Genomic DNA, 127273 nt, shown 5'->3' with positions numbered 1-127273 from the left:
TGCAAGCTGGTTTTACACCATAAATTTAGCCTTTAAATTTACTTCTTGGAGCACATATGCATATTAGGGACATTCTGGTTATAGGTGCTTATATCGTTTGTGAGACAAAGAGCACAAATGACACTTTTCCATAACAGCTACATTACAAAACATAAGTTGATCTGGAGCAGAACAGCTTTTAATTAACAAATTAAACATGTTTATTTACCGTCATGGTCATGGTCCCGACTTAACACAGCAGATGTGCAGATGTTGCTGTACTCACATTATCACCTACAAGAGTGTTTCGCTCTAGGCAGCTCACAATCTACTTATGAAAAGTCTGTTTCTGCTGCAGTCCTGATTGTTACCATGACGACGCACGCAGCGAGAGGGGGAGTGAAGAGTGCTATAACCTCGTTATGGGACCCTCCCCCTCAGGCCCTTTCCTCAAGAGCAGCAAGCACTGCTGGGACTGCGTTCATAAGGCCTTCTTCTCCTTCTCATAGTTAATGAGGTAGAAGATGCATCGTCATTTCATTTTAAATGTCCTTTATACCACACATACAAACCATCCATCACATAGCATAAAGGAAACTTTTAGTCAAAATACAATCTAGTTTTATTGAACTGCTATGGCCCCATGAAACACAGAGGTGAACATACACACAAATAAAATTCAAGGTGGCAAAACAGGCTGGAAGAGGAAAAAGGTCCTAAACATGAATTAAAATATCTAATAAAGTACACCCTGATCTTAATTTAGAATCAACATTTCTCTACAAGGATGCAAGCAATTTCAATGTGGTGTGAAAACAAAGAAACAAAAAAAAGAAATCATAACTTTAAAAGCATACAAAAACAACATAACATTAAACATACAGTACAGAGAAGCCACGGCAAAATGGCTTTTTCCAGTTATCTCAGCTCGGAATAAGTAGCATGACTGATTGTCAAGCTCACTTTTGTTAAATAATACCTCACAAACATAGACATAAAAATTCTTAAACATGATAATAACATGTGTCATCTTTAAGACTGAAATAGTGTTTAAATTGCTTTAACATAATTAAGTTACAATAAAGCTCATTTTATTTGAGGTCAGCTTATTTTACTAGAAACACACGCTAAGTGCAGCCAGGAAGAGGACCAAACAGTTACAGGATCCACCTGTTTTTAAATCAGTCTAAAATAATACATGTAATCCAGTCATTAAACCAACAGATGTACTGTACATCATACACGATGGGAGCTATATCCGATCTCTCCTGCTATTGCTTTTCAAACTGGGTCATGCTCTATTTTAGAACCTTAAGTCCCTGCATTCATAAAGTATATTCCTCAGAGAGAAAAGGGAAGGGGCCAAGAAGGTGGACGAGACGAAAAGGACATACGAGACGTTCCTTAACAGCGGTTAAGATGCCACGGTAGGAACAGAGGAATTGCATAGTTCAGCGGCATCGTCGTTTCAATATTTTCCTTGAGCCTGTTATTTTCCTGTTTGAGTTTACCTGCACAGCCCTGAAACCTTTTCCCCACACATCGCCCCTGTGGCTCGTTAGTATAAGGAGCGAGACGAGAGGTCTATTTTTACAAACAAGGAGGCGAGAGAGTGACACGGAGAGAGGGTGAGATACAGTATAGTTGATGAATGGATGAACGTATACAGAGTGGCTTTAACAGATGCTCTATGCAAGACTTTAATATTTAAACCTGTGTTTTTATAATGTTCATGGAGCCAAAAGGCAAACTGTCGCCAAAGATTAAGATCTTTAAAATCCTTCCAAAACGTGATTCAGTATATTCTAGGAGGAAAAAAAAAATCTCAGACTCCAACGGGCCTCATCCAAGAACCACTCGTATGAACAGATTCATTCTTAAGTGAATTAGTTAAGAACTGAAGTTCTGAATTTGGAGTTTAAATATCTAAAATTTTTGTGACTCTCACATCCCCCTTGACTGCCTCAAATCTAAGTCATGGAACACTTTTCTTTTTTACAGTTGACAGCTGTATTGTGTTCTCTTATTGTTCCAGGTCCTCTAATATCACTGCTGAAACTACTGAATTTGTCATGAAGCTCCACGGTGTGAAATTCCCCCTCCTTTTTACTCTTTGGTAACATTTTTGTAAATGAAACTTGCACATAAAAAGAGCAGAAAAGGTTTGCCTAATATGGCAATTTTGAGAGCGTTTATAACGATGATGAAATCTCACAAACCACTTGGAACACTTCTATGAGCAAAAAAGAAAAAAGTAAGCAAGATTAAGGATAAGCAAGATTAAGTATACAAAAATGTTCTTGCATGAGGCCCAGAATCTCTAAAATATGGAAGGTCAAATCTATTAGAACATCTTTAAGTGAGTCTACTGTCCTTTATAAAGCACCATAATTTGTTTCCATTTGTGCAATCCTCTACGTTATAAGAGCGGGTGGGACTTTGTCTAATTTTTGGAATGAAACTCTTCACTTAAAAACAGAAACGATGGGTCAAGCGCTGGCCCACGGTAGGAGGAAGGACATGATAACAATGACGAGGGAGAGCGAGAGAGGGAGCAAGAGGAGGAGGATCAGAGGGAGAGAGAGCGACGACGGCCACAGAGACATCAGACATTTGGAGCCTCGAGACAGTTCGACTGGATTCCTCTGCCTCTCCACGTTCGGCCGGCAGATGACCAGTGGCCTGACCTGCGATATGCTCTCCTGAAAGACATAAAGAGGAAAGACATAATGAGACCCAAACACAACGACCTCTCCTGCTCTAAGACAGCTCTCTCTTTCATCCTTAGGTTTATGTTTCCCTCCTGCATCCATATGAAACGTGAGAATTTCGTTCGGCAAAATTGAACACGTGTATCTCAATAAGCAAGGAACAGATTTTCTTTTGCAGCCCTGCTTTATGCTGCACTACATCTGTGTGTTTACATAACAATCCAGTCTAGTGCAGCTATAACTGTGAAACGGTACCTTGGTGGGCAGATGTACAGAACGAATAATTAGTCTTTGCTTTGCTGCATTATCTACCTCCAATATAGTCCTGCTGTGTGCTCTGTCAGGACTTAGCCTGAGGTTCCAGCGATGGGATCTGTGACTCCTCCCACCATCGTCTTCGCTCTCGGTGGTGTCTTGCCGCGCCACACGTGGACGCTTACGTCTCCGTGAGCTGATTCGCTGGAGAGAACCGGGCTCCTGGAGTCTGAGGCAACGAGTTAAAAAGCAGGAAAGGTCAGGAAAACCTACAAGCGGAGAGATATTGTATGTAAAGAAGCACGTGTGTGTGAGTGTGAGCACCTGCAGTCTGTATCCTCTATATCAGCATCTGCATCACTCTCCCCCTGAGGGTCAGACAATACACAGTCCTCCTGCAGACGTATAAAACATGTGAAGCAAACAAATTACATATACGATCAAATATAAAAACATATATGTATAAAAACAGTAAAAAAAAATGTCAGTACACAGGAATATCTGAATGCCTTTTATCATCACAATTTTGAAGTTCTCGAGTGAAACGCTAACCAGCCCCGGTGAATCATCTACCTACTGCCACCATCAACACTTGGTGATGGCATTTGTCTGTGTGAGTTAGCTCATGCGTCACTTTTTATTATCACCATTGTTATTCGGCATGAATCAGCTGACACCTCTACACATGACTAATGAGCTCAGTGACTATTAATGTGCTGGTTGCTTCCTATTGCCTGAATTCATTAAGCTCTGTACTGTATTTACAGACTACCATTAATTAATAATAAGTACTGTTTAGATCCATGGGTCGTGTCCGAAAACACAGTTCTCTACATAATAATAAATAATAATAATCTCATCCGTCGTCATGGTTTCCATTTCCACTGCTACGCCAATGAGGTCCAGCTCTACATCTTCACTAAATCCATCGCCACTGCAACTCACTCCACCCTGACCAACCGCCTCACAGAAATTAAATCATGGATGTGAGCCAACTTCCTCAAACTCAACTGTGATAAATCAGACATGATAATCATCGGCCCCAAATCCCTCATCAAAACCACTCACTACTTCTGCCCCACCATCGTTAAGTCCACTCCATCTCCCTCACCACACATCCGCAACCCTGAGTCATTTTTGACAGCAACCTCCCCTTTGAACACTACATCAAACAAATCACCAGAAATGCCTTCTTCCACCTAAAAAAACATAGCTTGTCTCTGACCATCACTCTCCTTCTCTGCTGCCGAAACTTTGATCCATGCTTTCATCACATTGACTACTGCAAAGTATTCTTTATGGCACATCATCCAAAGTCGTAAATAAACTCCGGTATGTCTAGAACTGTGCTGCTCGCCTTCCCATCCACTCCTGCGACCACATCAACCCTTTCCTCCAGAACCTCCACTGGCTCCCTGTCCAACAACAGATCCAATTCAAAGTCCTTCTCCTCAATCACAAAGCCTTCCATAACCAGGCCCCCCTCCTACCTCACCAAACCTGCTCCACCACCACACACTCCCTCCCGCACCCTCCACTCCTTTGATGCCAACTTCCTGTCTCCACCACTCAGGACCAAGCACCGGACCTGGCGACAGAGCCTTCTCCATAGCTACCCCCTCCCTCTGGAACTCTCTCGCCAAACACATCCGAGATTGAACTGATCTGTACATGTTCAAATCAAAACTCACCTTTTCAGAAGTGCTTTTAATGTGTGATTAATGCTGTGTGTCATATGTTTTTGGTTTGTTGTTTTCTATGATCATTTTAACTCAACTTTTTTTTATTATTGATAAACATTCAACTGAGATTTATGAATCATCATCAGTTTGCGTCAGTGATAGATGGGGCTTGGCATTGAACCTTAATACTTTCTGGGTACCAACCAAAAATATGTAACACTGAGTATTAAAAGTATCGGAAGCTGGCATTGCTTGATTGTCTGGTCAGATTCATACTCTTGTTTACTTATTCTTAAGTAAGAAATTCACTCATTTGAATCATATTTTTTGCTAATTTATACAGTATTTTATTTAGACAAAGCTCAGTGACTGCCTGTGTTTAGACGAGATTTAATATTTTAGAAGTTTGGCTTAAATGAAGAGAAGACTTTAAAAGAAAAACATGTTTTTATTCTTCAGTGTAAGAACTGTTTGGGTAGGAGCACTTCCCGGACTCAAAAATGAGTTTGTTCGAGGTGCTCTTCGGATAGAGACACATGTAGACACAAAAATACAAGAAAACTCCAAGGCACTTCCTTTTAAAGCAATTGAAATGCTTTTATTGTCATGGCATGGTCATATTAGACTTTTAAAACAATATTCTGACATATTGCATCAAGCCTTTGTAAGGGAGTCAAACAGATCTCATGAAACTGACCCTTATCTAGTTGTATTCCACCAATTCTACTTGGACATGGCGCTGTGGCCTAGAGAGGGTGTAGACATATACAAACTCCAGCAGATGGCGTCGTTTTGACCCACAGTATTCATCAAAGCTCAATTAAAGAGCATACAACATAGTGAACTTCTTTCACTATTTTGCTCTTTGATTCAGCTTTGATGAATACTGTGGGTCAAAACGACGCCATCTGTTGGAGTTTGTATATGTCTACACAAGTCCAAGTTGAAGATTCCTTTTGGTGGAATACTATTAGATGAGGGCCAGATGTTTCATGAGATCTGTTTGACTCCCTGATGAAGGCTTGCTGCTGTTGTTTTAAAAGTCCAATATGACCATGCCATGACAATAAAGGCATTTTAATTGCTTTAAAAGAGAGTGCCTTGGAGTGTGTTTGTGTCCTCAAAGTAAGTATAATTTACTAAAACTCAGTATCATTTATTGGCAATAATACTGTATACTTCAAACCCTACAAAGGCAAGGCATTGCATTGTGGAATTTTTAACAAAAAGGAGTATATACCATGAACGCTGCATTTTTCGTTCCACACTGGGAACATTTAGGGGTTCTATACTGAGCATATATTTTACACTCACAATTTCGTGACTTATAGAAATAGCTCAACATTTTGGGAACTACGCTTATTCGCTTTTTGGCAGAGAGTTTGATGAGAAGATCAATACCACTCTCATGCCTGTACACTAAATAGGTCTTGACATCACAGTGAGGTTGCCAGGCAACCAGCAGAGACTCCAGTCACTACACCCGGGCATGAAATAGTAACACATAACCCCCTGTAAAATCACAACTTGTCGTTTTTACATTTTGGAACTATTCCTTTAAATCAAATAGTGGGAAGTAAATGCACTGGTGCATAATGGGGATTTCAGAAAATCTACTCCCAATCCAATGTCTCATAGGATCATTATCATTCTCTGAGGTTTGTTTGTGACCAGGTCATAAAAGAATTTCATTAGTCTCCCATGTTTAAATCGCTCTTTCAGAGGCTTTTCTGAGGCTTTTCGGAGGCTTTTCGCCCTTGACGAGAACACAGTTATGAGGGGAAACATTCAAGGCTCGTTAGGTTTTCGGCTGCACATTATTCTAAATTCATTTATTTATTTACACTAAATCTATCAGCAGCTATAGTGTCGAAAAGTTTCAAAAATTGTTTCCTTAAGCAATCAGTGTGCCAAACCCATACGCAGTCCAAAAATTGTAAGGTGATTTCTATTTCCCAAGGACTCAAAACACTGTACAATACTCCCTTTAAAATTTCTTCCTTTTATAACATTTTTAAAAAGTACATTTTGATTCCAAATTGGCTCTTTAACCCCATAATAAAGTTTTGAAGCTAACCTTTCGAAGCAGAAATCTACTCTACATATAATGAACACTGGCATTAGTCATGCATGTCTCACACAGGGCTGTGTGATATGACCAAAATCTCATTTCCTAATAACGATACATATGACGATATAGCACATTTTCTGTGAATTCAGTGAATAAATAGTTTCCTAAAATAAATAGTTTCACCTCCAGATACAACACTCTGTAACTGTCAGAAGTAAGCAGCTTGTCAAGACATAAAGAAACACATATATGCACTCGGACATTACCTCTGTGCCGTATCCCTCAGAGTACCTGGTTATCATTACTCTGTTTTTTCCACAGTGTTCACACAGTAGTGTGTCCTGAGAGCAGAAAGTGAGGAGAAGAAGTCGAAGAAAGCAGAGACTGATTTACTTCACAACATTAAAAGAATACAAAGTGACAACTTCACAGTTCTGTGGATTGTACAGTAAAATATACAGTAAAGAACAAAGGTGGGTGACGGAGAGATGGAGGGATCAGCAAGAAGTTAAAGGCATGTATTTAAAGCGCTATTACAGATGAAGAAACACTCTGATCTGAGCGGGTTGAGCGATGGCCACAGACACTTAAGTGGTAAGCCTGAGTACTCACCGGCGTAGGCGTGTGTGCTTCTGAATAAAGTGTACAGGGACCGGCCTCGCACAGACACACGACATCTACCTCTCCACAACTCGCCTCCATCTGAGAGATAGAAAAACAGAGGAAGAGAGGATGAAAAGATGTGATCTATTGACTTTTTCGAAGCCGCTCGGTCCTTTTATCTTCAGCCGGCACCACATTAACAAGGTAAGTAAAGGACAAAGAGTGACGCACACGTTTATATCACGGAGTTAATAGCTAAAGTTATACCCGCTTAACCCATCCTTATCTGTTCGTCTCACCCGTTTCCCTCCCCAGCCTACGTTAAATACTCTGATCCTACTTTTAACCCACTCAATCCTCCCTCCTTTATTAAGTTTTATGCACACCTCTCTCATCTCAAATCATTTTGACATTGCACCTCTTAGCCGACCTGCCCGCTGTCTTATCCATCCACGTCTCTTCTAACAAGGTCTACAACTAACGCTTATTTTCCCAATTAGTTGTCTAATCATTTAGTCAATGAAATTTAAAAAAAAATAGTGGAAAAAATGGCATTCACTCAATATTTCGGAGGCAATGACAACGTGTTATATTTGTCTGACAAACCAACTCAATTAACAGTCATATATGAAAAGGGAAAACAACAAATCTTTACATATAAGAAGCTGGAACCATCAAATGTTTGGCATCTCTGCTTGGAAAACGGCTTAATCGATTAGCAAAATAATTGATGATTGACTATTCTAACACACAAAGGAGGTTTTTGTGGGCATTTATTACAGTTAAAGGTCAAATAAGTGAGATTTAAACTTCCCTAAAGAACAAAAAACAGCATTTTGAGACATCTGCATGTCCATCAGAAATCACCAAAACAGTGTAATAACAGATGCAATGAAAGAGTATAATGTGGAATGAACATGGAGATGATCGATTGTCGAATATCATCAGCGAAAGTTTTAATATCATGCGTCACTGTCGGTGGCTCAGTGATGAGATTTCTGGCTTTTAACCTTTTTCCCCACCCACTCAGGGTTTTTAGCTGCTCAACAGGGGAGGATGGTTGACTGGTACCGGCCAGACATTTGAGTTACGGAGGCTGAAAAATCCATGATTCAGTCAAAGGAGTGAATAAAATCCGAGTTAATAATTAAAAGACCTCTATTACCTGCTCACCAGATGTAACAAAATGTAATTAAAGTCAATTTTTATGTCACATTCCTGAGGTATGCGAGTCACAGTTATAAATATAAAACGACCTCACCTCACAGTCATTGTCAGATGTCTCTCCGGAGGAAAAGAGGCCGTGGGAGTCAGATTCCCTCCGCAGCATGACCTCTGACCTGGCTCACACGCTCACATAGACCTGCTGGCCACATAAACAACACACAAATGTTGTCATGACCTGACACTGACAGTTGAAGGGGCTTGTTTATTGTTTTACAATGTGAGTCAGACTGGAGCTCTCTGAAAATGATGATGATATTATGTCGTCCAAATTAATGACCCTGAGAAAGCTGTAATTAAAAATGAAAAAAATGAGTCATGTAAGGATTTGTTTAACGCTTTAGAGATGTTTTGTGGAACCTCAGTCTCATCGTTGTAGATGTAATTTTGCACTACATATGTCTGTATCAGATAAATATTCAGTACAGTGTTTATTAGTTGTGGCTTAATTAATGTATAATAAATCATTTAGTAGTGCTTTATTGATTGTTATATATTAATATTGAGTAAAATCTCTTATAGAAGGTGCCTTATTAGAAAATGGTTGCAAATATTATTGTTAATATAATGATACTAATTGTGATTTCAGATCATATTGCCTAGCCCTTTCTAAATACATAACCTGACGTGCCAGATGGTTTGTTACACAGAACCATCTGAGAAGTCGTCCTTGGAAACTGTTTGGAAAAGGGCAGGCACTTTCAAAAAAACATACTTGGCTAGCGATTGGATGAACCATCTGTCTATCACAGGCTAATTTCTCGCTGTTATCGCACCTAAACCGAGCCTGTAGCTGACAGTAGTTCCTCATAGGACCCTGATTGGGCCGAACTTCTGTTGGTTCGGCCACAAGTGCGAAACTTGAAGTCTGACAAGATGGATTCTCTCATGATCCAGCTGCCTTGCGTGGTAACTAAATACATACTCCTAATTACAGCAACTGCAACTAACAATTATTTTCATTATTGATTAATTGGTTGACTCTTTTCTCAATTAATCAATTAGTTGTAGGGTCTATGAAATGTAAGATGATGGTGAGAAATGTTGATTATACTGTTTCCCGGAGCCCAAGGTGACGTCCTCAAATGTCTTCGTTTGTCCTGACCAACAGTCCGCAACCCAAAGATATTCAGTTTACTGTCATAGCCGACTAACAAAACAAGGAAATATTCAGATTTGAGAAGCTGTAATCTGAGAATTTCTTTACAGAAATGACTCAAAACGATTCAGCGATTATCAAAATAGTTGACGATTAATTTTCCGTCGATCGAATCGGGTTGCAACTCTAACCGTGATCGATAGTCAGTCAATACCATCACTGGTTTGCAAAGATAAATTAATAAAGGCTATAAATACTTAGTGTCACCACAAGTAAAGTGTCAGAACATACAGTAGATTTTATTGTCAAAATATATGGAAAGTCACTGAAACGACCTACGGACTCACAGTAAAGTCTCTTTTTTTAAACTGACGTCATAGACGCATTAATTCTACAGTTCCCATATAAACGCTTGTCCCCCCCTAAAATGTGGAGGATTATGAACTAATAATTTCAAGTTTTCTTCTTCTTCTTTTTCCTTACAGTGAAGAAATAACTTGGTGTTACAAATGATGCTGTATTAACGCAAGAAGTGGGGTCGTATTAATATCAGAGATTTGTCATCGCGGCACATCTGCTCGGCAGTGTCTGTCCGCACTCCCGTTACGTAATAACCTACGACAATCAATGTGAGAGCCGGACAACTTTTCACATAAAGATGAGAAGGGAAAAGATGCTGTCAACATTAGAATTTCATGTTTACTGATGATTCAAACACACAGAATGATTTTCAATTAGACATCTACGTAAAGACAAAAATAAGTCAAAGAGATCATAAAAAAAGAACAGAGTAACGCATCTTACCTTAAACGCATCCTGTCGAACATGTATTAAAGCCCATAAAAGGTAACTGGAGTTTGGTATTTAGAGAATGAGCAGGAGCACGCGGCGATGCTTCTCATTGTGGCGCGGGGAAGCCATGAGCTCGCGCTGCTGCTTGTGGATGTTTGACATTGTAGCAAATCCTGTGTGTGATGTCAGCTCGAGCGATGACAGGCAGCTACAGTCCGGGAGGTGCGCGCCGCCGCTCGCCGGGACACCGACCGAGCGTTCCCAAAACATCGCGGGAGCGCGGAAAGCGCCAGGAGGGACTTCCGTTTAGAGCTATCAAAATAAAAGGAGTATTGGAGAAAGTGGAAGTTGAGGTTCACTATTTTATTGAACATCAAGATCAAACAGACACTCAGCAGTTATAAAGAAATTTGTGTATTCATCTAAATGTTGTTCAAAATATCATTGTGCAAAACATATTTATTTGTCAAGTGAATAAAAGTATAAGACATATGTATTATGAATAAAAATAAACAAAGTAAACAATTCTATGTTCAATTCTATTCAATGTATTTTTCTATCCATTTATATTTATGAAAGATAATGGAGCTAACTAAAATGCAGGTTGCTTATCAACTAGATGTCACACATTCTAAGCAACAAATATGAACAGCAAGAGAGTCATATTGTCATGGCTGTAAATCTGGAACAGTATCTGGCTCCAGATTTGCTGTGTGGTATTTGGATTAAACACAAATTTAGGAAAATGCAAACTATTTGAAATATGCAAACCTGAAATACTCAAGGTTTTAAAGGACCGGTGTGTGAGATTTAGTGGCATCTAGCGGAACAGATTTGGCAGAAATTAAATATAATATAAGTATGTTTTAATTAGTGTATAATCCCATGATTACCTTGGAATGAGCTTTTTATATCTAAATAGGGAGCAGGTCCCCTTCCAAGGAGGCCACCATGTTGTTGATGTTTCTACAGTGGCCCAGAACAAACAAACCAAACAAGGGCTCTAGAGAAGGCCTTTCGTGTTTTTATGCAAGTTTCGCAGCCACCGTAGGTTCTCTTATATGCTTGGAAGGAGAGGGGGACAGGAGGGGTATTCAGTTGGTTGCAATCTGCAACCTAAATGCTAGATGCCACTAAATCTTACACACCGGTCCTTTAAAAGTAGACTTTGACACTTGGACTCTCTTCAGAACAAGCCTCAAGATCTGGCAATAAAGAAGAACCTTCCTTAAGGACTTTATCATGTTAATTGTTATTATGCTTTAGTGGCACATACTCACAAATACTCAATTACTATTGGTAATCAAGCCTTGCATGACATTACTTACCATCTCTGGCTTGGTTCTCACCTCTGGATCATGTGGAAAGTGGTTTTTTGAAACCCCCAATCATTGGGTCCAAAGGAGGCAGCCTACGTTCATACCATTGCCGGTCACAACTGCCACTGCATTGTTGCAATAAATGGTCGGTGCATAGCAGTGTGGTACACCGGTATGTAATTGTCTTTCGGGAAAATGAGATGTTTAGTTGCTTAGAGACAAATGGTGCACATTCAAAGGTGTGTGTTGAGTGGTTTCAATTGAATTCAAGATCTTGCCATGAAATATTTATAGAGACTCATGAAAAGCTTAAAGCACAACTCATCTTATCTTCTGCAATAAATTGGACTTGGTGGTGGAAAGGCACAACTATTGCATTGAGTTAAAATCGAATGATCATCCATACTAGCACATAAAATGGACAACAAAAAGTCCTCTCATTATTACGCCCATACACAAATCTCACAAAACTGCCTGTGGCCAAACTGAAAACTCTCCACTTTATGTAATTGGATTGATGTATCAGTTTCCCAGTTCCAAAATTATCTTTGTAGGGAAAATCCAAACCCTGGCTTCCGACCTTAACGACCTGTAACCGTTAATAATTTCAAAGCAAACTGGGAGTAATTACTGTACACACCATTTTTGCACTGATATTTATCTTGTGCCCAGAATGAGTTGGACTACTTTCAGTACATGTGGTGATGGGACAGAGGGAGAAAGAGATAAAAAAAAAAGATACAAACATTAAAATATACAGCCAAAAAAAAACACACACACACACACATACACACACATAGACATAAAAACTCGGAAGTCCCAGGGCAGTTTCATCAAAGGAAATCACCCGGAAACGTCTGTTCCCACAGGGAAATCTGTCTGTTTTAGTAAATGCGCCATATCATCACTACTGCAAAGCCAGGTTAATGAAGAATATGCCTGGTATTTAGCTCCAAACATCTTGGTAAAATTTGGATTAATCTTCATTTGCATGTATTTCAATAAACACTGGTTGGCACTGGTTGATGGATTATACAATATCCAAATAATAATGCTGAAAAAGGAAATTTACCATCTAAATCCTCCTTTGCCGCATGCTTGGAAACCTGTCGATAAATAAATGTTGAGAGGAGCTTTCCAAATAGAGCTCATTTTGGCCTAAATGTCCCATGAGCCCCACTGCCGCCTCCAGACAGCAGGGCCACTGAACAAGATAAAGTGTAATTAGGGGAGACCTAATGGCCGAGGGAGGGATCCTCATTAAGGCTGCATGTCGACCATGCAAATGACCCCTATGAACAAAACCGTATACTGTATGCTTTGGAGCATTGCTGCAGAGTTTATAGACCTTTCAGGATTGAAAGATATTTCCTTACAACGTTGTTTGATTCCCATTAGTTTCACCCAGTTAGGCTGTAATGTTTTTGCAACTGTTGCTCTGCACTCTGTAATGTTTTATTAAAGAATATTTCATCCGTTTAAAGATGATGTCGGCACTGCTTCTTATGCACGACTGTCCATAATCATTCTCTCTGCAGATTAATTAGTTTTTTAGGGTAATGTTTCACATACTTACAATGAAACCAATACTGTAGTTATGCTGATATGTTGTCCACTGAGTTGCATGTAATATGAAAGTGATGCAGGACAAAGTTTGGTCATTTGTGCTCATTTATGTACTCACAGGGGAGAAGGGGGGGTGGAAGAGGAGGGAAATAACAGATCTTGAGAGGCAGATAGAGTTTTGTGTATATACAAGAAGCAATACAAACAGGAGATGCAGGCTTGATAAGGAAATTAAGGGAAAGGGTGCAACTCAAATAAACCAAGACTGATGCACCAACGGACCAGTGCACCTCTCTCTCTCTCTCTTTTGCTCTCACTCTCTGTCATTTACAGAAAGAGAGAGAGAGAGAGAGAGAGAAAGAGAGGGGGGAGAGAGAGATGGAAGTCAAGGGATAGCTGCAGAAGCACGTCATTTGGATAATCTGGAACGGCTGCAGAGAAGCGTTCTTTGGATTTTCTCACCAGAATTGGACACAGGACTAAACATAGCCTATCAAAACTCATAAAATTCTTTCTTCTTGACTGAGGTAACAGGTTTCTGGCACGCACGCAAGACAACAGTCAGCTCCTGGATCAAAGCATCAAACTCGGCTCGCCACTTTGATTTGAAGGACAAACACTGCACCCAAGGCAATTGCAGGTTACAGTGCTGCGAGAACACCCAGAGGTGGTGCAAAGATTGTGATTTGGTAGTGCGAGTTATGCACTTCTGTGGCCAGAAAGTGAGGCAGAGCATCCACAGACATTCAGATGCCTGTGAGCGTCGGTGAGTTGGTTGCCAACTGCACAGTGAGAAGAAGAGACAAGGAAGGAATGAAGTTTAGCTGCTGTGTCAAACATAACAGACACTAAACCAAATATGCAGTTCATCCAAACCGATCCAGAGAGGATTTTCAGATACGAAGAAGGAGTTTGCTTTTAGGAGTCATCTTTTTTTCAAGATAAGGAAAAAATTGTGACCTTATTTGTCAAGTGAATGCTACTGAATTTCAGTCAAGGACAGCTGTGAAAGTCCAATGAAGGAGTCGGACCAAACCAGGGATAGCCCCCTGACCTGGGATTTAGATCAATCCTGGAGTTCATTCCTAAAACCTGCTGCACGTCTCTGCCTCAACACCTTGGATTTCTCAGACCTCTGGGATGAGGAAGACCTGGGAGCAGACAGCACAGAAGATGAGGGGATCAATTCAACCACTGAAACATCAAAGGGTGTCCAAGTGCCTCCAGCACCCCCTCCTCTTCCCCCTCCTCTTCCTCCTGTTGCCCCACCTTTGTTCATGGACTCCTCGAAAGGTACAATCAATAAATGTCGCACCTTGAAGCTCCACTGGAGGGAACTGCACAGTTTGGCTCCCCTTCCCAGGATGACCCGCTTTGGGACTCAGACTATTTGGGCCAGGCTCGAGCCAGTCAATTTGGATACAAACCGACTGGAGTACCTGTTTGAATCTAAGGGCAATAGCAGCTGCTTTAATGTGGTTTGTGGACAGCGGGTAAGAAATATAAGACAGAATGATGTCTCTTTTCTAAATTTAGCAGAATCAGTTTTTTTCTCTGAGAAAATGCAGATTGATGAAGCACCTGTGAGCCAAGCAGGTGCTTCATATGGTAGTATTGTGTAACTACAGTGCTGGGATTTGAGGTTTATTGAGTTTTACCTCATTAGGTCAGTAATGTAATACATCTGTTGCCATTTTTTCCTCCATTTTTTTGCTCTCACATGTAACCCTTTTGGGAAATCAGGTTTCCCCAATGTGTTTATATAATCATTAAAAAAAATGGCTGTTTAAGATGTCCTGATAGTTGCCCAATGATGCCTTCACATCAGGAGGGTTTTGAGCATGGAAGATCAAATCCTCCAACAGCAAAGTTTGACAAAGAGCTGTCCTGTAACACATTAAATAGTGAGCTTTAGAAGTGCTGGTATGCAGACGTTGTTACTTTTCGACAAAGATCGGCTAGCTGTTTGTTGCTGTTTCCAGTGTTTATGCTTCGCTAAGCTAACCACTTCCTGACTGTAGCTTCATATTGAAAGGACAAATATGAAGGTGGTATTCGTCTTCTCAACACAGAAGCAGCCGTCAGTCTCAGTGTTGGGGATGAAGCGGAGTAACATCATAACCATTGCCCTGAGCAGCCTGCCACCTCCCCGCCTCCTCCCCCGTGCTATATACAGCATGGACAGCAGTGTGCTGGACAGAGAGGACGTTCAGGTACAGTAAAGGTCACATCCTCCAGAATTTTTAAGCCTCATCATTTGATTAACCTCCAAAGTTTGCTTTTGTCAGATAGGCAATTTGATATCTTTACCATTTCTTTATTAATGCAAAAAGGAAACCTGAGCATGATGCAGTGTAGGAGAGAAACAGCAAAACATCCCATTTATGAGTCATGAATAATCCTGCATTGTCTTTCCACATTCCCTCTAAAACAGCGGCTTCAAGCACTAACCCCAACAGAGGAGGAACTTTGTCTGATTAAGGAGGCCAAGGCCCAGAACCCCCAGTCCCCTCTGGCCTCGGCCGAGCTCTGCCTCCTTACTTTGGGGGAAATCCCTCATCTGAGCACCAGGCTTCAGCTGTGGGCCTTCGCTCTGGACTATGACTCCTTAGAAAGGGTGAGTGAGAGTGGAGGTGAAAATGCGATGGAATGAGATGGAAAGTAGTTTTTGCACTTAGTATATATATATATATATATATATATATAAATCCATTCATAAAGCTAAAGTGATGCAAAAGTGATTCAGTCTACACTCTTTATGGGTAAACTGTATATTTGCAATTGGAATAAAACCAGCAAAAAAATGGTGGTGGTCTAGCTAGCATTAGCATTAGTATGACCACCATGGTACCACCTACAGACACCACATCATCGAAATCCAATTCACAGTGTTGCCTTCATCATTTCATTGACGGTGCAAAAACATCATGGCAATGACTTTTTTTTTTTATCACCAAAGATGTTGCCACCTAAAAATAACACACTGATTTGATGGCTCACTTAGTCTGTATGAATCATCACCCTGTTCTCTAACTGTGTCCCTCCTCTTAACAGGAAATTGCTGAACCTCTTTTCCATTTGAAGTTAGCCATGGAGCAGCTAGCAGCCAGCCAGACCTTTAGATGTATTTTGGCTACAGTGTTAGCAATTGGTAACTTTCTTAATGGATGTAAGGTGAGTGTGCTGGGCGTCTTTAAGCTATTGATCTTTTAATGAACTTTTGAATGATAGTGAGGCTTTTGTCTTTTCCCCACATACTCATAACAACTGTAAATATGCCCAGGCCCGTGGTTTTGAGTTGAGTTACCTGGGGAAGCTGTCCCATGTGAGGGATACACACTCTCGGCAGCCACTACTGCATCACGTCTGTGTGCTACTGCTGCAGCTCTACCCACAATCCTCTGACCTCTACTCTGACATCACTGCTGTTACTAAAGCTGGCAAGGTGTGTAGTTGTGTCTAACGTGTGTGTGTGTGTGTGTGTGTATTTGTCTCCTGAGTGTATTTGATATTCTGCATCACAGTCTGAGGCAGGATTATTGGGATATGGATAACAAAAAGAAGGTGAAATAAAGGTCACCACGGATTCCAACTCATTTTGAGCCCAGACAATGTCAAAACTTGGACCAAATACAATCCTATTTGAAAACAGCATTTTAATTTATTCAGAATTAATCTTTGTTCAAGAATAATATAGATATAAGTATCAAACCACTGTGAATCCACTTGTATCCACTCTACTCTTAGAGATCCAATTAATTATATAACATTAATTCTATATGTTTGTCTAAATGCACTTTTTTTTTCATCTTTATAGTGTGACTACTCCTTAGTCCAGTCAAACCTTGCCCAGTTAGAGGCCATGTGCAAAGCATCATGGGATCAGCTGAAGATTTTGGACAAGGCTGATGATAAGAGGAAAGGGGGAAAAGGGGAGAAGAGGAGAGGAGGAGTTGGGGGAGGAGAAGATGAAGCTTTGGCCCCGGATGGTTCGCTTCGTCGTAGGCTGCCAAAAATCCTGAAAGAGTACGAGGAGAGGCTGAAGGTCCTGAGAGCTGTTCATCGTCGGGTTATCAACAGGTATGCTAAACATCTATGTTTGTGTAAACATTTATGGAGCAGTAGTGTTTCCAAATTAGTTTTAATCATGTTGGCCTGCACCAGGCTGCCCTTGCTTTATTTTAGGTTTCATTGTTTTTAATGTCTCTTGAGCTGCCAGGTATTTCAAACAAACTTCTGTTTATGCTGCCAGGTATGTAAGAATGTTGAAAACAATGTTAAAAATTAGTCAAACAATGATATAAAGTGAAATACAACACACATTGTTATGTAATAATTCTGCAAAAGAAGATCCAGTCAGTCACATTTTGGCATGGTCAATATGTCTCCATCTCAAAAAAGGAAAAGGTTCCCTTGCACCTCATTATGGAAAGGAATAACAGTGCTTTGTATTTAATATTATATGCATATACTGCCCTCTGATGGACAACACTAAAAACCTCTTCACTTTGCTTTCTGCGTTGTTTTGATTTGTGATATGGAAAATTAATGTCACAATGGAAAATTATTCATCCAGTTATTAATTATTAAAGCTAAAAAAATGTCCTTTCAACATATTTTTCATTGAATTATGACACAGTAAATGCATACATCAAAGGAAAATACATATAACAAAGTGCATCGTATATCACTTTTATTTCTTTGTTTTATTTGTTTGTTTTTTTTCATGCGGGCATTTTAAATCTTCCATACAAACAGCAACAGAACTGCAAAAGCAAGCTTTTTGAAAGTTGGTAACATAAAAAATACATTCACATTTGCAGAATGTGTAGTATGAGCATAGAAAGGGAAATGCAAGAGATAGCAGTAGAAGTATTGTGAATTTTTATTAAATCTGTTACAATAAGTAATTTTAAAAAGGCTTCAAAAGCATCCATTATAAAATTGTCTGGTAAGGTTCAGCCCTTTGTCTTTCTTACTGTTGCTCTAATTAACAGTAAAAAATTGTTGACTTATGTTTTCCTCATCATTTTTTTCTCTTTAGATTCCACTCTTTCCTCCTATTCCTAGGCTACTCCCGAGCTATGGTGAGAGAAACCAAAGCTGAGGACTTCTGTAAAACCATAAGTAACTTTTCACTGGAGTACAGGGCCATACGGCAGGCTATCCTCTTGCAGAGAGAGCGGGAAAAACAGAAGACTGGAACTGAAAGCCCAGGCCCCAACACTCCTGCAGCAAGAAGGAAACATCAGCAAACTCCAATACAGGTAAATGAAGCCCAATTCTGGACGAAATTATGAAAACAAGCATTTACTTATCACTCAGATTTTGTTAATTTAGCTGCTATCTGTTGATTCACCAGGAAAGTGATGAAAACGACAGATTGGAGGAGGTGTTAAGAACACCTGAGTCCTCCTCAAGAACGGACGTCACCATGCCTCGAAACCGCCGGAGGACATCAGAGATCCAAGGTGATACACATATGCTTTTGCACAAACCCAATCTGCTTCTCTTGATTTTCCAATCTTTAAAACATGTTTAAACTAAACCTAAATTTGTTTACCTCTCAGGTCCATTCATGAGGAAAATGAAGTGGTGAGCCCTGCCGATATGTTTTGTCAAAAGTTTGTTCAGTCACTGGTGTATTCAAACAAAATTGTCTGTGATTGTTATGTTGTTATTTATGACATTTGTTGTTACGGTCAGCTTTTTACAGCATGATGTTGTTAGCAGGATGGAAACAGACAGGTGTAAATTTCACATGCCATTCAGTTTTTTTAATCATGTCTGAGTTTAAAAGTGAAGATGAATTAAAAATTGTTTTGATAAAATAAATGAAAATGATATGCATTTGTCTGTGTGCTCCAATGAATCACATGATCACAATAATAACCTAAAATAAAATATAATGTCTCAAGATATAAAAATAAATATATAAATAAACAAGGACATAAGCATTCCGCCAAAATCTGATGTGAAAACCTGAAAACTGTCGTCCTCTTCCTCGTTTGTATTATTGTTACATTGTATCACATTACGTCACATTACATTCTATTCTGAACTACATTCGGTTACAATGTTTCACTGTGTTCTATTGTAGCCTGTATTCTAGAATGCTAATAGAGATGTAACAGAGAGGGGCGGTCTGTGACGTCACGCCACTACGTTACAACGCATGCGCAGCGCGTTGACGTCTCGCTTTCAAACAGCTGCCAACTACAGCCTCTGTGTCATCTTATATCCACAGAATTATAGCTTCAACGTGTGAGTCTCGCGCTCAATGTGTTGCCAATGTTTGCGTTAACGTATTAGTAAGTCTTAACTCAAATAAATTCAGTTCAGTATTCCGGTGTCGTCACTCACGAGCCGGACTGGCAAAAGTATCTGCCAATCTGTGAAGGGTATATCCACACAGGGAGGTGTAAAACAGCCAATCAGAAACTGGGATGGGGCAGTGGGCGTGACCCTTGCGTTGTGTGTACGAGTCGACGCCATTTCGTGTCCACTGGTTTCAAGGTGATACAATCATCCTGCAGAGCCGTAAGCGGATATTTACCTACTCAAGTAAAAACAGCGTTGAATTTTACTCATTTTTAGTGTTAAGCTCGTGGTGAGTATTTTTAACCAAGAGATTTTTTCCCCTATTTTTTTTTTATTTTTTCCCTGACTCTGAGCCGTCTTTGGGACTTTTTTGTTTTTATTTTTAATGCATTTTTCCTGGCTGGTATTCCTGAGACTGTGTTGGCTTTAGTGGCGTACATTTTGTGATGGCAATATGAGCTGCGCAGAAACTAGTTTTAAGTAGCTTCCACAACAAGATTTTTGCTTTTGTTTTTCGAATAAGACATTTTAAAACCTCTATTTTTTTTCAGGGCTGCTGTGTTATCTCGTTGCTTATCTGATTGTGGTCATATTTTCGAGGAAAAGAAATATGGAAGATTGGTCCAGTCTTTTCTGGACAGTGTTCAAAACGGGTCGCCCTTTTTCTGGAAATATGTTTTTAAAAGGTTTTTTATCCTCGTCCTTTGTTTCACACCCACCTGTAACTTGATTTGCAGTCGTTGATATTGACTCATAAGACGTGTTTTTCCCCCCTATTTTCTTTTGGCAGTTTCGAGACAGTATATTTTCCGCAGCAGATCTCTCAGGAATGATGTAATTTTTCAGGCAATTTGTTTTTTTTTTTCCCCGAAATGAGAAGTAGGGGGTGTTTTTTAAGGAACAGTTTCTCAACAGTTGTCTTGATGTATCATGCAGTCAAGGGATTTCTGTGGCAGTGGTGCTACATAAATTGTGCATTTGGTAATTCTGATAAAAATATATATATATATATTTAAGTCCGTTTGCAGATTGAGAACCTCATTCATTCGGTCTCAGTTTACTCTGAGCTGTGGAGCTGCTTTGACCCAGGAAGGAAGCGTACAGCGGGGGCCTGTAGTGAGCTGTATGACCAGAGTTAGACCTCTTATTGCTCTGCTCTTGTTTTTTTATTTTTTTTTTCTTGTAGCTTCATGACTAATCAGTTGCTTTTATATATATATATATATATATATATATATATATATATATATATATCTGTGAGGAAAAAAATCAGCCATAAATGTTTATAGTAGATAGGCAGGGTAGACTTGCAGTTGAAGATGGCCCCAGAAACCACAAGTTCCAGGTTTTGCCCCCCCCCCCCCCCCCCCCCCCGACTGTACCCCACCCCCTTTGGCCCCAAGTGTGTCCTCTGGAATTGTCCTTGAGCAGGAAACCCTCCAGGCTCCAGGGGTGCTGTTCTGCAGCCGACCCTTTGGCCTCTGCATGGAGAGCAGGCAGGATGGAAAAAACAGGGGCCATAAATTCCCTCAGACTAGTGATGCTCAGAAATACTATTACATATATATACATATATTATTATACTACTATTAGACATGAATTTAGTTTCTAAAGAAAGACACTTTGTTCTATTACTTCTTGGTTGTATAACCAGTCAAAGTCAAGTCAAGTCAAACGTGGTTGTACCTGAGCACCTGTGCATTTGCCATAATTATTTAATGGATTATTAATTGCTGTTTATCAGAGTTACTCCTAATTATACTATTTTGAGGTTGTTACCCTTATAGCAATTCTCCTTAGTGTCAGTCCTGGGAGTCAGTGCCATGTACATGTGCTTACTGCCACCTTTACTGGGTTTATTTTTGACATAAAATTGACATTTTATACATCACTGTTTGGAGAAAGTGTAGCATTAAAGTGAAATCAAAGCAGTGCCAGAATAGTTATGATTAAGAGTAAGTATGATAAACACAAATCAATCGTTCATTAAATAATTAGGATAAATGTGTTGGTGCTCTTTTACACCCAAATTTATCGCTGCTGCTGTTTTACCAGACACATCTATGGAAGTTTAAATCTTCTAGAAGCCTGTCAGCCAAGACTTTCAAAAAACTTTTTATGTAAACTCTTGAATTCTTAATATAGTTAGATTGTATTAAAATATTAATATAATGGCTCAACCCTAAAATATTAGGCTAACATATATAAGAAGCTTTTATTACTGTAGTGCAATGTTAGGAAACGCTTGAAGCCTTACATTTCTTTTTTGTTTCATTATGAATCAATAGTTCTTTGTAAACAATCAATTCTGTCGATAAAGTAAAAAAAAAAAAGTTCCCATTCAGTCCATAATGACATAACTGAGGAAGACTGGTAGAAACTAGTTTTAAATTAAATAAAGACTGAAGTCACTGAGGAAGTCGAGCCAACAGAATTTGATTTGTTGTTTTTTTTTTTTTGCTTTGCCCTCCCAGTCCCCCCACCACCACACCCCTACACCCCTCTTTGTTTGTTGTAATAACAGTTCTAGTTCATTTTTCAAAGGGCTTCTTCTCTAATATTACTTTTTTGTTTCCCCTGTTTAGTTTTTGAAGCCACTTTTTTGAACAGCAGCAAATCGTAAGTTGGTCTTAACCTTTTTTTTTTTTTTTTTTTTTTTTGTTTATTTTTAACCACAACTTTTGCATCTTTTTTTTTTTTTTTTTTTTTTTTTTTTTTTTTTTTAATATTCCAGTTTTGTCTTCACCCCCATGTGATTTAGCTTATTTCCCCTCTCCCCCCCTCCCTTTTTGGATTTCCTAGAACAAGTAGCATGTAGTGTTTTTTGTTTTTTGTTTTTTGTTGTTTTTTTATTGTGCTGTGATAGAAAAATTAAATACTTGATTCTTAAACTGGTTGATTCTAATGGCCTCTTAAATGATCTTCCCACAATATCCCAATTTATGATAATCAAAGGCATCATGTCCAGTGTTGATTATGAGAGGCCAGTAGCTAATTGCAGTCAGTCCTGGGATTAAGGACTGACACTGACAAAGGCAAAAAAAAGTTCCGATTTTTGCTGCCTTTGCTTTGTAATGTTTTTTGTTTTGTTGTTTTTTTTCTTTTTGTGAGTGTGCATGTCATTTGATGGAGTCAAATCTGATTTGTTACCCACACAAACACAAAGTTACCTTGTTTTTAGAGGCGTTGCTCTTAACAGTAACACTGATGTCACCATTATTACCCCCTATGATTAGTTTGTGCCTATGCATGCCAACACTAAACACTCATTCATTACTAACTGATTCAGCAATCCCTAATATGAAATGATGAAAAGCAATAGGATTTTTTTTGGTATACTGTTATCAAATCTATCAGATTTATCAAGTATTTTTATTACTAACATCACACAGTCATGAGTAAACTATCAGGTTAACTCCCCTTGACCATTTCTGCTATAAACACCCCCCCCCCACAAAAACTACACACGCCTGCATATAGGTGGCACATCCGTACCTGCTGCAAAGCTGCTTTTCATGTCATTTTGGCTCGTCTGTCTTCAAGCATGATTCCTAAGAAATGCAGTTGCAGTGTCACAGTTGAAGCACAAACATTAAACCAACACTCTCTCACACCACTGAATTAAAAAAAAAAAAAAACCCACAAGCCAGAACGGGACTGAAGGTGTACCAGTAACAGCTGGCTGTCATAACAATAAGGCCCAGATAGGAAATGTTAACACCAGGTATGAGCTACTGTAAGTGGACACTCTAGATAAGGCTGGCTGCAGTAAAAACAACCCTTAAAGTGACCGTGTTACATTTTTGATATACAAGGAGTGTGCAAAATACCAGGAGGACTTTGCAATATAATATGACCGAATTTAATAGTCCTGTGATATATGTTACCTTTGTGAAGCTCAGGTTTTTGTTGAGATTATTAAATGCTGATTCAAACTGATGCGTTCCATGCAACTTCTAACTGGACACTGAACTTTATTCTTTAGTTCCTTTTTTTAATTGTGATTTACAGATACTGTACTTAACACAAACACCAAATCCTATTACGCCAAATCATATTATGTGGCATGGAGTAAAGTCTCCGAAATTTGATAGAATGTACCAAACATTGGAGAATTAAACTGGCAAAACAGGACCAGTGTTTATAAGTTAAAGTAAAAAAGGGATAATGATCATCATGTTGAATCAACACCTCTAACAGAAAACGTATGGGCTTCACTGTCTACAACACAATTATATTGTAAGATGTTCCTGTTATTTTGTCCACCCTGTTTGCAAATATTTACCCATCTCTTCAAATAAAGACTTTCTCTTTTTTCTGTTACTGTCCTTCAACAGCAGAGCCTGATTAGTTGTGTTCAGTTCCTGTCATGACAATCACACAGAGGGCTTGTGTATAAACCCTGGATATTCCTACTTGAACCCTCAACATGCCACAAAGAATTAGAAACATTTGCTAAGCGCTCGTGTGATAGTCCCCCTCCTGAACACACCCGTTATTGTAGACAGCCTGTCAGCTTGCCAGGCAATAGAAACATCCCGGCCAAATCATGTAGTGGAGAGCAGAGCTTTAAGCTTTGGCCAGACAGCCTGCTGCAAACCATGTAATCCCCTGCTGGTAGCTACTGGCCAGAGAGGGAGAGGCTTGCACTGCTGCTGGGTTACAGTTTAGCCCAGCTGGCAGCAGCGTTGTGTTTTGGCAGGTGAAATACGGCTTTGCATTGGCGGAAGGGTTTGATTATAAGATGAATGGCTCCCAGAATTGAGAGGTAATTAGCGAAAAAACAAGACGGGCACACGAAAGGTCAATGAAAAGGCCCATTGTTGGCTCATAATGGGGTTTATGTGTTATGATGCGGAGAGAAAATCCCCACAAAATTTGCAAAGTAAGAAAGTAAAGGCTGTATTCATCTACAGGGGAGCGGACAAAATAAAAGAAACACCTTATAATATGACCCTGGAGTAATTGTTTCATTACTGAGGCTGTAAAACGTTTAGCTTTTCTATGTCATAATTTGTAGTTTTATTAAAGCAAATATCCAATAAGTGTCTTCCGGTCAGTGTTGGTGAGGGTGTATTCTTGTGATGGCTGTTATTCACATGCTAGTGTATAGTAGTATCAACCCCCCCCCCCCCACCCACCCACCCGCAATGTTACATAACTGTGCAGTGTCTGCAACTAATGACAATCTGGACTCTTTGTACTTACAGTATAGTAAAGCTGACATACTTTACTCTGCTAATTGTGTGACACGCTAATGTGACCAGCTTGTGTGTTTGGGACTTATAACAACTGACGCCTGAAAGGTCGGCGCATTAGTCGCAGATGCCCTAAATTTATGTAGAACAGCAAGGAGAGAAGTCTGGAAAGTCCTCATTACAATTTGAGAAACACAAAACTGTACTAAAAGGAACAAGATCCTGAACAAGATCTGTATTGATTGATCAAAAACATTCGTGTCACAGTCATAAAGACAAAAAAATGCAGATTCCAATATGTGTGTCCCCATTTTTTTTGTCTCCATGCAATACACCCTCATCAGCACTGATTGAAAGACACTTAATGGGGTCAACATCAAAAGCAAACCGTTGCACACCAGGAGACTCATGAACTATTGAAAGATACTGATACATGTCTATCATGTTAGGTAAACCAACCAATATTTACCCCAAAAACAACAGTTCTGGCAAAACGCACAGTTTCATTAAAAACTAAACATTATAAGCTTCAGCAAAGCAGTCTTTAGAGCTGCAATGATTAGTCAAATGACAGAAAATTAATCGGCAACTATTTTTAATAATTGGGTTGACTCATTTTTTCAAGAAAAAATGCTAAATACTCTGGTTCCATCCGCTTAAATGTGAATATTTCCTGGTTTCTTTAGTCCTCTATGATAGGAAACTGTATATGTTTGGGTTGTTGACTGTTGGTCAGGACAAAACAAGACCTTTTAGGTTGCATCTGGGACTTTGGGAAACTAATTTTTTACTATTTTCTGACATTTTGTAAATTAAACAACTAATTAATTAATTGAGAAAATAACCAACAGAATAATCAATATGAAAATAATGAAAATAATCACTAGTTGCAGCCCTAGTGGTGTTAACTGCGGGGATATTGCAAGGTGTTTCGCATTGTCTTCCCCTTCTGTGGTGACACTGAAGTTTTTGCAATTGCTTATAAGTGAATGATTAGGACAGTATGAGGTCTATTAAAAGCAGTTTTCTCACTTAAATGCAATATTTTGTTTTGTCATAACACACATTTATCCCACAGGTTTTTGTTTTTTTTTCCTTAAATGAACGTCTCCATTTTTTAAAACATTTTACCTACTCTACCACCTCCTGACCAGAACCTCCCCCCCTATTTTTAAGCATTTCTTGGATTTCTTTCCACTAAATCTAAGAAAAAAAAAAAAAACTTTATGGAGGTGTAGTAGAAGTCTCCCCAAAGTCACTGACTCCATCTCTCGTAGTTCCTCGACGACCCTCTTCTCTCCAACAGACTCAGACAGACAGGCAGGCCTCCACCGACCAGAGTACAGACACAATGGAGTGAGTGCTGGCTGCTTCATGACCACGATCACACTATCTGTCTATTCTGCTCTCTGATACCTGCAGTACTTTTTTAGATGCCCCTGTCTCCCTTTGCATAGTGGATGAAAGTGCAAACACACATTTAGTAAGTGAGTGAGTGAGTGTGTGCGTGTGTGTAGAATATGCAGAACTACCCCTCTTGACTTGAATCCACATTCATTGTAGAAGTTAAAAAGGTAGAAAGTCACACCTTGAGTTGTGCATATCAATCACTACAACAGCATTTTTTTTTATAAGGATGAGTGCATGTGGTTGTCCTGTTTTAATGTAAGTAAATGAGTGTGTGAGGTGTGTTTTCACACTTTGATTTGACCTGTTATTAGTGCTGAAATGATTAGTTAACGAACTGATACATTGATTACTTATTTAAGTAAAAATGCCAAACATTTGCTGGTTCCAACTTCTAAAATATGAGGATTTTTTGCTTTTTTTCTGTTTTATATGATTGTAAATTGAATATATTTGGGTTTTGGACTGTTGGTCTGACAAAACAAGCAATCTGAGGACTTTGGCTCTTCAAAATTACGATCGGCATTCACTGACATACAGTATATACACTAGATGATAAACCAAAAATGAATGTGGAGATTAACCATTAGCACTTGCACCTACTTTAAGCCCATTTTTTTTGCTAAATGTTGCTAAAAGTTCAATGTAATGATGTTGAAAACCCATACTACTGTACACTATGAACTCTCACATTCATATGAGCATCAGTTGAACCACAACTTTGGCAATTGAACAAGGTTATCAGGTTGACCATGTTGCAGAAATAGTCTGCAAATCAGAGAAAGTTTCAAAGCACACGAGAAGTCCTCATCTCTTCGTCTTCTTTTCTTCTCCCCTCCCATACTCTCCCCTCCACACGAACCTCTCTCCCTCCCCGTCCAGTTGGTCGTCGTCGTCGTCCACCACCTCCAGCCTGATGGCCAGCAACGTGACCAACAAGACCGACCCGCGCTCCCTCAACTCCCGCGTCTTCATCGGCAACCTCAACACCCTGCTGGTCACCAAGGCCGACGTGGAGGCCATCTTCTCCAAGTACGGCAAGATCGTCGGTTGCTCCGTCCACAAGGGCTACGCCTTCGTCCAGTTCTCCAATGAGAGGAACGCCCGGGCGGCCGTGTCCGGCGAGGACGGACGCATGATCGTGGGACAGGTGTTAGGTGAGGTGGAGGGAGGGTGGGTGATGGAACTGAAGAGTTGGGGAGTCAAGTACTGGTTGTCGGTATTGGACTCCTACACATAACCTCCCTTTTCTCTTAAACTATTCCTTTGAGTAAAGATGTACATTTTCTGGCCTGTGTGGTGCTGCAAGCAGATTAAAATAAATATGTTAATTACTGACAAATGCCACCATGGTCGGGGTAAAACCTGTGTTAGCCTTCCACGATAACATACAATCAGGTGGAGGGGAAGGAGTGATAAAATGTGTGAACTGAAATTTAACACATTCTGTTCATAGCGCAATTTCATGACCCGTCCTCCCACTCCTGACAACTCTAAAATCCATCCTTCCTCTACTCTGTGTTTTTTTTTCCACCCTCAGACATCAACCTAGCGGGTGAGCCGAAGCCTCACAGATCAAAGACAGTGAAGCGTTCTGCAGGAGACATGTACAGGTGTGCGCAACGCTGCTCAAGCTCACGACGAATATTTTTTTATTTCAATAATTCAGCATCCAGACAGGTTTTGAAACACAGTCAAACAGTGATACGTCATGTAGACAAGTGTGTTTTGCTATAGTTAATCTTTCTCCACCATCTCCCGCTCTCTCAGCAGTTCCTCTTTTGATTTGGACTACGACTTTCAAAGAGATTACTATGATAGGTAAGCTGTCTATTCTCTTCGTTTTTCAAAATGTTTTTTTTTAAATCAACAAATCTCTTGTCTTTTGTTGTGATTTTTATGGTTCATTTATACATTTTCTTCATTTTTACATCTGCGAAAGGCTTTTTTTTAGTGGTAAGAAAAGGGAAAAGAAAAACAAGCTACTATTAATGTTTTATTATCTCAGTGTTAGTGAGAGCTCTGTGAATTAGCATTTATGTTAAAATAAACAATAAAAATGCAAAAAGTGAAAAAAATGCTGCCTGAATATCATTGTAAAAGTTAATATTATGTGACGCTACAAGAGTACTACTCACATTTCTCTTGGCACTTTTTATCACTTTGGTACTCTCAGGATGTACTCTTACCAGTCCCGGGTGCCTCCTCCCCCTCCACCCCTGTCCCGCGCTGTCATCCCCTCAAAGCGTCCGAGGGTCAGCCTGAGCGGAGGAGGGAGCCGACGAACCAAAACCAGCTTCTCCTCCTCCTCCAAGAGCAGCCAGAGGACTTCCCGTACGAGTAGGTCCCAAAGGGTCACGTACGAATACCGTGTGTCCCGATCGCACCTACTGAATACTCTCTCAGAGTCTTCTATTCCTCTCCTCACAGTGAAGGTAGATGATCTGCAGACCATCAAGAGAGAGCTCACTCAGATCAAACACAAGGTCGACTACCTGCTGGAGAGCCTAGAGCGCATGGAGAAGGACCACGGGAAGAAGTCAGGTGAGCCCAAATGAAACGATTGTCGTTAAATTATTGGTGTTGAATTAAAGACTCTGATGTTTCATTCAGTGCAGAAATTAGTTAAAATCTGCCAAAATCATTGCTAATCAGCTTCACAGTTACTTTAGGGAGTTTCCTTGCCTTATGAATGCAGAGTGATTGAGTGAAATGGCCTGTTACATGACATTTGACAGCTGTAAAGCCTATAATATGACCCTAGTAAAAAGTACAATCTTATGTGTGATTGCTACCAAAGGAAACCAAATCTATCACTACAGAAGGATCCTATTTTTGAAAATCTCACCATATTCTCGTCCTCTAAATGACAAAATGTTCTCTGTGACTCATGCAGCACTAGCATGAGTCATGAGAGAGGCATATGCAAAATTCAAATATATGAATTTCATCCAGTCATATAAAACCTCCATGTTTTATAAGCTAACTAGCAGTAGCAGCAGTTTAGGTAGCTCAGAGGTGTGTATATTTCAGCTTACAGCAACATCATCAGAAGTTTTCTCTACTGCCAAATTCCCAAACATCTGTTCAGGATGAAAACAAACTTTCTCCTCCTTTACCTCCTCTATAAGTTGGGGTAATGGAAGATGGTGACGAGTGTCCATCTTGCAGTCCCTGGCCCTTTCTACTTCTGAACTCACCCACCTCTCTTTCTCTTTTTCACCATCTACTCAGAGATGAAGAGCTCCAAACCGGAGCCAGGTGAGGTGTCCCCCCTCCACTCATCCACCTCCAGCAAGAAGGACGACAGCCTGAAACGGGACAGAGAGAGGGAGAGCCAGGAGCTGAACGACTCCGAGGAGGAGGGAGATCTCCTGGAGGACGAAGACGAGGTGAGGAGCGGGAACTACAGAGTGACTTTTGAGCAAGTGAGAAGCATCTCTGTTATGGTGTGGGTTTGACAGTAGTGTTTCGTCTTCGTTGTAAAAAGGTTTTTAACTAATATGTGATAAATAAAGCGATATCCGTCCACTTTTCCTTCCTCGCAGATGAAAAGCAGAGGGAGAGACGAGGATGAGGAGGAGGACGGCGAGCAGGAGGAAGGGGAGGACGACGGCGATAGTGCCAACGGAGACGAGTCCTAAACACTACGCAGGCAGACAGACACACACATACACATGCACAAAACGATGTGTGTGATTGTATCTCCACTCCAGACGTGTACAACAGTGGTCATGTGCTCATATCTGCTGAACTGACTGGACGTTTCTATAAAATGTATTGTAGATAGATCTCACACACACATTCTCAAAAGCATAAATATGTCAATTTTCTTTCTCCAGTTGTCTTTTATGTTGCTCATTTGACTTTATCTACTTTTTTTTTTTTCAGATGTTTTTTATTTGAGCATTTTATAGATATTTTCTGGTATCGGATAAATGCAAACTGATGTGTTACATTCAGACAAAATACACGTTGAGTTGACAAATGTTACATATTGTATATTTGAACTAAGGGCTGTGAGCCACTCATGTCTAAAAAAACTGAAAGAAAGTAAGCTAAGCCCTTATTGGTTCTTTAGATGAATGTGTTGACTTGATGCCAAAAAAATGAACAAATTACTTTTTACTACTAAATTAACAGATTATCACCTGTTACTGACATCGAAACAAAACTGGAATAAAAAGGATGCTCAGGTGCAACAGTTTGAATTTAGAGTCAGTCTTGCGGGAGAATACCAGACATGGTATCACAACCCAGATGTGAAGGAATTTAAAGATGAATATTTAAAAAAAAAAAAAATGATCCAGCTGCTGCACAGCTGCCTCTTTACCAGCAGGTGGCAGCGTATCCTCACAACTGGCCCACACAAAAGCCCACAGGGACTCATTTCTGTTGTTCACAGAAAACCTTCACCTTATGCTTGTCAGACAACAACACGCGTGTACAAAACCTCATGTCGAACTGCACAAACGCTCAAACAAAGAACTCACCGTTTTGAAAATAGTTTTGTTCGTCGCCGAGGTGTGGCGACCTTAACTGACCTTGACTTGTGTAATGCGGTGTTCGTCTGTTTCTGTTGATGTTATGTTTGTCATTCAGCTGCACTGGTGAAAGTGAATAAACATGTTTTCCAAGTTGGACCCTGTTTGAGCTTTTGGTACCATCCACATGTTCAGGATCATTGTGAGGCTCTGTGTGTGTGTGTGACGTGGTGAAGGTGGAGGTTTATAAAAGGTGAAAGAGAAATTATGGGTTGTGCAAGAGAGCGAGAATGTGATTAAAATATATGTTGCGTGGGTGGATGTTTTAAGTGCGGAGCGGACAGGTTGAGGCTGGAGCGAACTTGAAGCGTTTTATTACCTCGTGGAAAAATCTTACAAGGGTCGGTATTTTCTCACATACCTTTAGATCCAGCCATGCATGTATAGTTTTGCCTTTATCTGCCTATGATTTGAGATATTTGTCTAGTAAAACCAAAATTATCTGCATGGCAAGATACCACTAGAAGTAAGTGAGAAAATATGGATTTTTTTAATAATTTGGGTGAACTAAAACTCTTTTCTCAATTGTAAACTTTGTAAACCTTTCGATTCAGTCTACAGAGCAGACATTAGAAGGCAGAATGGAAATAAATCTTGTAGCGAACAAGCTTGTTTGTCCACAATTTCATTACTAATGACCAAACAAACATCAGCTTCCTTATTAATATACATTATCCTGCCGGGAGTCTGCCGAGGCCTCGGAGCTGAGTAATGAATGCGAGAACAGACAGCCAGCAGGAATGAAGAGGAATGCGAAGAGGAAAAGAGGGATAACTAATCAATAAGCAGCAGTGTTCCACGGTGAACTGTGATTAACGAGGGAGCGACAGACAGACAGACAGAGGGGGTATGTTGAAAAAGGGTGGATGGAGAGAGGATGGATGGATGAACAGACCACAGAAGAGTGGAGACAGATGGAAGAGTAGCTGACAGATGGAGAGATGACAGGACGAGCGGAAAAGATTTTGCGCTGGGGGGTGGCGGTGAAGAATGTGGAAATGGTGTTAACAGTTAATGTGAGTGATTGCAGAGCAGTACCTTTTGTTAAAACGTCGCCTAAGCACTGGTGGCTCTTCTTTGTTTCCTTGGAGAGAGAATATTTTATCATTTGTCGCCTTACAAAACAGAAAAATACGGTATGTCTGCATTTTGAAGCTGTCAGAGCTTTATTTACATTTGTCTTTATCATATTGGATGCGCAGCGTTATCCATGCTTTCAAGAAACTATATGAAGAGGCTGACATTTTCATGATCAAACGGCCGGATTATATCATCGAGTCGAATTCCACAACAAGCCTGAAACACAGCCGCTTCTTTTTTCTTTGTAATGAATGACAGCATTTTCAAGGAAGCTGTAAAACTCTCTGCAGCAGCTGGGACAATGAGTCGCTTGTTTTCATGCTGTGCACTTATCACTAAAGTACGTTTTTATGCAAAACCCTTTGCTCACATATTTGCGCAATACATTACATGCACAGGCGTGATGATGTCCCCTCTTCAGATCAATTTTGTTTTAAAATGAAAGTGTGAATCCTCATGACTTCATGGGACGCTAGTTAAGATAGAAAAAGCTTGTAGTCAGAAGATCATTGAATTGAACTATAGAGAAACATATAGAAAATGAATGTTTAACTAACAGAGCATTCATTCACATCTTATATGTTATACCATATAATGCAAATGTGTGTATGACTGTGGCTAAATAAACATTAATGAAATGAAAGTGAGAACAGTGCAGTAGGAGGTTAATGTATTGCAGTGGTGTGATCACAGCTACATGGGGAACATTTACCGAGTCCAGACTAATCGATGGTGCAGCCACTCAGGGGAGCTTCACGATGAGCATACTTTCCCTCTCTTTCTAGGCTTTCTCACACATGTAGACACACATATATATGCTCGCTGGCCACTTTATTAGGTAAGTTTTTGCTGACATGGTCAGAAAAGTGATAATTCTACTTTATGTTTACTATTGAGGTCGTAGTGGTGGTGGTGTTTTACTTGACTTCATTATAATGAAAGGTGTTCCTAATATTTGGTCTACTATTTATATACATAAAGGGGTAAAATATTAGAAACAGGAAGAGCACATTAATAACACATTAATAAGAGCTGCTTTCCTTTTAGGTTTGCCAGCTGAGCTCTCATGTGTGCATGCCGGCACAAGCAAATGTAGCCATTAAATCATGTTATTAGTCACACTTGTGTAACTAATAACATTACTGATGACTCTGCTAATAGTTATAGGATAGCAAAGGTGTTGTTAGTTACACCTACCCCTGCTATGACAAGTCAAAATGTCCACCACGAGAAAGGTTTGTAATTGCTCAAAATACTGTATGAATCATACAATATAAAACAAAAACAACAAGGATGATATGGAAGATAAACAAGGTGTAGTTTTGGCATTAAAGTAACTCAGTGGAAAGTAAATGTTGTGATTTTCACATTTACTGATAACGCTAACATCTCGGGTTCAGTGTCTAATCTGTAAAGACATTTTCTGTTGGGAGTCTTAATTTGGCAAAACACATCCAAAAAAAGCTGTGACCATGTAACATTGGCACATTATCACCTTGAAAAGTTGTTATGGGGAACTTTTTAGCAAACACCTTCCTATTTACACATCCAGCAGATACAGAGCAACATTGTTATTCATTTGGACTCATGTTTCTGGCCAGCCAATGAATATAAGTCTGATTTTCACTCTCCTATTAGCTCTGTTTTGGTCGCCAACAGTATTTAGCTTTTTAGCAGCTAAATGCTCCACTATGTTCGCTAGCTAGTTGCTAACCCTGTCTGTCTGTCAAGCCTTAACTTAATTGTAAGTATTGATTTGATGAATTTACAGGTGGAATAATGTTTAGATGGTAAAAAAGCTTTTAGCTTTGAGTGATCTAGGTTAAATAGACTATATTTCAATGTCAAACATGTCAAATATAATCATCAAAGTGCTGTTGAAATAACAGCTAAACCTCTACAAAACCCTCACTTTTCATCTCATTTTATCCCAAACCTAGATAACTATACATCAAGTCCAAAGATGTTCAAATCAGTATTTACTGGGAACTTTTGCATGTGATAACCAGTTGAAAATCTCCAACTTCTTTTGCAATATAATGCTACTTTGCCGTCCTAATACTTCACATAATACTGCTGTGGTGGAGGAAAATAACATAACTTGACGTTATCCATATCCACGATCTACATTCAGTTTGTGCTCTGTTCACAAATCCCTTTAGTGTAACATCAGTTCATGAAATCTGCTTATAGACTCACGTTATAATGAAGGGAACAGTCCACCAGAAACACATGGATGATTTTGACATCAGTGTTCTCGTCACTAGTCCAGTGGGAAAATATCTCTAAAAGTTAAAGTTGGTCTTTAACCATCAAAACATTGAAATAATAATAATTATAATTTAACAGGAACCAAATGATGCAGAATTGCAGGTAGGTGAAGACTGATGTGAAGGAGGAGGGAAGATTAAAGCGACACAATAATCTAAGCCACAGAGAGGTCACGGGCTGAGACAGAGACAGAGGAAGAGAAAGTGAGGGATGAGGAGGGTGTGAAAGAGAAGAGGAGGTGAGAGATGAAAGCGACGAGTCTTACAGGGCTACAGAGAGGTCGAGAGGAGGGAGGGGGGGGAGAGGTGAGGATGGAGAGATGGAGGGATGGAGCTGTAAGCCTCCAGGGTGATTTATCAGTGTCACTGGGAGGTCTTTGTGTGAATGTGTGTGTATGTGTGTCTGTGTGTGTGAGAGAGAGAGAGAGAAAGAGAGAGAGAGAGAGACAGAGCATGAAACGAAAACACGATGAAAGAGAGCCATAAAAGTGGATGGGCTTATGTGTGTGTGTGTGTGTGAGATTCTACGAGTGAGTTCATGTTTGTGTGAGAGATAGAGTTAGGGAAACACAGAATGAAATATGATAAACATCAAGAGAGAAATGTTTGCTGCCTGAGGATGTATTTCATTTTGATTTCAAACAAAACAGCCAACTGTTCTGTGTGTGTGGATGCCTGCATGTGTGTAAAAGAAGCAACAATAGCTGGAAGGAAATTTGTACCTGTCATATGTCAATTTACACCTCCATATCCCTGTTCACCAACTTTAGTAATTACTGATGAACTATCTGTCCTATTAAGATTTGGAGATGCGTGTATTTGCAGTATTTCAAACAAAGAAAAACACACCCACATAGTGACCTGCTTCTCTCTGTATCTTTGTCTCTCTCTCAAGTCTACACTGGATATCGATTCATATTGATCCCTAGGCAGTTTGCATGGAGCGTTTTTCATTTTTACCAGTAAAAACACCAACATGGATGCAGTGACTTGTTTGTTTTTCACCTATATGTGGCACTTACTTTACTTCTGGTCCATTCACATGGCTTTACCCACCACTACCAGTGAGGGAGAATTGACATGTTACAGCAACATAAGAGTCAGGCCAAGAGGCAAGAAAACAGAGGAAGAGCTTAAGAGAAATAACATTAAAGGATTAAGGATTTGGGCAAATATATATGTACAGTATGTGTAGAAATAGTGTGCAGCAGGTACAGTCACTTGTTAGAGCTCTATTAATGTAAAAAGCAAAACAGGAAGCCATGGTGCATCAACAGCACATAATAGAAGTATGAATAATAAATATAGTACACATACAAATATATGGAAGTATATAGGCTAGTGTCACACATGCTATGTGCTGCATATCTAATGTAGGTTACTACAGTATCACATTATACAATAATATAAAATGTATGTGTTGAAAACACTGATATAGTACAGTATTGTTATAAAGTGCATGTTTAAATGTGCGACTGTTACAAACAATGGTTGGTCCAGAGATGTTGATTTGCAAAAGTTGAACATTTTCAGCATCCTTCAGTAATTTGAAATAAAGACAAGTTGAGAAAGATACGCGCTCCCTCCAAAATTTGTGATTGGACGGCTCTAGAAACTGTTAAATTCCATTTTCACAAAGTGCGGTTTTAATTAGCCCTACTAATATAATTTAGAAACAGGAGTCATTTTCTGTATATGTTTATATGTATTTAGACCCCCCTCTCTGTTTAGGCTAGTTGGTTCCTTCCAACTGAAGCTCATATATTTGCTCGGCCACGGCTGTGGAAGTCGTGTAGAATCGTTGTTAACCGCAGTGTGAGGTATAAATAACCAATCTCAACTCACGCCGAAAACACTTTGACTTTATTTGAATGAATTTATAAATTATTCTTCAGAATTTCAAGAGTTAAATAGTGTAAGTGAAAACAGAACGTTTTCTAGTAGCTACAAGTTTGTAAGCTTTCTTTACTTAACGTTAAATAATCAGCAGTGCTGGCTAGCACCTGAGTTTAAAACCTTTTCACTAACATTTTCTTGTTCAATACTGATATTAAATGCAATATTGGACAATAAATATTAATAATTAAAGTGTTAATGGTTAAAGTATAATTCAATTATATTTGTAGAAAGTTACTGATAGGATGAAAACAAATAGAAGCTGAAGTGGATGATTACTGGTAACAACTTGGTGTGAACATTAACGTATGCATTGTGAAACTGTGCCCTCTCAAAAAAAAAACTGCATGATGCCTCTGGCTGTATTTATCATTTGTTTCTAGCAAGTCTGTTTCTTCCACAAAGATTGATTTTGTATCTTTATGGAAGGTTTCTATTAGATAAACAAAATTTGCAAACTGTAGGCTGCTTCCTGGCAGCTTACTGGCCAGTTGGCTTGCTAACTTCTCTGCTAAAGTGTTGTTCTTCCCATTGCTAGTTTGTTTTATCGCAACCTAGATAACCAGCCAAGTTGGACAAATTGTGGCCAAGTGTCGGCCCAGTCAGCTGTGTCGATACACCAGAAGACTAAATGGGACATTTGGCTTTGTGTTGTTGTTGCAAACTTGAAATTGAGCATCTGAGGCTAGCACTTGAGCTAGCTTTATGACAGTGTTCGTCTATGGAAGTTTATTTGGGCCACAGTGATGCGGTCAGTCAATTTTATTAATGATAAATCTCATTTAGTCAATCATCAGTCTATAAAATGTGATAAAATAAAAAATAAATGTATAAAAATTAAAATCACAGGTGATGCCTTTAAATGATTTGTTTTATCTAACCAAATAATCAACAAATATTGTTTGTGGAGGCTGAATACACAAAAAATTACCAATCACTTTCAAAGCATTTAACACAAATGAAAAAAAAAAAGTTCCTCTGTTTTGATTCAGCTTGTTGTGGCTGCACTTAGCCTTACAAAGAAAAGCCCAACTGTACCAGTGTTTGTGTATGTGTGTGAGTGTGTGTCTTGAACATTATTGTGCAGTGGTTGCCCTGTGACTAGCCCCATAGCTGGTGTGAATATAAATGAGAGAGAAAGAGGGTTTCCACTGAACACAAAGGGGAAAGAGGAGAAGAAGAGGAGGAGGACGAGAGGAGGAATTGTTGCTTTAGGCAGTTTTGCGTCCTGCCTCCTTTTCTCCCTTTGGCCATGTTCAGCAAAGGGAGGGAAAGTTGGATTATCTTTCTCTCTCTCTCTCTTTCTCACTATGTCCCTCTCTCTCTTTTCCTTTATCTTTTTTAATCTGTTTGTGTGGTTTTCATGCTCTCGCCCTCCCTCCCTCCCTCCATCTCTTCATCTCTTTCCTTCCCGCTTTCTGTCTCCACCTTCATTCCTTTCACTTAGTTCATTTCAGTTGTCCTTCAGCATATTTTTTGCAAATTTGAAACATCTTCTCCCCTCACCTCACATCTTTTTCTGCTCTCTCCTCTTCCTCCTTTTCTCTCTATCCATGTCTCATAGCATTTTCTAGACCTCTTTCCATTTTGCTCTTTCCCTCTCAAGTCTTTCTTTACCCATTAAACACTATCGTTGACTTTTCCCTCCTTCCATCCCTCTCTCTCCACAGCGATTGTTGACTGATCCAACTGTACTCTGAGATTAGAGCCAACCCCACGGCTGTTATCAGCCCTCAGCATCCCTGTTTCTCGCAGATAATCTGCTTGTGTTCACGAACACAAAAATCTGCCAATACATCTGTTTTCTGTCGTAATACATTTATACACCGCACTGATGCTGCTGCTGGTGGTAGCTGAGAACACTATGCAGAAGATACCACTGTAGTGATATCAGTGGTTGCACGATGCACATCTTTTACTGATTACAGGTAGAAATACCACAATGTAAAAATACTATATACTGCATTCAAAAATGTACTCAAGGAAAAGTTTAGTCAACCATAACCAAAGTATCAGAGCTGCTCCTTTTCAAAGCTGTATACAATTATATATATGTTTTAATGTTGTGTTATTATTACTGATTACTACATGTAAGCATCATTTTAATGTAGGATAATAATGTAGGGTAATAATAGGTGTTTTGCATGCACAGTCTTAATCTGCATAGTAATTATTTGCTATAGTTGTCAAATGTAGTAGTGGAGTACAATGTACAACATTTCCTTACAAAATGTAGTGAAGTTAAAGCATAAAATACTGTGAAAATACCTCAGAATTGTACTTAGCACTTGAGTAAATGTGCTTAGTTAATTTCCAAGCCTGATTTAATGATGTAAATAAGATGTTTTGCACTGGACAATGTTTACTACATGCATGCAGCGTGTAACAGTGTATTTCTTTTGTAAATTTACTCTGCATTCACAGTCCAAATTCCACTCTGGAAATTATGTTTCTGTAGATTTATACAATACTAATTAGCAACAGCAATAGTCGTAATAGATTAGATAGATAGAGCAGGTCAAAAGACTTTCTTTATCTAGACTTTGACGTTAAAGCCGGGCTGAATTTGGTTTAAAAAAGTCTTTAGACGTCTCGGTTACATCATCATCTATAAAGCTCTTCTGTTAAAGCTGTCAAATTACCTCAGATCTCTTCTCTCATTTGAAGTATAACTTGCAACCAGGACTGGATTCAGGCACTATGCTCATTATAAATGGCAGAAACAGCAAACAGCTCTCAAGCTAGATAATTAAAGCTTGTTATCTGATGTTTGTATGAGCCTTTTAATTGTTTCTATTCATTCTATGTGTATCTTGAAAAAAGATCTTGCTTTCAATAAAACTTGATGAAATAACATTTCTAAATATAACCGTTGTTTTCTCGGCATTTTAATGATTACATTTCAACATGTAGTTAAGACCTGCTTCATACTGAGTTCCTTCACATTTAAAACGTCTACAACCCATCAACCACATTTCTTCAAGTTTCTTCAAGTTTTTATGGCATGAAGAAAGGTTCAAACATACTATTTTACACATTCAATATATGAGCTCTTCATATAAGTATAGCTATAAAAATATATCATGGATTTGCTGTCTAAACCGAACAAACAATACATATATACTGACCAACATATGTAGTTTCTTAATAAGACTTTATTTGGTCATTTTACTACCAGCAATGTGTTTCATATTTTTGCTTAGTTGTGCAAAGTCACCTCTGTAAATTCACACATAATATATGTGGAAAACAAAAAACAAACAAAAAAAAAAAAAACACAGAGGTCAGCACTAAATCTCTGTTATTTTAGTCCCACAGACCCTTTCTGTCCATATGGTGGAAGCCTGCCTTCTCGTTTTGTCATGTCATCAGGGCCAGTGCTGCTTTCCAACACATTAATATTCATCAATATAGCTTTAATCTGTAGAAATTGGGTTATTGGCAATGGTAGATGGCTCTGCCTCTTGGCTCTCTTTCCTCTCTCTCTGCCTCTTTCTCCCATTTGACTCTATTCCTGTGTGTTTGCATCTGTATAATAGGAAAAGAGGAGGAAAAAGGGAGCAGATAAATTTTTTTTTAAAAAAAAGAGGAAAAAAAAGGGGATTGGAGAAAAGGGAGAGAAGACAGAAAGAGACAGGAAGAAATTGTATAAGAGAGCGAGGAAGGGGATGGAGAAAAGAGAGACATAATGATAGAGGCAGCTGTGACGTCATGGCCACTTTAAGTAGGTCAGGCACGAAGTTGTGATGTCACTTACAGTGGAAACGGTCCACCGGGCCAATAGCATGCAGGGACACACCCCCTTTTCCCACCACCACACGAAAAACAAACTACAACTCCCCCTCCGCCCCCCTCCTTTTTCTGCAGCTGTCTCAAATCACACACACATGCACACACCCAGTCACAAATACTTGCATACATTCCCACTGCTATAAACAGTTACACTGACAATAACAGCGTTGTAATCACTGTAGAGACGCAGTAACTTTTACTCGTTTTCCCCTCTCTTCTTCTTCTTCCCCTCTTCCCTCCCTCCCCCTCCCTCCGCTTCCCCTCACAAACTCTCACCAAAGCCTCTTACTCTCTCAGACGGCGCTAAAGAGCATGTCTGCGCCGCACATTAAAGCGGAGCTATTTCTGATTTTCTTTTCATTGGTAGCATCAAGCTGTTGTGGCAAATTTTGCAATTCCACTCTGACAAAGAGGAACAAGACAAAAATCTCAGAGAAACGATCAGAGCACAGTACACAGCACAAAAATTAGTTTTTAGAATGCACACAGATGACAAACTGTTCACACCATTTATACTTTAGAGCTCTTCCCTCTTGTCAAGGCTGCCTCTGCCAGTAAACATCCTTATCTGGTGTTGTTCCCATCTAAGGTACTGTGGAAATCTTGCTACCCTCTGACGCACCTGGCCTTAGCCCTTCTAAACAGTTAACAGTTGGAAAATGATCTGCTCACACTCCTAAAGACCAAAATATCTTTGGTCGTACACGCTCCATGAACCCTTCTGTTACACTGATAGTACTGAAGTATGTAATCCGGTTAAGGTTCTCTCAATTGGGTTACACGGTAAGATTCAGAATGATCAAACATAGTGGAAATGAAACGTGATTACATGTGGAGTAACTGTATTCAAACATGTGCAATAAAGACGTTCAAACTTGATTATACGTGTAGTTTGTGTAATTTCCCTCACAAAACAAATCCACTCGTCCTTCATCATGACTTGATTGCGGCGCATTCAAGTCTGGGTTTGTGTATAGGAGTGTATGTGTGTGTGTGTGTGTGTGTGTGAGAGTCTGAGCAGTGGTAGGCAGATGTGCGCAGACCCCGAGGCTGAGGTGAGGGGTTTGTAACATGAGTAAATGTGGAAAATGAGAAAACTTAGCAGAGTAAAAGGTTAATGTGACACAAGATTTATATTTCTGTTCACATTTTTTTTACTCATTTATGAGGTTTGGTACAGTTCAAGGAGCAAAAAGATGAAAGAAAATAGAATGCAAAAATTAAAAAAAATGAATATTTCTGTTTGAACAGCCATCAGCGTGATTCACACACAGGAAAAGATAATAACATGACTCCAGTTGGGGTCAAATTAGCAGGAAAATAGTCTTCAGTATTCTCAGATGATGAAAGAGGAAATAATGAGACAGTGACATTTAATGTGAACTTAATTATAACTACAGAGTTGTTTTTTTTGTTTTTTTTTGTAGAGAAAGTTCACATATTTACCACATATGCTCAGACTGCAAATTAATCAGAATAATGACCAAACATGATACTTGAAGTTGCACTAATCAAAGAGTCATTGTCAATTGTACTGTAAATAAATGAGGCCTTGATTGATTGATTGATAATTTCTATCTGGCAACAGTGCTTCTCAAAATTACAACCACATTTCCAACAATCCTTGTTTCCAGTCTCAAAGAACATGTTCCTGCAGTACTTTAGTCTTGCTCAAGAACGTTTTGCTTAATGGCTTAATGCTCTCTGAAAATGGGGACTCTTATTCACTCTACAAGAAAATGACATAAGATATAACACATGGCCAACACCGAGGAGAGCAGAGAGGTAATGATGTGGGTATCTAATAGTGCCAGAGATTTGAACAAAGTGTGAAGACCAGACAAAGTGTGCAAAGATTCAAATGTATTACCCCCATAGGCATTTATTTCACACAATGAAATAAAGACATCTGAACATGTAAAGTTGAAAAAAGGTTGAATATGAAATTCCCATTTGTTAAGGCAGACATCTCATCTCCTACATTTTGCAATAGTGATAATGAAATAAAATTGACACACTGCATTTAGCTCAAGGCTTCAGTTACTGTACTGTAAAACATCAACTGAAACATTATACATACTGTATAAAAAGTCTGGACATATAATGTGTGTGCGTATTTTTATGATGTGAAAAATAGCCATGCAAATCAAAAACACGGAAAAACACAGCTCATAATATTAAGGTCACATGAGTAATTCACCGCAAACTGTTACATAAGGATGCAGTTAAAGCATTTGTAGCATCTCTAGCAACACTAGGAATCCACTTGTGCTTTTTTAAAGATGTACTATGCAGGATTTGTGAGTTGTTGTTTGTAAGCACAGCATTCGAAATTGGCCCCTCCTCAACGGCTCAACGACACCAGAGCGAGAGAGAGAAAGAGGGGGGAGAGAGAGAGAGAGAGCAGCGGTGGTTGAACAAACTTGAGAGCGAATGAAGAGAGGGAGCGGCACTAGCAAGAGCAAAGCAGTGAATCAGATAAATTAAACATTATTTTCGGATTGTTTCATGGCACTTATGTTCTAAAACACAAATAAACACACCCACACCTCTGCACAACCCTGCAGGAACGTGCCGCATTGCCAGATTTCATTTGAATGAAGCCGAAGCGCACGCTTCATCCTGTCCACTGTGGCCTCTCTGCTCTGCGTGTGTGTTTGTGGAGCTCAGCCCTGCCCTCGGTCAAACAGACACACAGACAGAGAGCAGAAGAGAAAGATGGAAACAACTATGTAACCTGATCACTACATTTTTATAGAGTCCCTGTGCGCTGTTATTGGCTGGGGGTTACACACCCACTGCTCAAAGGTTAACGCCCAGATATGTCCCGAACACAGCAAAATAATAAGAAAATAAAAAAATACAGGCAGAGAGAAGGGTCTCAGCAGATAAATACACTGCCACACACTTCTAGTGGGTCATAAGTGATGATTGAGAGGGATTTTGTATGAGTCTATACATTGTTTTTTTAGGAAAATCCTGCATAGTATGCCTTTAAGACACACAATTACAGCATTTATATTTTTTTGTTGAATTTCTTTTGTATCAGATAAAATCGAGAGGAGAGACTTCCACCGGATATTTGAGCAACAAATGGAGACCGGATGGCTTGTTTAACATTCTGGAGTAATAATACAGTGAAAGAAGTTTGAAGTTGGTATACCCAGTGTCCTGACTAATGCTATTGGGTTACAAGATCAATCAGAACAAGGTGTCCATCAGGGGAATATGTGCCAAGTCAAAGTGTCCCTGAGGAACACACCGATTGTCTTCCATCTCATTGGCTGCCTCTGTGTCTATTTCCAGTCTCATTACAAGGTGAGTGCATGGTTCTCTAATATAATACCTACCATTGTAATAGGCTTTGAAGCAGAACATAAAAGGCCGACTGGTTCATTAAAAACAGAGAAATTCTTGCTCTATTTTTTTTTTCACATTTCTTTTAAGGCATTAACTTTCTCTACTGTATGTTTTGAACAGCTTTCATGCACCAAAGCGTTTCTGAACGTTCATTTCAAGCTGAAGCGTACAAATAAGAGGTTTTCGCCAGAATCCGACAATATGTTGCTGCAATTACACTCACTCTCGCTAAGAGCATAATCTCACCAATGTAATCACAGTATGGTGTGAGTATGGGTGCGGCCTCGCTTAAATGTGGGTCTGTAAATGTGGACGCTCTTAATCGCTCTGAATAGGAGTGTCAGCTGAACAGCCTGACAAAGCAAATGTCATTGTGGTGTAATGTGTCTGTATTAGAGGATTGTGGATTGACACTGATGTGCAACTAAAGAGTATTTCGGGACTGGATGGCTGTGAGATGAAAAAGCAAAAGACGTCATACTGTAAACAGAATCCAGTGTACAATAAGGACTGTAGATTAAGAAAATAATTAGTTAATGAGTCTTTCTAAATATGTGCATGTTTTGTAATTAATTCCGAAGATATTAAGCTGCTTGAAAAACTTTTAATAAGGTGCCATTTGGCAACGTTATTACCTCAAAGAGGACATTTTAGCTAAATGTTGCAAATATTGTCCGATATCACGAAAAGTAGTATTAGTACCTTCCAAATAAGGAGTGCAGGATGTTGGCTTCCACGCTGTGGAAACATGCCCTGGTACTGCGGACTGAAGCGAATGCTAGCTAACTGGGAACACCTAGCGGTACGCACTTGGGCTGAAATTAGCTGCTTTAGCTAAAGTATGCTAACGGGGCAGGTATTGTAATCATGTAATATTAAACTTAGTGAAATATTGCAACAACAATCCAACTCAGTGCAAGTCCCAGAGCCGGGGAGATTAGCAGGTGAGACAACTGTCAATCACAGCTGTCAATCAACGGCCACACAGCAGATATCAAAGCTACATAGAGTATAAGTTTTAAAATCTTATTAAAGGAGCAATAATTTACAAAGTGTCCACAAACACACTTACTAGGGGGGCTGAATTTAGCAATTGAGACCATAATGACTTGTTGAAAAAAAATGATAGTATTAGTATTTCTAGAGATAAGTTGATGCTTTTTGAATGGGAGTCAACTGGAGCATCTAGCTGCTGTTGGTGGTTTTGCACTTTAAGGCACTTCCACATTGGCTTCTGTCTCAAGCCAGGGTTGCTGCCACTTGGTATGCTCACAGAAGATATTTACTGGAAAAAATTAATACCTTGATGTCTAAAGTACTTCAGTATTTTCTGTGGCGCACGTTATATGGAATGCCCATTTGTAAGCTGTTATATGTATTTAGTTAAATCATTCTTTGGAAAACAGAAAGAAAACCAGACTGGCTTTAGATCATTAGTATGGAGGTATTTTCCACTCTTATTTTCATCTCCTTCCACCAGCATTAACCCTGGTGGACTGCAGCCAGCAGGAGGTTGGCTGTGGAGGGTAAAAAAGAATGGAGTGTGACTGTGTGTGAGCGTGATGGCGTGTGTGTAAAAAGGGCAGGGGTCATGAGGTCAACCGCAGTGATTAAAAGGAGCCTGGTTTAGCCGATCAGGGCCACCAGTGACAAACCAGAGCTGCAGCATGTTATCCAGTCTGACTTGAAGTCATCGGGAGAAGAGGAAGAGATGGGCAGGCAGACAGATCAAAGAAACTTTATTCACAAAGAGCTTTTTTTTTTTTTTTTTTACAAAACCAGAGCAGAAGGAGGACAAAAGCAACTAAAATGCTGAAGTGGAGCTGAAGTGGAGGAGATAAAGGTGGTGTAGATGAAAGTTTAAAACTGCAGGCCCCATAGGTCTGCTTCAACATCCCCACAACAGCCAGGATGGAGGAGACAAAGATTTACAACAATATGGACATTTGATTGGACCGAAACCAGAGGATCAAAGGCCTCTATGTCTGGTGCCTGATTGTTCTTCCTCTTGCTCTGAAAGAAATATGGAATTGATGTGAAGTCTTTCATCTTTGAATTTGTAATCATTAACCTGAAAAGAGCACACGGCATCTGCAATGATAGACAAGAGGATCAGGAGCTGATGATCATGATGATGATGAAGGTGATTGTCACTCTCAGGCCTAGGGTTCTGCTGATTGTGGTGTGGAACAGGAACACAGAGTTCACCGATTTTGAATTAGCAGTGATAGTGTGAAATGAGATGTCCGTTAATCAAAAGGAATTACCGCATATATTTTTCATGATGAAAGCACAAAATTTAATTAAGAATAAACTCTTGGTGGGTTCTTTTCAAATAAGGAGCTTAAGATAATACATGTACATATTTGGAAATGACTGCTTCAGATCTTTGGATTATTCCTCCGGGATGAAAGCTTGGAAGCACAATCAGGATCCAACAAAGAGACACAGACAAGGACGTACTAAGGATATCGAGCAGCGCATTCCTCAGTATTGTTTTTGGGAATTATGAGGTTTTAACAACTTGAGGTGGACATTATCCTGCAAATTACACATTTTAAAGATGATTTTTTCCCCCCTTGTGTCTTTAAATTTGACTTTTGTAGCAATGTGGCTATGTGGAGTAGGCTTTGAAACTGAATTTAGATCATTATATAGGGAGATTAAAAAAAAAATACAGAATACAGAAATAATTGATTTTCAGCATTTCAAACCCGATTTTGATATTTATACAATTTTGATGCTTATACAATATTTTTTTTCTTAGGAATGGCTCAAATGACTGTATGTGTATGTAAGAGGATTTGTTTGTAGTGACGAATACACTGAGAATTATCACTCGACTCTATAATTTCCCTCAGTTTTACAGTACATTTTAACATCTTTCAGCTCATTATGCTTTTTGGCTCTCAACTTTACTGTTTTCGTTTAGTCTTGCTGCTATAATTAATGCCATTTCCAGCAGCATCAGGCAGCTATATTCATCAAAAAAAAAAAAAAAAACTCTGATAAACTAGCTGGTGAACACAGTGGAGCATTTAGAGGCAAAAGAGTAGGTGGAGACCAAAAACAGAGCAAAAAGGAGAGTGAATATTGTATTTACATTCATCAGGTGGCCAGAAACACAACTCCAAATACATGATAGTATTGCTCTGTATCTGCTGTATGTTTACATTTGCAACTCTTTGCTAACATGTTCACCATATTAACTTGATGCACCCAAGCGGCCAAAAAATCAGTTATTCCAGGATTGAACAACTGTATTGATAAATGAAATGTATTTTTTGGTGGCTAATTTAAAATGTCTAAAGGTTGCTCTGGACCTGAGTGTTTCTAAAATCTTGGCTACAACCCTGGAAATAGAGAAATGAGAATATCATGAGTCTGGCTGAGCAGTAAATGAGGTGCTGAAAGTGTTTAAACTTGGAATTCATTCAATACAGCAACTGCTGGATTTGTGCTGACACATAAAATATGACGGATACTTTTCCCCGCCCTGTGGTTGATTACATGACCAGCTACCTGAACCTCCATGGCTCCCTGGGGTTCTAGTATGATTAAGCTCAAATTTCATCATTTTAATAGCACTATAGTGAATTACGCCACACAGACTGGTGGCTTATTTGATTGACACAGTGGGTGAAATTGATTATAATGGAAGTGTGGGCGGAAGCAGCATCACGCACGACAGTTCAAATGAGATATAAACCGTTTTCGAAAAGCAAAACCTGCTCAGAATACAAAATTATAAGGTTGGGTGAGTACTAGGTGCCACTGTATAATTTTAACTGCTGAATTCTGTTTGAATAAGAGCTCTGTAGTGTTACATCCTGCTCCAAATGTAGCTGTTGGCTTGTCTTTGTAGCTCAGCTGCCAATATTTTATCAGAAAACAAACAAAGCATTTCCAGATTGATTGTTCTCAGTATGTCATGTGATTCATTGTGTGTCAAACATTTTTCAGTATGTCAGTATGTGGGCTTAACTTATTCCTCTTGCTAACCTTTTTATTGGCAACGGTACAAAACAAAGTCCTCTGCTTGACTAAATGACATGTTTACATTTGAAGGTGTTTGTCTGTTTGTTCCACTGACTCGAGACATGCCAAAAATCCACACATACACACACACATATACACATCTCCAATTTTATTTTGGTGAACAAATATTTCATCAACTCTCCAACCTGCCCTGACCTCACAGGCAGACGCATTGTTTGGTGGACTACAGGTGCTCCATCACTGTTTCCTGCTGTGTCAGAGTAATTGCTTACACAGTAGCCTTGGCCAGAGTCTGATTTAAAGTTTCAGGTTGTTTCAGGTCACATAGAGGTCAGGACACATGGAGGTAAACTCTCACATATCTTGTTAAAGTGAATTTCAGCTGCCTGGTGATGATAGGGCGGCCCTTTTTTGGCTTTGAGAGTTGTGGCTGGACCTGACTGTTGATGGAGCCATAGATACACATGAAGATACTAAGCAGGGGTGAAAAAAAACAGTCTGACTGCAATGGTGTGTTTATTCAGCTGAGAGGAACTAGCAACACATTCCCTGTATCCCATGTAAATTCAGTAATTCAGGAAATATATTTACTCAAGTTCTTGAGGAGAGTTCAATCCCACCAACCATTGACGGGGGTTATGTGTCAGATTATTTATTGGCTTGGAGCATTTGTCAAGCAACCAGCGGAGACTCCAAGGAGTTAGTGTCAGCCGTAAAAGTGCAAATTGTCATTTATACACCATGTTTTTTGTACAAATTAAACAACTGAGATGTAATGTGTTAATTAGTGAACTTCAGAGGTGTTCTGGCAGGCAGATTTTGAGCCTCACTAGCAGTTTCCTCCTGAGTGAACTAACTGGCTGCTGGCTGTATTGCTTCATATTTAACCTATAGACAGGAGAGTGGTATCAATCTCCTCATTTAACTCTTGCCAAGAAAGTGAATAAGCATATTTCCCCAAAAAGTTGAACTATTCCTTTGAGTAAAAGTCAATATTCTGATAAAGTAAAACTACTTCAAAATGTAACATCACATATTATGATAGCATAAGGTATAAAGTTCTAAACTTGTGCACTATTTTAGAGGTTAATACTCAATGAATTGATGCACTACGGTTTTAAGCTGCTGGAGGTAGCTTCATAATTAGCATACGGATGTGTGAGTGGTATCAGTCTTCCCATCTTACTAAGTATATTTCTCAAAAGATAAGGAGTATACCCTGCCTTCTCTGGAAGTTTCAGTCTGTTTCACTTGTAACCACACCCAGCAGTGATGTCACAGTGTACTGACACACCCTGAAGTACGCTTCACATCACTGCAGCAAGGTGAGGAGTTGAAACAGCGATGGTTAGTGGAGACAGCAGTGTGAAGTTGTTCTTTAAGCAAACAGTACTGTATTTGATTTTGTCCTTTTTCTTCCAGTCTTGTCTTCCAAACTAGTTCTGATGTCACAAAAGCAATCTTGTAAGTGCACATCTTAAACTTACCCTCATCAGCAGATTAATATGAAAACAGCCTCTAATGTCAAAATCTGCACATATACACAATTCTGCACAGTGAAGTGTAAACATCTGAAACAAAAAACATTTTTGAGTGGAGAGGTGGGCGACTTTAAGTTCATAAAAATATCTAGGAGATTCTTATACTTGGCATACTTACCTATATCCCTACTTGGCAAATAACATGTATTAACATCAAAAACCATGCTTGTTGCTGTGATTGCACCATGATCTAGAAAAGAAGCTATTGATGAATAAATGTTTTTTTAAACTGTTGTGTTAAGAACTGTTTGCACAATTGTGTTTTTGTATTTATTTACATGGTTCTATGTTTAAAATATTTTTAAAAAACTGGGGGGAAAAACCTTGATTTCTGCTCAGTGAAATGATTGGCTCTCAGTCAAAATCATCACCAAAATCAAAACTGTTGAGGATGTTGAGTCACGTCCCGTCTACAACAGCAATCAAATGTTAACAGCTTATGTCGGACCTCCGGTATGGCCGCCAGAGGGTGCGTTACGTCACCTGAAATCCCATTAATCCAGCCAGGCTGCACAGCTGGTGGGTCAAGATAAGCGATGACCACACAGATATTTGTTGTTGTTGCAGCAGTTGTTGCAATTCATGTGTGTGGGAAATTCACTGTGCATTCCACGTCTGCTTTTAATGAAAGAAATACTTTAAGAAATCACTTTATCTGCAGGCAGCTGAACGAAAAGAGTTATTTTTATTCAACCACTGACCTCATTCTTTGTCCTCAAATGCATGCAAAAAGTTTGAGCATGTGTGTTTTCATTCAGTGAAGGGTATTTGTACTGTACATGTTGATTTGTAATGTATGCAAGCGACTTGTTTAAATGCATGTCAGTGTGCTCGAGCGGAACAAATACCTGGATTACCACAGCAAGACAGGAGCATGAGCTGGAGGATCTTTATGTAAGGTTGTAAATTGAGTGCAGCAGAGAGATTTTAAACCGCCAAGTATGATGCAGAAAGCACATTGAGTGAGTTTCATTCCAAAATCAGACATCCAACCACTGTAAAAACTGGATACTTTCCCACAAAAAATAGCTTGTTGGCTAGAAAATTTGGAAAGTCGTTATTTTTTGTTGCATTTCGACAGGGACTCATTAATGTGCAGTGGGATAAAAATATCATGTAGCCACTAAAATGAATCCTTTTCTGTTTGGAGATGGAAAAAAAAATTCAAATGAGGTCACTATAATCACCTCAGATTCATTATAAATCCTTAGAGGAATATTTTTGTCATTTCCTGTCTTCCTCCATTGTAAGCTGGTTAGTGCATACAGGAAACCGTCTGGTCACCCTAAAGCAATACAAATGAGAATCACTTGGGGAAACTATGACCTGACTTACGTAATCACGGAGCTGATGAGTGATGTTCTTGTTCTCAGCAGCTCTGCTCTGGGTTTGGAATACAGTACAGTACAGTTTTAGCTGAGATTACATGTGTCTTGTTTCTTCCCCCCCCCCGCTTCTGTGTGAAAGAGCTCATTATGTATTCCATGCGGGATTATACGAGTTCACTTCTTCATGGTTTAAATAGAAGAATATGGTATCATCCAAGCCTGGGAGGACTGGAGAGTATTTCCTTGAGATGTAACTTCTACTGCATGTGTAGAAGAGAAGACACTCTAAAATGTGTTTATGTCTCATTATACAGTATTAAATTATCTGAAACTTACTGTATATAAACATTGCATCACATAAATCGTTTTTTTCATACCTGTTAGTGACATTTTAGTATGCATCTCGGACACGCAAGTAACAACTAATGCATTAAAGCTCAAAAATCTTTTAACTTTTGCCAAAGTGGGATGGTGAATTGGACAGCAATGTATATCCACAAACTGATTTACTGATAACAATACAGCTCATATGGTGACCACAAAGACAATAATTCATTTACTTGTTTAAACTGTAGAGATGTCTCCAGATGTATTAATCAGTCAATTTCACCCAAAAACTGATCAAAATATTAGTCAGTAACAGCACGGTTGACTATTTATTTTACATATATGAAAATAAATTGGAAAGGTGTCCCATTTTGGCCAAGATGAAGTAACACTTTGCTGAATTCACTCTATATTTCATATCTATAAATGCCTGTTTAAATCTGCAGTTTACACTGTTACTAACAACAGTCAGACGTATTCAGTCACAATACAAAAATATAAAAAAAACATAATGTATGTAAAAAGTACTCATTATGCAGAGTGGTCAATCAGTTATGCAATTATATTATTGGATCATTATCATTGATGCATTAATATGTAAATAGTGCTTAAATTGTTGTAATTGGATGAGGTGGAATTAGTTGCTTTTTTGGTCATTTAATCTTAAACACTGTATCGTATTTGATTAACTGATTATATGTTTTGTATATAAAATTTTACATTCCACCCATGACAAGTACACAAATTAAATTTTACTCTTCTGAAACTCTTCTGAAATAATAATAATCTGTTTTTTTTCAGGTGACATTAATTACATAACTATCAATGTTTTGAGAAGAAACAAGTTAACATTTTGCTATGATGGTTGTGTCTTACAGTAGTTTATTCTTGGGGACCCCAGTCGGTAGTCCATGTATGTTAAATATGTTGGTAGGATGAGAGTTAAATACTCTTTTCACTCCAGTTGTTACAGTGGGCCTATGTGTCAAAAAAATTAACTGCTTTTATACCATTGATGCTGGTATTTATAGTCATTGTTTTCCACCTGATTCCCCACATGTGCTGTATGTCTGACAGAGATTAAGCATTTTGCAGTTCCAAAACTTCGTGGCAGTGAAATGAAACTATCATTCCTTCAGGGGATAATAGGACCTGAACCACCCCCACCCCCCTCAGATGCCTTGAGGCCCTGGCTTGGACCACCAGATCTCTGCAGGATGGAAGTTTCATTGTTGGATTATGTCAGTCCAAAACGTTCTCCACCCTTTTCCTCTTCCTGACCTGCCATTTTTAGCTCCAGGTGTGTTTATGTACCTGTTGGCTCGGGCCCAGGCGGGAGTGGTGGCGCGTTCGGCTCAGTTCCACAAGCTCAACAAGGGTGGACTGTACCACTGTGAAACCTGACGGAGGGGGAGCCAGGACAACAGCACACTACTTTGTCTCGATTTTGCACCAGCATTTAGTCTGGTCCAAACCGGAGCTGTCACCTCCTAAATATAACATACGTTCTCATTCATCTTGATTAAAACGCAACGCTTTCCCGAATTCATTGTTGATTTATTGCTTGATAAGTTTCCTTTAGCTCCCCTATAAACTCCATCGCCCTGTCTTGCCTTTTGATTGACCGCTCCATTTTTTTTTTTTCTGTGCAGAATTTTTCCTCCTGCTGGAGTTAGGAGAAGAAAAAACAACACTGGGGAACTGTGAGGAAGAGGGCACAGCCGAAAAATAAAGGGGGTGGAGGAAAAGTGAAATAACAGAAGATTAGCGGGAAGATTGGAGGGACAGGTTGGAAAGAGAGCAAGAAGATAAGTGGAGAACAAGAGTTGCCATATATTTCTAGAAGTCCCTGCTTTTGTGTGAAGATTTTTTGTGTGTTCTATCTCCTGATTAAAAGGTGAGTTTATGTTGTTTTTTTTTCTAATTGCATGATTGAGCTTTGGGTTAATTTATCTTTTAAATAATGTATTAGCTGTCAGGGAGTCGCCTGTGTAGATTTGTCATTGTTCATCCAACATTCATGCAACAAGGCAATAAAAAGAGAAGAAAACGTGTTTGTCTGGGAGGGGGGGAGAAAATCCAGGAATGCAAGGTGAACCCTCCTGTTTAATACTGCACAATGCAAACCGATGTCAAAGTAATCAGTGCCCTCCCGTGTTTTCCTCCTTGATTGGATCCAGAAACGCGCTGCACGGTCCGCCTATCAACAACAACAACAAAAAAACCCATCCAACTCTGCAAGCAATTAATATTTAAATATCCAACTGGAAGCACAAATAGAAAAAATACAATTTGATTTATTTTGTGCATGTGCCTGATAAGAGTGTATGTGTGTGTGTGTGTGTGTGATAGAGTGCGTGTTTATTGACGCGCACATGTGGCATCGCCAGCGGGTCTTTGTTCCTCTCCCCCCTCCTCCCTCTATAAAATCCGACCCAGGCATGACAGCTCAGTGGCATGCAGGCAGAATATAGGCCAGTATTGACGTTACCGTGTCGTATGAACTTGAAACATATATGAACCTTACCGCCTACACATGTACACACACACACACACACACCCCTCCTCCCTCCTCGCATGTCTTTCAGCCAACAGGCGCATCATTGCTCTCCCTTTGTGGTGTTTAAAACTGTTACCCCCACAGAGCTGCTGTGGCAATTTTACGGTTAAAACTTTTTATTTTCGTGATAGAAAGGTTGTTTTTGTCTGTTTTCTATCAGGAGGGGGAGTTAGTTTGGGGTTTGGGGCTGCTCACGGGGGAGGGGGGTCCGGGAGGGTGTTGTGGCTCCTCTGCGCGCCAGAGGAGGGTATACAATGTGTGTCAATGTCAAATGGAGGTGTGTCCCTTGTGTGTGCGTTCACTGGTCCATTGCTGGCTCGGATAAAAATGTAAAAAAAAAAACACGCAGCAATGCCCCGCAAAAATGCGTTTCGTAAGAGTCTGCCTTATGGAATATCTTATAGCTTATATGGTGCGTTTATGTGTGTTTTGCTTCGGTGTGTCGTGCCAGACCAAGAAGATACACGCGCGCGCGCACACACACACACACACACACACACACACACACACACACACACACACACACACACACACACACACACCACAGCTCTACAGACAGGTTTTCTCTATGCTGCAAGCAAGCTCGGGCGCAGATTCTGTGAGTCATACCGCATTTGGAGACTCGTGGCCTCACCGCTCTCTGAGTGAAGTGGAGCCCCTGCTGATAACGCGCGCGCACACGCACGCGCACCAGGATTGTGCATTGAGATGTAGCTCGAACATGCACGCGCACACAGCCTCTCCACAGAGCCCGGTCAGAAATTATTGACTGTGGATATTTAGAAATGGAGCCACACACACTGAATGTATTGTTTGTTTTTCTTGGTTGGAATCGCTGGTGGGTGTGGTGTTACTGTCCATATTTTTGCACTTTGCATCAGTAGCAGTTATACCAGAATGATATAGCTAAACAGATTGACAAACTTGAATCCTGGTGGTAAAGCATTGTGGCTTGTTTTGTGGTTCTAAAGGGTTAGTTCACTTAAACCTCAGTTTAGTCATGCAGATAGTTTTGGTTTTTATCTGATGTGGTTTTGAGATATATGTCTCTGAGATGTGTGCCTCCACCACCAAAACAATGGAGGAGAATGGAATTTTATCTGTGCTGCTCTAACCAATGGAAATGAATGTTTTAAAAACTCAACAGCAGCGTGCATTTCCAGAAACTGTCACGGTTACTCTAGATATCTGTAGATTATGCCCCACTGTGTGACAGTTATATCTGACACTATTTCCTCAGAGGAAGCAGACGGTATATGTAAGCTGTATTTTTTCTTGTCAGTTTCACAATGTCACTTTTCACAGCTCTGGGCACCACAAGTAAAATTCCATTCACTTCCATTGTTTTGGGTATGGAGGTAGAAATGTCAGAGACAAACCTCAACAGATAAAACCAAAACTCTCACAGATACATTTTTTATTTTTTTAAGTACAAAAATAATGTTTTTTTGTCATTTGAGAAAACTGACTTTTAAACACGTAAGTGGGACTTGACATAAAGGGAAATTCTGGTATTTTTCAACCTGGGTCTTACCCTTACCCATAACCCTTACCCCTAACCCTAACCCTAACCCATAACCCTAATAATGTGGCCACTCTAACTATGGGTCATGCTAAATTTGCACTTGCCAACTCCATTGTAGAGATTTCGGCAACACAACTCCAACAAAGCAACATTTAGAAACACCTCAATTTTCCTTTAAGGCCTTTGCTACAAAATTCTTTATCCTTTTTTAAAAAAAAAAAATACTGCATGAGTGATGAGTAACCTGGTATGGTAGAAGTTAAAGGCAAGCAAAGTATGAATTCAAACCACCAGCGAAAATGGAATAATCAGTATTTAGCTCAGGCGGATTAACTCTAAGGATGGGCAGCAACAAAGTTCATTTACTCAAGTATTGTACTTTTTGAGGTATTACTTGAGTATTTCCTGCATTTTGTAAGTTTGTATTTTTACATCAGCACATTTCAGAGAAAAAATATTGTACATTTTACTCCACTAAATATATATAAAGCCTGTATTAGTTATTCTATTTCATGCAAAATGTACAATACACTCATAAAATATGAGCTAGTCTAAACTACTCAGCAGTTTAAGGGATATTAAATGAGTAATTTTAACACTCTGAACAGAGTACATTTTGAAACATGTGCTCATGAGTACAACTGTGAACATACAGCTCAGTTACTTAAAGTGGATATTTTGACATCATGGTTTTGCTACATTTAATCTCTACTGGTTAACGCTCAGCTACATCCCTGAAGTGGCCAAACATGTAAATCTTCACACTGCCTCCTCTGGCTGACTGTGTGTTTGCGAGCTGATCATGTTGGTGGGACGACATGTTCATCGACTTCAAAGGCTTTTTGTCCCTCTAATCTGTTCCAGCATTAAGAAATTAAAAATCATGGGGTATTTATAGAGGTCACGAGTACAAATTGTTCTGATGTGCATTTTCTATTTTAATTTGATTAGGTTACACAGATGCTGAGCTGCGGAGCTAATCTTGTGTAACATCTTGTGTCCCCAGTAAAGCCTAATATAGATGTCTTTTTTACATAAATGAAAGAATAGTAATGAGTTAAATCCTGACAACCCGCTGTTGTTTTGAAACTGTTATTCAATTAATAGGTTATGCATTGAACAAAAATGTATTTTATTTGTCATTTAGAACTAAAAATATCAAGCATTTGCTATTTTCAAGTGTGAGAATTTTATATCTGTTTTATATCCAATTCTTTTTATCAATCCTTGTGGAGTGATAGTCCAACTAAGGTATTTTGAAGACATCACCTTGGACTCTGATGGACATTTGTCTTCGTTTATTGATATTTTATGACCTAATTTATTAAATAATCAACAAATAAGTCAAAGATTAATTGTAACTATTTGTTAGTTTGAGGCAAAACTAAATCCCTGCCAGTAGGAGGAGTAAGTAGGACTTGTTTTACCAAGTTTTGCATCTAAAATGGCACTTTATTGCCAGATTTCTTCCTTTTGTCTTAACAATATAAGATTTTAAGGCTCAGCAGAAAATCCAAACAATTACTGGCATTACTTTTTGTACTATACATCACATTCGTGACCCCTAAAGGCATCTGTTTATCTTCTGGTTGCAGCGAGTACAGTGCTACTTTGAATGAGCTAGGCTGTTGACGTGTCACATACTGTAGCAGTGATTTGTGGAGTTTTTCTGGAGTCGTGTCATACACATCTGTCAGGGCCAAAAATACACTCTTCGTCTGGAACAGTTACCCTTTAGTCTGATGCTACATCCCCGAGTGCATGTGCTCTGGCCAGACTAATAATCCAAGGAGATCAACATGTTGACATCATTAAATTTAGGCGGATGGGAGCAGTTTGGTTCAGTCCGCTGTTGAAACTTGCTGTGAGACACTTCTGAGCTCACTGACATTGAACCTTTGAGAGGAAACATCTGTAAGTGATAACGTGAGAACAAAGGTTTTGTATTTGTATTCTACGTTTGACTTATTTTGACAAAATAAAGTTGTAGAACTGTAGAAGCAGTGGACAGTGACCATGTTCAAGGCAGCCATGTTTCATTGTCTCTGCACCACTGAATTTGTTGCTATGGTGGCTATTGACCAACCTGACCTCATTACAGACCAGTTGCACCATCATCAGACATTGCCTCTGTTCATTTAGATTGTCAGTGACAGTTTGACTTTTTGCATTCCCGGCAGAGCCAACAAAACATCTTTTGTCTATTCTTTAAAAAGAACAAAAGTGACACTCATTCTTGACTTAAAACCTTCTCGGGGCGAGCAACATTTTCATCTTCAGCTTTCAGATTTGCTGCTTTTCTCTGTTTTATATAATCGTAAACTGAACATTTTTGGGTTCTGGATTGTTAGTTGCAGAGAAAAACACATTTGAAGACATCCCCTAGGGCTCTGAGTACTTCTTATATGGGCATTTTTCACCATTTTCCTTTCACTATTTCCACATTTCCTATTTTCCTATTTGCTCCATTTGCCACAGTACAAATGCACTTCTACAGCTATTGGTGTGTGGAGGGAGAACTTACTCAAGCGTATTCAGACTGTCACCTTGCCTGTTGACTCTACCAATATTAACATTTACTCCCGCAGTGTTTGCTAATCCATCAGTGTTGACTGCAGGGAAAAACGATATGCTTGACCTGTTAAGAGTGGTCATGGTTGTGTAGTAATGAGGTGTTATTAAATTCATACTTTATTTCTGACCTTCAATGGTTTGGATTCACATCTGGAGACTTCATGCCAAAACTAACACCTCCTTGATATAAAAGTAAAGCATATTTTTTTCTAATTATAAGTCAAAACTTCTGGTTTTGACCATAAAACACTTCATCATTAGAAAAATATGTATAACTCTTATAATTAAGTTAATTGCCTGACTTAAAATGATACTCTGGTCAGATATTCTGAATGTTTTATGAACTTCGAGTGTGTGAAAGCGAGGGTTGATAGCTGCTATGAAATAGAAGAGACAGTAAACAGCGCTGAAAGGTAGACGGATGTGTGGATATGAAGCAAACGAGGCCAGTAAACAGCTATAATTGGACACGTATTGCTTCAGAGGTGAATTCAGTTCCCAGAATATCAGAGAAGCAAATGCTGCACGGAAATAGTCTTTATCCTCATGATGAGGTGTTGACGACGTTGAAATGATCTCCTCTCTAAGTGTGCTCCAGCTGTTGGGAGTATACAGTCCTGTCAGTGTTCTCAGTGTAGCTGCGACGCCAAGCCACTGATTAAACGTTAAGTATTATTGTAGTGGACTGCATTTTGGTGATGATTGCGTTTCTGTGTTGATGGTTCAATGGAGCTCATGTTTATGCTGTCTGTGGGTGTAATTGCCTCTTCAGAGTTATAGTTTTGTTTGCTGCTTGGTTTGAAGATCGTTGTTCATTTATAGCAGAGGTTGTATTAGTTAGATGGCTGATGGCCAGTTTATTTGTTTGCCAGTGGAACAAACATGGACGTAGATAATCTTGGAACAAATGAAGAGGAAAAGTACATTATTAAAGCTGCACTAATCAATATTTTTGTATTAACAGTGGATTTAAGTCTCTATATTTGATGTCAATGCCACAGAGAATTATTACCTGACTCTACAGTTCTCTTCAGCTCTACATTTTAGCTTCTTTTAGCTCATTGCTTTGGTTTTATGACTTGCAACTGCACTCTCATCCACCCTTTTTCTAGCAGCAGCAGCAGCAGCAGCAGCAGCAGCAGCAGGCTACCTGCCCAGCATCAAACAGCAGACAGACAAAGTTAGCATCTAACTTGTGAACATATTGGAACATTTAGCAGCTAAAGAGCCAGATGTTCCCCTCAGGATTTGAATAGAGACAAAAACAAAGCTAAAAGGAGCGTGAATATTAGACTTTGACTGCTTTTTTGGCCATATGATCAATAAATGGTGCTTTAAGTTTTACAGCATTAAAGTGCTATTCAAGGCATGTCAGAAGAAAAGGTTGTGCATGCTACATGTACTCAAGGTCCACTTACTTTTCCGCTTTAACTGCATTTCATGGTCTCGATCAATGTTCTTTTTGGTTTTTTTTGAGCTTTTATCCACGTCTCATGGTCTTCATCAACACTTTTTCTCAAGCTTTCAATCACATCTTACAATCTTAATCAGAGTTTTTTTTTCTGAGTTTTTAACCATATTGCCATCAGTGGATGGAGTTTGATTGTTCAGTATTCATCTGAGCCACCTTCATCTGCTGATGAAGACCAAGAGGTGTATTGGAAAACTCTGGAAACAGCTAGTAAGTGGACTTTGAGTTAAGATTTTTTTTGGCAAACTACTATTTCTAAGGTCAAGAATGAGCTTCTACACTTAAGCTTTATTTTACAAATGTTATTATTTGCTTGTCGAAATCTGACATATGAAGTAAAACTTAAAATTAAATTACTAAATTAAACCTGCGGTGCGGAACTTTTACCTATAAATGAACATCCATTACATTCAAGCTCTTGCCAAACAAGTTCACACAATGCTGATTAAGCTTATCACCGCCAGATAAATCTCTTTGTATTTCACAGTATACAGATTTTTTAATATGGTGTTGGGTTTGACATTCCCACACTGGCTGGATGAATACATACCACACATGCTCTATTGGCAGAGCATGCATACCAGAGACTTCCTCTGGGCTAGCCAGCTAACTTCCTGTTAGCTGTCTGCTAACTTGAATGGAGATAAAATCATTTAATTGTGTGGCTCTTCTAGACTTTCCAAATGTTATCAGACTGAATGGATCAAATTCTGATAGTGAAATGAGTCAGTTTGTGGGGGTTGTGATGCTTACAACCGCAACAGTAGCAATGGAGTAGGCTACAGCAGAGCCTATGATGTAAGCATGTGTTGACAGTGTTTTTGTAATTATTTTCACTGCCAGAAGGGGGAGACAAAAATCCCGCACTCCAGTTTTAAATCTAGTAATTAAATTAGCCAGTAAAGTTTTCAGATGTAGTAGATAAAGAGACATTTTTCATAACAAATAATTAGCAAATAAAAAATTGCTTTAAAAATCAGTATATATTGCAATCTGTCATGAAAACAGCTTATTTTGGATAAATAAAAATGTATTGTTGGGTAATATCTAACAATATTTCCTGCCCTTTATGTACACGCTCCAGTTGCATCCTGTATGGCCCATCTGAGTGCAGCTTCTGTAACTAACATTGCACTTCTGCTTGTTGGCAGCAAGAGAAACATTGATTCTTCTCTGTTGACAGTAGATTAAGCTCAGTGTGTTAAAACCTGGCAAACATGACATGTAAAACCTTCCGAAATGCAAAACAAACATTTGGAATTCGTGCTTACGGGCTACTAAAAACTGATTGTTTGGATGGAAACCAAGGTACACTGAGCACAGCTGAAATGTTTTTCCCACTCAGACTCAGACTCTATCTTTGGCTGTGGAAAGGTGATTTTAATCAGTTTTTCTGAACAGCGTATAAAGACTTTGAAGTAAAGTCTAGTGCAGAGGCTTTAAAATAGGACTGCTTACTACATGATACAGCACCATGGACAGCGATTGTTTTGTTTACAGCTCATTTTCTCTAGATCAGATTGATTCCTAGGAATTGTGAAATTCATTATTTTTTAAAATTAAACACACCGGGGGGTTTAAAAGCATGTCTGTGTTTAAACACTGCCTGTGTAACTGAAGATCACTTACTTTGATATGACTCCTGCTGTTGCTGGTTGACATTAGCGCACACTAGAATGGGTTTTTGTAAAATGAGCTCAGTATTTGTACTTTCTGTACAGTGAAGAAGAGCAGATTAGCTGAAAACTGAGACAGTGTAACGGCGCTCACTGCGTAGGTGTTTGAGATCAGTCTAGTCTGAATAATTTCTGACCATGTGAGTAACATTTTTGGTTGTATTTGTGTTTTTCATCAGATTTTTTACCATCAGAATCTTGGCCAAAGGTAGTGTCTAGTGAATATTAGTCTACTGTGTGTAAAAATATGGATTTTTTTTATATATATATACTCTGTGTAGGTGTTTGTGAGCATAACAGTTCCAGCATCTGGGTCAGTGCGTATGGATTTTATACTGTGTAGGTGTATGAGATTATAGCAGTCTTCATATGCTAGCATCTAGGCCAATGTGTGTGTGTGTGTGTGTGTGTGGAAGTGTGTGTGTGTGTGTTTGCGGGGGGACTGCTCAGTCTTTTGCCTGATGGCTAGAGGCCAGATACAGATAGGCCGAGCAGCACAATGCCCTGTCTGTTCCCACGAGTCCAAACAGCCCTTCACAACACCCTATTTATAGACAAATTCTCTGTCCAAACTCCATTCATATTTCTCAGGTTTGATGTGTGGAGTAAAGTGCGTAGATGCATCTCTTTTTTTTTTTCCAAAATGATGTACTGTGTGGTGGATAATTTATACTATGTCACTGTGCTTTTGAATGGATGCGACTTAAACGCGTCGGAATGTGCATCCAGTCTGGTGCTGTCAGCGGCGACGGTTCGTAATATACAGTGTGTGTATGTGTGGTGTGTGTGTGGTTTACCAAGTGAGGATTCCACAGCACACAGTTACATAATCAGAAATGTTTGTCAATAGATCCACAGGCAGAGGAAGAGCTGAGCGGGGCAGAAAATTAACAGCAGAAATATGTTAGCAGGGGCGCTCTGGTGGTTAAGGCGCATACCACAAAATTGCAACATCCACAGTTCGATCGCAGCCTTTGTTGCATGTCACACTTCTTTCTCTACCCATATTTCCTGTCTCTCTCTGCACTCTCAACTGTTGAATAAAGGCAAAATGCCAAAACATTAAGAAAACTATTTAAAACCTGTTAGCAGAGAAAACATTCGTCTTCTGCTGTTACGTTCAGTATCCATGTGCAGTGTGTTTACAGTGTATAGATTCCCTGAAATTATGTTCCACTAATCGCCTAGCAACAAGCACTGGTGCCACGTCTACTGGAGAAATCCACTGGTTCTAGGCCAGTAATGGATAGATATGTAACAACAGGGACAGCTACCTGAAACAGAGTGTGCAGGTGTAGAGTTCAGTTTAGTATTGATAATCTGGAAATCATTTTTTCTATCATCCACTGGCCACCTCACTATTTTCTGACAACTCTTAGACTAAACGATTAATCGATTAATCGAGAAAATAAGCGGCAGATTAAACAATAATGAAAATATTCATTTGTTGCAGCCCTAAACCATTTAAACTACATCTTTAAACTAAATCAAATTGAAAGCAAAACTTATGAAATTACCAAGACTCTGAATTTCTCAATGGCCTAAATTTTTAGTTTTCAAAAAATATCTGAGTTGCAGATCATTTATCTGTGAAGAGCAACAACAACATGATAACCAATCCATCAGTGACTTGTTAATCAGTCTAAACAGATGTTCAGCCCAAAGTCCAGAAGTCCAGAATCTTTAATCAATATTATTATTTATTTAGTATTTAGTATTTATTGGGACCGTGTACAGTGTTGATGTACTGTACCAGAGTTAGCTTATGCTAATTTCCATCTGCAGTCCCTTTGGCAGGTCACAATTAAAACATATAACAGAACAATAACAAACAGTACAAAACAACAAACAAACATACAGGACACATAATACAAAATACAAAGCTACACACAATAGCACATCGATTGGTCATATTTTAATTAACAATTAACTGAACAAACATATAAAAAGTGAGCAAGACATGTACTTAAAATACTTAACATTACATTTATCATTATTGAGATCAATATAAAAAAGTTATCATGCTATAGATCATCAGTCATATCATGCATCCCTTGTAATATTATATTTATATGTAGAGGATTTTCCTAAAACCAAATCACAACATAACACAACAAACATAAGACCAACAAAAATACAAGTACATGAAAAAACCTATATGTAAAGAAAATACATCAAGGTGGACTTTAATAATACAAAAAATGGAAAAACATTTAGTTAAGTAAAAGACAACTCAAGTAAAATCATGTCAAGCTCTTTTACAAAAGTATATGGTAAGAAGAGATTTCAAACAGGAAAGTGACTCAGTCGGCTTTATTTCCTGCTGAGTAACTAAAGTAATTATAGGATTTGTGAGAGTGTTTGGCTTTTTGTCTGTTTACATTTTGAAACAGTGAGCACCAGTTTCACCAGACACTGACTGCTTAAAAACTAAACAAGTAGTAGTAGATTAATGGTATTTTTTCTGTTGTCATTAATAGATATACAAAAACTAATATAGAAAGCAAAAGAAGAAAACATGAGAGAAATCATCATCTTTTCTACATCACACACAACTTCAAGAATTAACATTTTAATAACTTGAGGGTGCAGAGACATTTACCAACTTATGCTTGTAGATTTTCCAGTTTGAAAGTTCGAATAGTCGCCAGCGATTGTTTAGAGACTACAGTAATCAATGTAATTGGAGCCGGCTATAATAGCTTATAATCATTCACTCCATGTTGCTTCTTTTTTATCTGCCTTAAGCTCTGTAACAATCAGACTAGTGAGGAGGAGATATTTAGTGTCCATTTAGCCTTTGAGTCTGGACCTCCAATCTGTTATTCACTCATACATATTTAATTCATCTGGATATTTAGCCACTGATATCCTAATCCCCTCATTAGCTGAGTCCCTAACATCAAATATTTGACATCATTTAGTGAGGTTTCAGCAACAGCTACTGCAATAATGGAGTAATTGTTCTCATAATGTTTTTATGAAGCAGCGGGACTTTTTCTCCCATAGCCATCAGCTCTTATCAGTTGGATTATAGAGACGGTGTAAACAAAGGGCGTGCGTTACATTTCAGCATGGACACCTGAATGGTGCTGTGACTCATTTAATGCAGTAGGACTCATAAATGGCAGATAATACCCAGATAACAGTAATTCTTAGAATATTATAGACCAAATGTCACGAAGAAGAAGAAGAACAAGGCAATGTGAACTTCACGATTAACCATATGAGTAGTGCCAACAATACCAGCTATTGATTAGTGTTTAAAGTCATATATCAAGCAGATGTGCCAAATTTCACTGGTTTTAGCTTTTTAAATATGAAGATTTGCTGCTTTTCCCAACCTTACACACTAAATACACTTGTCCATGTAGTTTTGTGCACTGTTTGTCAGGGCTTGTTTTTCATGGGTTTTAGTTCCAGTTAAGAGAAATCTTGATGCTACATCATATGTGTTTCTAACTTTGTGGCAGCAGTTTTGGGAAAGGCCATTTCCTGTTTTGTCATAACAATGCCTCAGTGTGCAAAGTGAGGCCCATGGAGCATTGGTTTTTCCCAGTTTGGTGTGGAAAAATTGCGCAAAAGCCACAAGCCTCCTTCCTTGCACAAATGTATGGAAAAGTTTATCCGAAACTAATGTGAAGCTTCAGCTGTCAAAATCAGGCAAATCAAGTTGATATCTTTCAATGTTACTGTACTTTTTAGTGCCAAATTCTCTCTGTCTGTTGCAATCCTTCCCTTACAGCTCAACAGGGAAACACTGTCAGAGTAAAGAGGGAATTTCATACTGAAAAGAAAATAAGTTTGGAAGATATCCACTTAACTTGGCCAATTCAGATTGCTGAAGCTTCATATTATCTTCACATAAATACATTTTTGCATGGAAAGAGCGCTGTGGATTTTGCCCCCCATCACGTACATTGTAAGTTTTTTATGAAAGGATCTTCTAATAGTCAGTATGAACAGGAAGAATTATTACAGCAAGAAAAACCTTTTTTCAGTGTTCATATGGGTGCCTGACTGTTGTTTTAAGACACACTTGTAATATTGTGAACCGATTCTTTTAATGTTCATGGTTTTGGAATGAGATGTCCAACAATCACACAGAGGTGTAATATTTGTGTGTCCACATACTTTTGACCATGTAGCGTAATGTAAATGTCTTAGCTTTTGGGGATCTGGACTACTGGTTGGACAAAATAAGCTATTTGTGATGGGCATTTTTCACAATTGTTTGATATTTTATAGAATTAGATTGAGTAATTAGTTTCACCTCTACATAGAAGACAAATACGTATCCTTGAAGAAGCTGTTGAGCAAGGCACTAAACCCCAAGCTGCAATGACTAGGCAGCCTGCTGATAAGAGTATATGTGCTGAGGAAACCTTTCTTGAGTAAATAAAGTTTTAAAAAACTACAGATAAGGTTTGCACAATGTAGCTTAATACACTCAAATATGTCTACGTCATGGTCGCTGTGTATTATCGAACCGGTATGTCATGGGAGTTGCCGTTCTATGTTTGGCTGCAGCAGCAACCAGCGCGCCATCACTGGGACATTTATCTCTATCAGCTCTAAGCAAATGGCTCCAACATATCAATTTACCCTAGCTTGAAGGTCAATTAGTGTATGTGTGTGTGCGTACGATTGCATGGGTGTGTTTGTGATCATGTGCTCGTCTGTTCGGCCATGACCTCAATCGAAACAATCGATTCAACTGTCTGAGTCTCTCAGGTTCTTTTTTTTTTTTTTTTTTTTTTTAAGCGTGGCTGAATAAACGCTCACCGGTCTGACCTGAACAAAGCAAAATGAGCCACTGTCTTTTGTACATTCACATAATTAGTCAGGGTAATTAGTGCTTCACTTTGACACATTTTTACAGCTATTGAGCGAACAAACTAAAAGCCTATCTGTCGCCTACCATTAGATGTTGAGGGGTAAATGCTGCTGAAGGAGAGAGAAAACATTTATTATTGTCCAAGCCAGTTGTTCTGTACATTAGACTTGTTTTTACCTCATTTTACGAGCTTTGATTATTTTATGACTTTGTCTTTAAAACATCAAAAAAACATTTTTTAAAAACTCCCATCACAAGTCGGGAGAGTCAAGGTGAAGTCTTGAAATTGCTTGTTTTTGTTAGACCAGTAGTCCAAAAACCCAAATATACTCAAGTTACAAGGACTAAAAGGAGAAAATTCTCAAATCTTTACATTCAAAGAGCTGGAAACTGAAAATGTTAAGTTTTTTTTTCTTAATAAATGACTTAAACAATTAATAAATTATAAAAAAAAAAAAAAAAACTGCTGGGGATTCATTTTCTGTCAATCGATTAAACGACTAAAATAACAGTTTTCTTTCTGAGGATGCAATGGATCACCTGCTCCTCTGGCGAATAACCTCTTCCAGAGTCTCACCTTTCAAGACAGACAGAGAGAGTGGACGTCTGAGTGGAGGTGAGGTCATGATAGAGGAAATAACAGCCGTGTTGAAAATGAAAAGAAGAGCAGGCTAAGCCGCTGAGTGATGGACGACAGAGGATCTGAGGAGACAAGAGGCCGAAGTGATACGCTGAGAGACGGAGAGAGAAAGCAGGCTTTACTAAGCTGCTCTTTTATTTGTGTGTATGTGTGTGTGTATCTTTTTGGAGAGCCGAGGTGATCTACGTACGCCCGTCTAACGGCGTGGGAAGCGGCACGGGAGATTTGAGGAGAAGGGGGTGGGGTGAGCAAAGGCTTGGCTCAGAGAGGAGACGAGGGGAGCTTTGGCTCCTCTCTGGGTCTCCATGGTGGCTGCTGTTTTGCACTCTTTCTCTCCAGACATTTGTCGCTCATTTTGCTCTCTCATTTTCCGCTCTCTGACTCTGTTTAGTCCAGCAGACCTAGCAACAGACCCCCACCTAAAAAAAGAAAAACCCTGATTTTCAGACTGGCTGCAGGACTGTGGATGTGTTTAGAATAGAAGTTGTGAGCTGCAGTGTGTCTGAGAGGTTAAGTTAGTTCTGTTTCTTGTTGACATGAACCACAAACCTAATTTGCTTCCAAACACTGAAGCAAGATAATACACCTAAAATACTTCTTCCTTTTAAAGCTTGTAGTCACATACTGCAACATACTGAAGCATTTATTGACCTATTTTGCTATGCATAATATGATCTGATGATCCTTAATGGTCTCCATGTGGAAATTGGGTTAAAGCTGCCTTACAAGGAATTTTTTAAGAAACTTAAGTATGAAATCTAATAACAACATGCAACAATAGAGGCAATAACAGAATATAAACAAATTGTGGGATGACTAATCATGTTAACATGCAGACAAAAAGTCTAGTGCATGTAAGCAGAGTAGATTACAGTTAGTTGTACTTATTAATTACGGAAATTACTATTGTTCAGTTCAAATTTTAGACATATTTTACACTTTTTAATAAAGTGCTGCTCTTCTTAACCAAAGAAGAGGAAAAAAGAACATAATTGGGATAGACAGAGCAGCGGTGTGGCTCAAGCTCTTTTTTTTTTTTTATCACTGATTAATCTTTGTTTACCAGTCTGGCACTCCTGGATAAGGCTTTTGATTAATGAGGTTGTCGTGAGTTTTGTTTTGTTTTTCTCGAGGGACTAATGTTTGGGGGCATCATTTTCGCTTAACTCTTTCATTACGCGCACCTCGTGAAGCTTTTTCCGACTTTGCAGAAGGGCTGGACAAGTAAATTTCACTCTAGTTAACCATCTACAGCATCCAACAACTCAGCTGAATGTCTTTTCACATAAACGTAAGAAATGGGTGTCAGGAGCTTTTTTTAGTAACGGGAATTTTTGACCAAGTTGTCCTGTAAATGAAGGAGTTCTGGGAATTGAACTCAGGTACTAAATCAGGAACTTAAAATCCCAAATAGTACATTCCTGTTTTCCACAGCACCTCAAGATCCTTGCATGGCTTTGTTTGAGATGTTATTTCTGCACACAAAGAGACAGCAACACAGAGTCATTGCAGAGTTTTCCATAGTTTGCAACAAAAGTGGCTACAAATTAATGTTTTAGTTAATGCGCTCTCGTCTTTGCTGTGAAAAAAAAAAGGAGATATACTGTAAAGACAAGTACTGGTATTAAAGGCAAAACACTAGAAACAAAATACTATAATTGTGGATTTCAGCCTGTCAAAGGACACTCTTTGCAACCTCCAAATCTTATAAGGCCTGAACTCAGCTGTATTGTAGAAAGCATGCAGTGAAAAGTTGGATCTCTGCACTTTTGCTACATCTGTTCATTTCTATGTGTATACCGTCCATATGATGCAGTACTGAATTGTAAAAAAGAAATCCAGCCCCAGTGGATAATCTGTATGTAGAGCTGCACATCACTGTGTTTCATATGAAACTGACGTAGCGGTACCCAGGTGTGACAGCAGCAAAGTACTGCAGACTAACATGATTTGCTTCAGGATGGAGAACAGATAAGGTCCTGAGAGTGTTTATGTCCTCAACACCTGGTCCTTCTCACTGTGTGCTTGTATGTGTGTGTTTGTGTGTCCGCAGGGTGATAAATATGTGTGTCAGAGGCGAATGCATGCTTGCACATTTTGCTGTTGCCAAGTGAGAACCAGAAATCTCTAGAGACTTTGTTTTGGAATTGCAAAAACTACCCGACCCTCCCTGCTGAATTTGTTTTCCTCTTTCCTTTCTTTGTTAGACATTTCTGCATAAGAGAGCGAACATTAGACTTATATTCATCAGATGATCAGAGACATGACTCCAAGTGAATGCTAATATTACTCTACATCTGCTAGATGAGTAAATAGGCAACTGCCTGCCAACACCTTCACCATGGTATCTTTATAAGGTGATTATATGACAGTATGTCATGGTTGTGTTTGCAGCTTGTTGCACTGCCCCCAAGTGGCCAAAATATCAATTAATGCATGTTTGAATGTGGAAAAAAGGGTATAAAAAGTTGTTTTTGTGAACAGCTAACAGTGGGGCTGGCTAGTATAATCAAATTTGTACAACTAAAGCCCTTTTTGGTCTGCTTTTAATTACAGTTTGCATGGCATCAATAATTGTGACACCAGTATACTGTATAAACATGTTATCAAGATATAATACCAATGAAAGTATATTGGGTCAAGTTTTAACCTGTGACAGTTACTGTACACAGTAGCCCACTGAGCCTCCAAACAACTGTCTTTTTAAAATGATCCCATGGGCTTTAAAGGGATTTAAAAACCATGTAGGAATGAAATATGAAGTCCTCCACCCCCTCCGTATTTCATCTCATAGGTCGTATTGCTTCTCACCACCCTCTCAAGTTGTGCCTCAACGTACCTCGACATCAACAAACGCATGTGCCCCGAATGCCACCGGTTTAACCTTTCAGCATTTCAGCCTTCAGCCTACATTCTCAATATAGGTGACCTCAATGCTCAGTGCCCTACTTTTGCATACTATTTATGTGTCTGGGTGTGTTTATCTGTGTGTCTGGGTGCGCCTATTCGTTCACGGCTGCAAATACTGGAGGCAGCAGAAAGAGAGACCAAATAAAAGACCGGAGTCTGCCAGCAGAACTGTTTGCCCTTTCCTTTTCACTTGCTGTTATGTGGAGAAAATGAAGGAAGGAGAGACAGAAAGAGGATGGCAGAAATTAGACAAAGACCCGCAGTGAGACACAGAACGAGGAGCGATGACTGGGAGAAATCGAGAGAGAGACGCGAATGAAAAGTCAGCAGCGTGACAAAAGATGGATGGAGAGAGACGGGGAGGAGTGCAGAGCTGTGAGAAAGAGATTAGAATAAAGAGGGAGAGGTCAGTTGGAGACAAAGCGAGAGGAAGTTTTCTTGTTTGACATCAGCTCTGTGAACAACAATCTAGTGGTTGATTAAAGACAAATACAGGTGCGATTTGAGGTTAAAGCCCTTTTACTTCTGGCTAAGTCGAGTATTTTCTTGTAATTTTCTAGTCTATGAAAGATGTTTTTCTTACAAGAATAAATTCTAACAAAAGGATTTTTCTGATGGCAGGAATACAAGCTTTGATATTGTATCTCCAATTATCCTGGCAAGCAAGTCTGCTGGCACAAACCACACGAATTGAAGATACTCTATCCTCTTGGCTGGGCAGTCTCTTTCTTTATAGAAATACATTGCTGTTGGCTGAGCTGTTTATAAATGTGTATTGAACTGAAATTCTGTAGGTTTGGTTGCTGTACCGACCTTGTTCGAACCCGTGTGGATGGTCAGTGTCATCTAAATGCGTCTTTTAACAAACAACAACCTCGGTTATTGCTGCAGTGCATTTGTTCAATATCTTCAGCAAGTTCTCGGCCTTGATTCTCTGCAGATTGATAACGTGTAATTTGGTACTTGGATATCAAAAGCAGTAGGGAAGGAAAATGATCAAATCCGCTGACAGAAAGCAGAGTTTTCAGTGGCTGCAGGGTTTGGCAATATAGATACAACTTTCTATTGTGATACAATTTCATGTTGCAAGATTGATATATTGTTGTTTTCCAGAAATCCAACTGAGAAACAGTTCATAGATAAAATCACCAGATGGCAATTATAACTTTTGGCTCATCCAGTAAATTAAACACCTTGTAAAATCAAGGCACTATCATATTGATGCAAAAATTATGTAATGTAATTCAAATATTGCCAACACTGACCACAACATTCCAATAGACAGTGGTGTTAAGCATGCTATGGATAGCAGTTTGGCATGCACAAGAAGTGCCAAATGCTTGTATGCATAGGATCTTGTATCTTGTATCACCACAATCGAGTCAAGTGTCAAGGGGTTTGCATTGCAGAACGATTACAGCATCACATACAACTACGGAGAGCCTCGAGGGCAAGATGTGTCAGTCAGTCACTGCCTACACTGCTTAAAGCAAGCAAACATTGCCACACAGTACTCGAGAGAGTTTGTTTTGATCACTGGCAAGTGCTCTGGTAATATATCAAAGGCAAGTCGGTGGAAGAAGGCCAGAGCTTTTGTCAGTGTTGGACTCTGAGCAAAAGGCTGTGGCTATTACCTGGAAGCAGTACACATCAGTGCAGACCCAGGACAATCTGAACTCAAAAAAAGCTCAGTAAAAAAGATTCATTATTGTTCATTCATTTTTTGCTAGCACTAAGTTTGGTAATATATTAAAGAGATAGCTTTCTTTGTATAAACAGCATAGCAAGATTTCTGTCAGATTATACATTTCTTGTGTCTCATGGTATTTATCGTCATAATTTTTAAAAACATTGTAGGAAATCCACAGCAAAAGCTTCTTTATTGTTTAATTTCCAAATGCCCCCCCCCCCCCCCCCCCCCAAGATTGGGAAACTCATCACTCATCATCACTTTTTTCAAGGCTGTAAGGCACAATACATAAGGACTTGATACATTTTAATGAATTATTAATAACCATCAAAAAGCCATTAGTTACAATGAATGAACCCTTTATTAAGAATTATGTTTGACTTAATGATTCTGTTGGTGTAGGCTGCAGTGCTCACACTCACTTGCAAAATTCACCTTCACCATATAATCACAACCTCACGTTCTATGTTTATCAGTATGAAAACATCTGCTTCAGTCACATCCAAGCATCATCATCCAGCCGCAGCAGCAGCAGCAGCAGCAGCAGCCAATCCTTCTCTGGCTTTTCCATGAAACACCACCAGACCTGCGGGTCACAGTCTTAACGTAGCTCAAGTCAGCCTCTTGAGAGTTCAGTGTGGCTGCTGGCAGCCTGAATCCAGAGCAACTGTGCGGTGACATTGCTTTGCATCAAAGGACGAAGAGATGGAGCCAGTGTGACAGAGCAAGAGGGAGGAGGAGGAGGAGGAGGAGGAGGAGAGAAAGGGGGAGGAATGACAGGGAGGATTGACGAAAACAGGTTGTGATATGTTGGAATTAGACAGCCTGCTAACAGTGGACGGATGAAATGCCATTGCTTTGCATGTTTATGAATGTCCATAAAACAAGCTTGGATTAATTTAACTGGAACAATTATCCGACATAGCCTGATATCTGAGACATGGAATCTGTTCAGTGCAACAGATGACCTGAACAACTGTTGTCTGACAGCTGAAATGTGGAAGCAGAGTAGAGGCAAATGAGAAGCAAGGCGTGCTTTTTCATTTTATTCTCTTTTTCTCAGCTAGCAACATGTTCTCTTCCTCATTTTTTTCAGTACCCGACCCCCCGGCTTACTCTTTATGCAAATCTGTCTTTTTCTCTCTCCATCTCGCTGTTTCTCTTTCCATGGTGACAGACGGTGCCTCCTGTGCAGTTTAGCAGTTATTACACGCTCTAGAACACACTAACTCAGAGAGAGGCAAAGGCAGAGATGAAGAAAGATGGTGTTATAGCATCGGGAAACCACGGATACGAGAGTGTGTGGAAAGAGAGCAGATTAAATATAATGTTTGAGTTACGTGAGACCCGTATCAATGCTGCTTAATGCACAATGTTGTCATGTGACTGCTGTTTCTTCCACCTTGTCTGTCTGCAGGCTTTGGTTGAAGATATTATAGCACGCTCATATCATTGACCACTCAATATTCAGTTGAGGTTGTGAATACAAAAGTAAATAAATTATTGTAAAGTGCTCCCACCATACTTTGTTAAAAGCCTGTAGATTTGATTTAACCAATGAGAGCATTACCAAATTCTACATCTTCATAAAATGCAATAATTTAAGCGGTGTGAAACATTTGTAGAAGTTTCCTTTAGCATGTTTGTGTCTTTCAGCTCATTGTTTTGGTTTTACAGCCGGCAACTTTACTGTTTTTGGTTCAGTCTCATTACTTTCATCACTCCTTTGCAGTCACGGCAGGCAGCTGTGAAAAAGCTATAAACAGACCATGCGCTATTCGACTAGAACCGATGAGAAAGACAAATGAGCAACTAGCTGGTGATCCCAGTGGGGCATTAGCCACTAAAGAGCTATATATTTCCCTAAGGAGTTGTTCATAGCAAAACTGTGCTAAAAGGAGAGTTAATACTGGACTTACATTCATCATGTGGACAGAAACATGCCTCCAAGTGAATTTTAATGCTGTTCCTTGTTGGCTGGAGGTGTGAACTGTTTGCTAGCACATTCCTCATAAGGTGATAATATATCAATGTTATATTTACAGCTTATTGGGCTACTCCCATTGGCGAACAAAATCAATTAATGCAGGTTTAAGTCATTTATTCAGCAAAAATGCCAAATATTTTCTGGTTCCAACTTTTTTAGACTAAAAAATATATTGGTTAATTGAAAAAAAGACAAAATAATTGATACTGAAAGTAATCGTAACTTACAGCTTTATTCTATTAGGGGTTTGTATTATGCATTGTATTATGTATTATATAATATGGACAAATAGTCTGGACATATAGTCTGTTTTTCAGTAAACCTTTTTTTGTCTGCTTTTCTCACTTCCTGTTGCAGCAGAACCTTCCTTTCACAACATCCAAATGAAGTAATACCAGAAATGTATTAATATAGAGAAAGAAGCACATAAATTAATTTACTCCACTGTCATGTCAGGACACACCAGACCTATAAAAATAGTAGGGGGAGGAGCTGTGGCTCACCAATCTACTCTATCAATAAATAAATAATAATAATAATAAACTTTATTTATGTAGTACTTTTCTTTATAGTGTTATAAAGTGCTTTACAAAAAGGAAAAAAACAGGGAAGGGCAGTAAAATGAGAATAAAGCCAAAGGACATGAGCACAGAGAAAATAAAGACAATACTCTTTGTCCTAGTAATAAGCAGTGTTTTGTACCAATTGGAGGCAATGGAGGGAGCCCTGGCTGATACCCAAGAAAAGATTGTTGCAATAATAAAGCCGAGAATAGATAAAAGCATGTATAACTTTTTGTAAATCAGCAACTGATTTAACCTAATTCAACCTAATTTTAGAGATTATCTTGATGACTTCACAACACTTTTGACTTGATCGTCAAAACAGAGGTTAGCATCAAATATCACCACTAGATTCCTAGCAGCCTGCTTAATATTCGACAGACCACCAAGATTAGCACCAAAAGAGCTGATGAAATTTGGGGGAAATGAACAGAATGACCTCAGACTTATCATCATTAAATTTAAGAAAATTTTGGGACCTCCAAGATTTAATAAGAGGAAAGTTGCAAGATTTGCTAGGCTGCTAGGATCTGTGGGTTTTAATGGCAAATATAACTTGGTGTCGTCAGCATAAAAATAGAAAAAAACAGTGATTCTGAATAACTTGGCTGAGAGGTGGCATGTATATAGAGAACAGAAGGGGGCCGAGAACGAAGCCTTGAGGTACACCACAACTCAACTGAGCAATTGAGGAGTAATTACCCAGAGCAACAGAAAAAGTTCTGTTGGAGAGGTATGAGCTTAATAAGCTAGGAGCCAAACCTTTAAGGCCTACCCAAGTTTCCAAGTGATGTAAGGGGATATTGTGATCAACTCTGTCAAAAGCGGCAATTAAATCTAAAAGAACTCAAATCGAACAGTCACGCCTGTCAGCAGTCAGCAATAGGTCATTGGTAACCTTAACAGGAGCTGTCTCAGTACTATAAAGTGATCTAAAACCAGACTGGAAACAGTTAAAAACTATTATTATTCATAAAAGCTATCAGTTGAGATGAGATTACTTTCTCCAGAACCTTAGATAAAAAGACAGTTTGGAGATTGGTCTGTAGTTACTTAAGGACACGTGGTCCAAATTAGGTTTCTTTAGCAGTGGGTGAACAATAGCATGCTTAAAACTGTTTGGAAAGAACCTGAAGCCAGAGAGTTGTTAAAAAATATGCATAATAATAGGGCCAACAGTGGAAAAGTACCTTCTTGAGCAGTTTAGTGGGGATGATGTCTGAGATGCAGGAGGAGGAGTTCCTATGGGAGACTGTACTCTCTAACAATGAAAATCTTAGGGGTTGAAACTGGTAAAAAGAGGCAGAATTAAGATGGAAAATAGAAAGAATGCAAGGGTCAGGTTGGATTTGGGATACTGATACTCTCCACCGTGTTAACAAAATGAGCAAGATATTTTTCAGACAGCTCTGTGAGGTACAGAAAGGAAGTAGAGGGACCACCAATAACCGAAGCAATTACCCTACAGAGAACTTTAGGATTGTGGTTATTTATGGATGTTAATTCAGAGAAATAGACCGATTTTGCATCCTTAACTGCTTTCTGATGAAATAACATTTGGTTTTTAAGGGGGTTACATGCTATTTTGGACTTGTTTATCTTCCAATGTTGTTTTATAAGGGCTTGAGTATGATCTTTCAGCCAGGGGAGGTTATTTGATTTTTGTTTCCTAATTTTAAACAGTGCAATTTGGTTGAAGATGGATAGGCACTGATCGTTAAATGAATTTAACAGAGCATCTGGATTGAGAAGAAATATAGTGGAATTAGCTGTAGTGGAACAGCTTTATGGTCAGTTACCAGAATATCAACCAAATTAAGACACTCGAGAGAGAAACCAGGTGGGAGTGCTAAGTCTAAAGTGTGACCTTAGAATGTGTGGCCCCTTTAACAAATTGAATGAGGTTAAATATTTTATCAACACTTGGCAAACTGGATAAAACCTCAGGAGCTTTGTCAGCAGTGTGACGGACAGTGGAGCAAGGAAAAGCACATTCGCCCTGACATTTCTGATTATGGAGTCACCTAAGATTAAGGTTGTGGGCTGACTGGGGGATTGGGAGGACTCTGGAGCCCCATTAGGCCTTCTGGAGTGCCAGGTGAGGTTGCAGTAGTGAGGGGGAGCTTGATTAACTGTCATCCAGAGTGGTCAGGTTTAAGGCTACATGTCAACAAGCAGCTCCCTGGGCCTGAGGCCCATTGAGCAAGAGTCATTGAGCAAGATACTGAAGTTTTTCTAGCTCTAGATGTGATATTGTGCTCCTAAACTTGACTACCAGCATTTGGTGTCAAGATGGGCAGTCAAAACACATTGTTAGGTGACAGCGTACTGTAAATATGCTGTTTATTTGTGAGCAGTTACAGTATATTCACATACATTACAGAAAGAAATATTAGAATGATGGGATAAATGACTTAGAAACCAGATCAAAAGTAATCACAAACTGTGGAGATGATCTTTCAGAGTTACTTTAGGCTTGTGTGGTGTTTTCTGGTGTTAAATATTTCAAAGCATTTTCATTGGTTAGCAATGCATTTCATGCTCAGTATCTCCAAACTTTACTCCACCGAGATAATCCCAAATTTTCAAAATGGTAATCTTAATCTATCTTTTGTTTTTGTAACTCAACTGCACTACGAATCCTGTTTAAATATTTGTGACACTACAAAAGCTTTTTCCACTGAGAAAATGATTATGAAACAAGGATTCAACTGACAAATTCGCCTTGATTAATCATAAAAGTCAAGCAAAAATGCCAAACATTGCCTGCTGTCAGCTTTTTCAAATGTGAGAATTTACTGCCTTTATCTCTTTCAGGGTTTTGGATTGTTTGTTGGCATTTTCCTCTATTTTCTGACATTTTATAAAGGAAAAAACAATAATTCAGTCAATGTCAGTACATTTATGTTAAAGTTTTAATCGTTTTGGCTCAGCTCATGTGATTCTCTGGAAGAAAACTGAGCAAGACATCGCAACATCGACTCTCAATGAGCTCACAAATCCCCAAGCAGAGCCCGAGATACACAACATTCGATGAACATGAGTATTACAAGTATTTGCATTCAACTGAATACTAACAGGGTGAAACTAGTGAGGTGGAGGGAGGTAAATTTTTGAAAGTAGTCTGCTCAGCATTGCTTCATGAAGGCAGAATGATCATCATATATTTATATGGATCATCTAGTGCCAGAGAAAGGATGACTGGCGGTTATATGAAGCATGTAAGTATAAGACAACTTCATGCCTGTCTGAACCATTCAACAGATTAACTGATTATAAAAATAATAGTTGCGGCTAAAATGGATTTGGATGGAATTTGGTGGACAGATATCTGTTGGCCCAAAGAGCAGTTGATTAAATTTTGGCTGTAATCTCGCTGTAGGATTTCTGCCATTAGATGATTAACTTTTTTTGTTTTTAGCCACAACTACTCACTCAGAATTGTTACACACCAGCTCTGTGTTGAAGTCCATCATCCAGGATCAGCAGCATGGCATTCAGGTGTTATTTTTTTCTGAAGGAGATAAAAAAAATAGATGATGGAGATAAATGAGGGAAAGCTACACTGGAACATACAATATGTGAAAGACTAATACAGAGATGTGTGTAGGGGGAGGGCAGCAGAGAGATGGATGGAATGAATATAGTGTGTGTGTGTGTGTGTGTGTGTGTGTGTGTGTGTATGTGTTGGTGGGGGTTGCTTTGGTGACTAATCATTTCCGTTTGAGACCCAGAGAGACACAGGCCCCCTGGGGCAGCAGTCCATTTTCTGATGAGTGCACACATGCACGTTGACACACAGAAACAGACACACGCACACACACGCACACACACACACACACACCACATCGCCTTGTTCCCCCTGTGATGTAATGCCTGATACAGTCATTGGTTTATGAGAGCATGAACTGTGCACACACACACACACACACACACACACACACAACAAGTGATGTCAAAAGATCCCATATTTCAGGTTGAAATGTCAGATGAGGAATAACACTGTCAGGTGGACACAATAACATATGTGCTTGATATTCTCTTTCAGCCTTAAGAAAACCAAAAAGTAAAAATATTGCTATATGGCAACTGTGATTCTCAGTGGCGTTTAATAGCTGAGCACATCAGGGGGGGTGTACAATAAGCAGGCAAGAAATACATGATATAATTACAAAGAAATTATACAAAGGTAAATGCAAGTTTTACAAAACAGGGCAAAAGGACAATGAAAAGTAGCAGCAGGCAGCCTGAAAAACAGTAGGATAGAGAATAAATGAGATTAATAACAATGCAAAACTGATGTTTCTGTATGTAGATTGTTTCTTGTGCATTTGTCCAGAGATTTGTTGCTGAAACCTGTTGCAAACCACAATTCTACATTGACTTGTGGGTGGATTTGGAGGGAAAAAAATCTAAAGCTCTTTTCAAATACAGCATCAACAGGCTCAATAATGGATTCTCCAACTCATTCATAGTCTGTCCTGTGTACCTCATGCTGGCATTAAGGATAATTGTATCCTCCAGCTTCCATTGGTGTGCTGTTTTAATTCAAGTCGAGTTGTAATTTAAAAATCAAATCATCACAATATAATGAGTAAATAAAGCTTCTCCAAACTGTAGCAAATGGCTTGAGTGTTTTATTTGAGCATTTTGAATACCTCATGAGGGAAATACCACAGTATGTCTTATCTTCAGATCAGATCTGACAGTGACTCCATATTAGCATGCAATCGATTTATCATTTTGAGACATTTTTGAAGAAAAAATGACAATCTCTGCTTGTTCCAGCTCCGTAAATGTGAATATTTTCTGGTTTCTTTATTCTTCTGCAATAGTAAACTGAAGGTCTTCAGCTTGTGGACTGTTGGTCAGGACAAAGTAAGGCATTTGAGGATGGATCTTGTGCTTTTGGAAACGGTGGTTGATGCTTTTCAACATTTTCTGACTATTTTATAGACCAAACAACTAATCCATTAATCTCGAAAATAATTAACAGATTAATCAATAATGAAAATGATTGTTAGTTGCTTAAACGACACAACTACTTAAACTTAACAATGATTTTTATCTTACATTTTCTACTTGGACTAAATTTCCATCCATTTATTTGTGACATTTGTCACATCCTGAATGGACTTCTGGTTGGTTTTTGGACTCTTTGTGTTTTTGTTCTTTTGAATTCTTTGGTTGTTATTATCTATCAGATGCCCTCAGACTTTTTCTGTTTTGTGTTGAACTTTGAGGGACTTTCTGGCATTTGGGTTGCCTTTATTGGTCGGACTGTGCTTATTGTGTTTTTGGTTTTTTGATTTCCCTGTGTTTTCTCCTCCTGTGTTCATGTGCTCCTCCTCTCGCCTGCTCTGCGTTACCCTCTTTAGCCCCGCCCTGCTCTGTGTCTTCCCCACACCTGCCCTGTATCAGTCTCGTCAGCCCTGCCCTGCTCCCTGTGTTTCCCTTAGCCAATCACTCCTAGCCTGCTCTTGTGCCTAGTCACCTGTTCCTTGTCTGACTGCTCTAGTTCCTGTTTTATTTTGAAATGTTTTCTCCTTGTGTTTTGTTATCTTTACTTAATTTACCTGTGTTTTCCCGCCTTTATTTATTGCCTCATGTGTTTCACCTGTGTCTTGTTTCACTCACCTGTGTTCAGTTCGTAATCAGACCCTGTGTATTTATTGTCCAGTTTTCAGTTCAGTCTTTGTTGAGTTGTCTGTGTTTGTTCTGTGTTTCTGGTATGTTCCTGTGACTCCAGTGACTTTTGGTATTGTTTCATTAAAAACTCTGCATCGTATCCAGCCTGCCTGCCATCTCTTGCATTTGGGTCCACCTGCTCCACTCACCCATGTGAAAAAATGTCTGTCTGACTTCAAATACTGACCTGCAGGGTACACACAAATAAATAATAAAGTAATCTACAGGATATTTTGGAACAGGGGTGGAGGAGCTTTTTAACATGTAAAGCAGTAGTGTAGGCAGGAATCACAGTGTGGTTGGGCACAGAGAAAATCAGGTGGGCCCGTCCCAGACTAATCACACTTAAAAGGTTCTGAAACACACACTGTATGTTAACCAAAAGAGGCCATTACAACTATACTTGCCTGAATGCACGGGCACCAAGACGAACATTAACAGCATCGCATAGCCTGGCATGATGGCCACATATTCACATACACACAGCTGACATACGCAACAGTGCAGCATGTGGATAGAGATACACCAGCGCCAACATGCTCGTAACGCTAAAAATGACACCTTAACAAAGCATGACACGGCGGCTACATACCATAAACCACAAATATGCAACACGCACACACACACACACACAGATGGCAGATGTAACAACATCAGCATAAAATCCAATTGTACACCCAACAAAAACTATAACAAATGAATGATAATATTGAAATAGGCTACAACAGTCTGAAGTTGTAAATTAGCTTACTTTTGAAGATTACAGCAGGAGACGACAGGGCTTGGTGTTGAACACTGAAATTATTTCATTGTTAACGATTCAGTCAGTTCTCTTTCAAAGGAGAGCAGGGACAAAGAGTTCAGTCTGTATGTCATCATTGATGCCCTGATGCAAGTTTTTATCTGACTGACAGTTGAATAGAGTCTTTCAACAGTACAGCTTGCCGCTGCTGAATTAGCAGCCACATACGTGTCGTTACTATTTGGCACTTGTTGAGGAGAAACTGGCGCAAGAGGAGGTGTCTGGGTCGAGAATGAATTCTCTTCCTCCTGCTCCTCACGACATCTTCTTGTGACAAACTTAGGGAAACTGCCTTGTTTCACCATGTTTTATTATCTTAATCTACATTAAAAGCAGCTAGCTAGCGGACAGTAGGCTTCTGTTCCTCTGTGCAATGCGCGGCGTGGGCTGTACACCGAGTGAAGGAGGAGGGGCCGCTCGCAATCTGGCATCTGCGAAATGCACTGCCACCCAAAAATTCTGACCTATCAACATCATCATATGGTAAACAAGAAACAAGAAACAAGAATTATTTTACTTTTATTGGTCACATTGTCACATTTGAAACAGTACTGCTATTCACTGGATGATCCAGCAAAAAAGGAAGCCGGAAGCCTTCTGATTGGGCCCACTCACGGCTATGTGCCAGATGTAAAGACTGGCATATTTTCACTGGAAACTAGTTTGAAGGTTAAAGGTTTGAATTCTCAGACCTGTGGAGAAATCAATATGGGAAAGCGATAATTAACTCACCTGTCCCTCTCTGAACTACCACCTTTGTGATGTTTTTTTTTTTTTTAACTGCCAGCTGCTCTGTCGCATTCATAATAACACACACTGTGGTTGTATGATGTTGCTTTTATCTGAGGAAGGTTAGCCGAGCATGCTGCTCATTTTCAGAGGCCTTCACCCCTGCAAACTGCCTAGTACAAAGTCTATTGTGTGATGGACTTTTTTCCTATCACCTCATTCTTATTGGGTACTTGTTTGTCACATACCCCTCAGGTGGTTGTCATTTGTCACAGTCTCCATCTTGTCATGTCTCCATCTGTGTCTCAAATTTTTTTAGCCACTTTCATCTTTCTTCATAGTTTATCATCACACCTGTCTTTTTTCTTCTCTGACGCACTAGTGTTATATTTCTGTTCATTATTTACATTAATTTGAGTACAAACATACATAAATACTTTCTTTTGAAGCTCTTCCTTTCTCCATCCCATAATCCTTTCCTGCTCATCTCTCCTGGCGCTAATAACTAATTAACTTTCAGAAGGTCCCACAGCCCGAACAAAGTCCCAGAGGAAAACTGCTTCACACAGTATTTAATCACTTGGTGTGTATGTGTGTGTGTGTGTGTGTGTGTGTGTGTATTCAGCACATCTATGCCCACATTGCAGTGTCAAGTGTTTGTCTGAAGATGACAGTAAAACTAAGATGTATTCATTGTTATAATAGAGAGATCAGAACAAACTGAAGAAGCTACAACAGGCAACTGATTTTCATACTTGAGTCTCTTTTACCTGCACAGGACGTGAAACCATGACAACGGAAATGCAGGAGATCGCCATCACAGAGGACAAGCCTTTACTCACGGGTCAGGCTGATTCCACCAAGGTTAGAGAAGATAAAACACACACACACAAATATGCACACACATGTATCTAAGCATGGAGAAAAATACATGAGCACACAAGTACATTAAATGTATGGTTGTCAGTGTATTGCGCTTGATCTGAAATCTGAAAGAGTGTATGGGTATGTGTGTGTATGTGTGTGTGTGTGTGTGTGTGTATGTGTCCCTAGAGACAGGAAAACAAGTGTTGGGTTGCTTGTGTGTGTATGTGAGACAGTTGTAGAGAGAGTGAGTGTATTAGCGTTTGTGTTCTTGCTGTGCATATGCCCATGAATGTATGTGTGTGTGCTTTTGAGTCTGAGCAAAGCCTACATGTGACAACATGTGTTTCAAGCGCATGTGTGCACAACTGTGTGTGTGTGTTTGTTCACAGCTGCAGCGCTGGCTGAGATCTGCCAGGGTTGACGTCAAAGCTCTGAGGCAGCTCATCTGCTTTGCTGAGCTGATGTTGCAGTGCTGCAGAGCAGTTTGTTGCTCACTGCTGACACCCGGTGGCATAAGAGGAAACTACAGCACTAAAACAAAAACAACACAGTTACAGTTTTACATAGAAGTACAAGGTTTTTATGTATTTAATCGACATCTAGAAGTGGACAGGTACAGGTGTAGTGAAAATCTTTCATATTTGAAGCTGGACCATTTTTAAACTTAATGTAATGAAAAGTCCCAAAAGTCCAACAATTGTTCTGTACAGATTAAACAAATAAGATTGAACACTGGGTTAATTAGTGAGTTTTAGAAGTGCTGATATGCGTATTTCTGAACTTCAGACAGAACCATGCTGGCTGCTTCCCCCTGCTTCCAGTCTTTGTGCTAAGCTACGCTAATCACCTCCTGGTTCTAGCTCCATTTAAGCTACAAACATTAGAGAGGTATCGATCTACTCATCTAACTCTGCAAGAATGCAAATAAGTGTATTTCTCAAAAAGTTGGAACTATTCTTTTGACTGTAACACAGCTTTAAAGATCAAGAAAATACATTTAAGATATTTTTTTATATTACAATAACTAAATTCCACATGATATTTATAATAACTGCACTGCCTAAATGTGAAAATGATGCAGTAACTGAAGAATATAAAACAACTAGAACAGAACTAGAGATTTGGTGTGTGGCCAAACTTAATGTTAATGAGCCATGAAAATCACCAAAATTTGGTGTTCTGAGGTTTTACATTTGACATTGAGAAATGCTGATTACAACGTGATCCACAGTGAACGGTGATTCTGAGTGGTTAATAATGAAAATTTGGCAGTTTCAGGTTATATGCAAACCTCCATCGTTCACTGCACCCTCCTGCATACATTTACATGCATTTAACATCTGTCCTGCACCACTGAACACATGCTCAACTCGACAATTGGATTTTAATATGATTTCTCTGGACTGAAGAAATGACCTTCATAATCAAGCCATGGCTGTCTCTTCAACCACAAAGCCTCCAAGACTCCATTTTCTCCTCGGTGGCAACTCATTTATTAGAGGGGTAAATGGATCCAAGGTTGCAAATGAACAACCCCATTAAAACCACGGAAGACTTCCTCCATATGATCCCCAACATCCCATCAGCACCTGGTCCTCTACAGAGGCTCCCAGCTGCTTTATCAGGAGTTTAATACCACCTATCCTGCCTGTGTGGGTGTTCATTAGGAAGCAAAGCCAACTTAACAGAAAGGGCTATGAAAGAAAAAAACCTGGGAATTTTCTCTCATATATGCCTTTTAATTTCATTTACCCACTCTAAAAAAAAGAAAAGAAGGAAAAGTCAATTTTATGTTCACCTTTCATGTCAGATTCTTTGAGAACATTTGACAAAATGACACAAAATGGCCCAAATCACACAATTAAGACATTTTATGAAAATGATTAGGTCTATGATAATTTATAAAGCCCTGTACACCTTTACATCTGTATTTTTCATGGATATAGATGTGATTTGGCGTTTTTAGAAATGAATATATTCTCTAAAACCACGTGCACCCACAATCCGAACCAAGAGTTGTCATCTGTTGTCATCTCTCACCTCTCCTGATGAAAAAAAATCCAAAAGACTAAGAGTGATATCTCGACTCTTATTCATTTGTTCTAATAAGACTTTTTCTCTCATTTCTCATAGGATGCTGAACTGGCAGCCAGGATACTCCTGGACCAAGGACAGGTAAGACTATTCAGATGGATGTTCAATTTCTTTTGAGAAGAAGAAGCTCTGATTCTTATCCAAGCCTTTCTATCTTCAAATGTCACACACTACGTATTATGACTAGATGGTATATCTTAAACTATATCTTTTTGTATATTTTACATTTTGGACAGAAACATTCATGGTTTGTAATTTTCTTATGATGAGAATTTAAAAGTTATACACATATCTGGGCTAGAAAATTTGGTAATTGGTATTTTATAAGTCCTTTAATTTTATAACAAATTTTTTGATGAAATTTGCAGGTATTTAACGGTGAATTTCCAGGACATTTTACAGGAAAGGTAGTGCAATTTGGTAGAAATTATAATAAGAAAAAACAGAAAAAGAGTTGTTGCACACTCATTATATTTGGGTTCCTAGTTGTTCATTTGCAATCATTCTTGATAAATGACACCCTTAACAATCCATTAACTGACAGAAAATACTTTGTTACCAAATTACATAACCCTTTCAAAGAAATGTCCTAAGAATGAAACAGTTACACAGCAGCCACTTTTAGGAAATATATATGAAACTACAACTTAACCAACTTAACTTTTCCCCCCATTTTTCTCATAAATTGCACCACATTTAACCACCTTTTCTGTAAATTGTCTGAAAATTAATTGTTAAATACCTGCAAATTACCTCAGGAAATTAGTATAAAATTAAGGGACCTTTAATATAAAGTATTACCCCAAAGTTTTTATTGAGTGTAGTTACCAACAGTTAAGGAGAAGTGCAAAAAATACATATATGCATGTTATTTCAACAGAGTCATGGGTAAAGTTAAATATTGTAGCAGTGAATTCAGCAATATTTTAGTGTTTGGAACATGCTGATCATATAAATGGAGAGTGGAGTGCACTATGCTGCAGGAGAGGTAGTAATTTTATTTTACTTTATTTTTTCAATGTGAAAATAGGTAAATGCTTGAATCCATTGTAACCATTGTGAATTCATGTTGACCTCAGCCTCTGTTCTCTGTCAAGGAGCAAACTACAAACTGTTATAGATGCCTTTCAAGCTTTTAGGATGTGAGCACTTATCAAAAGATAGATTCACTTTAACATTAGTGCATTTCTATCTTTAAGGCCCTGGTATGAAACCACAAAAGTTGTGTTTGAAAGTGTTAATGGTATTGACATTAATTGAAAAGGGATTAGAATTTTAAAAAAACACAAATCTGCAGGAAAGACGGCACCCCTGCATATGTTTCACTTGATACAGGCACAAAGATTTAACAACATTCATCCCAAAATGTAAATATCAGGCTCAAAAGTTGTTGGATAAAGTATTTCTGTTGCCCTCTCCAGGAGCAGAGTATTGAGACCCCTCATGGCGTTCTGCATGTGACCCTCCACGGCACACGAACCACCCGCAGGCCTGCTATCCTCACCTTCCACGATGTGGGTCTGGACAGTGAGTAGCTCTCTCTCAGCCTTGTCACACAATCTTCAACTTGTTCAGTGACTTCTGCTCACTTTCCACGTTCTCTTGTCTCTTTGGCAGGTAAGAGCTGCTTCTCCACTTTGTTTAAGTTTGAGGAGATGCAGGAGATTGTCAAGAATTTCACCTTGATTCATGTTGATGCTCCTGGGCAGGAGGAGGGTGCTGCTGCCTACCCCACAGGGTACGACGTTCACTGTATATGTGTGTGTTAGCATGCTCATATCCCCCTATCATCCTGCAATAACCTTTCTTCTTTTTAAATAAACTTCTCAGAAATGGAAACAATCTTCTGTACAAGGCTTAAACCTAATCTCTGCCAAAAATACTTAACATTTCCATCTCTCACATCTCCCGCCTCTCTAATATGCTCTTGTCAGAGGTTTTAAGAAAATCCTGCTTTTTCTTTTTACTCTGCGCCTCTTATTTCTTCACCCTGCACATCTCCATCACTTCTCTTCCTTGCGTGATTATTTTAGTGGCTCAGGAGGATTTTGTTGCATGTCACAGCATCATGACTGTGACCCTTATCGCCTGATAGTGATTCTGGAAATTCAAGCTTATTCTCTCTTTGATCTCATTTGAAATCCTTGTGGGTAAAAATGTCAGCCACTGTATGTGCTTAAGATGGATAATCAGCAAAACATTATTATCATGTATCATGAGAATTTTCCAATCATTACAAGTAGTTTGGTGAGATCTTAGGGTCAGAAAACATAGGGTACCCAAGAGAAAATCTTGTGGCAGTCAATTGGATGTTAATATGCATGTCTGTTTTTTCATATTACAATAGTTCATTAGATTAAGATCATTTGTGTTTCCTGTCGTAGTTACCAGTATCCCTCCATGGACACCATCGCAGAGATGATCCCTGCCGTCCTGCAGTTTTTCAAGTGAGTTAACCACATTTGGATGTAAATGCAAGCAGAATTTCATTTGCCACATGCACACAGAAAGTCATCAAATCTCTGTACATATGCAAGAATGTCTTATCTTGTTGTTGCCTAAGTCATATTGCATACAAATGTAGAGTAACATCAGTTATACCACTTGCTAAATTGACTCAGAATTTATTTATTTATATAAAGTAAGATCATATTTTCTTCACTGAACCAACATTACAGCTTAGTTTCTTATTATTTGGATTGATTCAATAAGATACTTCCATGCTGCCAGTCAGGAAACATTCTAGTAAAAACTGAACAGAACTTTGGCCATCAAATATAGAGGTCTGAGGTCCACTGAGGTCGAACTCAACCACTGAGATTTCTACTTCAAAGAAATGCTTGTACAACTAAAACTACATTTTCCTTAATATAAGTGTTAAGTGTTATTTTGAGTGTATGTTTGTGCATGTATCTTTATACTCTATGTGTGATATTAACATAGAGATTTTCTCTGGCAGCTTCCGTACTGTGATCGGAGTGGGTGTGGGAGCAGGCGCGTACATCCTCTCCAAGTTCACAGTGAGTGTCTTCTTTTTTGGGGTAGCATCATGACAGTAGTTGTCAATACTACGTATAGTTGTGTTTATCAAACAGACATGAAACATAGCCATGTATACCCATACTTGTGACATTTTAGGGGCATTAAATAATCCATGACCGTAATCAACATCTCTAGTGGTCCACAAAAGGCCCCTCCTCCCCTTTCCTGTCCCCTTGAGTGACAGTGGCCCATAATTGACATAAACAATCATATATCATATAATATTGCTAATGAGAACAGCGCATCATGTAGTGAAGACAAAGCAAAATCCTATGATAATAATACTCCTCTAATAATTTAATTTAACTGATCAGTTAAAAATGCAAGTATGTTGGGAGCACTTACTGCTTATTTAAGTGTTATGTGCTTCATTTACAAAAATATAATTTTTCTATTAGATTTTATTCATCATACATCATCATCAACAGGCAGGTTCAACTCCTGAATATGGTTACTCCATTAACCAAAGTATTTACAATTTAGCAACTGCATGATTCTTAATTTTGCATTTTTGATAGTAGCTTTAGCATTCTGAAAGTGAATGATGATGGAACTAAGTTAGTGGTACCCTTCTTGGCTTAAAGGCAGTGGAATAAAAGTCTAACCAAAGTACATAACAACACATATTGTGATATACACACACATAGGAACATACCATGTTAATTGTACTTGGAAGAAATCTAAAACTACATTTGTAAGTCCATGGGTTTTACAGTCCTCTGTTCTCCTTGATCTCACTGTGAACGGCAGGGGTCCTATTTGCAGGGGTTCTGTATGCAGGAGGTTGTTTAGATGGTCTGTCAGTGACGAGTTTGGGACTCTCACTTATATATTATTGGCCAACATTCCCGGGGGGTTGAAGAAAGAGCTGGTCTGTTGTTTGAGGCTTGTGCTGTCTGCCTTCAAAACATGCAGAGACTTTACCCTGCACCTGTAATTTCTCTTCTCATCTCATTATCTGTTGCTTTCTTTCCCTCTTCAGCTTGCAAACCCAGATTCGGTGGAGGGTCTGGTTCTGGTCAACATCGACACTAACGCCCGAGGATGGATAGACTGGGCCGCTCAGAAGGTAATGACCTTCTCTTTCTCTTACAACACATCAGGACTGCATTGTCTCATACACAGAAATGTGGTATTTTAATCTGGTTAGTGCTAATGATAGTTCTCCATCAAGTAAATTTTATACGTGAATATGAAATTACGTGACTGGTGTCACAGATTAGTATCGATTGTGTCATTGTTTATCTTATTTAACTTATTAAATGATGAACAATCCTATTGATTTCTCTCTCTCTCTCTCTCTCTCTCTCTCTCTCTCTCTCTCTCTCTCTCTCTCTCTCTCTCTCTCTCTCTCTCTAGCTCAGCTCAGTGACATCCTCCCTCACAGAGCAGATCCTATGCCATCTTTTCAGTCAGGTACAAGAACAACTTGTCAATAAAGTGTACAAAATGTGATAAATAATTGCATTAAAACACAAAATGTCTTACGTTAGTTGCAACACATTTATTCTTTGTCACTTATTTTGCAAATTTTTGTAAGTTTTGGGTTGTAGTTTGTTTTGTTTTTTTTTAAAAAGGCTGTGTTTATGTGTTTCTCTATTATCTTGTAGGATGAGCTGTCATCAAACACAGATCTAGTGCAGTCTCACAGAGAGCGCATCTCCAAAGCTTCTAATCTGGTCAACATAGAGCTCCTCTGGAAGACTTACAACAGGTTAATACACACACACACACACACGTTTATGTGCACACACTCTTACATTAATACAAATATGCACCAGATTAAACCAACATGATCTCCTTTTTTCCCTCCAGTCGCAGAGACTTGAACATCGACCGCAACAGCACCTTCAAGTAATACCCTCTTAATTTTAATCCTCACTCATAACATTATGTTATCGTCTATTTTTTAAATTATTATTTTACATAAACCTCTCATCTCTACTCTCTCTACTTCTGTCTACCTCAGATGTCCAGTAATGTTGGTGGTGGGTGATCAAGCTCCATACGAGGATGCTGCTGTAAGTTTGACAAAATTTGACACATCTGAGTGTAACAAAGTATCTTGTGTCATATTGTTTTGGCAGAGGTTTACTCTTTTTCCCTCTGTGACCACCAGGTGGAGTGCAACAGCAAACTGGACCCGACAACAACCTCATTCTTAAAAGTAACCCTCTTTTCTTTCTGTTTATAGTCGGCGTAGTGTGTTTCTTTTTTTCATTCTAGGTTCTTTCAATTGATTTTGATTTACTCACTTCTTCTGTCCCTCCTCCCCAGATGGCCGATGCCGGTGGTCTCCCCCAGCTGACTCAGGTACCCGATAGCCTCTTTCTGCTACACAAAACACTGAGCTTAAAGCTGCAACAAGCTAGATTGTTACATTTAAACATACCTGGTTAATCAACCATAATAAGATGCGGCTGCACCAACACACCACCCTCACTTATTCGCTTCCTTTGCTGACAGTAACACAGGCAATCTTCTTCATGCACATGAATTAACGCATTAAAGCATAAAGTGTTATTTACAGTGCTCCGTTCCCTCCAAAAAACACAAAAAAGAAAATAAACCATTCTGAAACAGTAAATGCTAGGTTGGATCAGATGGAGGCATGAACTCTCGTGAGTGCGGTTAGGGTTAGGTTAGGTCTTACAAGAGTTTTGCAAATCATCCCTCTGGCTGATCCAATCAAGCACCAACCATCTGAAATGATGTAGCATGATATTCTGGGTGTTGAAGTTCTCAAAATTAAAACAATTACTTTTGGGGACGACATGGGGTCACCAAAAATCCACCATTACCTAGTTCAGGTAACAACAAATCATAGTCTGACAGAACCTGTAACACTATGTAATTTCTTTGTATTTGCAGCCTGCCAAACTGACTGAGGCTTTCAAGTATTTTATCCAGGGCATGGGCTACAGTAAGTTCACTTCACTGAATAATAATGTAACAATTACTGATTACAAATGCAGTGATACACAAGGCAATAATTCCCATGGTCCACCTTTAGGATTGTTCATCTTTTGTTAATCATGTACAGTATTCTTGTCCTTTGTGTGCAGCATTATTCAAAACATGCATTTTATGGGTCACAAACCTTAAAGGATAAGACATTCTATACATTTCTCCTTGTCAACAAATCCCATAAAAACACCCAAACCAACAAATTGATCCATCTAACAGTTTTGAATAGCTTATTCTTCTGTGCCAAAGACCTCCACTGCCCAAAGTCTATTAAAAACAGGTCAACGAGCCACACACTGCTGTGACTTATTTTTTAAAGGTTTACATCTTGAGTAGTAATCAATAGGCTTGGGGTTGAGTGCCACAGACAGGGAAGGGAAGTCTGAAAGTACTGAGAAATGGATTGTTACTGTAGTTTTGGTCTTTTCATGGGATTTGTGGACAATATGGAATAACGCCAGCCTTATCCTTTAAATGCTTTATACTGTTTCCATCGCTTTCTAATGTGTGAATCTTATCTTTCCTTCCATTTCTTTCTATCTTTCTCTCCACAGTGGCTTCGTCTTGCATGACCCGCCTGTCCCGTTCCCGCACCACCTCTCTCTCCTCCTCTTACTCCATGGATGGGTCGCGCTCTCGCTCCCGCACCCTGTCCCAGGGCTCGCAGGGCGGCCAGATGCCGCCCAGCCCTTCCCAAACTATGGAAGTGTCTTGCTGAAGAAAAAGAGAGAGAGAGAAAGGGAGTGAGCGAGAGTGAGAAAGAGAAGAGGGCAAAGGCAAAGGGAAGGGATGAAGCATGACAATAACACAGGAACAAGACGAATGGGTTACTTATTTGTCACTAAACAACTCCCATCATTCCCCACAAGAACAGAATAGAAATAGTGACAGATGAAAAGAGGGAGGCAGGGAGAAAATAAAGGCCTATCTCTCATATTTTGCACCACATCTAAGTCCAAATCATCTCCTCACATCCCCCTTCTATCTGGACATTAAGTGACTATGGCTGTTAAAGCAAATGAAGGAAGCATAAGCTTTAGAGGGCAAGAAGAGATTAATAAAAAAGGGGGGGAGGTGGGGAAAGAATGGCAACCGGTCCTCTCTCTCTTTCCCTCTATTGGAGTGTCTGTCAGCCAATAGAGCCCTTTAATTTAGATAAGGGGTGTGGTCTATAGAGACTGCACACCTTACGATAACCAATAGTAATAATTCTGAAAACGGTATTGTTGTTGATGCTGATGACTATGTTGTTGACAATTGATGATGATGATGATGATAATAATGTAATAGAAAACAGTAACACTTTTCTCTTTATTACACAATGAGTTTAAAACATAGATAAAAAAAACATACTATAGCAGAGATACTTATAACAATGTGTGTCTACTACTTTTTAAGCTAGTTTTTAGTGTTATTTTTATTTCTTTTAATCAATTTTATTTTCATATTTGTAACCTGCCTCAGCAAGGGGCTGAAGCTACTGATTGGTTGATTGTCACATGGTAAAATCCAATGAGAGCCATTATAGTGACTACTTCCTCCTTGATGTTGCCAGGTTGTTTATGTCTTCCATTTGCCCCGTCTCTAAGTGACTGTTTTGTTTTCCCATTTGATTTGAGGAGTTGGGCAGGAAGGTTTTTGTTGTTGTTGTTGTTGTTGTTTTTCTTTTTCTGGACTGTTTGGAAGTTGCATGCCTGGTATCAGCCCATGTGAATATTGACTGGACAATATTTTTCTTTTATATTCTACTAATGAGTTGTGTGGATTAAGGTGTGTGTGCGTGTGTGTATGTGTTCAGTTTTGTTTGCTTGGAGTGTTAAGCATACGTGACTTTGGCAGGTAAGCATAGTTGAGACTGAGGGTGTTTGCGCCCTTTAGCAAGCTAGCACCCTATAGATAACACTAGTCGCACACTAAATAGTGCTTCCAATATTGCTGGGCGTTTAAACACTGCGTGTCCCAGTATCCACACTTTTGTACTACTCACCAGGGGCGTTGCATCACCAAGTAGCATGCTAGTATGGATATTGCATTTCAGTGTTAGGCGTGGCCAAAAGGGATCACTGTGTTTATCATCTGGGTTGTAATCTCTAAGCCTTGCCTGTGCATGGATACCTCCTAACAAACCCAGCAAGCATACTTGAGTTTATGTGCGATGTGAGGTAAAGTGCTCCTCTCCAGCAACAAGGCTTTATACAAGCAAAGGGGTCAAGAGAACTGTGTATGCATGTGATTGTTGCAGTGTGTGTGTGTGTGTGTGTGTGTGTGTGTGTGTGTGTGTGTGTGTGTGTCCAAGGAAGTAAATGTGAGGTTTATGGAAGCATTTATATTCTGTAAGCACAATTAACGCAGCAAAGACCGGGAAAGGCCAGGGTCCTTTTAGAAAAGTTTAGTCATCAGTTTTGAGACCAACAAAACCCCCTGTGACTTATCAATGACAATGAACCAGCCCTTTCACTGCCTCCACACTCAGAGAAAAAAAGGTTCTCAAGTCATAGGAAGCAAAAGATTTAACCTTTTTTTGTTCTGAGAGTGAAAAACTAGCCAATATCTGCACCTTGAACCAATTGATATTGGAATTCCAGCCAACAAGCATTTTTACTGCCAAAACTACAATAAAAGCCCCAAAATACAAGGGGTATTTTTTGTCACAATTCCGCCATCAGAAATGGTGTGAGCTAAATCTGCTCCATTTGAATAGTTAATAACAACAGCAAGTCAACACAAAGCTTACCACTGCCCTATTATATGCAGCCATTGAACTGACAGCACATTTAAATGACCTGTTTATGGACCCCAATCCGATATCCTTGGAGCGCATGTGCATTTTTAAGCGTGTTGATGCAGCGTTGCATCAATTTTTTTTCTTATATAAGCAGTATCATTTTTTCTCAGTCAGTTGGAAGTTGCCTGTTTCTTTCTAGTCCTCCTTTCCCGAACCTGTTTGATAAAGTAAAGATGGAACGAAGATATTGATGACAGTAACAGGAAAGTCAGTGGAAGGCCTTAGGCTTGAGGTTTGAAAAGACTGGTACTTAAGAGACGATGACGGTGGTAATAATGACAGTGATCTGTTTTAAGTCACTTCCCCTGGCCCATTACATAGTGCAATGCACAACCAGCCATTGAAGCATTGATTGTTGCACTGATGCAACAAATGCAAATCCTGATGTTTAGATGCTTTGTGCTATGAGGCATAAATGAATAATGTGACGTTAAACTGGGATGCCACCATATTTTAGGCACTGTGTCACTGTCTTGAGGGCTGAAGTGTAGAATGTAAATGTTTGGCTCCTCCCAGACTGAAATTAAAACTATCAGACATGGGAACCTTTACCAAATTAGGGGTAAAGTCTGGAGCCTGGAAAAAAAATAATTGCCAAATAAGGAAAAGGAGCGGTACTTCTTTGTGAAGAGTTGAGCAGGGCAGTGCGATTGTAAATGCTTGTCCAATGCTTTTGTCTTTTGTTTGTCTCTTAATTTTTACTTTGATCATATTTTCTTTCCCCTCTCTGTTTTGGAATTTTATTTTATTTTTTTGTTTTAACTATGTGAAGTGTTAGTTTACCGTCCCGATGTGCTCACAAGTTAGTTAATCGTGTGATAGTTCATGTATAACTTTTTTAGCATTAGTGCTGATAAGGGAGAATAATATAATTAACAATAAAAAAAGATTAAAGGTAAAGAAAATACAATCAAATTTACTTGTGTGGCTAATTTCTCTGTGTAACACAATGAACATCCTAAAAGAAGCAAACTTAAATATTAATAAAAGCTTAAGAAGAACATCTTGTCTACTGTCTTACATTTTCCAGAGGGGCTGATGTGAAAAGAAAATTGCAGACTATCTTGATGCTTTTGTATGTTTTGTATGTATTTTGTATGTATGTATGCATCTACATGCCCACACAGTATAAAAAAGGAATGTCACAGAAGAACCTTGTCAATTAGGGGGGATCAATAGAACTTTTCTGTACTGATCATAGACTGCTGCAGTCTATGATCTGCTATAGCCTCTGGAAAATAGTGGCATCACTGAGCGCATTATGCACTACCTTGAATGTTACATGAATTGTTTTCACACACTAAATGAAAAGCACCTGTGCTCCACATTGCACACTGTAAGGACAGATTTCTTGAAACGGGGGGTTCACTTAGGTGAAGATAAGCAGAACAGGACCTTTACAGTACCAGCTTGTACTTTCCCTTGGCTACAGTACGACAGTTGAACTAATTCCAACAACCAAAGAAAATGAAAAAAGGCTAAATACAATTACTAATCCACATAGTTTGATTTTGGCTTAACTCCTTATACAAAGCCTGCACTCACAAAGTTTGATCAAATGAGTTCAATGCAAATACAGCCTTCCACCAGACCTTAACCAGAGTTTTAAGACATTTCTTCAAGTCCAACTGAAGTTAAATTGCCTTCTTTGTTTACTATAGCAAATCAAATCTTGCATAAAGGAATGATGTGGCATTCTTTCATAGGTAGAGCAAACGGTCACATAGAACCTGATAGCATCCTGCTACACAACCCACATTACCTTTCCTGCTTAAGTCCCCTTCTTATCTAACTTACAAACATGAAAACACATCTTGTTCTGCACCTTAACTTGCTGAACGAACCACCAAACAGACATTCACTGTGAAAAAAAGGGCATGGCTAATGTCAGTTAGCAGGCTAGTTAGCTAAGCTAGCTGCTCAGCTGCAGCACATTAAACAGACATTACTGAAAATGTCACTGTGGACCTATTAGGTGCTGCTTGTGTAGTCATTGCCCTTTAAAATACCTGTTAGTGACACACTGTCTGTCCATGACTTGTAGCTATAGCAGTTTGATTATTTTGTCTCTGTTCTGTACAGTGTAATACCAGTAACCTGCCAATGAATGTGAATCAAACCTCCTACACACACCCCCAGCCGGCGAGACAAAAAAAGACTTCCTGATCGTTCCCAAAGACCTCTTTTTCTTCATTCTAATAATAATCCAAATAATACTATTAACACTACATTTAAAAACATGTTGACATTATTTTTGACTGCAAAGAGGGCTGACTAAATATGATTTCAGTTGCACTTTAAAGTTTTTGGTTAACTTTAACTAAATCCTGTAACTCTTTACCCATTTACTAGTGCCCTTATATTTACCTAAACCAGATAGCCATAACTTTATTTGCCTGAAATAAGTATTGTGACAAATACTGCATTCCAATATTTAAGCATTATAATACTGTGCTAAACAAATGTATGTGACCAGCCTACAACTCAGATCTCCAATGCAGGCCAATGCCAGTATCATATTATACCACACGATGGCGTGGGGTAGGGAAGTGAGTAGATTCTATCCCTGCCCTGTCTGCTGTTGTGTCCCTGAACACTTCCCCTTCAATTAAATCTGCTTCAGTTCTATAGAGTAAGGATTACATATATGTCATTACCTCTCAAAGACTGTGTAAAATTCTTAATTTACTGGTAATGAGATTTGATGTTCCTTGGAATTTGATGATCATTATCATACATGTAATAATATATTGTAGTAATATGTGTTCAAAGTAAATGGACAATAGCATCATGTCACTCTGGGATGATAATAACTTCTTATGTTTATTTAACAGAATCAACTTCATCATTTTATATGTTTCCAAAAGATATACACTTTCATAGACTAAAAACAAAATCACTTTTTCATCTTATTATTTAAATAATAAACATTTCACAGCGTCTTACTGTAGAAATATGCTCCAAACAGCAACATTTAAAACACAATATTGGTGTACTATCAGTATCACATTTCATCAAATTTAGCATTCTTGTTTGAAAAAATAAAAATATAGGATAAAGTGCATGGAGCTTGCAAAGATGAAAACCAGTCATTACCAAAATTTGGCAAAAAAAACACAACCAAACAAACAAAAAAAAACAATCAATCAAAAAACCTTCAAGAGCATATAAGTTTACAAAACAATTACAAAATGAAAACATTAACTCAAGAATATAAGACTGGTAGTTAAAAAATTGTATAAGATAGACTTATTTGGTTAGCATCCATTCATTAAAATTGACAATAATTAAAAAACAAACATTATATGTAGTGTAACAATGGACAATGAGCCCGTACTGATTAATATAATATGAAAATGCATCAACAACTGAAACATTTCACTTTTGACTTTAATGTTTTTCAGCTAGGATCACATGTATTTTCAATAGTGTAAATGAGGTATTTCCTGAAAACCTGCAAAACCAAAAAGATCAACTTAAAATACCACAGCCCTAAACTTGGGTCAAGGCTGGTTTTCTTAGTCCCTGAAAGTTTGTGACATACATGTTTCAACACAACAGCAACATTTGTTTCACTTTACTTACTGTTTAACTGCATAACACTGCAGATTGTTGCTAGAGTGCATGCCCTAAATCGTTTGGATGACATTTCATTAAATACTGAACACAACATTCATAATTTAATGAAATCTTACTATTCTTACTATTCTTGCTATTTAAATATCCTTGAGAAAAAGCTGCGTATAGAGAAGGATGTGTCCAAGGTGTAGATGTGAGTCAGCCCCAGAGATTCAAGACGCTGAAGTTCAATGGGAGTATCAAAGGAGGGATGACTGATGAGCTGGTAGATTTTCAGAGGGTCTCCTGAGCGGATTAGAGTCCGTGATTGGATTATTAGCACTGCCAAGGGCAAAGACTGAGTGGGTGGAATCAGGGACATGGTTACTTTCTTGCTCACCTTTAGATCCCAACCGGTGTCTCTGGTCCTCTCCAGCTTCTTAATGGCCTCATTTATGTTCCCCTTGAAAAACTCCAGGACTTTGTATCTGACCGTGATGTGACTGTCAAATCTGGTAGTTGAATCACTGTGGGAGTTTTTGATTTGCTGTGTGGAGTATGTATGAGTGACTTCAGTTTGTTTACAGAAGAACTCAACAGACTTCAGCGCATTTTGCAAATCTTCCAGAGCTTGATTGATGCAGTTGCAATCCTGACGCCTGTCTTGCAGGGCTAAAGATGCAAAGGCCCGGTTGTAATATGCAATTGCTGCCCAGCAGTGGTCCTCCTGTATGGCTTTAGTGTACATCTTGATACTCTCTGCAAGATGTCCCTTTTCACGCAGTTCATTGCCAAAGGCAGTGTAGTGGTGCAGGTTTGATGAGGGTGATTCTCTCTGTTTCAGTTTTTGCGTGGCAGTGTTCAGATCTATGTGTAGTTTTCTGTTTAACTCCATGATAGAGTGTTTGTCATCAAAGTTAGTGAGTAGCCACACACCCCAGAATTCATTCAGTGCAGTCAAATCTGAATCTGCTGGTTTGTTGTTACTGCGTTTGTACAGATCATCTCTTATGTTCAGATACTGACTGAAGAGCTCTTCCTTCTTCTTTATGTTTGGGATGTCACACTCCGAAAAGCTAGCTAGTCTTTCAGCCGCATTGTCATCTCTGGCCTTTTTAGCTATAGTCATTTGTGAATCAGAGGTTTTAGTCAAAATGTGTAACAATGTCAAAGCTAAAGATTTAGATTCTTCATGTCGGTGGCTGTTTTGAAACAACCGAAACTGGATCACAAAAAGATCTTGATAAATTGGCATGACATCAGGCATGTTCTCCAATGAAAAAAGAACTTTGCCTGCTAGAGCCTGCAGCTGGAGTGGTTCTGACAGATGGCTGGAGCAGACAATGAGCTGAGCAGACCCAGGAGATCCTTGTCTGGCAGTGCGGCCAAATGCCTGTGCCTCAACACGAGCATTCTCAGGCAGGAAGGTCTGCAAAACGAACAAACCTCCAGCTGTCTTTACGTCATCAGAAACCTGAAGGTCTGTTCCGCGACCTGCAAGGTTTGTTGCTACGATGACATCTCCAGCCTGAAGCTCCTTAAAGATTTCGGAATTGTTCATGTTGCTGCTTATGTAAAGCATCCTCTTTTTAACCTGATCTCCCAAAGCACGGTGAAGAGCCTCTGCACGGTTGATGGTCTCACAGATAACCAACACAGCTCTTCCAGCCCTATAGCAAGAGGGCTTGATTTCTGCAGCAACAACATTGCATATTTTCTTAATCCAGTCTTTCTCATCATCTATAATTACTCCTTCAACCTCAAACAACTTCCTGCGTTTGAATAAAGGTATCTGACAGGTCTTGATACCACTGTAGATTTTCTGCAAAGTCTCAGTTTCTGCTTGTTGGCCAAGAGTCCCAGACATTCCGTAGATCTGATCTCCATACTTTAGAAACAAACTGACACTGGACATATAGTTTGTGATAGCTGTCATGTCACTCAGTTTGAACTTATGTTTCATTTCAAGGAACTGTTGTAGTCCATCTGACAATGTCATAAAGTTTTCAACAACACCTGTGGAGCTGTAGTCCACAGGTACTATTCCGTGTTTCTCAATGATATATTCATGGCCCATTGTCATTGTTTGTGCCTTGAATGCATTTTCAACCCAAACCTTTAGTTTGGAATTAATTAGATCTGAGAGGAAGCCAGGAACACAGCAGGTATTTTTATCTTTGCTGAGTTCACATGGTGTAAAATGTAGAGCACATTTTATTTCTGCTTCTACAGCCCTCAGCATACTCTCTTTATCAGGATACATGTATTGACAGAATCCTCCATTGATTAAAAGCAATGGCACTCTTTGATCTGTGTCTAGTTGTGGTGTTTTGTTCAGTTCCTTTATTGCCCCTTCATTGTTTATGCAGTGCAGAGCAAAACAGCAAGATGGGAATTTCCTCTCCACTGTCTTAAAGAACTCTGCCAACTGGTTTGCAGCAATATTTGCAGTTTTTTCAGTTAAAAGGTTTGGGTTCTTTCTTAGGTCCTGGACTGACCCTTTTGCCAGTATTCCTGTGTCCTCAGCCATTTGTAGGATGGTGAACTCATCCATATCTTTGCCCATATTTATGTTTTCAAGCACAACTTGATGGAAAGGGTATTTTCGCCCCACAGTTATCCATGTGCCAATCTTACTGAACTGATTAGCAGTGTCCCATATTAATGCCAAGAGTGGATTGAGGTGTTGCAAAGCAGGCATATCGCTACTTATGTAAACCACATGAAGACCCTTATCCAGCATCAAGGAATCCACTTCATCCACAATTGCACATTCAAATGTTCTTTTCCCAAATATATCCATTCTTTCAAAGCGCTGGCCTAGCCAGTCTCCAGCAAACTTTTCAGCAGTACCATAAACAACCTGACACTCATAGCACTTTTTTAAATTTTCGGATTGTTTGTTGGTGTTGCAGCTAACACTGATTTTCAAAGCTTCATAAAACTTTAACCAATCATTCAAATCTCGCTCTGCAAGAACTGATGAGCTGGTCATGATGTCTACTTTTTGTCCTCTCATAGCTCGAAAAGCTGCAAACATTGCCACAATGCATGACTTCCCCTCTCCAGTGCCAACCTGAATTAACCGCCCTGTTTTGGAAAGAGCCATAAGACACCAGCTCACCATCTGTGTCAAACGTGGTTTGATCGTAACTGTTTTCTCCACTGCCTGACAGAGCGTCAGCAAGTCCTTTTTCAAACCACTCTGCTGTGATCTGCTGTGTGAAGTAAGATCTTTATCAACTGATGATACAATGTCTCTCACATCATCTAAAAGTTTTCATCTATTTGGTTTAACTTTTGTTGGCGGATTTCCTCAAGAATTTCATCCAGTTCCTTCTCTGTGTCTTTGGCTAAATATTTTTGAAGGTTATCATCTGTTAGAGTCTTGTCTCGGACCAGCTCGATAACTGTCTTTCCTAATTGACATTTCCAACTGGGAGTAATATAATTAATCTCTATACAGTGCAACATTGTCATTATCCATGAGTGGACATGTGATCTGTCATTTGTTGTTGTTGACTCAAATCGCTTAAGAAGAGCATCGAACAAGTCTGCAACATCTGTTGGGCTCCATTTGATATTTGTAACCAGTCCTTGCAGCTTGTTGAGGAGAAGTACTCCATTATTGTTGGAGGTCAACAAACTGGGAGCAATGAGTAAAGTTCTGAATCTGTTAACCAATTCTTTGTGTCTGGAATCCGTATCAGATGCATCCATTATGTGGAAATTTCTGGTCAAAACAGTAATGGAAAAAAATAAAGACTCTTATATAGATAAATCATTTCTATAGCTGCAATTCAGTAATATTGTGATTACAATGTTTTTATTCTCTACATTTCACAGCATTGTCACTCAAACAATCAAATATTCATAAATATGCATCATAACACAAGTATTATAACTATTCATGGCATTTTGTACCTTAAAAGTTTTTGTCATTAATTCATTCAATGTATTGTGGTGGTAGCCTCATACTCACCTCTTAAAAAGATGAAAAAGTTCAGAAGTGATGTGTGTCTTCAGGACACATGAGATGATCTGTGGCAGCAGCAGCACTGAAATTCTATATTTAAATTCCTTTGTTTTGTTTCTTTTTCGCCGAACTTGCCAAGGCACCGCCCCAAGGGAATTTCCTGCCACCCTTTCGATTTTGTTTTGAATTTATTATAAACAAACTCACTTACTGTACGTGCAGATAATGTCAAATATAAAATCAAATAAAAATCAAATATTAAGCTCAAGAGCAGGTCCACTGCAATTGTTCCCCCCAAAAAACAACATTTCTTCTTCAATTCCCTGACTCAGGTTAACCAATTTTTACATAGCAGTTTATTACTGGCCTTAATGTAAAACACTGTATATTAGGAGTATCAATCCTAAGGTGTGACAAAGCCAAAGTAAATTATTCATCTAAAGTATCATTTTGTATTTATCTGTAACAGCAATACTTAGCTTTGCACAATCACCAGTGGAATGTATGCAATTTGGTGTTATTAACTTAAAATCACATGCTTAAATTTACTAAATTTAAGATTAATCTTCAAAAGAAATGTTAATATATGATGGACACACAGATACATATATTCAAAAGGAGATGCATAACTATAATGAACTATAGAAACAGAATTATGTTTATGTTCTTAAACCACTTAGTTCAAAATGATAAGAAAGATGGAAGAACACGTTTTGTCTGCAGAAGCATTTTGCTCTTGCATTCTCCAAAGCAACAAACTATTAGTTAAGTATATAATAACATTTAGTGATAGATAATCAGACTTAAAGGCATAATATTAAACCATAGCAACCTATCTATAAGAGTTTTCTGGGCCTGCCTGAAACCTTCCTGTTCAACCACCCTGTACTTATTTCTCTTTGCCTTTGTAGGGTGAAACTGACGCATGTGACAGGCTGTGTGGCAAAAGTCATGCCATTTCTTGCAAAAGAATTCCCCATAAACAGTTTACTTTCACTCTCTTGAAAATCACATGACTTCTTGGTAGCACAGGTGTCAGGTGTGCTCTGATGGTTATCTGTGCAGCCTTAAATATAGTTGTTACATGCCCCCCCCTCTCTCTCTCTCTCTCTCTCTCTCTCTCTCTCTCTCTCTCTCTCTCTCTCTCTCTCTCTCTCTCTCTCTCTCTCTCGTCTGTCTCTCTCTCTCAGGTGCTCCTCATTGGATGATTAGTGATTGGCCCTGCCCTATATTTAAGAGAGGCTGGAGGCTTTGTTTTCCTTTTGAGGATGGAAGCCTGTCAGACCAGTTTTCGCAGTTTTTGTTTGTTAGTTTAGTTTATGCACGGTTCTTGACAGTGTAGGGAGGGAAGCTCTGGGTCCAATGGCACATTGTGTGGTTGGTCCAGACTTACCACATCTTTTTGTTTTGTTTGGCCAGGCCTCCAGACTCTCATAGTTTTGCTTAATTCATGGCTAACTTTTTTTTCAAATAAAAATATTCTCCTTTACGACTAACCCTTGGGTATGGCGTCCTCTTTATATGTTACAGGTCACACGGTTGTGCCAAATATTTCCTTTGTTGTGGTTGTTACAACGGTATTCATATGAACTGTTGTGGAATTATGTGCAAGCATGTTATGACAACAGATCAGCATTTGATATTTACATAAAATAAATGATTTAAAGATTGGTCGCACTTTGTTTTACACAAGCTGCAGCATACAGTAGTTTGACACACACATAACAAACATTCCTCTGTATTATTTAAATTTAAGGGGTTTGCTTTATTCCTGTAGAATTAAAATTGATAAAATATTATGTATGAAATTATTTGAACATTCTACAAGGTTAAAATGCTTTTAGTTAAATGCCTATTGTGTTTATGCAAGTTTGCAAGGTTTACAGTATCATTATATGGCAGTATCATTATACTGTACTTCACATATGGCAACTCTGAGAATTCAGAATATATTTTATTGAGTTTGAGTCTTTGATTATATTGGTGAAAACAGTTTCGATGATGTATCGTAACCAGTAAGCTGCCCAACCATTGTCTTAACTGTAATTTCTGCCATCTGTTGGACAAATAATGTTAGGCTACAACATTTTCTATATACTAAAGTCAGTGTCATCCAGTTAGCCAAAAATATTTGGCTAACTGGATAGTTTGCATGGCATTCTTATTTGCTGTATAAGAAAAAGTATACCACAGAACTTTTGAGTCACTGTCCTCTAATGAATGATTGTCTTGCCTCGCTTGTAAGTCATATTAGATAAAAGTGACAAAATGTACTGTACATTCACATTCCCACACAGTATTTATATAAATAAAGGACTCACACAAAAACTTGTCAAGTAGGGGTAACAAAAGCCATGTTTGTACTGATCATAACTATATGGCACTGAGCACAGTGCTGCTTAGCAGCGCACCCCAGCAGGAGAACAAGTAAGAAATTAAGTGCCATCTTGGATTTTAGGTTTGTTGCATTCATTTACTAAATGGAAAGCACCATGCTCCATCGAAGTAAAATGACTTTTAACTGCTTAAAAGTTTGTATCAGGAGCTGTTGGTGCATTTTGTGAAACAGGGTGGGTTCACTTGCCAAGCAGGACAGGACTTTGATAGGGTTAGCTTGTTGTACAGGCTACAGCACAGCACAAACTGGCCTAATATATTTTTTTCATGACTTCAACACTTATAATATTAATACCAACGACAAAAACCAACTGTCAAAAACTTTAGTTTAAAAACTTTTGCCCCTACTGTGTTAGGTTTTTGTTTAACATTGACTAAACGACCCAACTCTTTACCCAACTTTTTGTAAGAAGTTGTTTATATATGCTGTATTTGTTAAATACATCTTACAAAAATGTATGATACTTTGCTAAACACATGACTGTATCAAGTCTACAAAGTGTCACTGCAGTCAAATGCAGGCAAACTTCACTACTATATTATACCACACAGTGGCAGTAATGAAGTGATTATATTTAGTTCTTGTTCAGCTGTTATGCTAGATTGTCTATATACTGTTGTGTTCCTGTGAGCATTTCCTCCATCAGTTAAAACTGCTTGATGTGAAGATGCAGCCACATCAAGTGGTGTTAATACATCTGAGATACAGTGGTCAAGTCATGAGAGAGTTGTTTCTTGCAATTTGAGGATTTCATGATTCATAGTATAGTAACATTTTTTTAAAAAGACAATAATAGGTAACTCTACTGTGATAACTTTATTTTTATTGTCCAGGTTCAACATGTGTTATAAATGTGATAAAATATATGTGATTTTATAGTTCTCAAAAAAAAAAAGAAAAGTACAAGCCCTCACTGAACAAACACCTTTAGACATTATTTTCATGTGTATTCTCCAAACTGCAACATATAAAACACATTAGTGTAGTATCAGTATCACATTACTTTATCATTGTCATTTGAAAAGATAAAATATCTAAATAAAACAGTCAATAAAACAAATCATAACCAAAATATGACAACAAACTTTGATATGCTGCAGAAAACCTTTAAAATTGCATAACATATACGTTGTGTTGTGAAAATGTAAAAACTACAAAATACAATTAATAAAAAGCATATGCTGTAACAATGAACCCGCACTGAATAATGTTATATTCATATATATATTCTTATATTTATATATATAACAACTGAAACTTTTTCTTGTGCAGGCTTTAGTGTTATTGGGGTTTTTTTTTCCATTTAGGATCACATGGTTTCAAAACTGGCAGTGATGAAACAACTTAAAAGCCTAAAAGATGAACTTAAAAACCCACGTCCATCAAACTGAAACAAGTACTTTTTTCTTGGTTCCTTAAGGTTTGTGGCTTACAAGATTTCCTTACAGCACTATAAGACTTTTCTGTTTCACTTGCCTTATAACTTCATATGCTTGTTATATGCTTGTCATATGATTGTTATGCAAGTGCTGAAGACCTGCCATCTAATCAAAAGCTCGACTTATGGTCCTATGTATCTTTGAGAAAAAGCCACCCAGAGAGAACAGTGTGTCTAAGGTATAAACATGAGTCAGCCCCAGAGATTCAAGACACTTAAGTTCATTTAGTATATCAAAGGAGGGCTGACTGATGAGCTGGAGCACCTTTAGAGGGTCTCTGTTACGGATCAGTGTCACTGATTCAGTCAAAGGGACTGCCAGTGGGAGGAAATGCACTAGTGGAACCAGGAAGTAGACTAGACTCTCCTCCACTTTTACATTCCCACCTAAGTCCCTGGCCCTGTCGACCTTCTTTATGGCCTCATTATATGCAACATATAAAACACATTAGTGTAGTATCAGTATCACATTACTTTATCATTGTCATTTGAAAAGATAAAATAAAACATCTAAATAAAACAGTCAATAAAACAAATCATAACCAAAATATGACAACAAACTTTGATATGCTGCAGAAAACCTTTAAAATTGCGTAACATATAAGTTGTGTTGTGAAAATGTAAAAAGTATAACTACAAAATACAATTAATAAAAAGCATATGCTGTAACAATGAACCCGCACTGAATAATGTTATATCAAAATGCATTAACAACTGAAACTTTTTCTTGTGCAGGCTCTAGAGTTGTTGTTTTTTTTTCATTTAGGATCACATGGTTTCCTCAAAACTTGCAGTGATGAAACAACTTAAAAGCCTAAAAGATGAACTTAAAAACCCACGTCCATCAAACTGAAACAAGTACTTTTTTCTTAGTTCCTTAAGGTTTGTGGCTTACAAGATTTCCTTACAGCACTATAAGACTTTTCTGTTTCACTTGCCTTATAACTTCATATGCTGCGGATTGTTATGCAAGTGCTGAAGACCTGCCATCTAATCAAAAGCTCGACTTATGGTCCTATGTATCTTTGAGAAAAAGCCACCCAGAGAGAACAGTGTGTCTAAGGTATAAACATGAGTCAGCCCCAGAGATTCAAGACACTTAATTTCATTTAGTATATCAAAGGAGGGCTGACTGATGAGCTGGAGCACCTTTAGAGGGTCTTTGTTACGGATCAGTGTCACTGATTCAGTTGAAGGGACTGCCAGTGGGAGGAAATGCACTAGTGGAACCAGGAAGTAGACTAGACTCTCCTCCACTTTTACATTCCCACCTAAGTCCCTGGCCCTGTCGACCTTCTTAATGGCCTCATTAATGTTTCCCTTGAAAAAGAGCAGCACTTTGTATCTGGCTATGATATGTTTGTCAAATCTGGTAATTGAATCATTGTGGGTGTCCGTGATTTGTTGCGTGGAGTATCTATAAGCAACCTCAGTTTGTTCACAGTAGAGCTCAACAGACTTCAGTGCATTTTGCAAATCTTCCAGAGCTTGATCAATGCAGTTTCGATCCTGATACCTGTCTTGCAGGGCTAAAGATGCAAAAGCCCGGTTGTAATATGCAATTGCTGCCCAACAGTGGTCCTCCTGTATGGCTTTAGTGTACATCTTGATGCTCTCTGCAAGCTGTCCCTTTTCACGCAGTTTATTGCCAAAGGCAGTGTAGTGGTGCAGGTTTGATGAGGGTGATTCTCTCTGTTTCAGTTTTTCCAAGGCACTGTTCAGGTCTACATCCAGTCTGCTTTTTAAGTCCATGATAGAGTCGTTCACGTTGATGTTCGTGAGTAGCCACATACCCCAGAATTCATTTAGTGCTGACAAATCTGACTCTGCTGGTTTGTTTTTACTGCTTTCGTACAAACCATCAAGTGTGTCCAGATACTGACTGAAGAGCTCTTCCTTCTTCTTTATCTTTGGGATGTCACACTCCAAATAGCTAGCTAGTCCTTTAGCCACTAAGTCATCTCTGACCTTTTTAGCTATCTTTATTCCCGAATTGGAGTTTTCAGTTAAGATATGTGATAGTGTCAAACACATATCTTTAGATTCTTCATCTTTGTGGCCTTTCTGATACAACCTAAATTGCATTGCAAAAAGATTTTGATGAAGTGGTGTGACACTTGTCATATTTTTCAATAAAGATAGGAGCTCACTTGTCAAAGCCAGCAGTTGGAGTGGTCCTGACAGATGGCCGGAACAGACAATGAGCTGCGCAGACCCAGGAGATCCTTGTCTAGCAGTACGGCCAAATGCCTGCGCCTCCACACGAGCATTCTTGGGCAGGAAGGTCTGCACAACAAACAAACCTCCGGCTTTCTTTACGTCATCAGAAACCCGAAGGTCTGTTCCACGACCTGCAAGGTTTGTTGCTATAATGACCTCTCCCGCTTTAAGCTCCTTGTTAAAGATTGCACTATTGTCTATGTTGTTGTTTATGTAAAGCTTTTTGTCTGGGACTTCATCTTTTAGAGCATCGTCAAGAATCTTTGCTCGATTGATGGTCTCACAGATGATCAACACAGCTCTTTTGTCATCATCCAGAGTACCTTTGATTTGTGCAGTGACAACATCGCAGATTTTCTTAATCCATTCCCTTTCATCATTTACGATCACTCCTTCAACCTCAAACAGCTTCCTGCGTTTGAATGAAGGTATCTGACAGGTATTGATACCTTCATAAATTTTCTGCAATGTCTCCGTCTCTGCTTGTTGGCCAAGAGTCCCAGAGATTCCATAGATTTGATCTCCATACTTCTGAAGCAAACCCACATTGGACATATAGTTTGTGATAGCCGTCATGTCGCTCAGCTTGGACTCATGTTTCATTTCAAGAAACTGCTGGAGTCCATCTGTCCATTTCATGTAGTTTTCAACAACACCTGTGCAGCTGTAGTCCACGGGCACTACTCCATGTTTCTCAATGATATATTCATGGCCCATTGTCATGGTTTGTGCATGGAATGCATTTTCAATCCAAACCTTTAGTTTAGATTTGACCAGATCTGAGAGAAAGCCTGGGATGTAGCAGCTACTTTTATCATGGCTCAGTTCACATGGTGTAAAATGTAGAGTACGTTTTATTTCTGCTTCTGCTGCTCTCAGCACACTGTCTTGGTCAGAATACATGTACTGACAAAAGCCTCCGTTGATTAAAAGCAGTGACACTCTTTTTATTTCAGCCGTTTCTTTTTGTGGTCTTTTGTTCAGTTCCTCTATTTCCCCATGCTCATTTATGCAGTGCAGGGCAAACTTGCAAGATGGTAATACCCTCTCTACTTTCTCAAAGAACCCTGCCAACTGGTTTGCAGTAACACTTGCAGTTACTGGAATGTAAAGGCTGAGGTTCTTTCTAAGGTCCTCCACTGAACCTTTTGCAAATATACCTGTGTCCTCAGCTATTTGAAGGATGGCAAACTCATCAACATCTTTGCCCAGGGTAAAGTTTTCAAGCACAACTTGAAGGAAAGGGTATTTTCGCCCCACAGTTGTCCCTGTGCCAATCTTACTGTACTGATTGACAGTGGCCCATATGAATGCCAAGAGTGGATTGAGATGTTGCAGAGCAGGCATATCACTACTTATATAAACCACATGAAGACCCTTATCCAGCATTAAGGAATCCACTTCATCCACAATTGCACACTGGAATTTCCTTTGCCCAAATATGTCCATCCTATGAAAATGGTGCCGAAGCCAGTCTCCAGCAAACTGTTCCGCAGTACCATAAACAACCTGACACTCATAGCACTCTTTCAAGTCTGTGACTTGTTTGTTGGTGTTGCAGCTGACATTGATTTTCAAAATGTTGTAAAATTCTTTCCATTCTTCCGAATCTCGCTCTGCAAGAACTGATGAGCTGGTCACGATGTCTACTTTTTCTTTTCTCAGAGCTCGAAAAGCTGCAAACATTGCCACAATGCATGACTTCCCCTCTCCAGTGCCAACCTGAATTAACCACCCTGTTTTGGAAAGAGCCATAAGACACAAGCTCACCATCTGTGTCAAACGTGGTCTGATTTTAGCAGTTTTCTCCACTGCCTGACAGAGCGTCAGCAAGTCCTTTTTCAAACCACTCTGCTGTGATCTGCTGTGTGAAGTAAGATCTTTATCAACTGATGATACAATGTCTCTCACATCATCTAAAAGTTTCTCATCTATTTGGTTTAACTTTTGTTGGCGGATTTCCTCAAGAATTTCATCCAGTTGCTTCTCTGTGTCATTGGCTAAATATTTTTGAAGGTTATCATCTGTTACAGTCTTGTCTCGGACCAGCTCAGTAACTGTCTTTCCTGAGTGACATTTACAGCTGGGAGTAATATAATTAATCTCTATACAGTGCAACATTTTCATCATCCATGTGTGGAGATGTAATCTGTCATTTGTTGTTGTTGACTCAAATCGCTTAAGAAGAGCATCAAACAAGTCTGCGACATCTGTTGGGCTCCATTTGATATTTGTAACCAGTCCTTGCAGCTTGTTGAGGAGAAGTACTTCATTATTGTTGGGAGTCAACAAACTGGGAGCAATGAGTAAAGTCGTGAATCTGTTAACCAATTCTTTGACTCTGGAATCAGTGTCAGTTTCATCCATTATGTAGAAATGTCTGGTCAAAACAGAAATAAAAAAAAAAAAAAAATCTTATATAGATACATCATTTCTATAGCTGCAATACAGTAATATTGTGATTACAATGTGTCTTTTATTCTCTGCACTGCACATTATTTCTACTCCAACAATCAAATATTCATAAATATGCATCATAACACAAGTATTATAACTATTCATGGCATTTTGTACCTTAAAAGTTTTTGTCATTAATTCATTTAATTATTGTGATGGTAGCTTCATACTCACCTCTTGTGAATATGAAAAAGTTCAGATGTGATGTGTGTCTTCAGGACACATGAGAGGATCTGTCACAGCTGCAGTTTTGGATTCTTTCTTTTAACTCTTTTGTTTTTGTTTCTTTTTCGCCAACCTTGCCAAGGCACCACCCTGAGGGAATTTCCTGCCACCCTTTTCGATTTTGTGTTCAGTTTATTGTAAACAAAGTTACTTACTGTACATGCAGATGAAATCAAACATAGAATAAAATAACATTATATTAAACTCAAGAGCAAATCCACAGCAACTACTACATGTATGAAACTTACACATGTGACAGGCTGTTTGGCCAAAGTCATGCCATTTCTCGCTAAAGAATTCCCCATACACGGTTTGCTTTCACTCTCTGAAATCATGATGAAAATCAAATGACTTCCTGGTAGCGCAGGTATCAAGGTGTGCTCTGATGGTTATCTGTGAAGCCTAAAATATGGTTGTTACGCGCTCCCCTCCCTCCTTGTGTTTTTCTCCCTCTTCCTCCCTCTCTCTCTCTCTCTCTCTCATTCATATGAACTTATGTGGCATTATGTGCTGGTATTTTATGACAACATATCAGCATACATTTAGTATTTACATAAAATAAATGATTCATATGATTTAAAAATGAGTCATGATTTGCTTTATACAAGCTACAACATACAGTAGTTTGACACACAGATTGCTCAAACATTGCTCTGTATTTTTTAAATCTAAGGGGATGCTTTATTCCTGTAGAACTAAAATTGATAAAGTAAGTAATAATAATAAAAGCAACACAAGTAACAATCATCAAACAAGTCAGCAGCATCTTTTTGGCTCCACTTGATGTTTGTAACCAGTCCTTGCAGCTTGTTGAGAAGAACAGTAGTTAACACACTGTCATTGATGGGTAAAGTTTTGAGTCTGCTTAACAATTCTTGGCCTCTGGGAATTATGTCAGAAAAAAATAAGGATTGTGTTTTTGTTTTTTTTCTAAAATGATACATTATATGTACATAGTTGTTAAATAACTGCAGTTCAGTAATACAGTTATATGGAGTGGCTACTTATCACTATAATAAAGGGGTGGTTTCCCCAAAGTACAAAAAACAAAAGTACAAAGAAAAAAAGACACATATATTCTTATTTACATTTAGTGGCATTTTGCCACTAAAAATAGTTTTGTTCACACATAAATCTGAATTGTATATTACAGTAAATACCTGTTATATTACAAGGATTGATTGGAACGTAATCAATTTATAAAAAAGCATTCTGATGAACTTTAGTAGTCTTTAGTAATCTGAAAAACAAGCACAACTGAGGCTTTTGTTGAATATATCTAAAAAGGCTTTTATTTTAGTTCATATAATCTTATATCGATTTTCCTCCAACACCCTAAGTCACATTCATGCAAAAACAGGATGTGATGAATTTTAACATGTACAAAGCACAGAGCTCATCAAGAACAGAGACAGAGGTCTGAATGCTTTTATAATGTAACAGTTTGTAGCATAATGACCACAAATAAACCATTTTTTACCACGGTTGTGAATGGTTTAGCTAGAGAAGTGAACAACTGAACAATTAATGCTTTAATCTTGAGCATTATATTGTCATCTGCTGCATTGGTCTGTTCAGTAACTAAGAATTATATACTGTCTTTAAGAGCAAAAGATAATGTTTTATTGCTTAAAAAGAAAAAGAAAATATCTTCTCTTTCATTTCTCTAGCGAAACCTTTGTGTTCCTGATGAGATCTGTGCTTTGTACAGATAAAAGTTCTTTTTAAGATCTGGCTTCTAATCAGATTTTACTCAATGATCCCTCCAGTTATGATTCACTGAGGGTTAAAGCAGAGTACAGTATGTGAGGGAGGCAACTGATGCAAATGACAGCCTTAAATAGAGAGTGTCATGTGAAAGGTTGTTTGGCAAAAGTCACACCAGACATATTTGGTGGTTTGTGCCATCAGAAAGAATTCCCCGTACATTTTTTATGGTTCCAACATGGTTTCTCTTTCACTCTCTTGACATCCAAGTAATGTGAATATGAGTGAAAGAAAAACCATTGGTAGCACAGGTATCAAAGTGTGCTCAAGGGATGGTGACCTGTCTTAAATTGGTATTCCAGTGAGGAAATCCAGTACTATGTGAAAAAATGTTGTAATCACATATTTGATATTTATACATAAGGGATTTTAAATGAATTTTGGTCAAGCCTTATTGTTACACAGACTACAGCATAGTTTGTGTCACCATTCGGTTCAACATTCCTTTGTATGATTTTAATTAAAGATGTTTACGTCATTCCGTTAGTATGTTAGTAGTACATTAATAAGTGTATAAAATTCTTTGAACTGCACATTTTGCACACAGAATAGCAATACATTTGTAAACATAACAGTGGAAAAATTGAATACTGCACTGTGTTATAATGATTGATGACTGTCTTTAACGGGGCATATGCTTTACTGTACCATTATACTTCACACATGCCAAAGCAACTGGAAATAACTTAAATAATTCAGAATTATTTAAGAAAACCCCATCTCTCCAGAGGAACATTGAGTGATATGATAAAGATAAAAACTCTAGAACAGCTACTTTATGGACCTTGTGCTGATGTTGTTTTTCAGCTGTTTCCAGTGTCAAGAATGAACTTTCAATTTCAACTGCAACACATACCCTGTGAAAGACACCAATATTTACAGTGTTTAAAGAGCTTCTGCCATCTGTTGGGAAGATTATGTTACAACACTGTTTATATTCTAAAGGCAACAACTGTGAAAAACAAAATTTGCCTGTTACAGCTCCTCACTGAGGTAAATATTATGCTTAACAATTTTATTTATTATATTTAGTGTGGCTAATTTGGGCTACCTTTCATTTCTCAGCAAACAATCATCAGTTAAATTTCTTTTGAAAAATATCAATGTCTCTCTCAGCTGCTGTTCATCTACAGTTGACATGAGTATGTGTTATTCTTACAGTATGATTATTCACTCAGTACTCAACATTTGCCTAAAACCTTACAACTTACATCACTGCTGTTTTTCAAAATGCCCACACCCTCCAGCCCCTTCTATGGTGATTTTAGAATCAAATCTTTCTTACTTTCCATACTTTAAATAAACAACTTATCTTCTTAAGTTTTGTTTGCATTTCTGGACTGTAGCAATCATAATTTTATTATAACAGCTTAAAGCAAGAGACCGCAAGAAAATCTTAAAACGCCCTTACATTTTTGATTTTTCAGGAGACAAAAGTGAGTGCAAATTAATGTAATGTAAAATAAAGGCTCACATGATTAATCAGGATAAAAAATGTTATTGTTGAGGGAGAAATTTCTACGCCTGCACGTCTGAAGACTGAAAAAAATCAACGCACTAGATAACTGTTTTTTCCCTGCAACGTGAGCCAGGTGATAATACATGAATCTAAGATGATTACTTTCAGTAAAGGCCTATTAAGAAAATATAATTCTAGACAAAGAGAAAACCTTTGCCTTATTAGATGTATAAGAAAGGTTTCTGTTAAATAGAGACATAATTTTCTGAAAATTTAGTTTGTTTGTTTGTTTGTTTGTTTTTTAAGATATTATAGTTTGTTCTGCAACTGATGTAATACTCCAGTACTGATAATCGTTAAGGAATAACATGTTGATCTAACTTGGGCCTTAAGTGTAATACTTTATTATTTTAGAAAGAAGGGGGTTGTCAGTAATAAAACCACCATGCAAAGTTTCCTCATTCTGTCAACACAGGGCTTCAGTACGTCAACACATCGGGACCACACCGCCCGGTCGAACTGGGCGAGGACAACCGGTCGGTTTGCATTGAGATAAGGACAGTCAAGGGAAAGGTACCTGTGTGATGACAACACAGTCAGATTGAAGTCGGAAGTAAGGTGATTTCGTCTTCAAAATAACAGCGAGAAATGTCGCTTCTTAGTTTTTTATTTGTAAAAAAGGATAATTTAATGTATAGTTAATTTAAGTTTTTAGTTTTATTAAACCAGTTATTTTTTTATTACACTCTGTAATTAGCTTTGAGCATAAAAAAATCACAAAATGCAAATAAATTGTAATTGCTTGGAGTGATAAGTAAATCCTCAGGTTTATATATAACGTAAAATCAAAGTTAATTGGTTGACTAAATATGTCCATTTCAAACAGCAATGCGTCACTCAAGACACAAATGGCCAGAATGAGACTGAGCATGCTCGAAGAAAGCTTTTATTTTGAAGATTTTGAATTCAGGATGTTTAGGTATTCATCAAGGCGGACTTGACTCAGCCAGGTGCGTCAGGCTGGGAGATAATTACCGATGTGAACCATGTCAATCATAGGGACACACTGAGGCGTTTTAATGCAGAGGAAACGACATCAGCCACCGAATAAATCTTAAACGTGGGAAAACATCTTGCTCTGTTGTGACGCAGTAATTAAATAGACCATTAAACCAGTTTCACTGGTCATGAGGGGCGATACAACCACGGTAAGTCATGAAATTGTTGTCTCGAATGAACAGTTTGTGATTGAAGCAAGTAAATTTTGTATTTAGGTAAAGAAAGGGGCATTTTAAAATTGTTTTACAAGTTTGAAATATGTCTCTGTGGTTATTTTCTTACTTTCTTTTGCTAATATAAATGTTTATTAGGAGAATGGGGAGGAGGCAGACCATCACGGAGAGAGTGCAGCAACAGAAAGACGTCCCGTGAGTAAATTTCAATTGGAATTGGTAGTTTTTGTGGTGATTTTGTGTGGGTGTGTGTGAGATTCTCAAGACAGCAAGTAATCAGTTTCTACATTACCCTCTTCTTCCATGTGTTTCATATTTAACATTTTATCCTCAAACAAGTGAACAGTCCAATCATTTCAGGGCATGTGGGGCAGTCCTTGTATGTACTGTTAGTAAACATTTTGTTGGCATCTATGGCTGGCATGTATTTTCTAAAGGAAGGCAGACTGGGTAGCCAAATCCAAAGTATTATGATGTCAGCTGTTCTGAATGTATTTTGCACTGTCATGTCTGTGACTGATGGCTGTTTCTGCACAAGAACAGAGGATCAGGACATTCTCTGTTGACACAGTGTGGTTTTCACTCCCATCATGTGGCTTTTCTGCGCTTGCTTACTCAACTGCAGACACATTTATAATTGAAGTCATGAATTTTGACAATTTATTTAACAGAAGCTATTAAAATGTTTTACTAATTCTGAGGAACTGTCACCTTTTGTGTAGATGCCTAATGACTTTGTGAAATGTTGAGTAGTTTACCAGTATTGTTTAATAGGAGAAACCATTAACCACTGCCCTCAGATAAATGTTGTATAATTAAAAAGTACAACTGTTCCCTTTGGAGTAATATTGTAAATCATAAAAAATGGAAAGTAAGCAACCAGTATCTCAAAAATAATCCACAGTTTAATGGTGATTTACTATACCATTTAGCATTTAAGTATACTAGTTGTCTAAACGTATTTATGTCTACTATAACTCACAAACTGAGCACAACTTTCATGTGTCAACATTAATAAGATCAGCTTCAATTTTGCACTTATTTTGTAGACCAAAAACAGTAGTTTTATTTGTTTTTTTGACGTCTTCACAGCTATACTATGTAGTCAGTGACCAAAACTTAACAAGCAATAAAATAGTCAACACAGTTTTATTGCAACCCAAAAAATATTACTTTTGTTCAAGTAAGAACAATAAAGTCAGTTAAGCTCAGAGTGGCTTCATTGTCAGGCTGGGCAATATAGTATTATATTGATATCATGTTTCATATGATTTTGGATACGATTTTTGATTTTGTAATATTGTTATATGGCATAAGTGTTGTCTTTTCCTGTTTTTAAAGGCTGCATTACAGTAAAGTGATGTAGTTTTCTGAACTTACCAGACTGTTCCAGCTGTTCTATTATTTACCTTTACCCACTTAGTCATTATATCCATATCACTGATGATTATTTTTCAAAAAACTCATTGTGTAAATATTTTGGGAAAGCACCAATAGTTATCCTTACAATATTGTTGCAAATATTGTTGGACAAAAATATCATGATATTTGATTTTGTCCATATCGCCCAGCCCTACTTCATTGTGAACAAGAAAAAGTGGACAACTGACGATTTTCTGTCTTTTCTTTACAGAGTATTGTGACACTTCAAAATATGCTAAAGAGAGTTTCCCAAAGCCCTTTCCATAATCAATACAACGTGAGTGTATGGCTCTACACAAACACACACAGTTCCACAATTACAAACTCTCACAGACATTCAATCTGTTTTTATATCTCAAACACACACTCTTACACTCACTCAGTCTAAGTACAGTGAGGGGTTTGCGTTTTGATTTAAAAGTGAAAAAAGGAACATAAATTATCTTCTTTATGATAATATAATGAATACTTTGTCATTCTCCCTCTTAGACTCTTGTTTCATCAACCTCTGACTCCAGTGGATCATCTGCAAATGAGTCTCAAAACAAACAGGTCAGAGAGAAGTGATGACAGCAACTTTCAGCTCTGTATATAAACATGAGTTGGAGAAATGTGATGAAAAGCATTACATCATCTGCATACTGCTAGATATTGAATCACTTATGTTTTCTTTTTATTGTTTAAACACAGACGTAACAGAAAACAACAAATTCTTGTTTGTTGGAACAGCAAGTGTAAAAATGCTTGCAGTATCTTGTAGTGTTGTCAAATTTTTGTTTCGCATTTCTGACAAATGACATGTGACTTTCATATCTTATCATGCAGTTTTGGAATGCATGAAAACTATGAGGCGTGACTTCCCACGCTTCACTCCATAAATATGTTTTGTTGTTGTCTTAGTGTCATTAAGCTTTGGTTGGTCCACAGGATGATGAGTTCCTTAGTGATCTCTCAGCTGCTGCTACAGATGTGATAGACAATCGTCAGCTACACTTTGGACAGGTGAGGTATAACATCAGCAATACATACACAAATTACATACAGTATATTTAACTCCATATGGTAGAATTCAGATTAATTTTAAATGCCTCAAATTCCTCAAAATTGAGCTTTTTGAAGTGGTAGTTTGGGAGAGTGTGATGGTTTTGCATTCATTGCACCTTGGTTGTAGGCGCTGTTCACATTTTCATTAACACAAATATTCCTTGTCTTAAGAAGGGGTTGAAGATGGATGATAATAATCTCCTTCCTGCTGCACCCCAGGTAAAATCCACACCCTTTCTCTTGTTTTTTTTGATCTTTGAAGTACAAAAGATTAACTGTTATCTCAGATCTTAGTGGTGTGTAGACCTGTTTGTGTGGCTGCTCTATAAATAAGTCTGTTCTTTGTGGCAACATTTAAAAGGTATGAAGTGTACACTTTTGGAGACAAATCAATCAAAATAAAACAGTGATAAACATGCAATCTCATAGTGTCACACATATTATGAAAAATCATTACATGAATTAATTTGGAAGGTAAAGTATATTAGCATTTCTGTTCACCATTTCTGTCCCTTGAGCCAAAATGTTCATTTCACATGTCACTTACCTGTATGTCCTGTATGTAGTTTTTACTGTAAATGCATGCACTGCCACTCCAGAATCATCCAATATGTAACATTTCTGCTGCGTCACTGTCTAATTCTTTCGGAATGGAGTGCTTGAACTGCTCCATTTAAGCCCTAAGGTATGATTTTTTTATATGCCCGCTTGACTCAGGTTGAGGAATCTGTCAATAGTCTAAATGAAATCTAACTCCTCTGTCTCATTTCCTTTTATTTTTTTATCAGAATGGAGTCAGCAGGGGTTTGGCCAGATCTAACCCTTTTTATACAGATTATTTAGTACGTACAACAATTTCATTTAGTTTGTAAAACCAGATCACAGCATTACCTTAAATATTACCATTTTTCTTGAACATATCCTTAATCACCATGTGTTCTGCCATCAGGAATCTGGAAGCAAAAGTAATGGCACAGACGATGTAGGGAGGAAAACCTCAGGAGAAGTAAGCCTCGATACCATCTTTGTCCCTCCGCCTGAATTTCAGAGTTCGCCTCTAGATTTTCAGCAAGACAGCAAGACCATAGAAAATGGAGCCAAATGTTCAGAACCTGAAAAGGACCTATTCCAGACCCTCAACCATAACCCTATGCAAGACCTCTTCCAGACATCAATGTCAGCCCAAAATGCATCTGCCAATGGTCATTACCATGATGTAACTCTGAACTCACCTGAGACAAATCCTCCTAAGACACAGAACCTCTCAAAAAACGTGCAGTCAAAAGACTCCGATCTGTTTAAAGGTGAAGTGGAGAATCTTTTCCATGCTGTTAAAGGAGAGAGTTCACACTATGCTGCACATGCTAAGGAGGTGAACCTCTTTGATAAATCTCCCAGTATTTTTGTGGACCCATTCAAATCTCCTTCAAACAAGGAAGATGATCTGTTCCAATCCCCACAGTGTACGGCAGTGAACCCGTTTTATTCTGCCACGACCAAGGAAACAGCTTTGTGTCAAGTTGTTCCAACTGAAAGTGATCTAGTAAGGCCAAAGAGTTCTATGAATGATCGGGATGTATTTTCACCATCATCCACAAATACATTTGACCCATTCCCAAGTCCGATTACAAGGGATTTATTCCAAGACGTCTCCAGTCTGGATGACCCGTTTGGTACAACTCCTTCTAAACAATATGACCCTTTCCAAGATGATTTCAATGGGACTCCAGACATCTTCCAACCTCTTCCCTCAAACACTGTTAACAACAGTGATCTATCCAAGATAACCCCCAGCAATACAGCTTCTAAGGCTACGTACTCTACACCTTCACTCAGCAGTCCGTCAGAAATTAACTTGGACAAACTATCGTCACCGGATCTGTTCAAGGCAACACCATCAGAGCCTCTATCAGCCATCCAAACGAAGTCCTCCAACATGCCACATGAGATTGTGCTGATGACTCCTCAGGGAACCAAACATGATATTCTTCAACCAACTCCCTTCAGTCAGGCCAGGAATCTGTCAGTGTCACCCAGCCAATCTCCAGCTGAAATGACCCATGTATGTACAGAGTGTCATTTGATACATACATACAGTCAAAAAGTCATGATTTTAAGTTATTATTTGTACATTAAAGTGTACATTGTTGAGGGTCCTACTGTACTGTAGAACTCATCTCATTAAAAAATGCTTAAGACATATTCTGAATCATAATGTAAGACAAGCATTTTTATACCATCTTTCAATATCAAACTTTCAGATGCAGACTTTCAAACGTCCACCAAAGCCACTCCCTCGAACTAGACCGCCCAGGACAGAAAAGCCACCCGGGACAGAGAAGCCACCCAGACCAGAAAAGCCACCCAAACCAGCAAAACCTGTATGCTTAAAAACTCATTTTAGCATAATATTTATTACCTGCTTGTATAACCCACTAATTTGTCTGCAACTGAATCTCCTATTCATTATCTTATTCTGTTTGGACTTTAGGTTGAACCTGAACCAACTGTACCAAATATGTCTCCTAAAACAGCCTTCAGACCGCTTCCAAAACCAGTTATTCGCCGGAAGCCAAAAACTCAAGTATGCATGTTTAACCTAATCAGCTGACATCATTTGCTTGTACAACAAAATGTTCTAGGCTCTAACTATCTAATGAGGTAAAATAATAGAGGTCATGTGTGGATAGTTTGTGTAGCTGTTAAGATGCACTGGGGATTAAACATAATTTTATGCATCTCTTTTACAGGAATATAAACCGATGAACCCTGAGAGCTATGTTGTCTTTGAGGACATCCTGCTCACTGGACAGGTGTGATTTTGACTGTGAATACAAAAAGTATTAATGGGACAATGATGAGTCAGGGAGCAAAGGCACTGTGTTAAAAAGATAAAGAAACATCTTTGAAAGATGGGCCCTACAATGTTCATTACTCTATGAACATGTTGAATGGAAGGAACAACTTATGTTGCAAACTGTTGCTAAAATGCTGCTAAAATGTTAACTTTGGTTTGAGGGTTGTGTAGACCCTCAAACCAAAGGCTATAAATTGATATTCTGTATACAGATAGATAAACTTTCTGGAAAAGAACTGTCTATATTAATGTTTGCTTTACTAAAATCCCAAAACAGGAAAGGTGTGTGGAAGACTGGCCCGAGGACAGCCCTGAGTTAAACTCTGACTTCCAACCAGTAAGAAAAAAAGAAAATTTTCAAAATTTAATCTAGCATCCTTTCTTTACTTTCTCCCTAATATGTTGGAATACCACAGCAATGCTTTCCATCAAGAATTATTGTGGAAGATATTTCAGTGATATTTTTTTTTTGTTTTTTAAAGTCTGGAAAATTTAGACTACGGCGAGAATCATTGAAGGTAAGGGATGGTTAATTTCTTTTGTTAGCATTGTTTGTTCGGAAAACAAAGCAGCTAAAAAAGCAAGAACTTTCTCCTAGGTGAAGGCGGACTCTGATGGAGGAAGTGGAGAAGATCAGGATGGCCCTGGAAGTCACAGCAAGGTACAATCAGTCTAAATAATTTTTCTTTAATCATTCACTGATAAACATTTTTTTCTTGCATGTAGCCTCACCTCCAGTATAAATATTTATTACAGAAAAAAGACAGAAAATTCAGAGTCCACTCCATACTCCCCAGAAGAGGCTCAAAGGTAAATGAAGTAACGTAAAATCACACCTTCACTGCTTTGATTATGTTTGCATGTTTGGCATTGTAATGATAATGATTGTCACTTTGTAGGATAAATTTCCTGATGACACAAAAGAGGGGAGGAGTAGAACATTACCAACTCAACGTAAATCATCAAAGGTAACAATTGCTTGCCACACTGTAAAGCTAATTAAGCAGCTGTGAAATTTGCTCAAATAAATCAAGACAAGAATTACTGTTTCATTGTATCTGAACACACCAATGTGTACGTATTAACATGTTTACAGTTTAAAGGTGAGTGCTGCTGTTTTTCAGGAGTATTTTTCTGAAATACACATGTCACCAGAAGAGAATGATGATGGAGATGAATATGGGATGGACTACAAAGTATGTTTTTCTTTTTAACCATTTTGTCTCAGTATTTATAAGGAATATTAATAAAGCAGCAGTGGTTAATTCATGTCCTCTTTTGTCAACAGAAGAAACCTCTGAAAGCCAAAGTCAACCAGCTGCTTAGAAGAGCATCCATTCCCTCCTCCGTCCCAGAGGGGAAGTGCATGAACAGACACTTACCTCAAGAATCAAAGGTAAGTTATCTCAAATGTGAGCGTGTCATTTTATGGTTGATGTTTTCCTTAAAATTTTAGTTTTATACATACTATACCTGTCATTACTTTTTCTCTGTAATGCCACAATAGGATGATGACATCAATACGAAAACTCTTAGCAAAAAAAACTCCATAATACGACGATGGTCAGAGGTAAAGTACCTGCGGTCTACTAACTGTGACTAAAGATGATAATAAATAATATGTTTAATTGATACTGCACTTTTCATTCATAGTGAAACTACAGGGGAACTCTCTTAATTTAAAGAGAAATGTTTGCCTTTTTGCAGTTTCTGATGCAGTGTGTCATTTTCAACAGGGGACTGTGCTGGAAAACAGCACTGGTGAGGAAGAGGAGGAAGGAGGAGAAGCACAGCACGAAGAGGTTGGCAGCCATGGATTTCTATACTTTTTATCCTTGAAGAGTAATGTTGAATGGCCATATGCACGATAGTTCACAGCATGGCTAAATTTATTTCCATTCAGCCTGAATGTAGATGTAGTATGGATCTGCTGATATTGAATACTTACACAATCTTTCATCTCTCTAGAAGACAAAAAAGAAGATGAAAATCAAATTTGTACCACACAGAGGATTTGTCATCAGTGTAGAAAAGGTATCGCACCTCTACTGTACTGTTTCTTCTTCACATTTCATAGCTTTATATATGCTGTATGTGTATCACTGTAAAACCTTTTTCTCTCCAGAATGACGAGGAACTGAAGGGGGCACATGGATATACACCTCGCAAAGGCTCAAATGTACGGCTTTTTAAATCAGTAGTAAAGCAGGGTGTACAGTGTGGGGTGTACATTATTTTTGTGCTATGAGGAACTCCAGGCAGTGTAGCAATTTGCAGTGTTTTTTTTTTCCTCCCCTTAGGAGAAATCGCAAGAGGAAGTTTTTGGCACACATGGCTACATACCTTGTAAGAAGTCTCAGGTAAGAAATACCTCCAGTTCAGTTAACTCATCATTTAAACATCAACAAACTCCACAATAGGATGAGGACTGATTAATTCCTTCATTAGCAAACATGGATCAGTTTTTGGCAAGGTTTTATATTGTTTTTCCAGTTAGCGTTGCAGTTTTAGAATAGCTTTTATTTGCGTATTAGCACCAATTATGTCAGTTTTTTTGATTTCAAAGAAATTTCAAAACAATGAATTGACTCCATCTGTTCTGCAGTTACTGAACTTGTTTTCCTACATCTAAATTATAATACTTATTTGACTCTTAGGATGATGTGTTTGAGGATGTAGAGGAGATAAAAGGCCACACTCTTCAGTCAACTAGCAAGGTGCTGTCTTGTTTTGTTTATTAGTTATGTGTGAATGTTCATATCATTGCATGGTAAATGATCATTTTGCTTGACATTCCAAAAATGTTCCACCGTAAACCATGTTAGTTTTCATGCATTTTGTATTTTTCTTGCCAGAAAAGGTGGTTTGATGTTTTGACACAGTGGATATACTAAAGCAGGGTTTTTACTGTACTGGTAGACTTTTGGTTAACAATGTCTGACTCGCCAACAACAAATACATGTTGATCTGTATATTGCTTAGGCTGCTTTCTTGGATGATGAGTACTTACAGAAAACATACCACATGTCTCCTGGATTAAATGGCGATGAAGATACTTATGGAATGGAAGACTGCAAACCTGTAACTTTCTCTTCTGTTTATTCTCAGTTTTTCTTTGAACATTTTGTCACCTGCTTTCATTTAATGGACTTTTTTTTCCCTTCATCAATAGAAGAAACATTCAATCGTGAAACTGCTGCACATGGGCCGTCGTAGCTCTAAGGTAAATGGTTGTTTTTGTGTTTTGTTGAAAGAGATGCTTTCATTTGATTTGAATTTTACACAAATTTGTCTGAATGATTTTTGAAAAAGGAGGACATGCTGGATGACAACAATCCGAAGAAGAGTAGCTTCTCAGCAGAGGAGCTGGATGATGAAGAACTATATGGGATGGAGGACTGCAAACCGGTAATTTTCTAAAAATATGAATTTTCATAATAGTTGTATAACTGGTACATTGTTATGGTAACAGTAACAATATATTGTTTCGATCAGAAAAAATCCAAACATAAAGGGCCTATTCCCTTACCGCGCAAATCTAAGACAACCCATGAGGCCACTGGACAGAGTGAGCTGATCGGATTCAGGCACTCTACACCACAACATGCAGCCAATGTACGTTAAATGTTAGCTTAGTGTGCAACGTAAGCATGGGCCATCATCATATATTTTATTTTTATTTCTGTGGTTTTGGCTTCATTTCTGTCATATGTTTTGGCACGATGGGTTTGCTGAGGATGAATTTGCTCAAACAGGAAAAGATTTCATGAGTCCCAGAGAGATGTATGACATTGAACAAGATGAACTGGAAATCTGCAAACCGGTATTCTTGTCACTCCGATGTTCACTTTTACAACTTTCTTTTTGGAGTTATTTAAAGTATGATTATCAAACATTTTCCTTCTTTAACAGAAGAGGCTATCGAGACTCAAAGGCCTCAAAAAGTACAAAGTTAAGGTGAGTCAGTGCCATCTAACTCATTTATGAGTGTTTGTCTCTTGCTTTTAAAGATCTGACAATAATAAGATCACAGACATGCTCACTTTTAATTGTCTTTTTTTTTGCTAGAGCAAAGCTATGCAGCTTGAATGTGAGGATCCACCAGGAGCTACGTGTAGCGACTACCTGTCAGAGGCCGCTAAGGTTAGTTCATATCTTTGCAAGTAGAAAACACTGCAAGATATTGAAATGATCAGTAAAAACTTAAACATTAAACATGCTTTCTTTTGACAGTGATTCTAATTAAAATGTTGTTACTTGGGTGAATTTCTGCATGTTTGGCTCAAACCGGTTTATGTGAATGTCCTAATAAATGACCCAGATCCAACATTTATCTGGCCCATAGCTTTAGTTCTTTCACCCTATGATAAACATTTTGTTTTGACCTAGAATTTTCCAGTGAGACAGACCTGAGTATGGCTCCATGGAAAATCACTTCTTTGGTCAGATTTAAGGCACACATAATATTGTGCTTTACGAAAGTCTGTTCTGTATTAATTTTCTGCCTGCCTGTTCAACACATGTCTTTATATATGTTAGTTTTCTAGACAAAACCTTGTTATTTTACTAGTGTACACTGATAAGTTGATGAGCTTATTTACCATGCATGATTATATTATTCTGACAGAACCTTGAGCCGTGAGCTGATCGGATTCAGCCACTGCACGCCACAACATGCAGCCAGTGTACTTTTAATGTTAGCTTAGTGTGCAACATAAGCACGGGCCATCATCATATAATTCTGTTCATTTTTATTTCTGTGGTTTTGGTTTCATTTCTGTCATATTTTTTGGCAGGATGGGTTTGCTGAGGATGAATTTGCTCAAACAGGAAAAGATTTCATGAGTCCCAGAGAGATGTATGACACTGAACAAGATGATCTGGAAATCTGCAAACCGGTATTCTTGTCACTCCGATGTTCACTTTTACAACTTTTTTCTGGAGTTATTTAAAGTATGATTATCAAACATTTTTCCTTCTTTAACAGAAGAAGCTATCAAAACTCAAAGGTCTCAAAAAGTACAAAGTTAAGGTGAGTCAGTGCCGTCAAACTTATTTATGAGTGTTCTCGTGATCTCATTATTGTCAGATCTTTAAAAGCAAAAGACAGACATGCTCACTTTTAATTGTCTTTTTTTTTTTTTTGCTAGAGCAAAGCTATGCAGCTCGAATGTGAGGATCCACCAGGAGCTACATGTAGTGACTACCTGTCAGAGGCTGCTAAGGTTAGTTCATATCTTTATAAGTAGAAAACACTGCAATATATTGAAATGATCAGCAAAACATGCATTAAAAATGCTTTCATTTGACAGTGATTCCTTAAAATGTTGTTACTTGGTGAACAACATTCACCAAGTAACAACATTTTAAGGAATCACAACAAGTGAACTTCATTACATCCAGAAGTTCACTTGGTGAACTTCTGGATCTTTGGCTCAAACCAGTTTATGTAAATGTCCTAATAAATGACCCAGATCCAACATTTATCTGGCCCATAGCTTTGGTTCCTTCACTCTATGATAAACATTTTGTTTTGACCTAGAATTTTCCAGTGAGTCAGACCTGAGTATTGCTCCATGGAAAATAACTTCTTTAGTCAGATTTAAGGCATGCATAATATTGTGCTTTACAAAAATCTGTTCTGTATTAATTTTCTCCCTGTCTGTCCAACACATGTCTGTATATATGTTACAGTTTTTGAGATAAATACTAGACACAGGAACAACTTTGTTATTTTACTAGTGTACACTGATAAGTTGATAAGCTTATTTACTATGCATGATTATATTAGTCTGACAGAACCTTACTGTTCAGGCTTGATGTCGATATTAAATAGGAATTATATTATCTAAACAATTCATGGGTACAAAAGAACTTCTGGCATTCAGGCATTATTTATACAAGGTGTACTTTGTACTATTATGAAATGTTGTTATTTTCCACTCTCAGCTCAGTTATCTTCTTGTCTCTGTTCCGTGATGGGACACATTGCCTTGACATGTGAGTGGACTGGTTCAGCAACATAGTGTATATACCCACCGACACACCAGCTAGTGTGTAGTAAAAGCTTAATATATATACAAAGGCCTCAGTTTTGTTGACTAATCTGTGTGAAATATAGTAAGGTATGTACTGAAGACCTATTGACGTATTCTCTGGCTTATTTTTGTAACATCCACCCCACCTCTCCACCCTCACGCTCTATTCAGGCGGAGTGGCTGGCTGCTCAGATGGACGAGCGTGCAATGGCAGGTCTGGAGGATGGGGATGAGGACGGGGTCAGTTTCTCCTAAAACTGACTATACACAAATATTCCATTTCACTACAGTGCATTCACTGTGTATGCAAGCAAATAATTAAGCCTGCCTGTTTGAATAATGCGGCGTTCAAGTGTGAACCATCATCATTAATGTTTTTGTTTTGTCACAGGACACTGACAGTTTGATGGAGTGGTGGTACACTGTGGAAAGTGAGTCATAATCAGACTTATTTTGAATAACTCCTTCATAAAACTAATCATAGAAAAAAATTCTTCTTTAAACACATCAACATCTGTTGCTTGACTGTATTTCAGAATGGGATGAGGTGCCATCAGACGATGAGGAAAAAGTCATAAAAGAGGATGAGTCCAAGTATGTCTGTTATATGTTTGCAGTAAAAGTGTGCTGATCTGACCAATCTGATACCAGCATTCGTTCAAAATAAACTGGGTAAACTGTGTCTGCTGTTGCTCAACCACCAGTTATAGACCCTCTGAATGGGACTAATAATTGAAGTGGAAATCGGAAGTTATGTTAAGTATGCAACATATGGTGTATTATCACACGTATGTGTATGTGTAGTTGAAAAAACCCAACTGGGATGAATCAAATGAAAATGTTGAGACACAGACTGCATATTTTTGATGAAGACATCAGCAGTGTCGAGGGAGTTCATTATTTGTATGACAGAAATTTTTAACAAGGCATTTCCACTGCCACTGCTTTGCTCAAAATTCAACAGAATTGTGGAATATCAGCACATGATTATTAAGGGAAAGCAAGGCTACATGCAAATAACTGGTCCATCTCCATTGAAAAATAATCCTGCCATGATAATAGTTGCTTCGCAAAACAGGTCTAAAATGCTTGTGCAGAAATGTCTTTTTTTACTCTGCAGACACCAGTTCCCTTTTAACAATTCTGTCCCAGTGTAAAGTCAGCTGGTCTATATAGTATTGCTTTCATTTCACAGTTTGGCTTTCTATGTGAAGATCATATTTTAATATTCTGCTTTCTTGCTCTGTAATTACAAAGCATAACCTTGCCTCTGGTCCCCAAATAAATCCCAGGTCCTTCACCATCTTGGCTGACAAGGTTAATCGCGGACTGCGTGTCTTCAACAAGGTCTTCACAGAGCGTGCAGAGGTCCTCTGGCATTCTGTCATCACACTCCATGCCATCGCAGATGACATCAGCAACTTCCACCACAAGGCCAAGATCGCTGGTATTACCGGCGGCACCACCACAGCTGTCGGTGGTGTGACAGCCATCGCTGGTCTAGCTCTGGCACCTTTCACCTTTGGTGCCTCTCTTGTAGTTACAGCCGTTGGTGTGGGTGTAGCAACAGCTGGTGGAATCACTTCAGCCTCTGCGGCAATCTCGGATAATGTTAACAACATGCATGACCGGAAGAAGGTAAGCTGCATTTTTACAATATGCAGTGTTTTAAAAAGTTCTGTTCATATACAGTTGTTATACAGCTGGCAAGATTTTCTTTCAACGATGAAAATAGTGTGACATTATTTTAATACTGCTACTACTAAGTAAAAGTCTTGTTCCATGTCATGCTGCAACTCACAATTAGCTTCTCTGATGTTTGACCCAAGACCATGATCTTTCCCTCTCTCAGGTGGAGACGGTACTGCAGGAGTATGAGGATCACCTGCTGGACATTGGGAAGATCCTCCACTTTGTCAACCAAGGCTTGTACAAACTCCGCGGGCATCCTTTCCTCAGGTCCGGCACACAGCACTACTCAGAGGACTGGGAGGTCCGCAGGGCCGTCCAGATGATCAGCTTAGTTGACTCACCTGTGATGCGAGCAACCGAGATAACAGACACAGGTGTGGCCTCAGTCCAAGGACTTTTCAAAGGCATGGACAAGTACTTCCTCAAGGACTCCCGGGAGCTGAAGAAAGGCTGCAAGAAAGAGGTGGTGGGTCAGATAAAGGAGGTGGCTAATATTCTTAATGACGGGATAGTGGAGCTCAACTCCATCAGAGAGGAGCTACAGGATGCTACTGGAAACATGTGAGCACCATTCCGCATGAAACCACTTGGATCATATCATTATTTCTCAAAGATCACCATCCCCCTCTCCTGGCTGAAATGGGGAACTGTTGGTTTAAAGAAATTCATGAACCAATCGAGAAGTTTCAATAATATTAAAAGGGTTTATGAGGCAGAGTTTTTATCCACATGAGTTAGTTGAACACTGCAGAATCTGGACTTTATAAGAGATTTATGCACCTGGCAGTGTATTCCCTCCCATTGCAATATTCTTGCAAGTAAAAACAACCTTTGTAAAGAGTTATAATGATAATTTTGTTGTTGATTGTCAAAGAGAGATGTTAATTCAACTCTGGTAACTTTTAAGGCTGCAGGCTGTTGTTGTATTATATTGTAAGGTGTTCACTGTCCACACATGCACTGTTCAGAATAACAAGAACATTCATTTTTTGCACTGTTTGTATTGTTCTGTGCATAAAAGGTGTATCAGAAAAATGTAGTATTATTGACACAGGTGGATTGTTTTTTTTTTTTTTAATGATTTCTAGTTCAATTTGTCCACCCACTGTATACACACAAAGAAGTCAACATCTAAATAATAGCACCCTGCAATATTATGCAATCAAAAAAAAAAAAAAAAAGGGGGGGGGGGGTGTAGTATTTCTTTGAGGGGTATTGTATTTAATTTTACCCATTTCTATTATGTTGTCCAATCTATATATTGGATATCAGCATAATCAAACAGGTTAGTTGAGAATCTACCATGAGACTCAAAAAAGGGCAAACTGTGCAGGCAAAAAGTGCCACCTTATGGATTTTGTATGTTTATAGTTGTCATTAGTTTAACTGTACTAACTGTACTCTAATTACTATACTGGGCTACATTTGTAAATAGTAAGTTTCTGCTCACATCATCTTATAAGGATATGCAGTTTTCAAAAATATTTTTATCTTTTATTATTATAGAGTAACTTATTTTTAATATATTACTTTATGGCATTGCTTCAAAACATCAATCTAATACACATCTAAATAAATATTTTTTTGTTGTTTCTATGGCCAAGAGATGGACAAAATAACTAAAATAAAAGAAATATCGTACAATATTAAAGCCCTGCAGTACTGTTGCAGTAATGTTAAAATTTTCTTCATTTTTTTTATTGAGACTGTGTCAGTGGT

At 38.6% G+C, this 127273-nt stretch overlaps 5 protein-coding genes across 21 annotated transcripts; 4 read left to right on the top strand and 1 right to left on the bottom strand.

Moving 5' to 3' along the window:
- Positions 1-514: 514 nt before the first annotated feature.
- Positions 515-10802, bottom strand: si:ch211-63p21.1. Of its 3 annotated transcripts, none has more exons than XM_044341849.1 (7): positions 10429-10800; positions 8563-8664; positions 7311-7400; positions 6965-7039; positions 3270-3340; positions 3003-3174; positions 515-2681 (listed from the first exon to the last, which is right to left on the bottom strand). In XM_044341849.1, the coding sequence occupies exons 2-7, from the start codon at positions 8629-8631 to the stop codon at positions 2469-2471; spliced, it is 690 nt and encodes a 229-aa protein (XP_044197784.1). In that variant the 5' UTR covers positions 8632-8664; positions 10429-10800; the 3' UTR covers positions 515-2468. The 3 variants fall into 3 exon arrangements, with proteins under 3 accessions (XP_044197784.1, XP_044197783.1, XP_044197785.1); XM_044341848.1 differs by having other exon boundaries at positions 8563-8667; positions 10429-10799; XM_044341850.1 differs by lacking the exon at positions 8563-8664 and having other exon boundaries at positions 10429-10802.
- Positions 7417-19140, top strand: si:ch211-63p21.2 (FH1/FH2 domain-containing protein 1). Its single transcript, XM_044341847.1, has 9 exons — positions 7417-7505; positions 15374-15514; positions 15736-15918; positions 16356-16475; positions 16585-16746; positions 17119-17381; positions 18346-18568; positions 18664-18772; positions 18872-19140. Exons 1-9 carry the CDS (start codon positions 7431-7433, stop codon positions 18898-18900), a joined length of 1305 nt encoding a protein of 434 aa, XP_044197782.1. The 5' UTR covers positions 7417-7430; the 3' UTR covers positions 18901-19140.
- A 639-nt stretch (positions 19141-19779) lies between these two features.
- hnrnpc (heterogeneous nuclear ribonucleoprotein C) lies at positions 19780-30870 on the top strand. Of its 13 annotated transcripts, none has more exons than XM_044341108.1 (9): positions 19791-20603; positions 26098-26176; positions 27110-27384; positions 27768-27840; positions 28001-28048; positions 28404-28567; positions 28658-28771; positions 29462-29655; positions 29776-30870. In XM_044341108.1, the coding sequence occupies exons 1-9, from the start codon at positions 20495-20497 to the stop codon at positions 29869-29871; spliced, it is 1152 nt and encodes a 383-aa protein (XP_044197043.1). In that variant the 5' UTR covers positions 19791-20494; the 3' UTR covers positions 29872-30870. The 13 variants fall into 13 exon arrangements, with proteins under 13 accessions (XP_044197049.1, XP_044197041.1, XP_044197043.1 ...); XM_044341107.1 differs by having other exon boundaries at positions 27998-28048; XM_044341110.1 differs by having other exon boundaries at positions 19792-20603; positions 29462-29619.
- Positions 30871-51978: 21108 nt separating this feature from the next.
- On the top strand, positions 51979-92774 carry ndrg2 (NDRG family member 2). Of its 2 annotated transcripts, none has more exons than XM_044341098.1 (16): positions 51979-52261; positions 80795-80880; positions 83017-83058; positions 84399-84504; positions 84595-84715; positions 85362-85424; positions 85937-85997; positions 87002-87088; positions 87379-87435; positions 87630-87733; positions 87835-87873; positions 87989-88040; positions 88139-88186; positions 88297-88332; positions 88891-88942; positions 89541-92774. In XM_044341098.1, the coding sequence occupies exons 2-16, from the start codon at positions 80806-80808 to the stop codon at positions 89702-89704; spliced, it is 1107 nt and encodes a 368-aa protein (XP_044197033.1). In that variant the 5' UTR covers positions 51979-52261; positions 80795-80805; the 3' UTR covers positions 89705-92774. The 2 variants fall into 2 exon arrangements, with proteins under 2 accessions (XP_044197033.1, XP_044197034.1); XM_044341099.1 differs by lacking the exon at positions 51979-52261 and adding an exon at positions 57591-57687.
- Positions 92775-112271: 19497 nt separating this feature from the next.
- On the top strand, positions 112272-126728 carry si:cabz01007807.1. 2 transcript variants are annotated; one of them, XM_044341899.1, is made up of 39 exons: positions 112272-112477; positions 112640-112696; positions 114135-114200; positions 114413-114475; positions 114851-114925; positions 115139-115186; positions 115756-115809; positions 115917-117029; positions 117229-117348; positions 117459-117551; positions 117718-117780; positions 118102-118161; positions 118307-118342; positions 118423-118485; positions 118581-118634; positions 118724-118792; positions 118949-119020; positions 119113-119220; positions 119332-119394; positions 119561-119626; positions 119793-119858; positions 119950-120003; positions 120125-120184; positions 120482-120541; positions 120807-120905; positions 120997-121047; positions 121137-121232; positions 121320-121440; positions 121547-121647; positions 121737-121781; positions 121893-121967; positions 122621-122722; positions 122812-122856; positions 122975-123049; positions 124034-124102; positions 124254-124293; positions 124399-124456; positions 125155-125500; positions 125715-126728. In XM_044341899.1, exons 1-39 carry the CDS (start codon positions 112457-112459, stop codon positions 126117-126119), a joined length of 4332 nt encoding a protein of 1443 aa, XP_044197834.1. In that variant the 5' UTR covers positions 112272-112456; the 3' UTR covers positions 126120-126728. The 2 variants fall into 2 exon arrangements, with proteins under 2 accessions (XP_044197834.1, XP_044197835.1); XM_044341900.1 differs by lacking the exons at positions 121547-121647; positions 121737-121781; positions 121893-121967 and having other exon boundaries at positions 121320-121439.
- Positions 126729-127273: the final 545 nt, after the last annotated feature.

Source organism: Thunnus albacares, chromosome 22 (genome assembly GCF_914725855.1).
Source record: "Thunnus albacares chromosome 22, fThuAlb1.1, whole genome shotgun sequence".
NCBI classification, from domain to species: Eukaryota; Metazoa; Chordata; class Actinopteri; order Scombriformes; family Scombridae; genus Thunnus; species Thunnus albacares.
The sequence above is the reverse complement of the archived record's forward strand: the minus strand, read 5'-3'. Positions and strand labels throughout refer to the sequence as shown.

Coding starts and splice junctions, on each gene's coding strand:
- si:cabz01007807.1 (XM_044341899.1), top strand. CDS start 112,457: ATGAGGGGCGATACAACCACG. Junction 114,201..114,412: donor CTTTCCATAATCAATACAAC/GTGAGTGTATGG, acceptor TCTCCCTCTTAG/ACTCTTGTTTCATCAACCTC. Junction 121,648..121,736: donor AACTGGAAATCTGCAAACCG/GTATTCTTGTCA, acceptor CTTCTTTAACAG/AAGAGGCTATCGAGACTCAA.
- ndrg2 (XM_044341098.1), top strand. CDS start 80,806: ATGACAACGGAAATGCAGGAGATCGCCATCACAGAGGACAAGCCTTTA. Junction 80,881..83,016: donor GTCAGGCTGATTCCACCAAG/GTTAGAGAAGAT, acceptor CATTTCTCATAG/GATGCTGAACTGGCAGCCAG. Junction 88,187..88,296: donor CAACAACCTCATTCTTAAAA/GTAACCCTCTTT, acceptor CCTCCTCCCCAG/ATGGCCGATGCCGGTGGTCT.
- si:ch211-63p21.1 (XM_044341849.1), bottom strand. CDS start 8,631: ATGCTGCGGAGGGAATCTGACTCCCACGGCCTCTTTTCCTCCGGAGAG. Junction 7,401..8,562: donor CATCTGACAATGACTGTGAG/GTGAGGTCGTTT, acceptor TCTATCTCTCAG/ATGGAGGCGAGTTGTGGAGA. Junction 3,175..3,269: donor ATAGAGGATACAGACTGCAG/GTGCTCACACTC, acceptor TCGTTGCCTCAG/ACTCCAGGAGCCCGGTTCTC.
- si:ch211-63p21.2 (XM_044341847.1), top strand. CDS start 7,431: ATGAAAAGATGTGATCTATTGACTTTTTCGAAGCCGCTCGGTCCTTTT. Junction 7,506..15,373: donor GCCGGCACCACATTAACAAG/GTAAGTAAAGGA, acceptor TTCTCAACACAG/AAGCAGCCGTCAGTCTCAGT. Junction 15,919..16,355: donor ACTATGACTCCTTAGAAAGG/GTGAGTGAGAGT, acceptor TCCTCTTAACAG/GAAATTGCTGAACCTCTTTT.
- hnrnpc (XM_044341106.1), top strand. CDS start 20,495: ATGAGAAGTAGGGGGTGTTTTTTAAGGAACAGTTTCTCAACAGTTGTC. Junction 28,049..28,403: donor CAAAGAGATTACTATGATAG/GTAAGCTGTCTA, acceptor TGGTACTCTCAG/GATGTACTCTTACCAGTCCC. Junction 29,620..29,775: donor TCCTGGAGGACGAAGACGAG/GTGAGGAGCGGG, acceptor CCTTCCTCGCAG/ATGAAAAGCAGAGGGAGAGA.